The sequence below is a fragment of the Callithrix jacchus genome, chromosome 6, assembly GCF_049354715.1.
Source record: "Callithrix jacchus isolate 240 chromosome 6, calJac240_pri, whole genome shotgun sequence".
NCBI lineage: Eukaryota > Metazoa > Chordata > Mammalia > Primates > Cebidae > Callithrix > Callithrix jacchus.
Genome location: NC_133507.1, coordinates 111,830,794 through 111,945,968, shown reverse-complemented (window position 1 = coordinate 111,945,968; position 115,175 = coordinate 111,830,794). Strand labels below are relative to the sequence as shown.

The 115,175-nt window shown below is 47.2% G+C and overlaps 2 protein-coding genes, 2 long non-coding RNA genes and 3 pseudogenes across 4 annotated transcripts; 3 read left to right on the top strand and 4 right to left on the bottom strand.

Annotated features, from left to right (window-relative positions):
* Positions 1 to 16,435: 16,435 nt before the first annotated feature.
* LOC100402718 (segment polarity protein dishevelled homolog DVL-1 pseudogene) lies at positions 16,436 to 19,128 on the bottom strand (annotated as a pseudogene).
* A 3,066-nt stretch (positions 19,129 to 22,194) lies between these two features.
* On the top strand, positions 22,195 to 53,129 carry LOC100410334 (myc box-dependent-interacting protein 1-like). Its single transcript, XM_078328035.1, has 12 exons — positions 22,195 to 22,769; positions 26,350 to 26,430; positions 31,440 to 31,494; positions 31,951 to 32,046; positions 33,006 to 33,113; positions 37,824 to 37,909; positions 38,088 to 38,163; positions 39,510 to 39,591; positions 42,549 to 42,693; positions 44,051 to 44,179; positions 51,805 to 51,977; positions 52,993 to 53,129. The coding sequence occupies exons 4-9, from the start codon at positions 31,969 to 31,971 to the stop codon at positions 42,659 to 42,661; spliced, it is 543 nt and encodes a 180-aa protein (XP_078184161.1). The 5' UTR covers positions 22,195 to 22,769; positions 26,350 to 26,430; positions 31,440 to 31,494; positions 31,951 to 31,968; the 3' UTR covers positions 42,662 to 42,693; positions 44,051 to 44,179; positions 51,805 to 51,977; positions 52,993 to 53,129.
* On the bottom strand, positions 52,889 to 55,151 carry LOC100408531 (inositol-3-phosphate synthase 1 pseudogene; annotated as a pseudogene).
* A 13,122-nt stretch (positions 55,152 to 68,273) lies between these two features.
* LOC118154797 (uncharacterized) lies at positions 68,274 to 76,450 on the bottom strand. The gene is made up of 3 exons (XR_004745061.3): positions 76,395 to 76,450; positions 70,291 to 70,351; positions 68,274 to 68,363 (listed from the first exon to the last, which is right to left on the bottom strand). It is a non-coding gene; the product is annotated as an uncharacterized LOC118154797 (long non-coding RNA).
* A 30-nt stretch (positions 76,451 to 76,480) lies between these two features.
* Positions 76,481 to 86,715, top strand: LOC100408896 (uncharacterized). Its single transcript, XM_078328033.1, has 5 exons — positions 76,481 to 76,876; positions 78,270 to 78,363; positions 80,829 to 80,941; positions 81,876 to 81,955; positions 83,137 to 86,715. Exons 1-3 carry the CDS (start codon positions 76,496 to 76,498, stop codon positions 80,909 to 80,911), a joined length of 558 nt encoding a protein of 185 aa, XP_078184159.1. The 5' UTR covers positions 76,481 to 76,495; the 3' UTR covers positions 80,912 to 80,941; positions 81,876 to 81,955; positions 83,137 to 86,715.
* Positions 86,716 to 89,128: 2,413 nt separating this feature from the next.
* Positions 89,129 to 89,682, top strand: LOC144576422 (adropin-like; annotated as a pseudogene).
* Positions 89,683 to 99,578: 9,896 nt separating this feature from the next.
* On the bottom strand, positions 99,579 to 104,036 carry LOC144576686 (uncharacterized). The gene is made up of 2 exons (XR_013519011.1): positions 103,428 to 104,036; positions 99,579 to 103,396 (listed from the first exon to the last, which is right to left on the bottom strand). It is a non-coding gene; the product is annotated as an uncharacterized LOC144576686 (long non-coding RNA).
* Positions 104,037 to 115,175: the final 11,139 nt, after the last annotated feature.

Here is a 115,175-nt window from a genome sequence, read left to right as displayed (position 1 = left end):
CACATACAAAGAAATGACAGATTTCACAGTTGGAATGGCAAATTTGCAGCCCTCCTTCCCCTGTTGTAGAGAGAAATTCTCTTCTGTTCTTGGAGAATCACAGTGGATACAGAAAATTAGAACTGTCTGCCCTCACTTGGCAGTATAACTTCATTCACAATAGTGTCAAATGAACCAAAACACATGCTAGGCTCACAACTCAAACAACCATCCTTTAATTTTCTTCTAGTTCCCAGTTTCTGGATGAAGGTGACAACTGAGCCAGACTGTAAGGAATGAGTAGGATTTTGGCTGGTGAAGCAGGAGGAGGACATTGAAGGCAGATGGTGCAGCTTAAACAAAGGCACAAAGTGTGCTGGAATATAAACAGTTGAGGGTGGTTGTGGCAGAGGGTGGAGGAATGGCTACAGATAAAACTGACAATGGGCTGGAAGGCCATCCTCAGAGCCAGTGTCCTTGATTCTACCCCACAGAAAAACTCAAGAAAACTTCTAAGTTTTATAGACCATAAATGTATATATTCCTGATTTTAAAATGGCTTCTCTTTAATATATTACTTTGCATAGCAGTTAAAAACATGGGCATTTTCAGCAGACAGCTCAATTTCATACTAGAGCCCTGCCATTGGTGTGCCCTATTCATCCTGGGTACATTGATTAACCTGCCTGACTGAGACTCTTCCTAATAATGGTGACAATAGTGATCATCATTCTTGTAAACGAGGATCATTGGCTATAAAGATGCACGTAAATTCTTGCCAAAATATTTGAGTCAAAAGTTAAAGGTCCAGAAATGGCACTTTCTGAAACTGTTATCACAATTGTTCAGAAATGAAAGCTTAGTCATATGCCCCCAGAGATTTGACCACCTACACTACACCACTTAGTTGTGCTGACATTCTAAACACAGCTTCTTATGTGTTCTAAAAGATGCTTAAGACAAAATCAGAGAGAGACATGACAATTCAGTGATTGATATGGACTAAATGGAGAGCCACAGTTATGCCTCTCAGTGCCTGTCTCAGCTGAAACAGGGCTAAGCTCACACAGTTCAAAGCCAGCTGAAGGCAGGACTTTCTTTGGTGACGACACCAGCTATAGGCATGGAGCAGGGAACAAAGAGAATGTGCCTGGCGGTTCCTCCTCTGGAAGCTCTCTGGGAATTCAGGACTCTTGGCCACTATTAAGGCTTGGGGGTGGCCGGACATGGTGGCTCACACCTGTACTCCCAGCACTTTGGGAGGCTGAGACAGACCAATCACCTGAGGTCAGGAGTTCAAGACCAATCTGACCAACGTGGAGAAACCCCATCACTACTAAAAATACAAAAATTAGACAGGGGTGGTGGTGCATGCCTGTAATCCCAGCTACCTGGGAGACTGGGGCAGGAGAATCGCTTGAACCTGGGAGACAGAGGTTGTGGTGAGCCAAGATTGTGCCATTGCACTCCAGCCTGGGCAACAGAGCAAAACTCCATCTCAAAAAAAAAAAAAAGGCTCAGAGGACAGCTTAGATTTGAAAACTGTGGTGCCGCGTTCACAGGCAACTTTCCTCCATGAAAATGTTATTTTTGCTTTATTTACTGAATTACTGGTCTCATTATTTTGGGGTATACTTGGGAGAGGAATTTCTGTCTTTCCCATGCTTAGATATGGTTCCTTTGTATATATGCCATTTGGTAGGGTTTCCAAGAAAGGAAGGAACGAAGGGGAAAAAAATGATGAGGATAAAACCACCAGTTGGTTTAGTTCTCCTTAAGTATTTTCTTAATTTCAGGTCAAAGTATTTGATAAATGGGTCTTTAAAACAATATTATTGTGCTGTGAGGACTTTGAGAGAGTGTTGTCACAGTCATCAGGAATGTCACAATCCAGGGTCATTTTTCCCTTTTCCCACTAAACTTAAAACATATGAGCACATGGCTTGAATGGATAGTAAACACTGGCATTTGTTTTGATTATCTCTCCAAAATCTATACAGAAAAGCTATGTCTCTTAACAATCAAATATTAATAAAATATATTTGACTTAGTTTATGATATGGAATATCAATTTGAGTGTCCTAGCTGCTTTTCATTGCTGATGAGTTGAGTGTTCGCCTTAAATAACACATTTCTATTGGGTGATACTAATTATTCTAGATAATGTTTTTTAATTAAAATTATTACAACCATTAGTTCTCTCTCTTCTCCTCCCCACTCACACTGGTCTCCTCCATTTTCCTCTGTCTCTTCTTCCTTTTTCCTTCCATCTTCTTTCCCAAATTCTTGTGCTTATCTACCATTCATTCATTTAATCTACATTTACTAGCACTTAAAGAAGCTTCCATACCTCCACCAAGATGGCGGAATAGGAACTGCTCTATAGCAGAGTTCCTAGTGAGAGCAATGCAGAAGGCAAGTGATCTCAGCATTTCCAACTGTGGTACCAGGTTCACCTCAATGGAACTGCTTGCACAGTAGCCCAAGGAGGGCAAACTGAGGCAGAGTGGGGCACTGTCTCACCTAGGAAGTGCAACTGGCTGGAGGACCCCTCTCCTACCCAACAGAGGCCATTGGGGGACTTATCCAGCCACTCCTGCACTTCAGTTGAGATACTGCACTTCTCCCATGGTCTTTACATCCTGCACCAGGAGATTTTAGCTGGGCCAACAAGTGCTGTGGGTTACCAGCACAAATCTGAGAGGCCATTTCAGCCAGTGCCATGGGTTTTCAGCACAAATCTCAGTGGCTGTTTTGGCTGGCACCTGGAATGCCTGCAAGACAGAGCCTCCTACTCCCCAGAAAAAAAGGGGAGCTGAAGGCAGGTAGCCAAGTGACCTGGCGTGGCAGGTACCCCCACAACAAACACCAGCAAACTGAAGCCCTCTGACATTCGAGTTTTGCAGTCAGCACAGCAGTTTGAGCTCCACCCGGGAGGATGGAGCTTGGTGGGGGGAAGGGCATCCACTGATGCCGAGGCAGTTCTAACCTTACCTGTGTAAACAAAAGCAAAGTTTACACAGCATCTGGACTAAGCCCACAGCAGCTCAGCAGAGTCTCTACAGGCAGAATGTGACTAGACTCCCTCCTTGCTGAGCAGGACGCCTCTGACAAAAAGGCAGCAGCACATCAGGGACTTATAAATAAAACACCACCTTCCTGGGACAGAGCACCTGGGAAAGGGGTGGTTGTGAGTTCTGCTGCAGCAGACTTAAATGTCGCTGCCCAGCAGCTCTAAAGGGAGCAACGAAACTCCCAGCACAACACTTGAGCTCAGATAACGGACAGACTGACTCCTCAAGTGGCTCCCTGACCCCCATATATCCAAAAACATACCTCATAGAGGAGAGCTCTGGCTGATATCTGGTGGGTACTCTTCCAGGATGAAGCTACCAAAGGAAAGAACAGGCATCAATCCTTGCTGTTCTGCAGCCCCCATGGGTGATTCCCAGGCAAACACAGCCTCCGGTGGACCTCCAGCAGTTCTGCAGCAGAGAGGCCTGTTAGAAGGAAAACTAAAAAAAAAAAAAAAAAAAAAAAAGAGAGAGAGAGAGAAAAATAGCTTCAACATCAACAGAATGTCCACTCAGAGATTCCATCCAGAAGTCACCAACTTCAAAGATCAAAGGTAGAAAAATCCAAAAAGATTGGAAGAAACCAGCACAAAAAAGGATGAAATCACCAAAGACCAGAACTCCTCTCCTCCTCCAAGGGATCACAACTCCTCACCAGCAAGGGAACAAGGCTGGATGGAGAATGAATTTGATGAATTGACAGATGCAGGCTTCAGAAGATAGATAATAACAAACTTATCTGAGCTAAAGAAGCATGTTCTAAGCTAATGGAAAGAAACGAAAAACCTTGAAAAAAGGTTAGACGAAATGCTAACTAGAATAACCAGCTTACAGAAGAACATAAATAGCTTGATGGGGCTGAAAAACACAGCACAAGAACATTGGGAGAAATGTCTTACGTAGGTGATGGAGGGATAGAGGCAGCAAGCCACCATGGCATATGTGTACCTATGCAACAATCCTGCAAGATCTGCACATGCACTTCAGAACTTAATTAAAAACAAAAGAAACAAAAAAACCCTCCTGACCGTAAGAAGGGAAATCATAGGAAAAGTGAAGAGAAATAGATCATGAACCCCAAGGATGCAGTTTGAGAATAGATTCTCCCTTACTTTCAGGGGAGTAACAATGTACAGTAATCTAAGTAAGGTTTATTTATCCCAACTAGGAGACTTCCTCTCTGGAAGCCAAATTTCCTGAGAGCCAAATTTCAACATGGGGTACTAATTCCCTGAGTCTAGTCTTATAAAGAAAGTATTTCTAATCCTATGTTGGAAAAACATGGAAGAACAAGAGGCATAATTAATGAAATTTGCACTGGGATTTATTTCCTAATGAAGTATTAAAAACAAACAATTTTGAGGTAACTAAAACTTAGTTTACTGAGCTCTTTTAAGCATTATAATATGTTACAAGATCGTGAGTTGTCAAATTAGAATGAATAATTTATTTCCTCTGACTTAAGTGCTTCCGAAGATAGGAGAATAAATACATTTAATATTTATAGTCTTCACCTCTGAGATATGTGTAATCTTTATAAATATGAGTAACATACATGAAATATTATGTAGAGAAATGTTTAGTACACAATTAAATGCTAAATTAAAAGTGATATAGAAGACAAATACTATGAGTTCTTACCTAAATATATATTTTCTTCAAATTTGAATATTGTTAAAGTGTGTTATATAATCTCCTTTTAAATTGAAACATTTGATGGCAATCTAATTATATGAATATCATCAGTTCATTGTGGGAAAAAAGGAAAAAAGAAAAATGAAAACTGGCAAATGAAAAATCTGACAACTACTGGATCTATTCTGTGTATTTTTATGTGTTGTGTGTGATGTTTATAAATTAAAAAGCTCTCTAATTGGCTTTAAAATAATGAATGCTTAAATCAAGTTAATTTTTTCAGAAAAATAAAAACTGTAATACCTTTTAGTTCACATCACTTTAGTAATATTTGAGAAATAAAGACAGTTTTAAAGTTTATTGGTAAAATAAAGACATTAGGTCTTAATTAGGCAGGTCAGATATTAGGTTTGTAAAATGCTTCAAAGTAATAAACTGCTCCTTTTGACTTTTAAAATTTGTTCAACTTACCTTCTTTGGAGTCATTAGATTCTAGGTCAAGTCTGGGACATGTGGAGTTAGCTGTGCCCCCTGGCTATGCTTGAAAAAGTCAGACTTGCAGTGAGCCGAGATCGCGCCATTGCACTCCAGCCTGGGTAACAAGAGTGAAAGTCCGTCTCAAAAAAAAAAAAAACGAAAAGAATAGAAAAAATCAGACTTTATCTGCACTTCTGTCTGGTGTCCTAGGCTCCATACCTAGTACAAAATTAAAATCACTTGCCTGCCAGGTGTTTCACCAAAAAAAAAAAATTGCCAAGAGTTAACGTTGTAACATGTAATTGAGACTACAGAAAAAAGTTTTACATGGAAGCTTTGTGGAAAAAGTGAAATGTGCTTTCAGTAAAACATTACAAGGCATTAGAATGTAAATTTTTGCTTAGTTCAGAAGGTTAAAAATTGTTTTGACTTAGAATATAGCTAAAGATTTGAGCAAGTTGTGGAAGGTTCGTGAAATAGTCATCTTGTAAAAGAAACACTGTGTGTGAACACGTTAAATTTAAAGAAACATTGGAATAAAAACACAACAGGGTTTTTTTAGAGCACTAATTTTGCTTTAACACAAATTTGTAAAAGGTTATCAAAAGCTTATAAGAATTTCAACTTATAGTCAAACTGAGAAAGACTAGATGAATTCATCTTTTAAGGTTTTATTAAAAATTGGAGTTGACATTAATAGTACACTAATACAAGAGTGAAATTTGGATTTCTTTCTTGAATAAGATTTTAATGTAATATTAAAGAACAATAAAAGATTTCTGTCTCTCCTCAAATAAACTACAGGAAAAAGAAGGGAAAGACACACATTGCTTGAAAAGCTAAGCCTTCTACCAATAAGTAAAGGTTTTTGCCTTAAAACAGTTTTTGAGTTACCATTTTGGCTAAATGAATGACTTACTGTGACCTGGCATTCCATTTTATATCAAGTGTTTTAAGTCTTTAATATATTTATATCAATGTTAATATATTTGATAGGCTTCCCAAAACCCAATTTCATCTTCAAAATTAAGTCTTTTTGACTTCTAAATTTGGGATGCGACAGAGAGCACTGAAGAATCCAAAAGAGAAGTATATGGGATCATTTGACATGTTGTTACATGAGAAGCACTGTCAAAATAAGAAATATTTTACCTTCTTCAGATTATATTATAATAAATGTGAATATATGTTTGAAAATGGAATGAAATTCCTAAAATTCTAATATGTCTAAATATATGCTATCAATTATATTGTTTCTGTGATAAATTGTAGACACAGAAATGAACAAATTTTCTTGTCGGTCATGTAACTATAACTATTTAACATTATTTCCACAGTTAACTGCTTGATACTGATGCAGTTTCTGAAAACTTCACAAGCACAAAATGTCCTAGAATATGGTGTCTTTTAGGAGGTTCCTGAAATAATGCAAAGACCCTGAAAAAGAGCTCTTGAATACAGATTTCTGCAAACTTTAGAATCACATCATTTGTCAAATAATCCCATATACTTTAAGGACTGTGTAAGATTTCCTGGAATTTTAATGAAAAGACTTACTTGTTTTTAAAACTCCTACCCAAGTAGAAGAAAAATTAACTGAATATCAAGAAAACGTTTTGTCAGACTGTCATTCTACATCAGCCAATACTGAAATTGTTTATATATACAATTTGAATGAACTCCATAGTCTAAGTCAAGTTACCTACGACAGCCCATCAGTTACGACTACTGTGAACCTAAATTGGAGAAACAAGTGGTATTTAAGGAGATATAAGTTCAATGTTAAGCATGGACTCATGGAGAACTAAGATAGCTGCCTTGTCCTTCCTTGGTCCATGCTTAAAGTTCTTCTTGAAGGAGAACTACAAACCACTGCTCAAAGAAATAAGAGAGGTCACAAACAAATTTTAAAAATCCATGCTTATGGATAGGGAGAATCAATATTATAAAAATGGCCACATTGTTCAAAGTAATTTATAGATTCAATGCTATCCCCATCTAGCTACCATTGACTTTCTTCATAGAATTGGCAAAAACTACCTTTAATTTAATATGGGATGAAAAAAGAGCCCGCATAGCCAAGCAAAAAGAACAATGCTGGAGACATCACGCTACCTGACTTCAAACTATACTACCAGCCTACAGTAACCAAAACAGCATGGTACTGGAACTAAAACAGGTATATAGACCAATGCAATGAGACAGAGGCCTCAAAAACAATGCCACACATCTACAACCATCTGATCTTTGACAAACCAGACCAAAATAAAAAAAAAAAACCCAATGGGTAATGGATTCCCTATTTAATAAATGGTGTTGGGAAAACTGGCTAGCCATATGCAGAAAACTGAAACTGGACCCCTTACTTACACCTTATATTAAGATTAACACAAGATGGATTAAAGACTAAGACAGAAGACATAAAATTATAAAAACCTAGGCAATACCATTCAGAACATAGGCATGGGCAAAGACTTCACGACTAAAACACCAAAAGCAATGGCAACAAATGTCAAAATTGACAAATGAGATCTAATTAAACTAAAAAGCTTCTGCACAGAAAAAAAAAAATCAAACAAAACAAAACTATCATCAGAGTGAATGGCCAGCCCACAGAATGGGAGAAAATTTTTGTAATCTATCCATCTGACAAAGGGCTAATATGCAGAATCTACAAAGAACTTAAGTTTACAAGAAAAAAACCAACTCCATCAAAAAGTAGGCAAATAATATAAACAGACACTCCTCAAAAGAAGACATTTATGAAACCAGCAAACATTTAATGAAAAGCTCATCATCATTTGTCATTTTAGAAAAACAATCATTAATCAGAAAACAACAGATGCTGGAGAGGATGTAGAGATATAGGAACTCTTTCACACTGTTGGTGGGAGTGTAAATTAGTTCAACCATTGTGGAAGACAGTGTGGTGATTCCTCAAGGATATAGAGATAGAAATGCCATTGGACCCAGAAATCCCAATACTGGGTATATACCCAAAGGATTATAAATCATTCTACCACAAAGACACATGCACACTTATGTTTACTGTGACACTGTTCACAATAGCAAAAACTTGGAACCAACCTAAATGCCCATCAATAATAAACTGGATTAAGAAAATGTGGCACATATACACCATGGAATGTTATACAGCTATGAAAAAGGATGAGTTCATGTCCTTCTCAGGGACATGGATGAAGCTAGAAACCATCATTCACAGCAAACTGACACAGAACAGAAAACCAAACACCACATGTTCTACTCATAAGTGGGAGCTGAACAATGAGGGTACATGGACACAGGGAGGGGAACATCACACACTGGGGCCTGTCGGGGTTGGACCTAGGGGAGGGATAGCATTAGGAGAAATACCTAAGATAGATCATGGGTTGATGGGTGCAACAAGCCCCCATGGTACATGTATACCTGTGTAACAAACATGCACGCTCTGCACATGTACCACAGAATTTAAGGTATAATGATAACAAAAAAAAGAAATCTGCTTTTAATTATAAAGCGCTTAAAGAAAATCCTTTTGAATCTCTTACTACCACATCATAGCTGGGACAAACTGCTGATATTTTAAAAGTAACAAATACCAAACCAGAAAGGACTAGAGTTGGGAACCAAACTCAGGTTGCTGTAGGGAACAGGCAGAATCTTAGGATTGGAAGGCCACCACTGCTCCTTCAGCTTGGCCTTGGCTGGCAAAAGATGGCCTTATATGGACAGAAACTCTTAGATTAAAAAAAAAAAAAAGGAATTTCTGCTAACTAGAAAATACATGCTTGACAGCTACAAGAGTTTTACCCAATTCAGATGACTTGCTTCCCAAAATTTGGAGCAGTCCCTTGGATTTGACCAAGTCAGAAAGATATGGTGATACTTGATGGAAGAAAAGTGAAATAACAACAAAATTCCAAACATAAATAAATAAAAAAGTTAAGCAAAATAAACAAATGCACAATAAATATGACTACTGAGTGTCATAATGGTAAGGAGAAGTTAAAACCAACTGGTTGGTAATCTTTACTTTTAGTCATTAAGGAAAAATTTTAAGAGAAATCTTTAATTTAGCCACTTACCTGGAAATAAGGCTGAGGCTGATGAGTGTTCTCTACCATCTTAGAAGCAGGAAAAAATTCACACTCACCTTTCCTGTCAGAAGCAAGCTGAAACTCAAGAAAGGAAGTGCCTGCTCTCCATCATCATGGAAGCAGGAAAACTTGTCTTCCTTACTGGAAATGAGTAAAACTTCACAAAAGGAGCCGTAAAGCAAAATCAACCTTAGCTCTCAACCAAATTTTGGGAGATCAAGGACTCTCCAGAGGGCAGAAGCTCCCAAACCTCAGCAAATTATCTATCCTATTGGTTTGAACAATAAGGATAGCCCAGGTTGGTATCAAGCAATAATGACATTTATCAAAGGTCAGGTCCACATTTGTAATGTCTTTCTCTCTCTCTCTTTTTTTTTTTTTTGAGACAGAGTCTCGTTCCGTTGCCAGGAGCCAGGCTGGAGTGCAGTGGCTGATCTCAGCTCACTGCAACCTCGGCCTCCTCGGTTCAAGCAATTCTCCTGCCTCAGCCTCCTGGGTAGCTAGGACTACAGGCGGATGTCACCGTGCCCAGCTAATTTGTGTGTGTGTGTGTGTGTCTTTTTAGTAGATACGGGGTTTCACCATGTTGGCCAGGATGGTCTCGATCTCTTGAGACCTCGTGATCCGCCCGCCTCAGCCTCCCAAAGTGCTGGGATTACAGGCTTGAGCCACCTCGCCCGGCCCATGTCCTGCTTTTCTTATCTTTACTGGTATAGTCTGTTTTGTCAGAAACTAGGATTGCAACACCTGCTTTTTTCTGTTTCCCATTTGCTTGAAAGATTTTTCTCCATTCATTTTGAGCTTATGTGCGGGAGCGCATGTGAGATGGGTCTCTTAAAGACAGCATACTCAAATGGGTCTTGGTTCTTTATCCAGCTTGCCCCGCTATGTTTTTCAATTGGAGCATTACCATTTACATTTAAGGTTAGCGATGATATGTATGGATTTGGTCCTGTCATCACGCAGTTAACTGATAATTTTGCAGATTTGTGTATGTGGTTGGTTTTTTAGCATCACTGGTCTGTGTAATTCAGTGCATTTTTGTAGTGGCTGGTGATGATCTTTTCTTTATGCATTAAGTGCTACTTTCAGGAGCTCTTGTAAGGTAGATCTGCCGGTAATGAATTCCCTCAGCATTTGCTTGCCTGAAAATGATCTTATTTCTCCTTCACTTATGACACTCAGTTTTGCTGGACTTGAAATTCTGGGTTGAAATTTTTTTCTTTAAGCATTGAATATTTCTTCTGGCTTGTAGGGTTTCAGCTGAGCGGTCCACTGTTAGTCTGATGGGATTCCCCTTGTAGGCGACCTTGTCTTTCCCCCTAGCTGCCTTTGACAATTTTTCTTTCATTTTGACCTTGGAGAACCTGATAATTATGTGTCTTAGGGATGTTCTTCTCATGGCCTAGCTGAGGTTCTCTGGATTTCCTGAATTTCAATGTTAGTCTGTCTGGCTAAGTTGGGGAAGTTCTCATGAATGATATTCTGAAATATGTTTTCCAAGTTGGTTCCATTTTTGTCATCTCTTTCAGGTACAGTAATAAGGCATACATTTCATCTTTTAACACAATCCTTTATTTCTCAAAGGTTTTGTTCATTCCTTTTCATTCTTTTCCCCATTCTTGCCTCTTTTCTTTCAGAAAGCCAATTTTCAAGCTCTGAGACTCTTTCCTCTGTTCGGTCCTTTCTACTAGGTGGTCTTGCACATGAGATGAAGCTGGTCTGACCTCAGCACTCCTTAGTCTGCTTACCTCTCCCAGGACCCCAGCCTGGCCACACTACACCTGCTTACAGGGCACCCTTGTGTGCCCACACATACTACAAGAATTTTCATAATGCAATCACACACAATTACCATGCGGCTGCATTATGAAATTTTTGTAGTGTGCTTTTCAGCTCTATCACCTCAGTTTGTTCTTTTTTTTTTTTTTTTAATTGTACTTTAGGTTCTAGGGTACATGTGCAGATCATGCAGGATTGTTGCATAGGTACACACATGGCAATGTGGTTTGCTGCCTCCTTCCTGTCACCGACATATGGCATTTCTCCCCATGTTATCCCTCCCTGACCTCCCCACCCCCCTGCTGTCCCTCTCTTGGCCACCCCCAAACAGACCCCAGTGTGTGATGCTCCCCTCCCTGTGTCCATGTGTTCTCATTTTTCAACACCCACCTATGAGTGAGAACATGTGGTGTTTCATTTTCTGTTCTTCTGTCAGTTTGCCAAGAATGATGGTTTCCAGATTTATCCACATCCCTATAAAGGACACAAACTCATCATTTTTTATGACTGCATAGTATTCCATGGTGTTTATGTGCCACATTTTCCTTGTCCAGTCTATCATTGATGGGCATTTGGGTTGGTTACAGGTCTTTGCTATTATAAACAGTGCCACTCTGAACATACGTGTGCATGTGTCTTTATAACAGAATGATTTATAATCCTTTGGATATATACCCAGTGATGGGATTGCTGGGTCAAAAGGAATTTCTATTTCTAGGTCCTTGAGGAAGCGCCACACTGTCTTCCACAATGGTTCAACTAGCTTACACTCCCACCAGCAGTATAAAAGTGTTCCTATTTCTCCACATGCTCTCAGTCATCTGTTGTTTCCAGATGTTTTAATGGTCACCATTCTAACTGGCGTGAGATGGTAGCTCAATGTGGTTTTGATTTGCATTCCTCTAATGACCAGTGATGATGAGTATTTTTTCATATATTTGTTTGCCTTATATATATCTTCTTTTCAAAAGTGTCTGTTCATATCCTTTGCCCACTTTTGGATAGGTTTGTTTTTTTCTTGTAAATCTGTTTCAGTTCTTTGTAAATTCTGGATATTAGACCTTTGTCAGATGGGTAGATTGCAATTTTTCCCCCCATTCTGTTGGTTGCTGGTTCACTCTAATGATTGCTTCTTTTGCTGTCCAGAAGCTCTGGAGATTAGTTAGGTCTCATTTGTCTATTTTGGCTTTTGTTGCAAATGCTTTTGGGGTTTTAGTCATGAAGTCCTTGCCTATGCCTATGTCCTAAATGGTTTTGCCTAGGTTTTCTTCTATATTTTTATGGCATTGTGTCTTACGTTTAGATCTTTAATCTATCTGGAGTTAATTCTAGCGTAAGGTGTTAGGAAGAGGTCCAGTTTCTGCTTTCTGCATATGGCTAGCTAGTTTTCCCAACATTTTCAGTGTCCTCCAAAAATTTCTTTTCCCTTAGCGGGTTCTGCTGTTTTATTGTGTCTAGTTCCGTCTTAGCATGGCAATTTTTTACCACAACATGCTATTTTCATGCAAAAGATCTTTTTCTTTCTTATGGGTAAGAGAACACTAAGTCAACAAAGGAAAATTTTAGTTAGCACACAATAGAATAACATATGATAGATAATTTCTTCTGAAATTTAAGAATAATGTGTATATCTGTAGAAAGAAAGAATTCCCACGGTGAATATTTAACTGAAAAACAGCTGGACAAGACTTCAAACCTAATAGAGTGTAAGTTCCAGAAAGTTTAAATATTGACTTAAACACCATGAAAAATAAATCACTAGAGGATTTTAAAGAATTTCAGAATTGGAACAGCCTTTCTCTGAATTACAAAAAGCCCATAGGCATAAAATATCAGATTAATACATTTGACTACGTTTTTAAAATTGGATTTGCACTCTGCTGTCTATCCTATAAACCACACCATTGTAAGAGCCTTAGCTATGCATGTATTTGGACAGAAGCAATTCCTCAAAGTTTTTAATTTCCTGTTTCTGAAGAATGCTTTATCAATATACAACTTTTATAACACTTTTATAGTCAGTTATAAGAATTACATTTATTCATTACTGTTAAATCTAAGTATTGTATCCTTCTATATGTACACATCTGCATCTAAGCATTGCACTTCTACATAAAACTTTGAACTCATTTAAGACCAGGATTCTTAAAAAGAGAAACAAAAAAATATATGTGGCTGGGCACTGTGGCTCATACCTGTAATCCCAGCACAGTGTAATGTTCAGTGTTGTATGTAGCACTTGTACATGTGGCCGGGTGCAGTGGCTCACACCTATAATCCCAGCTGCTGAGGTGGATGGATCATGAGGTTAGAAGTTCAAGACCAGTGTGGCCAACATAGGGAAACCTCATCTCTACTAAAAATTAAAAAATTAGCCAGGTATAGTGGTGTGCACCTGTAATCCCAGCTACTCAAAAGGTTGAGGTAGGAGAATCATGTGAACCAGGAAGTGGAGGTTGCTGTGAGCTGAGATCATGCCACTGCACTCCAACCTGGGTGACAGACAGTGTGAGACTCTGTTTCAAAATAAACGTGTGTGCACATGTGTGTGTGTATATATATACGTATATAGGTGTATGTGTGTGTGTGTGTACAGTATATTGTGAAGAATTTTCCCTAGGTCATCTGATGCTACTCCTAGTGATCCTCCAGAAAATCACAGTTACTTCTGTGGTGTAAATATATAATACAAAAAAAGCCTTCAATTCAAAATATGAATGATAAATAAGATATGACTTATAGAGTTTTTCTTAGAAATCATGAGATTAGGGAGTGTCCAAGATGGCCGAATAGGAACATCTCCGGAGTGTAGTTCCCAGCGAGAGCAGCACAGAGGGTGAGTGCTTAGTGCATTTCCAAACAAGTTTTCACTGCCCACAGACTAGGAGATTCCTGAGCGGAAAAGCGCCATGAGTTTTCATTTCAGCAGTTGCAGCGAGTGCTGGGTCAGCACAAAGAAACTCACACAAGTTTGGGTGGCCATTTCAACTGGTGCCTGGAATGCCTGGGAGACAGAGCTGCTCATTCAACTGAAACAGAGGGGGCTGAGACAGGGAACCAGGTGATCTGGCTTGATGGGTACCACCCCCACAAGACAAGAAATCTGAAACACTCTGGATTAATAGTTTCAAAACAAGTGCAGCTGGACCTGGGATGGTACGGTTCAGTCAGGGGAAGGGTGTCCCCCACTACCAAGGCAGTCTGCCACTACCGATGCAGACTACTCCGTGCCAGGCAGGGCATTTATGAAAAAAGGCAGCAGCACAACAGAAACTTATAAATAAAGCTGACCTTCCTAGGACAGAGCACCTTGGAAAACAGGCGGTTATGAGTTCACCTGCAACAGACTTAAAGGTACCAGCCCATCAGCTCTGCACAAAACAATAGAACTCCCAGCACAGCACTTGAGCTCTTATAAGGGACAGACTGTCTCCTCAAGCAACTCTCTGAGCCCCATACACCCAAAAAGACACCTCATAAAGGAAAGTTCAGGCCAACATCTGGTGGGTACCCTTCTGGGATGAGGATAGCAGAGGAAGAAACCGGTGGCAACCCTTGCTGTTCTGCAGCCCCTGTGGGTGATCCCCAGGTGAGTGGGATCTGGAGTGGACCTCCAGTGATCCTGCAGCAGAAGGGCCTGACTGTTAGAAGCAGAAAGAAATAGCTTCAACATCAATAAAAAGGATGTCCACTTAGAGACCCCACCTGAAAGTCACCAACTACAAAGACCACAAGTAGATAAAGCCACTAAGATGGGAAGAAACCAGTGAAAAGAGGAAGAAAACACCAAAAACCAGAAGGCCTCTCCTCCTCCAAGGGATCACAACTCCTCACCAGCTAGGGATCAAAGATAGATGGAGAATGAACCTGATGAATTGGCAGAAACAGGCTTCAGTAGGTGGGTAATAACAAACTTCTCAGAGCTAAAAGAACATATGCTAACCCAGTGCAAAAAAACTAAGAACGTAGAAAAAAGGTTATATGAGATGCTGACTAGAATAAACAGCGCAGAGAAGAATAGAAACAACTTGATGGAGCTGAAAAACACAGCAGGACAACTTCACGAAGCATACACAAGTTTCAGTAGCTGAATTGACTAAGTAGAAGAAAGGATATCCAAGATTGGAGATCAACACAATGAAATAAAAGGAGAAGGCAAGAGTAGAGAGAAAAGAGTGAAAAGAAATGAACAAAGCCTCTAAGAAATATGGGATTATGTGAAAAGACCTAATCTAGGTTTGATAGGCATACCTGAATGCGACAGAGAGAATGAATGCAAGCTGGAAAACACTCTTCAGGATATTATCCAGGAGAACTTCCCCAACCTAGCAAGGCAGGCCAACATTCAAGTCCAGGAAGTATGGAGAACACCACAAAGATATACCTCAAGAAGAGCAACCCCAAGGCACATAACCATCAGATTCACCAGGGTTGAAATCAAGGGAAAAATGCTAAGGGCAGCAAGAGAGAAAGGTTGGGTTCCCCACAAAGGGAAGACAACCAGACTCACAGTGGATCTCTCCACACAAACCCTACAAGCCAGAAGAGAGTGGTGGCCAATATTCAACATCCTTAGAAGAAAGAACTTCCAACTTAGAATTTCACATCCAGCCAAACTAAGCTTCACATTCGAAGGAGAAAGAAGATCCTTAATGGACAAGCAATTACTGAGAGATGTTCTCACCACCAGGCCTGCCTTACAAGAGCTCCTGAAAGAAGCACTAATCAAGGAAAGGAACAATCAGTATCAGCCACTCCAAAAATGTACCAAATGGTAAAGACCATCGATACAATGAAGAAAATGTCAACTAAAGGGCAAAACAGCCAGCTAGCATCAAAATGGCAGTATTAAATTCACATATAACAATATTAACTTTAAATGTAAATGAACTAAATGCCCCAATTATAAGACACAGACTGCCAAATTGGATAAAAAGTCAAAACCCATCAGTGTGCTGTATTCAGGAAACCCATTTCATGTGCAAGGACACACATATGCTAAAAATGAATGAAGGGATGGAGAAAGATCTATCAGGCAAATGAAGAGAGAGAGAGAAAAAAAAGCCCAAGTTGCAATCCTAGTCTCTGATAAAATGGACTTTAAACCAACAAAGATCAAAAGAGACAAAGAAGGGGATTACATAAAGGTAAAAGGATCAATGCAACAAGAAGCGCTAACGATCCTAAATATATATGCATGGAATACAGGAGCACCCGGGTAGCACTCAGGTACATAACTCAAGTTCTTTTTTTTTTTTTTTTCTCAGAAGCAGCTCTATGTTAACCATCTAGATGCTGGAACTTTGATACATTATCTACAGCGCAAACGGGGGGGCCAGTGTGTGTGGGCCATGGTGCGTGCTGGCAGTGTGTGTGCGTTCACCAAGGATGGGCCAGCTGACCACTCATCTCCCCAAGACCTCTCTCCCTGCAGCAGCTGTGCACATCAGGGCCCCTTGACCCCGAGAACCACAGACCCTCTCCGCCCTGGCTGGGATGTGGTGGGCAGGACATCCAGCCCTCTCTCGTCTTTCTGTCCCATCCTCTACACATTCAGACTCCACTGGGTGGCTGAAGGAGAGGTGGGAAGGTGCAGGTTGCTCCAAAGAGTGGGGCAGGTAGGACAGCTGGTAGGGCCACCTCCTCCACTGAGGCACTGGCCAGGCAATAAATAAATAAATTAGATCCCTTCCCCAGACAGCAGGAGGGACCTGGGGGCTCTGCTCCACCCACAGGAGGCCCCGTCTGGGTCAGAGGGATGGGCCTGTGCACTGCAGGGGTGCACCTCATGGGTCCCTCAGGGGGCCTTTGCACCACTGTGCAGGAGGTGTGGGGGTCAGCCAGGAGCCCAAGGGGGTCTTCCTCATCCTAGGAGGGGTCACTACCAGACACAAGGGGTTGGGAGGTCCCCGAGGCTCTCACTGAGGAGCAAAGAGGGAGCACCCCAACGTGGCTGCTCAGACACAGCTGCTTCCAGGAGCTGGAGCCGCCGGGCTGCCAGGCAGATGACTGCAATGGTCCAGCCTGCCTCCACTAAGGCTAGCCCTCTGGAGCTCTGCATGCACCAGGACTGCCAGCTCCCTGCCCCAGGCAGGACTGTGGGCACGCACACAGATCACATGATGTCCACGAAGAACTCGCAGGGGTTCCCCATGGCCTTTTGGAAGGACTGGCGGCGTCTGTCAATTCTGGGGGGATGGCGGCTAGCTCCCGGACAGGCGGGCCCCCAGGTAGGCCCCCGACCACCGTATAGGCCTTGGTCGCGGGGTGGGGTGTGGGAAGCCCCGGGGCAGTGGCTGAAGCCTGACTGCGTGGGCTTCTTCCTTGACTGAGCTGGCCATCTGGACACTCCCGCCAGCTGCTGCCCACCCCACTCAGTGCCGTGTGGTCCGATTCGGTGCTGCTGCCCCCGGCTCATGACACCCGACGCTACGCTCCTTCTCATGGCCCAGTGCCCAGCGGCTGCTCTGGGCGGACCCGCTACTCTTGCTCCCTTCACTCTGCTGACTCCCAGTGCTGCAGCTGCCATAGCTAAAGCCCGGGTCCTGGTAGGAAGGTGGGAAGCAGGGCGGGGGTCCCAGGTACTGGTAGCGGTAGCACTGACCCAGGGGCCAGGGGGTGGTCGGGTGGGGCAGCAGGGCCAGCGTGTCCCAATCCGAGGCCCCGCTGGAGCCACTGTTGAGGTTCAGGGCCGTGAGATTGCTACACAGGTCCCCGAAGACACTGCTCGGAGAAGGTGATCTTGTTGACCGTGTGCCTCAGGAAGCCGTGCTTCAGCAAGCTGCTGGCGTACTTCCGGGCCTCCCGACGCTCCTTGAAGCCCTCCACGTGCGTGTACAGCCAGTCCACCACGTGCGCTCCGATGACGGTGTGGCGATGGTGATCTTGAGGCACATGCGGTCACGAATCTCCAGTCCCGAGTTTGGCAGCTGCATGACCCGGACGACAGCGCCCATGTCACTTCACCATCAGCGGCGCTTCCTCCAACTGTGGAGCGCCAGGCACGGAGCTGGTTAGTGAGGAGGAGCTGGTGCGCGTGACGGCGCTGGAGCAGGGGCTCGTACCGTAGCGGGGCAGGGCTGCCGTCAGTGCCGCCGCGTGGGACAGCCAGGCAGCAGGGTCGATGGGCCGCACCGGGTCAGCCCTTGGGACGGTGAAGTAGCTTGAGGGTGTTGGGTCCCAGCACTTGGCCACGGTAAGTAAGGCTGATGGGCCCTGTCTGGGACACGATCTCCCGAAGAACCCGCACAGCGTCTTCGTTGTTCATGTTCTCTAAGTTCACATCGTTCACCTGCAGCAGCATGTCCCCGGGCTCAATTCGGCCATCAGCGGCCACTGCCCCGCCCTTCATTATGGAACCTATGTAAATGCCGCCATCTCCGTGATCTTTGCTCTGCCCCACGATGCTGATGCCAAGGAAATGGTGTCTCTCCATGTTGAGCGTGACGGTGATGATGTTGAGAGACATGGTGGAGTCCGTAATGCTGCTGGAGGAGGAGGCCCGGTCTGTCTGCCGCAGGCGCTGCTTCCTCCACCGGAGCTTGTGCATCCGGATGAGCCTGGATGACGTGCTCTGCTCCGTGGAGCTGCTCAGCCTGCTTGTGCTGCCATCCTCATCTGAGTCCACAAAGCTGCTGGACTCGAGCTCGCTGCTCAGGGCAGTGGACGCGCTGTCTAGGGCAGCCCCACGTCCCGCCGCCGGTCTCCCCTCGGGTACCCATTGGTCCGGGCGGCCTCCTCGCGGTTCCGGCGGCGGGCACGCTCCCCACCCGCCCCCCCCTCCCCGGGTGGCTGACCATGGACTCCGTGCCCGTCTCATTGTCCATCCCGTCACGGCTGCTGGCCACATTCGGGTGGAAGGAGGGGGGCCGGGAGTCCCCAATGCCACCTGTCCGCTCAAGAGGCGGAGGCAGGTCTGTGTGGCTGTCGGTGCCCTGAGAGCTGGCATCTGAGTGAGCGCCCTCAGCCAGGACCAGCCAGGAGACCACGCGGCCGTTGAAGCAGAGCAGCTTGGCGTTGTCGTCCAAGATCTCCTCCTTCACCACCCCGAAGTCCTGGTCCATGGACTTGAAGAAGAATTTTTAGGCGTGCACCGGCCGGTTGCGGAGCACGTTCTTGAAGTCGGCCAGCTTGACGCGCTCGGGGGCCACGGGCAGCTTGACCAGGTATGGCGTCTCCTCCTCGTCCATGTGGTAGATGATCTTGGTCTCCGCCGTGGCGCGGCGGCGGCGCGGAGCCCGAGCGCTCAGGGCCCGGCCCGGGGATCGGAGGCCTGGCGCTCCCCGCCCCCCCCCGCCCTCTCCGGTCCCGGCCCCGCCGCGCCGAGGCCCCCGGGCGCCCTCGCCCGACCGCCCAGGCCTTGGCCGCCGGCCCCGGCTCCGGCGCGCGTCCCGACATTTGCCCCGTGGCATAAGGCCGCCCATCCGCCACTGGCCCGCGATTGGCACGAGGGACGCCGCGCTCCCGCCCGCGCCCCTCCGGCCGCACCGTTAAAGGGACCCCCCACCCCGCCGCCAGAGGCCATGAGGGCACCGCGGGGGGCCTCCCGAGCACGCGGTGGTGACGTCTATAAAGCAAGTTCTTAATGACCTACAAAGAGACTTAGACTCCCACATAATAATAATGGGAGACTTTTTTTTTTTTGAGACAGAGTTTCGCTCTTGTTACCCAGGCTGGAGTGCCATGGCGCGATCTCGGCTCACCGCAACCTCCGCCTCCTGGGTTCAGGCAATTCTCCTGCCTCAGCCTCCTGAGTAGCTGGGATTACAGGCGTGCACCACCATGCCCAGCTAATTTTTTGTATTTTTAGTAGAGACAGGGTTTCACCATGTTGACCAGGATGGTCTCGATCTCTTGACCTCGTGATCCACCCGCCTCGGCCTCCCAAAGTGCTGGGATTACAGGCTTGAACCACCGCGCCTGGCCAAAAGTGTTTTCTTTACCGGTTCGATCTTTGAATCAAAGCAAGATGGAGTGTGAATCTTCTTCAGCAAGCTCCAGACACACCGCCGGCTCCCCACAGTGTCTGTGTGCCCCAGTTTGGGAGTCAAAAGTTGAGTCTGGGCTTTGGAATTGATCAGACATGGTGTCCTGGCTGTGCTGCTCCTTAGCTGAGTGACAGCCCTGACCTCCATTTGTTCATCTATAAAATTGGAGCAACAGTTTCCACCTTGGGGTGGCCTAGGGATATCAGCCCAACCGGGAGGGGATTCAAGGGCGGTGGGCTGCCCAAGGTGAGCCCTTGGAGGAGAGATTCGCTGGTGGTCATACCTTGTGCTGTGAGCTTTGTGGAACTGAGCCTGAGGGGCATGTGTGGGGCCCTCAGCTGGGCTCATAGGGAAGAAATTTGATGGGGAGGGGTCCCCTCTGGAGTGACAGCTGAGCTGGCAGCATCTATCCTGAGGGAGGGCAGGTTGACAGATGCCTGTTCCCAGAGCTAGCCCCTCCTGCCACCACCTCATATCCAGCCCGAGGGACAAGGAGGCCCTAGGTATTGAGGCACAGAGGAGCCAGGGAAGGGGGCTGAGGCCTGGCTCAGGTCCCCCTTTTGGGGCCGCCCTGAGTGTGAGAGCTGAGGGTGTGGGCCCCACTACCCCAGAGTGCTGGGCCCTTCCTGGCGGGGGTTCGTCTTTCTGCCCTGGGCTAGCTCTTGTTTTCCACGTCTCTGGTTTTCTCTCAGGCTCCTTCCTCATTCCGGGCTCTTCCACAGCCTCCCCTGACCTCCCCCTGCCTCTTGCTTGTCTCTGTGGCTTCTTTGTGGTTCCTGCCACCTTCCTAGTATACCCAGGAGTGACTGGAGGGCCATGGACAGGTGGCTGTGCCAGGGAGGGTGTGTGAGCGTGTGTGGGCGTCATCTCATACTGGGGGTGCCTGCTGCAGGTGCATGGCTGAGCTGGTGCTGCTGTGTGGAGCCCTGAAGGCTGGGGAGCATTCTTGCCTCCTGGGATGGAGTTCATTTACCTTTAAAGTCACTGTACCTTTGGCAGGTTGGAAGGCAAAACTGCTAAGGGTGTGCCTAGCTGCTAAGAAGTGTGCTGTGTGTTCTGGGCTTGCTTCCTGGGACTCACTTCCCCAGTGCCCTTGGGCTCCATTCCCCGGCAGGAACCTGGACCACTTCTCTCCTTTGCTGCCACACCCGGGGCTGCTGTAAGGGGCCCAGCTGCCCATAGCTTTCCCAGGGAGGCTGGGATTCGCATTCTAGCCCCTCTGTCCTTGGCTGCAGGCCTGGGTGTCCTCCCCTCCCAACCTGAGAGTGCAGCAGCAGCTCTGTGGGGGAGAATAAGTCCTAATTTATCACCAGAGAATTAGCTTCTGGGTTAATCACTGCTGCTCTGAAGCTGCCGACACCTCTGTACGTGTGACATCACTGGGCTCCGAGGAGGGAGACTGAGTTTCCCAGGGCTGGATGAGACCAGGAAGCTGACCCTTGTGCAGTCACCAGCCTGGTGCCACCAGTCACTGCCCATAGGCAGTGTGGCCTCTGAAGGAACTGTGAGGGACCAGAGGGCAGCTGCTTGGCCATGGGTCTGTCTCCCTTCCTACTTCTCAAAGCAGACAGACCTGCATGATGACGCTTGTTCGCTGCCACCACGAAGCCACAGAATCCGGGCTCTGCTGCTTCTTAGCTGCAGAGCCAAATCCCTTAGTGCCTCAGCCTTCCCTTTCTTATCTCTAAAGTAGGGGTAATAATCTGAGGCTCTGAGAATGGTGTAAAGGTGAAATACCTAAGAGTAGTGAGCACGCCTCTTCACTAAAGGAAATCAGGGTTCCTTGGAGACATGGCAGATTCCAGGGCTGGGGCAGGGACAGTGCAGGCTGAGTCCAGAGCATCTGGTAGTGGCAGAAAGTAAGGATGCGCTCGCAGATGAGTGGGCACGTGTCCGAAATCTCCCACTGGTTGTACTTGGGACGTTTGAGCATCAAAAAGAATAATGAATGCAGAATGAAGCACTCATAATATCCCCACTGCCCTCCTCGCAAAGGGAAGACTAGGGGAAGCTCATCTTTGTGGAATGCCGGGTCACATGGAGGAGACTGGGTGACGGTGGGTTCCAGCCAAGATGTGACTGCAGTGCTTCTGAGGCTTCACTGCGCATACAGTGCACCAGGGGGACCTGTTAAAGGGAACACTCTGGGTCAGCCAGTCTGCAGTGTTTTCTCTCCCCCAGGCTCTCGGAAGACTGGGATGCAGCTGCCTGCAGACCTCACGCTGAACAGCAAAGAATGATGGATGGTGAGGGCATTGTGCGGAAAGTTCAGCAACTTTTTGCCTTGCCACATGACAGTGATTGCCCTGCAGATGACTAAGAGAAAAGTGACCTTTCTTTCCAAGAGATCTGGCAAACGTGACTCAGACCCAGCGGTCAAGCTTACCACAGCTATAATGTGGTCAGAAGGTGCTGGACTCTCACCAGAGCAGCGTTTCACCTGAATGTCATCACAAGGAAACAGATCAATCTGGTGTAGGGGGTGGGGTGGGGAGATTTTCCAAGTGATTGGTTTTCACTCTTAAAAAGATACCAATATCAAGAAAGAAGAAAAAAGGATGACACTGATTAATAGGCAGGTGGGGGACGTTCTGGACTAAAGGAAGAAGAGACCCGACCATCAGAAGCGATATGTGAACTACAGTTGGATCCTAGACTGAAAAGCAGACCGCCCGGATGGAAAGAGCACTGGGAGGATACCCGGGGATATCTGAATGTGGACCATGTGTCAGATGGTATTTAAAATATGTATTAAAGGGATCGGGGTGTTCACAGTATCATGGGGATTTCGGAGCACGTTCTTGTCTTAGGGAATGTGTTGCAGTATTTAGGGGTGAAGCATTCTGGATGAAGGTCATCCCAGTGACCCTCTGCTACTTCCCTTTAGTTGGTTGGGCAAACATTCAAGTGCAGGAACTGTTTGTATAGAAAGAAAAGTGACTGGGCATGGTGGCTCGTACTTGCAATCCCAGCACTTTGGGAGGCTGAGGTGGGAGGATCACTTGAGGGTAGGAGTTCGAGACCAGACTGGGCAACATAGTGAGGCACTGTCTCTACAAAAAATAAAAATATTAGCTAGGCGCAGTGGCCTGTAGTCCCAGCTACGTGGGACGCTGAGGTGGGTGGATCATTTAAGCCCAGGAAGTCTAGGCTGCTGTGAGCCGGGATGGCGTCATGTACTCTAGCTTGGGTGACAGAGCAAAAAAGGAGAAAAGCAAAGAAAGCAAATGAACGTGGCCAAGTGGTAACAGTTGATTGGTGAATCTGGGTGAAGGGTAGATGATAGCCTCTGTAGTATCTTGTCTGCTTTCTTTGAGGTTTATACTTTGAAAATAAGAAGGGTGGAGGGGCACATGAAGTGTGGCGGTGAGTGGTGGGCTTAGAACTTCTTTTCCTCCCTCTGCTGTCTGGTCGGGGCTGCTGTGGCCTCCTGCATGGCACCGGATGGTTGGAGGCCACCCAGACCCGCTGTCTGGAAGTGTGGACCAAGCTTAGGTGACTCCACCTTCGGAGTGGGGATGGGGAGGTGTGAGCAGCAGCCAGGAGAGGGGGTTCTCTCCTTCTGGATGCCTGGGCAGCTCGCATTTGAGAGATGGACTTGGAGAGGGGTTGTGTGCTGGGGGGCTAGGTGACTATGGGGTCTGCAGCACTGTCCTCAGACTGGCTCCCTCTGCCCCTGGGGGTTTACAACTCCCCTTGTATCCCTTCACCACTGCCACCCCAGCCTGATGCATCAGGCAGCAGGCAGAACTCTTGTCCTGCGATGTTCCTGGCACCTCTGCTGAGAGGAAGGGGCAAGTCGGGGCTCACTTCTCAGCCCACCCTTCCTGCACAGGCAGCCAGGTGTGTGGAGGAGATGATGCGGAAGGTGAGGGCCTCATGAATTTTTTGGGGTCTCAGTAGCTGGGTAGTTGGTGCCTAGGTGGGGAGATTTGCAGGATGAGGCCCCCCTTCCATGTGTGGTGGGTGGGGTGTTTGGAACTCTGCAACACCCTGAGATGCCTCCAGCCACAGCGGGGATGAGGGGATGAGGGGATGAGGGGATGAGGGGTGTCGCCAGCTGGTTGAGGAGCCCCCAGCTTTCTCCCAGGTCCTGGCTGGGACCAGAGTGGCTGGGAATGCGGCCCTTACCTCTCCTGCCTCCAGCTTTCCTCCTGGGTCCCTGGGCTGGTCCTTCTCACGGCCCTGGGAAGTGCTTCTCCCTGCCCTGGGCCAGGCCACTTAGACTGTGGGTGTGTGTCCGCCAAGTGCAGGGGACCCGCTATCTCTGGGGCTGAGGGAGGGATCAGAGACCCTAGGAGGGGCTGTTGGGGCACAGCCTTGAGCCCGAAGACCCACCCCCTCCTGACTTGACCACTTCAGGCTGTGTCCTGATTTGTTTGTGCTCACCTGCCATCTGTCACTCAGAGGTGAGGACACTTCCCTTGTGAGGAGTTGGCCCTGGTATCTTGAAGTGCATGCACGGTGGCTGGGTGGGTGCTGTAGGTGGTAAGCTGCTCCTGGCTTAAACAAGATGGGCCTGGGCTCCTTTCCTCTCTCTAGGTTTGGTAGCCGGGCACTGACTGTGCCCCATGACTCACGCTGTGGGTCAAGGCCTTGCCTGCCACGTGGGGGCTGTTGGAGGGTGGCAGGACTCCCTGTACCCACAGGGAGAGGCTGATGCCAGGGCCTTCTGTCCTCTCACTGGGCCGTGACAGAGGCCTTGGTGGAGGGCTGGGAAGGGGCACTCGACCACGGGATGCTCCCACTGAGCCCCTATGGGCCCTGGTGCCAGAGGCACAGTGCCAACTCAGTGAACCTTCCAGCCTTTCTAGGGAGGAGCCTTGGGTGGGTTTCCTTCCACATCGGGGGCTCAGTGAGGCTGAACCTATGGATGTTTGCAGGAGAAGGAGGTTCTGGAGCTGGCCACGGGGCCACTCCTTCGTCTTTCCTGCCACCTGCCCCCATCTCCCTGCCTTGCCCTGGGATGTCCCCTCTGAGGCACTTCAGCTCCACTCACATGCGGACTTGGGCTGAGGACGTGGTGAGAGCCAATCAGGCTCCCGAGACTGTTGGCTCTGTGGCCGCCTCTGCTCCCTGGGCCTCTGTGTGTCTCGTCCTCTGCCAAGTTATCAAAGGCTCCCCTTTGTTTATCACAGAGTGAGCATGCATGGTAAGTGTGTGATGAGTGTGAGTGGAGCTGACTGTCTCAGGCGTCCTCCCCGCGATAACCCTGAACAGAGTGAAAATCCTGGTCTGCGCCGCAAGGCCCTCCTCCTCACCCGACTCCTGTTCATCCATAAAAACCCAGCACAATTGTCCTGCCCAGCTTTCCTGAGTCGCTGCTGGGCCATCCCCTCCTGGACACCTGGAGTCTGCTGTGTCCCTCCGTGGTCTGCCTGTAAGCTCGGCATAGGGGAGGTCCCACTAACCAAGTGTGGAATGGATGGAGTGGGAAACCTGTGTCCCAAGGCTCACGGCCTTGTCCCAGCTCCTGTTCTGGGGCAGGGGGTGCCCAGCTTGTTTTTCCCTGTGGTAGCCACACCAGGAGCTCCTTGAGAATGGGGACCCCAGGCCGCGCCTGCGTTCCCTCATCAATGAAATGAGGGTAGGTGCAGTGAGGATGGCGTGTGGCCAAGGCCTTCCTCACCTATCAGTCAAACCTGGGCCTCCGTCATGCTGTGGTCTTGTCATTCCTCCCATATCCAGGGTGGGGGCACTGGAGAGCTGAGAGCTTCAGCAGCCTGAGGTCCAGCAGAGTGGGGTGGCTGGCTCAGCCTCATGCTTCCATGCTGTCACGCCCTCCACCCCTCAGGGCTGAGGGCTTTGTGTACATTACCCTTCCATTTTGCCTAGGAGGAGCCTGAGACTGAGAGGCAGGTGTTTAGTTTAAGGTCACGTCTCTGCCCCCAAAGCCCACAGTTCAGATGAGTAGCGGCCAGCAAGAATATCTTGCATGTCTGTCCTGTGTTTAGCCCTGTGTGGGTGTTGGGGACACAGATGACTGCGACATTGTCCCCGACCTCAAGCTTTCATTCAGGGTGAGGGTACCAGGCATGCAGGCATGTCACACAGCAGTGAGGAAAGGTCTCAGGCTCTAAGTGGTACAGAGTGTTTGAGGGAAGGAGAGATCAGGGACAGTTCACAGTGATGTCACCTGAGCGAGGTTTTGAAGGATGCATAGGAGTTTGCCATGTGCACATAATGTGTGTGCATCTGTCACTTCCGTCAAGCATCTTGGGATGCCATCAACCTGGATCTGTTGATGTCCAATGTTACCTGGGAAATGTCTCCTTTCCCAGGTAACATTTTCCCCTTCTCTCCTGGCCTCGGCAGGTTCTCCAGAAGCTGGGGAAGGCAGATGTGACCAAGGATGAGCAGTTTGAGCAGTGCGTCCAGAACTTCAACAAGCAGCTGGTGAGTGTGGGTGGCCCCTGGCCTTAGGGAGTTTGTGAAAATTCAGCTGCCAGCTGGAAAATATCATGAACTGAATTTGTGGAATACGAGAGCTTGGAGGATAGAAATCAGTCTGGGCTGACAAGATCATGGAAGACTTCCTGGAGAAGGCCGCACAGGCTATGCCTGCTGGGAAAGAAGAGGGTGGGGGTATGTCTTCTTTAGGTCCTTGGTAAGAGACATAGAAAGGGTAGCTGGGGGAGAGGGAGGGTGGGATAGGAGCAGGCAATAGACTGTGGTCAGACTCGGGGAAACTTTTTGTGTCAGGGGCAAGTCGTAGCTATAGAAGCTTCTTGCCAGGAAAGTGGCAACTGCAGCTGTTAGTGTGGGGGCGGAGCAGGCTGGATTTGATTTAGGCATCTGCTGAGCATGGTGAGTGCCTGGCTCTGTGGCAGACTCAAGGCTGGGCCAATTGGATACTGCCGCGGACACCTCCTAACGGCTCTGTAAGGCGCCCGTACCATCGTTCCCCTTTTGTAGATGAAGCAGCTGAGGTGGAGAAGTTGGATAATTTGCCCAAGGCCATCTAGCTCTGGAAGTGGATTCAGATCCATACTTGCCAACTCCAAAGCCTGGAAGGGACTTCCAGGACATCCTTACCAAGGGCCATTATAGGCCGGGGTCCAGTGACAGAAGGGAGTGGTCACACTGGCACTCTGGGGAAGTGGTTGGATATAGAGAGGGCTTTCCTGCTGAAGAGCTCAGAATACCTGCCCTGGGCTGCCCCTGAAGCTTCCCCTGGAGATCTGCTAAGTCCGTAGCCACTGCTGCAGCTGTGTGAGGATAGGAGATGACAATTCCCCCTCCTTGGGGAGGGCTGAAGTATCTAGGAGGGTGAGCTGCACCACGGCTCTCTGGCTTTTGCAGGCCAGCCCCAGGGAGTGACAGGTGGGGAGGGAGGCCAGAGAAGGAGGCCAAGAGGAATGGGACCAGGCATGGGGTGTGAGGTCAGAGTCTAAGCTCACCTAGGGAGAGGGTGGGGTGAGCCCCTGGGCTCTAGGGAACCAGGCCTCTCTATACTCTTTGTCCATGTCTGAGGCCTTGGAAAGCACTGAAGGCGCCCACCAAAGCCTCTGCAGCTGGCGTGGGACCTGGGGAAGGGGCCTTCTTTGGAGAATCCTGACCGCTCACTGGTCAGGTTCTGAGAGCAGCTGGTGAGGGCCAGGGAGCAGCTGGGAGGGCTGGGGAGCAGCCAGGAGGGCTGGGAGCATTCTGGGAGAGGGCTGGGAGCATTCTGGGAGGGATAGGATGCAGCTGGGAGAGCTGGGAGCATTCCAGGAAGAGACCTAGAGCAGTTGGGAGGGCCAGGAGCATTCCGGGAGAGGACCAGGAGCATGAGGAAGAGGCCCCAGGGTCAAACCAGCCTTGGCTTGCCAGAGGGGTGCACCCTGATGGGCTTCACCGGACAGGGATTGGGGAGCCACTTTGGCTGCTTGTCCTCTAGGCCAGTTATGGGAGGAGTTTCAAGGCCCAGGTAGACGCCATGACAGGGAAGATCTACTGCCTCTGTATATAGGAACTTCCCAGGGCCCCTTGGGCCTCAGTTTCCTCATCTGCAAAATATAGGCTTAAACAAGAAACCTGGTCTTAGGTTCCAATTCTGTCTCTGGGAAGCCCCGGGGCGTGTCCCTTCTCAGCTGGCTTCATCGGGTTATCAGTTGCTCCGAAGGCTCTTTAAGGAGTTGCTGTGGCCATGGGCCAGGAACTGCTGTGTGTTTGACAGACATCTTTGCAATCCTTGAAATGGATGCTGATATTCTCTTCATTTTGCAGATGAGGCACTTGAGGCTCAGAGAGGTTAAGCACATCTTCCAGGGCTACACAGCTGGCGTGGGTGTTGGGGATTGAAATGCAGGCTCTGTGGCCTTTGGCTCACTCTTGAGTTGCCTCTTGGAGCTGATCCCTTGTCCTGAGGGCAGCTGGCTAGGCTGGGGGACAGGTTAGGGGTGGAGGTGGTGGGGGTTCCTTAGAACAGACTGAGCTTTGGCAGAGAGTGAGGGAAGCACAGGTCTGGGAGCTGGCGTTTCTTGTGGCCTGGCCCCAGGGCTGAAACCGCAGTGTTGCTGTGCCCACTGTCCCTCAGAGTCACCCTCTTGGTCCCTACTCTGGGCAAGCAGTCACTCACTGCTCCTTGGACAGAGGGGCTGGGCAGAGAGGCCAGGGCTAAAGATAGCCAGTGCTGAGCGCTGCCAGGTGGCTGCCAGGCTGTTGCTGTGGAGTGGTCCCAAGCTGGGCCTCTGTCTGCTCTCAGGCTCGGGTTTGGTGGGGTGGCTGGCTTTTTAGGGGCCATGGATGGTAGTTGGGGTGTCAGTTTTAAAGTCTTGTTCAAGGCTGGGGCCAAGGCAGCCAGTTCTGGATTTGATTGGTGTGTGGGAGTGGCAGGGTGTGGGGCTGGATGTGGGACTGGGAGGGAATGGGGTGAGGGTCACTTATATCAAGGGAGTGGATTTAGGAGGCTGCAGTGGGCTTGGGGGCCCTGGAGAAGGAGAGAGAGAATGGGGCGTGGGAAGCCTGGAGGCTGAGCTTTTTCCTGCCTCTTTATCTGTGAGCCCCACACCTAGTGGGCTTAGCGCTAGGAGGGATAAGGATGGCAGGTGATTTAGTCTTTGAAGACGCGAACCTCTCACTCTTTATGTGTGTGTGGGGGGGTCCCTAGGAGAGGGTGTAGGTCACTTTGCTATCACTTGCTCTCACAAGGACCCAGGTGCGCAGCCCCTCCTGGGCCCACCTGCTGCTGGTCACAGTGGTGGCCCTGCCTTCTGCCCTTGCTCTACGAGCCCATGAGGGCCCCTTGCCCTTCCCCAGAATACTGCACACCCGGCACAGGCCCTTCTGGAAGCCATCTGGGTCTCTCAGGGAAGCCTGGCTTTTCTTCCTAGGGGCCGCCTGTAGCCCTCCACGCCCCAGGGCTGTCATTGCTATGTGTCTGTCACTGAGTTGGGACAGGTCTGATGCCTTCTTGTCCTCAGGGCCCACCCAAGGTTTTGCTCAAAGTGGGTGTCCCTGGCTATTGAGTGATGGTCACTTCCGGCATTGATGGGCAGGGGGCGAGAGTCAGAGCTGGAGCTAAAGGGTTCCCTGTGGGAGGGGTGTCCCTGCCCCCTACACCCACTGGGAACACGGGGACTTGGGTGCTCAGGACACCTGTGGGGACTGATATCCAGGAGATGCAGCAGGGTGGTAGGGATGCTGGCTGAGCCCAGCCACACTGGAGATGCCCCTGCCCCTTCCTGACTTCCCCAGGTTCTGTATCTGGGACATGGTCTGAGGTGGGCAATGGCTCCTGAATCTTACCTTCCCCCACTGGACTCTGTGAACTCTGGACCTCCAGAGAGTTGTTTCTCAGATCCCTTTTTAGGGGCTGAGGGAGCTCATGGGCTCCCCCCAGCCTCTGTGTGCCGGGGCCGGTTGCTGACCCTCTGTCTGCTTCTGTGCTGTCGGGTGGGGCAGGGGTGTCAAGATGACTGCATGGAAGGTGCTGACCGCCAGGGCACCAGGGCAGGAAGAGCGGCCCCAGCTGCGGACAGGGAGAGGCCTGGAGTGGGGAGACAGAAGTGGGTTTGAGGGTGTTGTGATGGGGGTGAGCCTGTGGAGGTGGCCGGGTCCCTGCTGGCCTTTGCCTGGAGATTGACCTGAATGGATGGGGCCACCTTCCAGCTCTTGTGCAGGCATGAAGCTGGCCAGGCTGGAGCTCTGCAGGTGTGCTGGGTCTCCTAGGACCGGGCCAGCTGTCCCTCCTCCGGGGCAGGAGGCATCCAGAACATGGATGTCTCTGAGGCTTGAGCTGGTGGCAGGCAGGAGAGGCCAGGAGGGTGCCCTTCTCTTTGAAGGTCAGCCTCAGCCACCGCCGCTCTCCCAAGTCCCCTCTCTGCCTTGCATTACTGTCCTTAGCATGAGGCACATCTCCTGAGCCTGCCTTCAAGGTTTCGAGGCCTGGCCCTGCTCACTGGATCTGAGAAGTGCCAGGTAAGGATCATTTACCTTCCGCTGCAAGATGAGGAGACTGAGGTTCAGAGAGGCTCACTAGCTTGTTTAGGGCTGAGTAGCTAGTAGGGGATAGCTGGGTCTGCATGGCCTCAAAGCCTGTGTGTGGTCCACTCTTTACACACGCTTTTGGAAACTTCTGCATCTCACTGAGTGCGGTCTGACCTCAGAGCTGGCCTTGCTTATTGTTCACCCCTCCTGGAACCTGGAGTTCTTCACTCAGCTTTCCTGGCTCTGGTTTTGATGGCCAAGAGGGACCTGAGGCCTGTCCCATGCTTCTAGCCTCTCTGCTGGTCCTGCTGTCCCAGGAGGCCCCTGCAGACCACTCTCCCAGCTCAGGGAGCTTCACCACCCAGCCCGCTGCCCGCTCAGCCTTTTCCCTCTACAACCCGTGTCCCTAGTGTCAGCTGGGCCAGTGTCCTTAGAGTCCTGGCCATGACCCCCGCATTCTGCACCTCTGCTCTCATGCCACCTCTTCTGCAGGTCTTCTGTCCCTGTAAAGGCTCAGACCGGGCCTCCTTTCCCTAGTACGAGGCAGTGGGAGCTCTCTGTCCTTGGGCACCTCCTGAGCTTGTGGCGCAGGGGGCCTGGCAGTCACCACACTTGCCTTGGCCATACTCCTGTGCTCGGTCACTTGTCTGCAGGTGTCTGAGTGCAGGTCTGTGAGTGATGGTCCTGCTGCTCATGGGTGTTGTGTGTCATTCAGCCATACCCACAACCTGTCATCTTGGAGATGGTCCTTGTCTTCCTGCCTTCCTTCCCAGGCTGAGTGGCATCTGGAAGAGGGCAGGTGCCAGCAAACACAGCAAATGTCTCTATGGACTCAGGGTTCCTGAGGCAGGGGTGACGACCGCAGCTGCTGTCCTGTTGGGAAGTCAGGTGATCAGTGGCTGCTGCCAGGAGAGCAGCCTGGTTGGTTCATTCATGTGAGGGTGGCAGGAAGGAGGGGTCAGGGACTGGGTGGGCCACCAGTCTTCTCTTTGCAGACTGAAGGCACCCAGCTGCAGAAGGATCTCCGGACCTACCTGGCCTCCGTCAAAGGTAGGAGGCAGGCAGGGCGCACCCATGGGGAGCTGGTGGGTGCTGAGCTGGGACTGTGGGCAAGGGCTGTCAGTGGGAGGTCTGCACCTTTCCTTCTTGGGACTTCATGTGCTGTGTGCCCTGGGGCAAGGTGCTCTCCCTCTCTGAGGGTTCTTCTCCTGACACGCCCTCACACCAAGGTGGGTCAGATGGTGGGTCGTGGTTGTTCTTATTTGTGTGTTATGGCTGACGACTCACAAAGCCTCCCTGGCTGACCCCAGTCCTCAGCGTATCTGATCCTCACAGTCACCACTAGGGCAGGAAATGTTGCCCCCATCTTACAGATGGGGAAACTGAGGCTCTGAGAAGCCACTAAGCTGTGAAGAGATGGGGCTGGGACTGGTCCCTGGGAGGTGAGCACTGGGGTGAGGGTGGCCCAGCACCCTGGTGGCACTGTCGTGTTCTTGCCCATCTCAGAACAATGATGTGCTGTGGATGGATTACCACCAGAAGCTGGTGGACCAGACGCTGCTGACCATGGACACGTACCTGGGCCAGTTCCTTGACATCAAGGTGAGAGGCCCACTTGCAGATCTGCCCACTTGCAGGTCCCTTGCTTCCTGGAGGGACTTGGAGAGAGGACAGGGCCCAGGGCATGCGGCTCAGGCCAGGAGGAGGCGGCCCTGGAGGCAGGAGGCCCCTGGCCTAGTATTTTATCCTCCAGAGTTGCTTCCTCTATTGCCAGCCCGCCGCCCCCATTCCCCAGACCTGGGTCTTCCTGTCCCTTTGGGTCTCAGGGCTGTGGGAGGAGGTCCTATGGCATGCGTGTGTGTGTGTGTGTGTGTGTGTGTGTGTGTGTTGTGTAGTGGCTGGCTGTGTGATTGTGGAAGGTGTAGAAAGCAGAGCAGGGCCGAGGGATGTGTGTGCCTGCAGGTCCCCTGTGTTTACACCCCGTGTACTTGGAAGGGTATGTGTGCAAGTCACCCGTTGTCTGGGTCTGCATGTGTGGGTGTCTTTGTGTGGTTGTGTGCATTCACAGCCTGCTGTCTCTGCTGGGCCTGGGTGGGTGCTAGGAGCTGGCAGTGTCTCTGGTCTCCACCGAGGTGAGTGATCTCCCAGTGACGTGCACTTGGAGCCGAGGCTGATCAGTGGGTTGACGAGATCCCCTTGGTGGGTGGGATGGCCATGCTGGCCTCAGGGCCCCCAGTGCAGTTGCCTCAAGCTCCCCGAGTCTGATGTTGGTGGCTCTGGAGATAAGAAGCCATGGGTCAGGCTGAGGAAGAGACTTGGCTGACACGTCACCAGCTGGTGGACGCGGACACATGGGCTCATGTGCAAGAAAATGTTTCACACAGTGGGGCTGGACTGCTGGGAGGGGTGGGCTCTCTGCCACCAGAAGGGTTCCAGCAACCAGGGCTCAAGGGCTCCTGTGTAGCCGGGGTCTCCTGCTCGCCCTAAGGGTCCATCCAGGGTCTCTGGAGTCTCAGGAGGGATGCCAGACCCCACTCAGCACCCTCCTCCATCTGCCCCAGGCACGCATCGCCAAGCAGGGGCGCAAGCTGGTGGACTACGACAGTGCCCGGCACCACTACGAGTCTCTGCAAACCGCCAAAAAGAAGGATGAAGCCAAAATTGCCAAGGTAGGGGCTGGAGGCGGTTTGGGGCGGCGTCTGCAGGGGGCTGAGGAAGGCAGGTGTCCAAGATCCAGGGGTGGAGCCTTCCTCCTTCCTGGGCCCAGGTGGCTGAGCTCGGGGGTGGGGACAGTGCTGGGCCCAGGCCGGTGAGTGAGAGGCTTCTGTGGGTGCCTGGGTGGGGCTCACTGTAGGCCCATTCCTGGCCTCACAGCCCCGATTCAGGCCACCCGCCAGCCTGAGAGTGGGCCTCGGGTCTCCCTGGAACGGTGCCGCCCTGCCTGGTGAGCTGGGTGGAATTCTGTCACGAGATCCCAGGTGACTCGTCCCTGGCTGGAGGGAGCTGGGGGATGCAGGGCTGGCCCCACTTATCCTGCGGCGAGGGGCTGGGGCAGCCGCTCCTCCAGGCAGGGCCCTGCTTGCCAGGTCCCCTGTGCTGCTAACCACGCTCACCTTTTGCCTCTGCAGTTGGAGTTCACCCCCTCTCTTGGCCCCCTCGGGCTTCCCCTGATTCTCTGGGCCTCAAAGGCCCATATCTGCTTGGGGCGGCCCCTGCGTGTGGGGCGGCCTCCCTGGTCTCTCCACCCTCCTTTGCCTTGACCTCCCCACCCCAGCCTGTCTCGCTGCTTGAGAAAGCCGCCCCCTAGTGGTGCCAAGGCAAACTGCAGGCTCATCTCGTAGCTCAAACTAACCGGCTCCGAAATCAGGTGAGGCTGGCTTCTAACCTTGCACGTGCTGGTGCCTTCCGGTCTGTGGTCCTGTCCTCTCGCCCTGCGCCACCGGGATGCAGGGCTGGTGTCTGAGCCCGGCAGGCCGGGCAGGGTGTTTTCAAAGGCCTCCGCTCCGCAGGAGCAGGGAGAGCTCCTGCTTCAGAGGAGACTTGAAGTCAAATGGAGGGGTCAGAGAACCGGCTGAGGGGCTCCGTGTGACCTGGGTGGGGGCATAGGTGTGCCCGCTCTGCAGCTGCATCTGTGGTCATTCCTGGAGACTCCTCTGAAATCCTAGGTGCTCCAGGAATGCCTTTGAACCATCTGCCCTCTGTGAGGGAGGCGACATCATCAGGCCACTGTGCTGCCATGCCTGTCTCCTTCAAGCCTCATGACAACTCTGAGATCATCTTGAATTTACGGAGCAGACAAAGCTTCCCAGAGAGGCACATCACAGCCTGGGGCCTGAGCCAGTTAGGGGAAAGTTGGGGCTCTCCTGACTCAAGCCTCTGCATCATTTCCCTGGGACGTGTGGCCCCCATGGTGACTCTGGAGGAGTTACTGGGAGGACCCTTCAGTCTGGCTGGGATGCTGAGACCTGGAGGGGAAGCATGGATGCTGGAGGGTCAGCCTTTGGGGATTCATGGAGGGCAAGTGACCAACACCACAGTGTTCCTGGGGGGCTTCCTGGAGGAGGCTGTTTGTACAAAACTCCTGGGCCGTCTCACCATCTTGGCCATAAATGCTATGGTCTTATCAGCCCCCTGTCCTCCAAATGGGTCATGATGTGGCCAGGGACCGCTGGATGCAGTGCCCTGTGAGAGGAGGGTCACATGGTTTTCTTTCCAGTGAAACCGAGGCACATTTCAGGTCGGCGTAGTCATAGCCTGGATGAGGCCCTCACACGTCTTCATATTCCCAAGGGGCCAGTGATAGGGGGCTCGCCCCAGAAGGTTGGGTTTCTCTCTGGGCAGCTGCCTTATTTTTTCTAAGCTGCCTCTTGATTTTATCATTTTCATTGAGTGCCTGTGATGCGGAGAGCTCTGGGTGGGTTTGGCATGGCTTGCTGTCCAATTTTGTTTTCTATTTTTTTTTTTTTTTTTTTGGAGTCTTGCTCTGTTCCCCAGGCTGGAGTACAGTGGAGCAATCATGACTCACTGCAGCCTCGACCTCCCCAACTCAAGCGATCCTCCTGCCACAGCCTCCCAAATAGTGGGACCACAAGCAGGTATCACCATGCCTGGTTAATCTTTAATATTTTGTAGAGGTTGTGTCTCATTATGTTGCCCAGGCTGGTCTTGAACTCCTGGGCCCAAGTGATCCACCTGCCTCTGCCTCTCAAAATGCTGGGATTACAAGCGTGAGCCACTGCTCCTGGCCTGCCTGTCCAATTTCTCACCTGATGTGCTGCCTGATTTCTTTTAGGCCAAAGCTGACTTTGGAGGCACTGAGTGTTGACAGCCTCATCCTGAGGTCAGGGTGCCCTTGGAGAGCCAGGGGCTGGGGGTGATGCCTAGGGGCCTCTGATAGGCCCGAGACTTCATCTGACTCTGGAGATGGAGGAGGAACCCAGGGCTGGACTTGGCGTGCCCTGCCATTCAGTTCAGCACTTGGGCTGGAGGAGGAAAATGACTATTGACCGAGGGCCGGGGTTTCTGAATCATCTTCCCTGAAGCAGGTGAAACATTTTCTTTGGTTGGGAGAACCCTTTAGGAGGCTATGGGGCCTGCCCTCTGCTTTTGGACTCCTGGGACGAGTGTGGCTGGGATTCCCTGCCCCACCCCCACCCTGGGTAAGGCATCTTTGGGTGCTGAGCTGTAGATGTTTCCCATTTTGGCCAAACTGGCTGTCCCATTTGGGTGCCACCTTTATTCAAGCACATCCTCCTTGTCCCCACCCCACCATACCTGGCTGGAGGCTGGAGAGCCTTTGGAGAGAACGGTTGGCAGCTGGCTGGCAGTGAGATGGGACAGCTGGGACCCCGGGGGTGCCCTGCTTGGGGACTTGACTTTGAGGAGACAGTGCATCCTCTCCAGGCTGCGCCTGGTGGGCTGGCCAGCTCCATGCAGCCCCTGGGCTATTTCTCACCTGCTCTCCACACCTGCCCTGGCCTCCTGAACGCTGTCCTCAGGACCCCAGGCTCATGTGACTCTGCCCTCCCCCACTGTTAGCTTCAGTGGATCCATGGGGGTGGCATGCCCTCCTCATGGCAGACAGCCCTCACCTCACTCCCTGCCCCTTCCACATGCTTCCGAAGGAGCCAGAACATGAGGAATGTCACCCAAAGGGAATACAAGACACGGGTCCTGACTTCAGGAGCTCTCACATGGAACTGTCCCCACTCTTGGTCTCTGCAGTGTCGGGCTGCATGAGCACGGCTGGGTGCAGAGGTGTCCCCTAGACAAGCTGTGGTGCTGTCTTCACTGCTGTCCCCACCATTGCCATCTGGGGGGTTGGGGTGGTGGCCGTGTCTTCATGGAGAGCAGGTCCTAGTGGGTACGGTGGGAGGTTGTCCAGGCAGGTTCTTGTGGAATGTGGGACTTTAGGCCCACTCCTGGCAGCGGGGGCAGGGACATGAGTGATGGTGCTCAGCTCACAACAGGACCCCTAGGAGTCACTCATTTACGGTCTCTATGGAACCATGGTTGGCAGCCCCCCTGCCAGGTACTGGGATGCCCAGAGGAGTAGGGCAGGGATGGCCCAACCACAGCCTGGAGAGGGAGGAGGGGCAGTATTCTCCACTGGCCCTGGTGTGGGGTGCCCAGGGCCCCAGATCTGATCCATTCTAAGAGAGGCATGCCCCTTTACTCTGCCTTTAAATTTTTATTAGACTCTAAAAAACCAGGCAAGGAGCCCACGCCCACTCTAGCGAGTAGCTGGATATAGCTGTTGACAGAAGCCGTTGTGGCCCCTCCTCCAGTCCCACCCCAAGTCACTGGGGACAGGGGCTGACCTGGGCTAGTCCTGGTGCCTGAGGCTGGATGGGACAGCTGGATGGGCTTGGGGCAGTTGTGTGCTTTGTGGATAAGTGGCCTTCTGGCCATCTGGCCGCCTTTGCCAGAAGGCGGCCCATCCTGAGCCCCAGCCCTGGCCTGAGAACGTGAGGCTGCCAGTGGGAAGTTTCCCTAGGTGGGGCCCGACACGTTCCTAGGCTATGACTCAGACCCTGAATCCGAGTACCCCTGAGCCATTCTCCCTGGCAGCGCCCTCCCAGAGTGAGCCAGCAGAGCCCCTTCCACCAGGCGGGGTCTGTGACTCACCGGCCCTCTGCAGGTTTTTCCCCAGCACTCCGTGGCCCTGCGATGGGGTCTGAGCGCCACCGCCTGGTGGATGTGAGCAGCCTGGAGGGCTCAGGGCCTGCCCTGGGGACAGTGTGGGCCAGGAGTGGGACCAGGCACCGTCCAGCCCCCCGACCTCCTCCTCCTCCTCGCTGGCCTGCACCCTCCTCTAGGGTCCTCCTGCCATTCCTAGAGGTGCCAGAGGAGCTGCCTCTGGTCTCCCTCTGGTGAGGACAGGTCACAGGAGAGAGGGCTTTGTGGAAGAGCGGTCCCTGTGAGGTAAAGTGAAGGCTGGTGGCTGAGGCTGCCAGGAGCTGGCCCTCAGAAACAGGGGGAGAGCCCTCGGGGTCAGGGGTGGGGCGGAGGGAAGGCAGCGACAGATGCTGCCCTGAGAACCAGAAGTCAGCAGCAGGGCTGGCACCCAGCCTGAGGGGTTCATGTGGAAGTGGCGGGGTCCCCACTTGGCTGGGTCTGGGGTCTCTCTGCGCATGCCCTGTGTCCAGCTTGCCAACCCCCCATCTTGTCCGTTTTGTTGAGCCCTACTCACCACTCACTGCCCTCTGGGTCGCCTGGGCCTTTCTTTGGCAAAGGCTGCTCGGTCCTCTCTTTCCTTGATTGTCCTGAGGGTCCTGGTTGGCCAGGAGGGGTGGGCAGGAGGTGGGTGGACTGGCCATGGGGCTGGGCTGGCTGGGAAGGATGCCCAGCAGAGGGGAATGACACGTGCTCCCCCCCAGGCTGAGGAGGAGCTCATCAAAGCCCAGAAGGTGTTTGAGGAGATGAATGTGGATCTGCAGGAGGAGCTGCCGTCCCTGTGGAACAGGTGAGGCCCGGTGCGGTGTCCACTCCACATGCTGCGGTGCCCACGTGCTGCAGTGCCCATGCCCTCTCGGGTTTGTGTCTCTGATGAGCATGTGTAGTCACTCATGGGTGGGCGCGTTTCTGAGTTGCTGCCCTCACCTGCCTGTTCACCCGGCCCCCATCCTTCCGCCCTCCTGTAGCCGTGCAGGTTTCTATGTCAACACGTTCCAAAGCATCGTGGGCCTGGAGGAGAACTTCCACAAGGAGATGAGCAAGGTAGGCCCTTGGGACCCCTCTGAGGTGCCGCACTCCGCCCTGGCCAAGGGTTGAGTCAGCGGCGTGGGAGGGGCAGCCTGAGCTCCCCCTTCCCCACCAGCTTCAGCACACACCCGAGGCCACAGCGCTTCCTCCAGGCCCTGTGGAATAGCACCTTTCAGGAGTGCCCAGACCCAGGAGGGCAGGAGGGCAGGAGGGCGTGCGGGGAAGGCTGTGAGCAGGTCTGGGTCCCTGCCTGGGCAGGACCGCCTGAGGATGTAGACCAGGCCCTTTCAAACCGTGAAGGTGTTCTCTAGCAACCTTGGCCAGAGGAGTGCCGTGTTAAGCAACGGTGGCGGTTTCCCAGCTTGTAGGAACAAATAAGTTACTACCATTTGCTCAGTTCTAATTTTTTGCCCGTGTTTCTGACACATTTAAATAGGCCTGTTTCATCTGCCTGAATCTGCTGTGCGACCGGGTCTGGTGTGACTAGCGGACCTCTGTTGCGTTATTTTCATTTTAACCTATCTGGCAGCTAAAACGCAAAGCTGTTGAACTTTGAAGTTTTGGCACTGCTCCCCCCTCATCCCCCAGTGGTGGGTCTTACGATGATGGTGGATTCCAGGCCCAGGGTCGGAGGAGGAAAAGCAGCTCAGGGCCTCTCCTGACTCACCCCCAAGTGTGGTTTCTTGCCTTTTAGGCTTTCTCTTCCTCTTCTTACCTTTTCCCCTTTCCCTTAGAAGATTTGAGACAACTTAATGAAAAGTTTAAAAAATAGAGAGAGAGGTATTTTAGAGAAGGAACATTTATATAAAATTAGTCTGCAAAAATATATGCCACAGGGCATAGTTGTTTATAAATTAGGATGAAAATTCACCTCTGAGCTACCTAGTGGCCAAATCAAAGAGAGGAATATTCTCAGTAATGAGCACATGTGCCAGGAATGAACCTCCTCTCACACCTATGCTCTCAGTGAAATATCTGGCAGATGTCGTGTGGTCTGAAAGCATCTTGGCAAAATGACCTTAACAATTAAGATCAACAGTCTGCCAAAACAATTTTTAAGAGAAAAATGTTAAAGCAGTGTAAGCCATATGGGCATTTTGGGATATTCCTCTAAATAGAAGGAGGGGAAAAGATGGCTTCCAGGAGCAGCAGGCATTAGTGATGTCGCCCCCTCTCCCCATTTCGTTGCCCCTGTGGTTTTTCTGGGTTTGGTGTGCTGGTTCCTTGCTCTCACAGATGGGGAAAGAGGAGCTTGTTCCTGGCAGGGGGTGGGGACAGTGGGGAGAAGAAGAGGTGTTTGGGGAAGGTGGGCTGTTTGGTGGCCCCGGAGGCCCCCCTCCTCCTCACTGTCTCTCCCTCAGCTCAACCATAACTCAACGACGTGCTGGTCAGCCTGGAGAAACAGCACGGGAGCAATACCTTCACGGTCAAGGCCCAGCCCAGGTGCGTGTGGGGAGGGCCCTGGCCCCCTTGACTCTGAGCACGGCAGGAGCACGGATCCTTCCTGTGACCCTGTTGGTGCCCTCCCTGGTCTCCTGTGGGTTTGGCCTTGGGAGTCTAGGGACGTCCATGTCTTGGCCTCTCTGTGCTACCAGAAGCAGGTGAGGGCAGGTCTCTGTCTTGATTGTCCCTGCCGCTCTGGCTCTGTTCGTCAAGGAAGGAGCACTCTGCAGAGCCCACGGGTCCCGGAGCCGGCTGACCCCATCACTGTGAAGCAGGAGCAGCCAAGGTTGGGGTGGGCAGCCTGCTCAGCTTTGGGGGCTGGGAGTATGAACAGGACTGACTCTGGGGTGTGCAATCCTCTCAGAGCAGGGAGGTAGTGTCCCCTTCCGTCTCCCACTCCTGGAAGAGCTCTTGTCCCTGGATGGTATCATTATGCTCACCCAAACGGGGTCCTCTTCCCGTGCTCAGCCCCAGTCCCTCTGGGAAGCCCGGCTTCGAGGGGGTCTCTGCTTCCTGAGGGGACAGCTTGAGGGAGGAGGGAAACACCTCACTCCCTGGCTGTGGATCAGAAGACACAGCAAGCCTGGGAGGCCTCCTTTCTGGCCATGTGTGCATGTGTGCGTGTGATGGGGGCTGTGTGTGATAGGTGTGAGTGCATACACACATGAATGTCTCAGCAGAGGGCGGAGAGCACTGATGAACCCTGTAAAACCTGGCAACTGTCTGCTTCCTGGGCTACCAGGAGTATTGCCTGGGATGATGAGGGTATCGGGTGGTGGTGATTAACCCCTACTTCCCTGAACATAAAATAGGTGTGGCTGACAGAGGGGGCGTGGTGCCCCCGTGGGGGAGTGGGGAGGTTAGAAGGGTGACATGGTGGAGGGCGGGGAGGGGGAGTGTTGTGGAATAAAGGCCAAAAGGTGAATCCAAGGTCAGGCAGGGAGGGACAGCTGGGAACACCAGGATGGGTAAGCAGGGGGACATATGTAGGCACAGGTGGGAACACTAGGATGGGTAAACAAGGGGTAGGGGTGGCCGTCCTGGCCAGAACCTTGGCTTCCTTTGGGAAGGGGGTGGAGGGAAGAGAGAGGGCAGTGGAGGCCCAGCAGCGTCCCTTCCTGCAGAGTGGCCCCTTGTGTTAGGCTGGGGGACTTTCTTGGCATTCTGGGTGCACCTGGAGCCCCTGGGGACTGGGACCACAGGCAAGGCGAATCTCCCTTGCCCCAAGCCTCCTGCCCCTCACCAGGCCCTGTTAGCTTCACCCCGGGCACCTGGCCACAGCGGAGACCAGCCAGGTCATGGGGGATAGTAGGTACAGAACCTCTGCAAGGCCCTGGTACTTAGGAGAGGCTTTTGCCCCTTAGTCCTCTGAGCAGAGAGGTTGACAAAGAGGGAAGGGGACAGGCCAGTTCTGCACCTGGCCTTTCCCCAGAATGAAGGCCTCCATGTCCGGTCCGTCCCCACAGAAAGAAAAGTAAACTGTTTTCCTGGCTGTGCAGAAAGAAGAACAGGTACCGGCAGTGAGTGCTGTGGAGGGGCGCCAGCGCCCACGGCCTGGCCGGCCCTGTGCATGCACCTTGCGCTGGCTCCCAGCCACCACTAACCCATAACCTGGCTCCGTGTGCCGTGCTGTCCGGCAGAGCTGTCCTGTGTGTGTCGGGTGGGAAGGCAGAGGCGGTGCCAGGCCTCTGAGCAGCTGGCTGGATTTAGCACGTTCCTCTGGGCGCCCCTCACTTGTCCAGCCCTGGGAGGGGCCCAGGCCACCAGTGCACTTACCAGTGGAGAACGCAGCTGGGAAGGAGGCCTGGGGAGAGCCAGGGAGGAGACACTGCAGCAAGGTGGGGGATTTTTGTTTTTCAATTCTATGTGCATACTATGTGTATATACTGACATATATTTTTTAAGGAGGATACATTCCCATAAAACACAAATTCCAAAAGGGAAGATGGGGTCAGTGACATCGCCTATGCTGTTCCATTGTTTGTCCCCAGGTGACTTGGTCACTGGTTGCCGTTGGATGCTTCTAGACCTGCAGTGCCCAGCACAGAAGCCAGTTGTCCCATGGAGCTATTGAGCACTTGAAACTGGCCAGTGTGACTGGGCAGCTGAACTTTTCATTTAAATTACATGTAAATTTCATTGATTTGAGTTTGCATTGCCACCTGTGGCTAGTGGCAACTGTATTGGGCAGCACTGTTCTAGGCCTCTCTATGCAGATTCTGGTAGGGAATTTTCTCCCTGCACCCTCGCCCCGTGCCTGGGTGCACAGCATCACACCACGTCCCCCTTGGGTTTCGACACTGAATGCCATGGCTTGGGACCTACCCCCTCGATCCCCAGCTGCCCGCTGCTCTGTGATGAGGGTGCCTGTCTGTCTGTCCAGGCCCTGCTCATGGCCTTCAGTGGCCGAGAGGAAAGGCGAGCCAAGGTCTGGAGACATGTGCTAGGGTGCTGTGATGGACAGGCAGGGAGGGCAGTGAGGAGGCCTGAGGGCAGCAGGCTGGGGAGCAGTCCCCAGAGCAGAGGGGCTGCTGTGTGTGGCATGGGAGACTCACTGTGCCTCTAGGATGTCTGGCTTCTTCCTGCTGTGGATCTTGGGCTGTCAGCATGGGCCCTGGTGGACCTCATGGAGCCTGTGGGGTGGTTGGCCTCTGCAGCAGGTGATTCCGAGGGACCTGCCTGCATTCCTGGGAACCATTGACCTCCAGCCTGGAGTCCCACCTTGTGCTGTTCCTGTCTCTGAGGCAGGCTGCCCACTTCCAGCCCTGCAAGCCTAGGTCCCTTGGCTACCCCCACCCCCCCTGCGTGCGCGCGCGCGCACACACACACACACACACACACACACACACACACACACAGTTCCACTTACCCTTCACACACATGTCAGCACATTTGCCCACTCCATCTCCTGTGCCTTGGCCACCAACACTGGACTCCGTTTCTTGTTCTCCCCACAGTGACAACCCGCCTGCAAAAGGGAACAAGAGCCCTTCGCCTCCAGATGGCTCCCCTGCCGCCACCCCTGAAATCAGAGTTAACCAGGAACCAGAACCAGCCGGCGGGCCCATGACTGGGGCAGCCCTCCCCAAGTCCCCGTCTCAGGTAGGAGTGATAGCTCAAGTGGCAGGTCCCCTGCCCTCCCTCTTTCTCCTCTGGCTTTGCTCTTTCTGGCCTGGGCAGCTGTGGACCTGAGCTTCACCCAGTGGGGGGTGGGCCCAGACCTCGGTCTCCTTCCACCCCATCCAGCTTTTCGTGCTTCTGGGAGGCATCTATGACTGCCACCTCTCCCCAGCTCCCGCCCCCACTGTAGCACCCTCCCCTTCCTTCTCCCTGGCCTTTTGGCTGCTTGACTCTGTCTGCATCTTCCTTTCCTCCCTAGCAGAGGCTCTGGGCCCTCAGCCCACAGAGCATCTGGATCTCCGGAGTGGGCAGCCTGCCCCTCTTCCTGGCCTGTCTTTCTTAAAGGGGCCTGAGGGAGGAGCCCAGCCAGGTGGCCATGCGGGACCTTTAAAGGGACAGAGAGAAGAAGCTCAGGGGAGAGTGTGGGGTGCCTAAGGGGGCAGGTCTTTGGCTCTAGACTGTCCCTGTCTCCACCCCTCTTGCCCCCAGTGGGCCCTCCAGGTGTTTGCAGAGGCTCCAGGCGCTGGCTGGCCAGGTGGGGTATTCTCACAGCCAGGTGTCCCACAGCTCCCCCTTCTCTGCTGCTGCCCTGCTCCACTGCTGACTAGGATGCAGGCCGAGGACATGGTGGGAGCCTGGACAGAACAGTGCTTCCCCTGGCCTGGACATGGTGCCAGCGCCTTCTGTGTTTTCATTCACTGAGTCCCCATAATCCCCCTATGAAGCAGAAGCTGTCATCACCTGATTGGAGGAAGCTTAGCCTCATGGGGGCATGACCTGCCTGAGATCCCCCACCTGGTAGGCAGGGATGTGGCCTCTGCTCCGTTCTGGCCCCACACTGGTGTTGCAGGGACAGACTAGTCTGAGCTGGGCTCCCCATGGGCAGCACTGTGCCTGGGAATGGAGAGGGGCCTGGGAAAAGGGCAGAGGTGGGCAGGAGAAGGCTAGGGCTCAACTGCATCTCAGCGACTGTTTCCTTTCCCAGTCTTCTCACCAGGGAGCCAGACCCTCCCACAGTGGGCCAGCGGGCAGCCTGGGGCCTCTCTCTTCTCTCTCCCTCCTTTCTCTCCCCTTACCTCTCTATCTTTTCTCTCTCCACACAGCGTTTCTGGATCTCCTGCCTCAGTGTCCTTCTCGGGGGTGGCCTGCGGTCTTGGTGTCTATGTCGGGGAACTGGGGGGGTGCAGTGGCTCTTCATTTGCTGTGTCCTGCCCAGTAGCCTGGGTGGGGCTGTGGCCTGGGGTGTGACTAACCGTGTCTTTGTCTCTGTCTGTCTCCCCCAAACCCCTTGCTCTGCTGTGCCTTTCCTTGCGGCCCCTCACCCGCCGCCGACCCACAGCTCTGGAAGGGCCCACCAGTCCCTCCGCCTCCCAAACACACCCCATTCAAGGAAGTCAAGCAGGAGCAGATCCTCAGCCTGTTTGAGGACACGACTGTCCCTGAGATCAGCGTGACCACCCCCTCCCAGGTCAGCCATGGCCACCGCGGCCCAGCCCTCCTCTTCTCTTCCTGCCCTCTCAGGTGTGCATGGCCTTCATCCTTTATGCTTCTGTCTCAGGAGCCAGGAATCTAGCCAGAGAGTGTCAGTCTCCCTCTCTCACCCCTCCTTCCTTCCACCCATCATCTTCCGTCATCTTCCATCACCCATGTCCCAGCATGTACTAAGGCCAGATGCAGGGCCACAGAGGGGAGAGGTGCCCCTCTCCTAGCAGCAGCAGTCATGCCAGCAGTGCCCTCGAGGTGCAGTGGGTGCTATGGCAGAGGGGATGGGGTAGGGTGAAGGACCCGTGGCTGTCAGGGAAGGCTTCCAGGAACAGGGAGTGTTGGAACACCCTGCAATGGCTGAAGCACCAGGACTTCAGCTCCCACAGCTGCTGTCAGCCACTTGAGGGCAGGGGCAGGGGCCAGGCTGCAGAGCAGAGCTGCTGTGTGCACACTCCCTAAGAGGCATGGAAGGCCCAGGTGCAGCAGCGAGCCCCCAGGGTGGCTTGGCTCTCTCCCCACGGGCCCTTGGCTCAACAGGGAGTCCCCTAGAGGGTTATGGGTCTCTTCTGATGGGTTCTTGGCTCAGCTGGGGAGCTGCCTCTGGGGAGCCTGGCCCACAGCCCCAGGTCTCACGTCCTTCATGGTGGAGCCCTGGTGGGAGTGCCTGTGCTGGAGGCGCATCGCACCAGTGCTGCAGTGGGCTGACGTGTTGTCAGATTTGCCCAGGGGTGGCGGGGCTTCCCCGAACTCCCCCAGAGCTGACTGCCTCCTCAAGGACAGCCCTCTAGGCCTCAGCACGGGTGTGGCCCCAGGGATCCCTGGAGTCATTGTCCCCACCCGTGCCAGGGGCTCTAAGGAAGCCCCCTCCTCCCATGGTAGTCTGGCCCAGCTTACAGGGAGGCTTGTCACAGTGTGGCCAGGGCCACCATGTCCCATCGCTGGGATAGTGCCTGCCACATGCTTATTCCTGGGCTCACTGGAAGGGGATCTGGTGTGTGGGAGGGCTGCTGGGGAGGGGTCAAGGGCCTACAGTTTTAACCCATATTCCCCAGGTGGTTCTGAAGCCCCCGAATGTTGAGGACCCCCACTTTGACTCTCTCCTGTGGGTGAGCCAGGGCCCTTCCCACATGGAGCTTTGCCTGTAGGGGAGGCTGTGTAATCAGGCTACAGTGGCCTCCAGCAAACCCCTTTGTGCAGCTGCGATGCCTGGGGGACAGGTTGGAGGGGGTGAGTGTGGGGAGTGGCTGTTGGGAACTGAGAACAGTGTCGCCTCTAGGAAGGGTTGGGGATGGCGGGGCTCAAGCTTCTAGCAAGGACTAGGGCTAGAACTAAGGAACTTTAAATACGAGGTTGCAGGTGGCTGGGTGGGTGACCTCTGAGTTCAGGGGCCTGGCAGGTGCGTGAGCCCCTCTGTGGGATAGAGGGCACTGTAGGGAGAGCAGTGTGGGGCCAGGGCTGAGGACCTCTGGGGCTGCTTCCGGCTGGCCTCCCTGGCTTGAGTGTGCCTCTGCCCTGGGGTGCCCAGTGTGTGTGCAGGTGAGGGAGATGGGATGGCATGGGCACTTGCAGATACTGGATGGAGAATCGTGTCAGCCACTTCCTGTATCCCCTTGTTTGATTTTCAACAACCCTCTGGGAGGGCATCTGCCCCCATTTAACAGGTGAGGAAGGAACCTATGGCCTGTGCAGCAGGCCCATTCCAGAATAAGGTGTGACAAGCCAGGAGGTGGCCCAGAGACCACCCACACCCAGTCTCTGAGTTCGCCTGTCCCTCCCTGCCATGCCTGCCTCCCTGGCCACCGTGTGTGCCACCTCCAGGCAACTGGTCTTCCCGGTCAGGCCTGGGGTGGGAGAGCCATGCCTTTTGGGTGGTGCATGGTGCAGGGCTGGGCTTGCTCTTGTCCATGACGCTGGTGCCCACAGGCTTCCTGGCCGTGGGGTGGTAAGTAGCCTGTGTCCCAGCACGGAGGGGCACTCTCGGGCCTACATGGTGAGGTGCCACCTGCCGGGGCAGGACAGCGAAGGGATAGTTGCTCTCTGGCGGATGACCCTCCCCTCGGCGCATGGTGGGTATTGCTGCCTGGGCTTTGCTGACTTATCTGAGATGGGAGGGGGTGTTGCTGGGGCAGTGTGGGGGCCACTGGGGAGGGATGCTGGCTGCCCACTGGTGGGAGGCACCTAGAGGCTGTGCACAGTGTCCTGAAGGTGCTTTCTTCAGAGACGGCGGTTAAGGGCAGAGCAGTGACCTCCCTGCCCTGGGTTCCCCAGACAGGGCTGGACCTAAAGGAAAGTTGGCTGCTGGGATGGGCCCGGGGCAGGTCTTGGGGCCTTGGCCCTCTGGCTCCAGGAAGTGAGTCCATTTGGCTGGGCCTCTCTGATGCTTCGCCTTGGCCATGTGGACTGCTCCACGCCTTGTCCCTATGGGACAACTGGATGTTCTCAGGACTGAGGGTCTTGGGTATCTCCTGATGGGACTCAGCTCAGCTATGGAGGTGCCTCTGGGGAGCCTTGAGTGGGGAGTGTGTGTGTGTGGATGTGTGCCTGCTCTGTGCATGTGTGTCATGTTTGTGTGCCGTGTATGTGCCGTGTGTGTGTGTACACGTGTGTGCCTGCACCTGCAGCATCTGCCTGGGGTGAGGGCTCCCAGCCTAACACTAACTGCTTCCTCCTCTGCTGCTGCTGCCACGTTTGAGGCCCTGGGGCCTTTCTCGGAGCAGGCCAGTCTGCTGGACCTGGACTTTGACCCCCTCCCGCCCGTGACGAGCCCTGTGAAGGTGCCCACACCCTCTGGTCAGGTTGCTTGTGCCCACCACTGCCCATGGGCCCACCAGCCTCCAGGTGCCTGACCCTGGACTCCTGTTGCCCACTGGCCACATGACCCCATCTAGGCCTGGGTCACTGCCCCTCCTCTGCCATCTCAGCCCTTGCCCCTCATCATATCCTGGTTGTAGGGCAGGGAGCAGCCCTGGTCAGCTGGGAGAACTCTCAAGAGACGGTCCCTGACCACTTCCTGGCAGCTTTATGCTCATTTCACATCCTGGCCTAGGGTCTTGAAGCCCCCTAGAGGTCTCTGGGGCTCAGCCACCTGCACACCTTGGAGTCCAGCTGGTTCTGAGCCACCCCTGGGACCAGCGGGGGTTGGGTCCCTGGGGACTGCTTGCCGCCCTGTCTCTAACCTCTGTGCTAACTGTCCTTCTTGCCCTCATTGCTGTGCTCAGTCAATTCCATGGGACCTCTGGGAGGTAAGCTGCATGTATGCTCTGTGTCCAGCCCCTGGGAGAGCCACTCTTCCGCGTGTGCCCAGGCCCAAATGCCTTGGCCTCCTCCTAGCCCGTTCGCAGGTGCAGGCACCCCACAAACACCCCACATGTAGCACACACAGGCACGAGCTCATGCACAGGGAGCTGGCGAGGCCGCCCGTCTCCAGCCATTCTGTTGCTTCTCCCTCTGGCAGGCCCTCGGAAAAGGGGCTCCTTGGTTTAGCTAGAGACAAGGGTCCCCTGAGAGCTGGTCCTGTTTTCAGAGCCTGTGAATGTTTGCCCCCAGGCAGAAGCCGGCCAGTGATCCAGGATGGATGAGTGTCCTCAAGGTGTGTGGCAGGAGGGTGGAAGGTTCTTGGCCTCTATGAGCATTTTGACAGTGGGGAGCTGTTTGGGAGGAAGGGGAGAAGGGGAGGAATGGGTGCTTTGAGAGAGTCAGGGAAGGCAGGGTGGCTGGGTGCCTTCTGAGAGCAGGGCCTGAAGGCAGGTGCAAGGCCAGGTCACACAGGACCTGTGTCACTGTCACCTGAAAGCTCAGGACACAGAGGCTCAGGGAGGGCTCGGTACTTGCTCAGAAACTTGTGGTAGAACCAGAATTCCAACAGGGTCTCCTGGGCTCGGTCCCTGAGACCCCCTGACACGGGCAGAGGTGCTGGGAAGGGCAGGTGGGTGTGCGGGTGCCCTCGGGGCATGCACTGGCAGCCTAGGCACCTGGAAGCTCCAGAGGCTCCACAGCAGGATTTTCCTCCGGAGGAGACCAGAAAAAGCCAGTCTGATGTGAGCTGGCAGGGCCATTTTGACAAGTGGATTTCAAAGGTGCTGAGCCTGGGCAGCACAGTCACACCTGCCTGTCCTGTTGGCAGTGGTAGGAGTGAGGATGTGGGAGGTGGGTGGCCGGCTTGGCTCCACTGGTTCCCACCCTGCCCCCACCAACCCCAGCTGCTGGTGACATCTTCTCTTGTCTTGTGATCCTGCCCCTTGCTTTTCCGCCCCGGACTCCCCGCCCCCTCCCTGTTCTCCTGGTGGCTTGTCACCAGCCCACAGAGAGTCCAACTGGCAGCCTGCCTTCCGGGGAGCCCAGCGCTGCCAAGGGCACCTTTGCTGTAACCTGGCCCAGCCAGACTGCCGAGCTGGGGCCCGCCCAAGTAAGTGCCCACCTCCAGCCCCTGTCTGGCTTGTCCCCAGTCTCTGAGGGTGCAGCATGGAAGGAGAGCCCAGAGGAGGGGGTGCAGGAGGGACCAGGCCTCCATGTGTGAGGGTGAGGACAAGGTTCTGAGCAAGGCTGCCCCAGCACCGGCTTGTCACCAAGGCTGTCAGGAATGAGGGTGGCTGGGCACATCAGCCCATCCTGGTCACCCACTTCAGCTCAGCCTCCCAACCCGGCCTCCCAGAGTAGGAGGAGCAACATTTAGAGCACCTACTGGTTTATGCCAGGCAGTTTCCAGAATTTTCTTTTAATCTTCACCGTCACCTTGTGCCCACCCTGTGTTGTGCTTAGGCTGGGACAGGTGTGTGCTGCTGTCCCCTGGCACGGACCGTCTATAGGTTCATCAAGCTCCTGCCATGTGCCGGGCCAAGTGGGGTGGGCAGGTGGAGGCTGTGGCTGGGGGGGTCTTGGTGCAGAGAGGGCAGGACCTATGAGGGAGGGTTAAGGGTGGCACTCCAGGGCCTGCACTGGGCTTCTCCACAGCATGTCACTCACATCCCGGGGCCTGCCAGCCTGCCAGCACCTACTCTTCAGCTGCTTCCCGGGCCCAGGGCCCAGCCTGTCCAGCAGGGGTAGCTACTTGGATTCTTTGAGGCACTGGCCGGCTCTCACCTTGCTGCCAGCCCGGTGATGCCTGTGGCCCTCCCTGTCCCCTGCCCCCTTATTCCTGTAGCCTCTGCTTTCTTCCCTCCACGTCTCCCTTTGCTCAGGTGCTCTCAGTTCTGCCTCTGAGTCTCTCCCCGTCTCTCCTGGTGGTTCCCAAGGCCTGCTTTCTTCCCAGGACAGGATGTTTGACTCCTCCTGCCCCTCCCACAAGGTGCCCACCCTGCAGCTGGATGGCACAAGGAGCACTGGCTGGGCTCATGATGCCCTGTGTGCCGTCCCTCAAGGCAGTGCCTGCCCCCTCCACATGGGACCATGGGCTTCCCAGCTGTGTCCCCAGCTGAGGCCCACCCAAGAGGCCTTCCAGACCCTTCTCCTTCTGCTGTGGCCTCTCCATGTTAATCTCCTGGAAATAAAGGCTCCTGGTGAGCCTGGGTGGGTGCCAAATGTGTCCCTCCTGGGCCTGGGACGCTCCTGCATCTGGGTCAGTTGCCCAGCCCAGGGGGCCATGGACCCTCAGCAGGAGGCTTCCTGCTGTGTAGAGCGAAGAGCCAGTCTTTGCTTGTAGGGGGTCATTGGTGCTATGTGGGCATCCAGCTGTCTCCACTGCTCAGCCCCTGAGTGCCTCGGGCTGTGCACAAAGGGAGGGCCTGGCTGGCCTCTTCCGGCTTCCAGAGAACACATTTAGTCATCAGCACATCCGTATGAATGGATTATCAGGGCGGCTGAGGGTGACAGTGGGTCTGGCTGGGTCTGGCATGAGGCCGACATGGCTGGGGGTCCTGGGCTGGGATGCAGGGGTACCAGGCACTTACTTACTGAGGCCCTGGGGTGGGAGGCCTGAGTGATGAGGGCCTCCTGGGCCCAGCACTGATTTGGCCCTGTCTCCTAAGGCCCCAGATCTTCGCTGACCTCCCAATGGGGCAGCCCTATCTGGGTAGGATTTCAAGCAGACTCCTAACCCCCAGCCCACAGTGGGAATTGCTCTGGGGTGGCCTGAGGGGGCTCAGATAGGGCATGAGAAGGGTCTGTTATAAGTCTGGAAATGACACAGCAGGAAATAACAGAGCCCCGGGTAGGCCCCAGGCACAGTCCAGCTGCAGGGGCAGCCTTGGCCTAGCCACCATTCTGTGAAAGAATGGTGAATGTGAACGTGAGTGAATGTGTGAGTGTATGAGTGTAAATGTGTGAATATATGTGTGTAAATTTGTGAGTGTGAATGGGCAGTATGAATGTGTGAATGTGTGAGTGTAAATGAATGGTGAATGTGAATGTGTGAATGTGTGAGTGTAAATGTGTGAATGGTGAATGTGTGTGAATGTGTATGTATGACTGTAAATGCATGAATATATGTGTGTAAATGTGTGAGTGTGAATGTGTGAATGGGCAAATGTGAATGTGTGAGTGTAAATGTGTGAATGAATGGTGAATGTGAATGTGTGAATGTGAGTGTGTGAATGGTGAATGTGCGTGAATGTGTATGTATGATTGTAAATGCATGAATGTATGAGTGTAAATTTGTGTGTGAATGTGAGTAAATGTGTGAATGAATGGTGAATGTGAATGTGTGATGTGTGTGTAAATGTGTGAATGGTGAATGTGTGTGAATGTGTATGTATGATTGTAAATGCATGAATGTATGTGTGTAAATGTGTGTGTGAATGTGTGTGATGTGTGTGTAAATGTGTGAATGGTGAATGTGCGTGAATGTGTGTATAATTGTAAATGCATGAATGTATGTGTATAAATGTGAGTGTGAATGTGTGAATGGGCAAATGTGAATGTGTGTGAATGTGAGTGTAAATGTGTGAATGAATGTGAATGTGTGTGAATGTGTATGCATGATTGTAAATGCAGGAATATATGTGTGGAAATGTGAGTGTGAATGTGGTGAATGGGCAAATGTGAATGTGTGTGAATGTGGGAGTGTGAGGAAATGTGTGAATGTGTGTGAATGGGTCAGTGAATGTATGATGTGTGTGTGAATGGTGTGAACGTGTGTGCAATTGTGTATGAATAGGTGTGAATGTGCATGTGAATGGTGAGTGTGAATGTGTGTGTGACTGTGTGTGCATGTGAGCAGGTGTGAATGTGAGTGTGAATGTGTGTAAAAGGGCTAGTGTGTGAATGGGTCAGTGAGTGCAAGTGTACATCTGTGTGTAAATGTATGTGAATGGATATGTGAGTGTGGACGTGTGTACATGTGGATGGCTGAGTGAATGGCGAGTGTGCATGGGGATGGGTGAGTGTGAATGGTGAGTACCCATGTGATGTTTGTGGGATGCTTGCTCGGTTCACTTTATCCCTGCTGTGGCTGGCTTAGGGCAGTGTGAGGCTGAATGCAGCGTGCAGGGGGATACTCACCCGTCGGCCCCAGGCTCCTGGTCTCAGCAGCTCTCCCACTGGAGACTGTGTAGACGGCTGAGCCCCTCCTTGGCTGGGCTGTTTGGAGACTTGTGCGCTGGGGACGTGCTGCATCTGTAGTGTCCTGAATGGTCAGTCACTCTTGCATCCATTCATTCAGTGGCCGTTTCCCAGGCAGGCACTGAGTTACTAAGAAGATCAAAATGCCCCCCTCAGTGGACTCGGACTACTAGAAGAGAGAGGATGGAGGGGGCAGGGCTGAGAAACTCCCTATTGGGTTCTATGCGTACCACCTGGGTGATGGGATCAACCATACTCTAAACCTCAGCATCACGTAATACACACAGGTAACAAACCTGCATGCTTCCTCCTGATTTTAAAATAAAAGCTGAAAAAGAGAAAATAAAATAATAAAATGTGGTTCCTACCGCTGACGCTCGCACAGTCTAGGGGAGGCAGAGCAGCTGCGGCCACAGCGGTGCATCTGGGCGGTGCCTCCGAGGTTCTGGGGACAGAAGTGGAGCTGCCACCTGGCTTGGTATAGGGCAGGTGCCTCAGCTCAGGGAGGCTGCCTCCGGCCGGGGCACCCAGTGGAACAGGCAAGCGGACACCAGGTTGCTTGAGCTGAGTAGGACTGGAGCTCAGGAGAGTCTGGGGCTGGGAAGAGGTGAAGGTGCTGGGAGAGCTCATGGAGGAGGCAGAAGGAGGGCTGGGGCAGCTCATGGCCACCACTGTTAATAGGAGGGAAGCTGGCCGGGTGCTGTGCCTCACACCTGTAATCCCAGGACTTTCAGAGGCCGAAGCAGATCACCTGAGGTCAGGAGTTTGAGACCAGCCTGGCCAATATGGTGAAACCCCATCTCTACTAAAGAAAACAAAAACCAAAAAAAAGAAAACCCCAAAATTAGCCCGGCATGGTGGTGCATGCTGTTCCAGCTACTCAGGAGGCTGAAGCAGGAGAATTGCTTGAACTGGGAAGGCAGAGGTTGCAGTGAGCGGAGATTGCACCACTGCACTCTAGCCTGGGTGACAGAGTGAGACTCCATCTCAAAAAAAAAAAAAAAAAAAGGAGGGAAGCCTCCCTTTGGGAGGCTGAGGTGGGTGGATCACCTAAGTAAGGTCAGGTGCTCGAGACCAGCCTGACCAACATGCTAAAACCCTGTCTCTACTAAAAGTACAAAAATTATCTGGGCGTGGTGGTGAGCGCCTGTAATTCCAGCTGTTCAGGAGCCAGCTGGGAAGCTGTGTGACAGGGGCCTCAGGTGGTGGGCATCTAGGGTTCCTCCACTTGTGGGTGCCCATTGGCATCAGCGGTGCAGCCGTTGGTGGAAGCGGGTTTTGGTCCTTTCTTGTTTGACACAGGGCCGGCGGCAGCCACGGGTCCGACTTGCTTGAGGCCGGGCCCTGGGCGCTCCATCTTGTGCTCCAGGAGGATGTGATTCTGTGGCGGCAGCCCCACGCAGGCCCTGAGGATGTTCTCGATGCAGCTGCGCTGGCGGAAAAGCGCATTGATCACCCAGCTGCCCGGCGGCACCAGCGGCGCCTTGAATAGGAAGCTGAGCAGGGACAGCACCGGGTGGATGGTCTGCGGCTCGGGGTCAGCATCCGTGCAGAAGCTCATGCGCTGGGACAGCTCGGTCAGCAGCGCCAGGTCTAGCGTGATGGGTGTGGCCAGCAGCGAGTCCTCGCACGTGTCCTGCAGCACCACTGTGTTGGTCCTGCCCAGCATTAGCTCCGAGGTATACTCATCCAGCGCGCGCTTGCTGTCGCCCACTTAAGGCATGTACTTGATGACCACGCAGGGGTCGGGCTCGTCGCCGGGCGTATAGAGCAGTGGGTTGCTCTGCACCATGTCGTCCACCACGTTGCTCCTGGACACCTCCTTAGAGCGGAACTGCAACGGCGCCGACAGGTTCTGCCCATCCTTGTTGCCCAGGTGGTTGTAATTCACGGTGGACATGGTCTTGAGGCCAGAGCTGATGAGGAAGTCCACGAGCACGGACTTGACTTTGGTCTGGCCAGACTTGAAGTCATCTCCGCCCACGAAAACCCGGCACTGACACGCAAGCTCCAGAGCTCCGGGCAGCAGGGTGTTCTGCGGGGACCCACTGAGGAAGGCACAGCCCTCCAGGATGCTGGCGACGGCGAAGAGCGTGGAGGGAGACACCTGCAGGCCAAGCTCAGTGGTGCGCAGCAGGTTCTCGGCCGTGTAGTTGAGGCCTGGAACCACCTCACAGAAGCGCTGTGTTGGCCGTCCACAGCACGATGACTCTGTCCAGCCCCGCGCTAGACCGGAAGTCTGGGATGTCCTTGCGGATCTGCTCCAGGTGCTGCGCGCGAGCCCAGGATGAGGTTGTCCGCGATGAACTCGGGATGTAGACTGAAGGCCGAGGCCGCAGGGCTTCCATGTGCGGCCACAGTTGCTCCTGCAGCTCCCAATCCAGCACCTTCGCGCGCCGCATCGCCTGGGTGAGGTGCAGCGACGAGATGTCCCAGCCATCAAACACGAGGTCGTGGGGCGCCACCATGGGCAGCAGCGCACTGAAGGGCACAAACGCCTCCTGGCCCTCGGCGTCCAAGTCCAGGCTCACGGTGCCCGCCTGAGTCAGCGAGCCGTAGTAGTTGGCCTCCTTGCGGACAGACAAGTGGGCCAGGACAGACGCAGTGGGTTGGCCGGCACCGCGGCGGTGAGTTGGAGCCGTTGTTCCCGCCCCAGCCGACAAGCATGACCCCGAGCCGGGGCACCTGACGGGCGGTCCGGAAGGTGAAGCGCGTGGTCGTGGGTGCACCTTGAGGACGCCGCCCTCGCGGCTGACGCGCGTCGTCTGGTACTCGTATTGTGCCTCGATAGCCTCGGGGCCGTAGAACACGTCTGGGCTCTGGACGAAGACCTGGGCGGCGGCCTCCATCTCAGCGGGAGGCGCGGAGTCGGCTCAGACAAAGGCAGCTGACAGCGCGGCTGTAATATTTTTATACTTAAGCCAAACGTTTGACGTCTAAACCTTAAAGACAAAGGGGAAAAAACCCACACGGATTTGTTGCCCTGGAGGGCGCTGTATTCCAGTGCTTCCTGAGAAAGAAGTCCTTTGGCCCCAAGTTTGCATTGCCATTGAGCAGATGTGAGAATATTGAGGGGAAGGCAGCGTTCCTGCTCTACTTTGAGACTTTCTCCATTCCAGGTCATAAGTGTAGTTTTTAAAGCAATATCTGTATCCACCTGTGTTTTTCCTCCTAATAATTAGAAGGATGATTATCTGGAAAACTAAGCATATATTTTATTGTGCAAATATTTTAGAGCTTCTTTTAAAATTGCCTTGAAGAGCTGATGTGCTATTTCCTTTTTGGGTGTCCTCAATGGAGTACAGCATTTATTTTTTGCAAGCAAATTTCCGGAAACAACCTAAAGTCACTTGGTACCAAGGAGGTGCCTATTCAAATCAGACGGTGCTAGATATACTTTGCCACTGAAAGTAACGGCAAAAACCGCGATTACTTTTGCACCAACCTAATAGATATACAAAGGTGCGGATTGTGTGACATAGATTCTCAACTCTCTGAGAGTCATCATTAACTCTCTTCCTGGTCACCCACATGCAAGTCCTGTTGCTTCTGTGATATGTTATTAATAATAATAAATACCCATGCAATACTTCCCAACTGCAAAACTACAGCATTGAAAGTAACTTAAATCTTTCTATGTGGCCCTCCCTAGCTAGTCATGCGTTAACTCGGGTTCATTATTTTCTTGCTTCCCTTTTTATATAATTTTATTGTATAAAATTTATATATTATATAAAAATTTTATATAATTGTATTATGTAAAAAGGTAAAGGTATTGGGTACAAATATATGAGTCATATCTATTAATGTGAATGGGCTAGTCTACTAAAAAATGTCCTATTGCATTGAAATGCAAACCCCAATTTTATGCTGTATGATAAAACACAGAGATTGAAAAGGCTGAAAGTATTGTGTTGTATTTTAATTTTAATTGTTTTAACGTTATAAAAAGAATATCACGTGTTAAGTGATCTTTTGCACTTTTTAAACTTAAAATTATATTGCTATGATTCATTCAGGTTGTTAGGTTTACCTGGACTGGAGTTCGTTTATCATGACTGCTGTTGACTATTACATTCTATAACTTTGACATTATTTATTGATTTCACTATTGGTGGGCTTTTAGGTCATTAATGGTTTTGCTCTGAAAAATAGTGATATCATGAACATTCTTATACATATGTCCTGATGCACAAATGCAACCATTTCTCTAATAATACACTTTGGTTAATTGTGTTTAACAATCTACAGGTAAGAATGTAGTCATTCTGCTGTCATTTTCTGCATTCCAAACAAAGTTAGGCAGAAAGTCATGAAGAAAGTTTCCGGAAGGATTAGTTCAACTTATTTCTTACTGACTGGCTCAACTCGAAGGAGCCAGAATTATTTCTGGTCCCTTGGACATTTGTATGGTCTTGTTTCCTCTTAGTACCTGTTGTCAATATAACTGAGACAGAATAGCATAGATATAATACAAAATGTATAGAAATAAGCAGCTGTAATATGCATATGGCTAGATGAAGTTGGCAGGCCCGGTTCCATGAGACACTTCAGATGAAGGTAGGCCTCGTTCTCATTCTAGTCCTTCTTGTAGTGCAGCCTCGTTGAAATCTGGAATGTTTTCTTGGACTGCCATTTTTCATAACCATGTAGGCGAGTGTGGCTGGAAATAGCAGGAAATCCTGTATCATCCATGAAAGCAGCTCTCCCTCCAGCCAATATGATAAACAAAAGGATATTTCTGAGAGTCCACTACCTACACTCAACTTATTCATTGAATATGTATTCAGTGTATGCTAAATCTAGCATTGTAAACCACTTGCTGTTCTTGTACCATAGGCTTTTTATTTTGAAGCAGAAAGATTGCTAGTTTTAAAGGTGTCAAAAATGTAGCCTGGCCCAGCTTAAGTGTCCTTGTTTATTTATCTTAGATCTTTGGGACTTAGAAATCTAAAAAACAAAACCACCCATATTCCATAGGTGACAGAAAGATCAAAGAGCTTGAAGGAAGCAGTTCACTTGAACATCAGAGTGATGATGAGTTAAAATATTTTCTTTCTTGCATTTATCATGTTTCTATTTAAACTCAAATTCTTTTTTTAATTAAAAAATTGTGTGGGTGCATACATACATATACTTATGAGGTACATGAGATGTTTTGATACAGGCATGCAAAGTACAGTAATCGCGTCATGGAAAATGGAGGATCCATCTCTTCAAGCTTCAATCCTTTGTGAACACCAATTTCTTGAAGAGCAGGATATGCATCCAGGTTTTTAAGAAGATGATTTTTTTATTCTGAAGATCTGACCGTTTGCCTTCCATTTACAGGTATGCAGTAGGATCACTCAAGTCACAGTTTTGAATGTGCACATGCGATTGTATGCCAGGTGAAACTTTCTGCAACCACAATAGAGTTCCAAGTCTCTCTCCCCTCTTAATAGGACCTTTATACTTAATTGGCTTAATGTAGAACATTTTGACACAAAAACCCAAAAGAAGAAAACTATAATTATTTATCTGGGCTTCAGTAACTTTGGCTTTGAAATTCAAAAATAGCAAATGTACAAAAACAAAAAGAAGAAATAAAGTTGAATGAACTCAGGAGAGGAATAGATGAAAATGACAGAATGATATTACAAAGGAAGACTAAATTACAGGATACCAAAGGAAGAATAGATTCAAAGGAAACATTAATAAAGACATTGAAGAATAACAGTGGGAAAATACTAGCTAGTTAGAAAGGGTGAATGATTCCTTAAGGCCGGGCACGGTAGCCCATGCCCACAATCCCAGCACTGTTGGAAGTCAAGGAGGGTGGATCATATGAGGTTAGGAGTTAAGAGACCAGCCGGTCCGACATGGCGAAACGCTGTCTCTACTAAAAGTACAAAAAATTTAGCTGGGCATGGTGGCAGGCACTTGTAATCCCAGCTGCTCAGGAGGCTGAGGCAGGAGAATCGCTTGAACCTGGGAGGCGGAGGTTGCAGTGAGCCAAGATCACACTATGGCACTCCAGCCTGGGTGACAGACTGAGACTCTGTCTCAAAAAAAAAAAGTGAACCCTGAACAATGTTAACTCCAAGACATATTCTAATAAGTGACTAGACTTTAACAATAAAGAGAATGGAAATAACTGGAACAAAAATGCAAACCTTGCTAAATATCAAAAGAACTAAAAAGGCAAAGACCCAAGTAGAGAAACAGAGTATAATACAATAATTATAAAATAAAATGATGGTGTTGGGTACAAATATATGAGTCATGTGAATGGGCTTATCTCATCTATTAAAAAATGTCCTGTTGGGTTAAAAAGCAAACCCTAGTTTGATGTCGTATGGAATAAAACACAGCGATTGAAAAAGATGAAAGTGAAGAGCTGGATAAAGATGTGCCAAGCAGTAAGAAAGCTAGGGCTGTCGTCCTGTTACCAGAGACTGGAATTCAGGCCAAAAGACACTGAAACAAGACAAAGGAAGATAATGTCAGAGGGTAAGTGCCACAAGTCACAATGAAGATATAGCAGTTACAACTATCCATGCACTAAATAACAAACACAAGTCATCTATATAAAGCGGAGATCACAAGATGCCAGGAGACACAGATAGAAACTCACAGATAATAGGAGACTTTAATACACTACTGGCACTGCGCACCTGTCAAGTTGGCATAAAAATAAGACTGTAGAATTATGCTGTCCAATATGGTGCCACTAGCCATATTGAATATGTGGTTATTCAGCACGTGAAAGGTAGTTAGTTTGAACTGAGATGTGCTTTAATGGTAAAGTATACAATAGATTTTGAAGACTTAGTATTTAAAAATGTAAAAGATCTCAATAATTACATATTGATATAATATTTTGAAAACCTGAGTTAAATAAAATATTAAAATGCCATGTTTCTTTTTACTTCTTTATTATGGCCACTAGAAAATTTAAAATTATCTGTATGACTTGTATTATATTTCTATTGTATAGCTCCACTGTAGAAGGGCTAAAACTCCATCAGGTGGGTTTTATGAATATATATTAATCAAAAGATGTGCAAGACTTGTACACGGACAACTACAACAACTGTTAATATAACAGTGAAGGAAGACCTAAGTAAATGGAGGATATGATATGTTCATTGATTAGAGGACTCACCACTTTAAAAACATCAGTTATCAATTTGATCTGTATATTTACTGCAGATTCAGTCAAAGCCCTGTCAGGATTTTTGGTGAAAATTAGCAAACAGATTCTGTATTTATTTGGAAACATCAATGACCAAGAATTGCCAAGGCAACGTGAAAGAAGAAGAAAGTCTATTCCAATTTTGCATTCTGGAACTGGGGAAATAACCTCTTGGTAGATTTGAGGATGCACTGGGCTTAGTATAAGCTGGACCCTGCTGAAAAGCTACTTCGACCACCTGACTATAAGCCCCTAGTCTGGTCAACCACAGTGGCCTTTTAGATCTCCAGGTTTAGTGTCAGTTTTGAGCAAGTGTCCAATAATCTCTGAAGAGCCTAATAATTTCTTCCCCAATGTGCTGTCATCCTGCTAAACCATTACAGGTCCCTTTGGGGATGGCTAGAAGTAAGGTTTACATTATAAATCGTTGGGGGCATGGCAGGACCCTTACTCAAAAGGACTGAGCCTCCCTTTCATTCAAGAGGCTCTGGGACTGTGAACTGACTCAAGCCTGGCAATTTATTGGGAATTGCAACCCCTTATTGTGATGACTGAAGTCCGCATTTTGTTCAACAGACCTAGAGCATTTCCATTCATACAAGTCCAATGAGGCTTTAGTTGGCTGCTCATCTATTCAGTTCTAGGGTCGCAGTGATTACTAGCCAATGTCACAAATCTCAGACATTTAGATGAATCTGATTACTTTCTGCTCTTGATGACCTTGGCATTAAGTGCCACTTCAGAGGACCCAGTTCCATGGCAGAAGTTTCTCTTGTGACATTGGGCCCACAGAGGACAACCACTGTATAGCCCCTCAAGGATGCGGGTTCCCTCACGAGATACCTCCCACAGCCTTGGTGAGGAGGGGCTCCTCTGGACTCACTCCCAATAGGAGTGCATATATATGTTTATTAAAAGGTATAAGAAGCTTCATAGCAGCAATTTTATAATCACCTAAAACTGGAAACTACCCAAAGGAAGAATGCAGACATAGATGAAAATAAATGCGTATAATGGAATATCATATATCCCAAAGAATGTCAATATAAAAACATAAATTACACAATCGTGATGTGGAATGTAAGAAGCCACACAAAGGCTGGGCGCGGTGGCTCAAGCCTGTAATCCCAGCACTTTGGGAGGCCGAGGCGGGTGGATCATAAGGTCAAGAGATCGAGACCATCCTGGTCAACATGGTGAAACCCCATCTCTACTAAAGACACAAAAAATTAGCTGGGCATGGTGGCGCGTGCCTGTAATCCCAGCTACTCAGGAGGCTGAGGCAGGAGAATTGCCTGAACCCAGGAGGCGGAGGTTGCGGTGAGCCGAGATCGCGCCATTGCACTCCAGCCTGGGTAACAAGAGCGAAACTAAGCCTCAAAAAAAAAAAAAGAAGCCACACAAAAAGAAGGCCTGCTGTTCAATTCTATTTATATCATTTTTAGAAACAGGAGGAACTAACACGTGGTGTTAGAACTTGGGATAGTGATTGCCTTGCTGGGAATAATGTCTAAACTGTAGCACAAGGGATCTCCGGGATGCTGGTGATGTTCTTTTTCTGGATCTGGGTGCTGGTTACACAGATGTATTCACTTGATGGAGTTCATGGAGTTGTACATGGATGTGTTGTGCACTTTTATGTGTATATTTTATACCTGGATGCAATTAAAACAAGAAACAAAGCCAATACCTGGAGTACCAGGAGACCTAGCTTCACCTGGAACTTAGAAGCATTCAAATATTTCACATTCGACTCTTGCACAAGTACCAGCATTTATGATGTGTGGGATTTGAGTAAATAGAAGTGTCTATCCATTATGGTTAGCATTGCTGAAAGTGGCTTTGTTCATAGATCGTGAAGCAAAACCACAAGGGCCACAGGAAGGAATGACTCCAATCAGTTGCAGGGTTTCATGAAGTGTGTGCATGAAGCAGAAGTTTTCAGGGAAAGGGGTGAAAAGTCCTTGAAAGTGCATCATCAGGAAAGGATCATAAAAAAATATCTATGTGCTACTAGGCTTATTACCTGGATGGCAAAATAATCTGTACACCAAACCCCTGTGACATGCAGTTTACAGTATAACAAATGGGCACATGTAGCCCTGAACCTAAAAAGTTTTTTAAAAAATGCATCAGCTTGTTTGGTATACTCTATGTCCTTTCTGTTCTAGGTTTTATCATTTTGAAAGAAGAACAAAAGCTCTATGTATGGGACCTGCATTAAACAAATAAGCATCACCATCTCCAGTAGGCACCCTAGGTGTAGACTCCACCTCTCTTCCCTCTTCCAGATATTCAAACAGCATTATTGATAGCAGTTTTGCTTTGATAAGGTTTCTCCTGGCCCATAATCATTCCAGTGAATGGTGTAAACACAGTAGATCCAGCAGGGCACAAGACGTCCACACCCTGGTGAGGCCTCTGACTTCTAGGATGTAAATAAGAATGAGCAGACCGAGGAGCTGCCCTGGGGAGCTTTATGACCCAGGAACATGGTGTTAGCCCGCTGATTCCAGACCAGGTACCAAAGCTTGAAGCTGCCAGAACTTGTTGGGATGTCCCAGTGTTTCTCACTCTGTCTAGCCCAATTTTAACCTCCCTCTCTGCAGGTGCTAATAACCATGTTGTAAAGATGAAAGCATTTAAAATGGTACTTGGTACATAGTAAGCCTTAAACAAATACATTACCTACTATTCCTGTCTGGCATTTGGGGGAATGAGGCAGTTCATGTAAGTGCATTTTCTAGGTACCTGGATCTTGACTTCTTCAAGCCCACTTTGAAAACAGCTGTCTTTTTATGGGAACCTATTATAAAAGTATCACACGTTGCCCTAGTCTCATTGTTCTCTCAGTGATCTAGAAAAGTGATTGTAAACAGCACCTACTACATATGGTATTTTAATACAACGAGTGATGCCTCCTGGGTTTATTAAAGTGCATGGAGCCCAACCAAACAATTCCAGATTGTGATGTGTCTTGAGTTTGTCTTAACAACCCCTCAGCTCTTGCGTTGCGCTGCTGTCACTATGCCTGCTCTCACCAGCCTCTCCTCCCTTCTAATAGGCTGCCACCTGAACAACCAGCTTCACCAGGAGTGCTACAATTATGTACAAAGCAACACTGAGCAGGCTCAAGACAAGAGCCAAGAAGTTACTGTATCAGTTAAGTGCGCACACTTTACAGTATGAGCTGAGTCTAAATTTTGGCAATTAATGTTTTCCTTCTCTTAGTCCTGTTTCAGTATTTGAGGTTGCTTTGTAAGTAGTATATGTATATGTAAGAGTTCCCCTCTAGTTAGTATGGAGATCGTTGAAATGAATGGACACATGGCTATTTCATCACACTGGCACCCCAAGGTGATGCTGAGTATAACTGAAAATTCACAAGTGTGGCCCTCATTGTCTGGACGAGATAGAAGTATTCTTTCGCCCGCTTAGGGTCAGCCTCTAATATTCAACCTCCAGAGTCTTGGCCAGTAACACCGTGGTTTCGTGGGAAGAGGAAACAAAAACCTGAGTTCAGGTCCAGACCTCACCATCTCCAACTGTGCTTGGCAGGTCCCTTAACTTTTGGCACCTCAGTTCAAGTTCCTCATCTCTAAAATGGCATAGTCGTGTTTCATTCCCCTTTGGAAAAGGCAGGTGAGATAAGTCAATACGTGAAGGCATTCAGATGGAAAACATTGTGTTTGTTCCCTGCTCTTTTTCTTCTTCCAAGTTTGGATCCCAATTCACAGCCCATACTTGAAGCCGAGTTCTTGGAAGCTGCTCCAAAGACAGTGGTGTAACTGGTTACATCTCTGGTTTTTCATACTGTCAGAATTGTGAGCCCTTGAGGCAGCCAACACTGGGCAAGGACATTAAGAAAAGAGATTGGGGCCAGGTGCAGTAGTTCATGCCTGTAATCCCAGCACTCTGGGAGGCTGAGGCTGGCAGATCACGGGGTCAGGAGTTTGAGACCGGCCTGACCAATGTGGTGAAACTCTCATCTATACTTAAAATACAAAAATTAGCCATGCCTGGTGGTGAGCACCTGTAATCCCAGCTACTCAGGAGGCTGAAGCAGGAGAATCACTTGAATTCAGGAGGTGGAGGTTGCAGTGAGCTCAGATGGTGCCATTGTATTCCAACCTGGGTGACTGACTGGGTAACAGAGTGAGACTCTGTCTTAAAAAAAAAAAAAGAGGTTAGGGACCAAAGAGATGGATGGTTGTTTGTGCAACCCCATACCTTTGAGCAGAGTACCATCCAGAGCCATGGTGATCACACGTCTGGATCTCGTTGGAAGACTTGCCAACATATATTAGCCCATGGCCCGGCTAGTGCCAAAAAGGAGAAATGTGAGAGCAGAGCTCGTGGCCTCAGACATTTCCAATCTCCATTTGCTTTATTAGTCATGCAGTGGATCCTGACAATTCTGTTTTCACTGTACCTTTCCCTGAACTTTCTGTAGTTTATGGGAAGGTTGTCCTTCCAGAATTTTAATATCCTAATTCCGATGTAAACTTGGTTATTCCCTGGCAACAGAATTCTGCTTCACGACGTTAGCATATCAGTAAATGTATTTATTTATTGGCATTAGCCTCCGTCAATCTACTTTGCTTCAGGTCCAGTAGTAAATGGGATAAGTTGTGCTTTTCTATTTTTCTTTGCTCATTACTGGCATGGGGATCACTATGGTTAGATTAAGCAAAAATAAGAAAATGGCATGGCTCAGAAAATAATCTTAGAAGTTCTAAAGCAATGTTGAAATGGTTAGTTCTACTAATCGAATCCTACCAAATGTTGGAATTAAAGGAGAAATAAACTCTGAACTAGACAAGTTTGTTTAACACTAGATAAATCTCTTTCATGGTTGCAAACATAGAAGAGGGAGATTCTTAGAAAAATAATCTGAAATGTCAAACCAATTTAGCCTCAACTGAGATGAGGAGAGAAGGTGGGAAAGGAGTAGAACCAGTTATCTGAAAAATTATGAAACATGGAGGAGAGGCTGCTTTCTCAGTGGACTTGGTGCAAACTTTGTTTTAGGCACAATATGTCTCTTTAGTATAGCAAGCACTCGATAAATGTTCAATTGAGTTAAACGTCCTGGATTTCCGGTGTTAACATTCACAGAGAAATACAGTGAGGACGGTCAACCTTGCATTTTGAAACAAACAAGCAAAAGCAAGAGCCTGGTTATTTGACTACTGATTTTATTTAAAGACATTTTATTCTTTGTTGATACATATGCTGTGAAGAGAAACTACAGAACGTGGCCATTAAGCCTATTCTTTAAAATAGTTTTACAAGATGGGTTTCAAAAGTTTTATGCCTTGTAGCCAAGCTCCAAGTCAACACCTTGATCAGGATATAATCCCATCACTTTGGAAACTAAAATTTATCCTTGGGAATTGAGGCAAATATCAGACAGTGTAGTAATTGATTCACTTTGTCCTCCTTGTGTGAGTATTAAGGGAGCATTCGCTTTGTCCTAATCCACACTAGTCTCTGTATTAGATATCTGTATTGGAATTTGATTTTGATCAAAACCAGAATCAAATTCTTATGTCAACTTTTTATTATCTAGTTTCGTTCCAGATAAGTCCCAGACCAAGACTGAAAGGCTTTGCAATGTCTTCTCAACCCGCTATTATGCTTCCCTCATTAAAGAAGCGGAACATTTCACTGTAAATTATTTAGAACATCTCCAGTACTCTGAATCATTTCAATCTCATTTTTATTAGCCAAATACATGTATTTGTCGTGATTGTGCTATTAATGACTTTGTAATCTTTTTAATCTTTCCTGAAATCAATTTTTAAAAGTTAACCAACATTCTAAAATTGCACTTTCGCCTTACCAGTGGAAATCAGACCAGCCAAAAGGAGGGCCCGGGTGGAAAACATCTGGGTTGACTTCCTTTATGTTTCTTCCTCTGATTAGAATTGCCACACACTCTCTTTGAAGAATATTCAAGTTTGAATGAGTACTTCCTAGCTAATCAGCCTTAGAATTCTGCATCTCTCATTTCTTTAGCGTGAGACACAAAAAGTATAAGAGAATGGAGAAAGTCAAGTTCTGATATTCCATGGATAGTTGTTTGATTTGCATGTAGGACCTATGTAAAAGCCTTTGATCTGAAGAAGCGGCCAATTATATTGGAAACACTGACTAAATATTAATGGAAAATGATAAGGCTGGGTGCATATTGACAGACTTCTGGGCTGTGGCTTGTAGGAGAATGTTCGTGTGAATGATGGAATGTTTAGTACTGTCTGCTGGTAGATGTATCTTTTATTTCCTTGATAGGACATATTTTGGAAAAAAATTGATTATTAATAATATGTGGCCCCTCATAACATATTCCCTAATATATGCCTTAGGGGTTTTTGAATTATTATTTTAGTTATATTTCATCTGTGTAATATTTGCAAATAACTTTAACATTTTGGTAAAATTGCATGTATTTACCTTAAATATGTGATTTGTAAATGTTTTCTTGTTAATGATAATGGTAAGTTAACACCATTCAAAGCATCCATCGGTAAAGGAAAGAAGATGAATTATGATACAGTCATTGATATGGTTTGGATCTGTGTCCCCACCCAAATCTCACATTCAGTTGTAATCCCCATTGTTGGAGGTGGGGCCTGGTGAGAGGTGATTAGATTACGGGGCCAGCGTTCTCATGAATGGGTTAGCATCAGCCCCTTAGTGCTGTTGTTGTTATAGTGAGTGAGTGAGTTGTGGTGAGATCTGGTTGTTTAAAAGTGTGTAGCATCTCCCCTGTTCTCACTTCCTCCTGCTTCAGCCATGCAAGACCTGCCTGCTTCCCCTTCACCTTCTGCCATGATTGTCAGTTTCCTGAGACCTCCCAAGAAGCCGCCATGATTTCCGTACAGCCTCCAGACCCGTGAGCAAGGTAAATGCCTTTTCTACATACATTACCCAATCTCAGGTATTTCCTTTTTCTTTCTTTCTTTCTTTCTTTTTTTTTTTTTTGGATGAAGTCTTGCTCTGTAACCCAGGCTGGATTCCAGCAGTGTGATCTTGGCTCACTGCAACCTCTGCCTCCTGGTTCAAGCAATTCTCCTGCCTCAGCCTCCCAAGTAGCTGGGACTACAGGTGCCTGCCAGCATGCCCTGCTAATTTTTGTACTTTTTGTTTTTCAGTACAGACAGGGTTTCACCATATTTGTCAGGCTGTTCTTGAACTCCTGAATTTGTGATCCACCTGACTCAGCCTCCCAAAGTTCTGGGATTACAGGCATGAGCCACCGCACCTGGCCAGGTATTTATCTATAGCAATGCGAGAACAGAGTAATACAATCATACAATAGAGTAAAATATAACAACGTAAAAGCAGACCATCTATATGTATAAACAGCTAGATCTTCAAATATACTGTTGAATTAAAAAGCTACTTTTAGAATTATATATAGAGTATCATACCATTTATAATATTTAAAATATGAAAACAAAGAAGTGTATTAATCTTCATAAATGCTGCACATATAATAAAAATGTGCACAGACTGCCTTTAAAATAGTAATTACTTCTGGATAGTGAGAGAAAACCATGGAAGGGTACACAGAGTACATAAACTGTAAAACATTTTATTTCTTAAGAAAAAAGATCAGAAGCAAATAAGCAAAAATATTAATTTGTTAATTATTAGAGATAGACACATGGATGTTATGTTACCCTGTACTTTTCCGGGTACTTCAATTTTCAGTGTATTTCAAATATATGTTAGTAGCTCCTTTTCAGCTTAATATTAGACAAGGATCTGGAATTTTCTATGGAAGCTTCCCCATTTAAATTATGTGTCAGTAGCTGTGGGAGATTGGGATTGTGGTCCCGGTTCTTCACCTTCTCTGTGTCCACACCTTTTCCATGTCTCATGGGGCAAAGGGAACTTTCCTCACCCTTGATTTTGGGTTAAGCTGTGTGGCTTTGACCACTACGATGAGGAAGAAATGGCAGTGGGTGGGGAAAGCCTGGGTCCTCTGGGACCTTAGTCTTTGCGCACTCCTTCCTGTGTTCTGCATCTGAGGCAGATGATCCTGCTGCCCTAGAAAGGCGATGGACGCCATGCAGAGCACGATCGCCCTCGCAGAACAAAGCCTAGCACACCCTATGAATGTGCGGGAGTCACTGGCTGTCATTGGAAGCCACTGAGTTTTTGGATGTATGTTACATAACAATAACTAAAGGATGCCAGTGAGATTATGGACCCAATTGTTTTTGCTTCACATGCAGCCTTTCAAGGATGCATCTAATGTGTACAATGCAGAATGCCAGCATTGAATACACCATGGATCTGAGTCAGTGCACTAAAAGAATAGATAAGTGGAACGAAACAGTTGATTCAGAAATAGACACACATATATTCAGCATGTAGTACACAATAGAAGTACTACTTTAAATGATTAGAGAAAATATACATCGTTGTATTAACAGTATTGAGACAACATCTGGCAAGAAATAAAAGTTCAATCTAGGCCTGGTGGCTCATGCCTGTAATTCTAGTGCTTTGTGAGGCCAGTGCAGGGGGATTGCTTGAGGCCAGGAGTTCAAGGCAAGCCTGGACAACATAGCAAAATCCCATCTCTACGAAAAAATTTTAAAAATTAGCCAGGCATGGTGCACGTGTCATCCCAGCTACTTGGGAGGCTGCAGCAGAAGGAATATTTGAACCCAAGAGTCTGAAGTTACAGTGAGCTATGATCATGCCACTGCACTCCACCCTGAATGAGAGAGTGAGACCCTGTTTCAAGATAAATAAATAAAAGTTCAATCCATATCAAAGTGAACCAAACATTTGTATGCAAAAGGGAAGAAGGAGGAAGAAAAGAAGAAGGAAAAGAGCTGAAACCATAGAAATACTAGGAGAAATTGTGAATGATTCTTAATGGTCATAGGTTAGACTTCTCAAAGAATGTTAAAAAAACCCAGAAGCTATGAAGGAAATATTTGATAAATGCATTGTAACAATAAAAACCTCCTATAAAGCAAACAGTTTCCTGATCAGAGTCAAAAGACAATAATCTGGGAAAAATATCCATAACACATATGATATGACAGATAAGGAACTCATCGCTCTAATTCTTTAAAAAAATAAAAGGTGTAAACAAATTGATAGAAAACATGGGCAAAAGATAGCAACATACTTTCACAAAAGAAAAATACAGATTACCAATATATATTTGCAGATACAGTCCACTTCACTTGAAATTAACAATTGTAAACCAGAATGAGGTGCAGTTTTTCACCTATCAAATTGGCAAAGGGTATGTAGAAACAGACATTTACTGAAAAGTGTTAAGTTGGTTTAACCTCTTTAGAGCACAATTTTGCAATACCCCTCAAATTTTTGAACGCACAAAACCTTTGTTCCAGCAATATCATTGCTTTCCTACCTGTGGCCTGCTTTCCTCCTGTTTTCCCTGTCTTCTGTATTAGCTGTTTCCAATGCACCTTCCTCTGCGAAGCCAGTGCCATTCTCTAAACTGCAGAAAAGATGGCAGGAGACTGTTTTGAAACCCATAAGGGGCTAGGATCTGAGCAAGAGTCATCAATGCTGAAAAACTAATGAGAAACTTTGTGATGGATGGATGGGGCTGATGATACCTAATCAATCTTAATATTATGAAGAGAGAGAAGGAGAGAGTATATCAGACATCTTACACCTCCTGTGGGAAATGGACAACGTAACCTATAAAGTATTCTTGTCAAAACATCAGGCTCAGGTCTTAGAAGGCCGTTAGCTCTAACTATCAGTTTACAGGAATGGTACAGCATGGGGACTCATGTCAAATGTACCACAGGAATGCACTCAGCCAAATGCAGGCTGTAGGAAGTTCTACTGGATAAAGAACCTGGTTTCTTCAACAAATAAATTCTGAGGAAAGGGAAAAAGAGAGAGGGGCAATCTGTGGATTAAAGGAGATTTACAAGATTTATCAACACGTATGGACTTTACTTGGAGTCTGAATCAAATGACGAAATCACAGACAGAGAGAAACAGAGAATAGGGGCATTTTTAACATTAGCATTCATATTAGAAATTATTCTGTGTAATTTTAAGCATGATACATTAGGTTTTTGTAAAAAGTTCCTATCTTTTAAAAATGCATACTGAAACGTTTGTGGATATGAAATCATAGGATGTTTCAGATTTACTTCAGAAATATTTAGAGTTTGGAGAGTAAGTAGCAGATAGATTAAACACAATTGGCTATTAACTGCTAATTACTGAAGCTGGGTAATGAGTTCACAGAAGTTTACTATACTATCCCCTCTAGTTTGTTTATATTTGAAAATTTTCCCATAGTAACAAGTTAGACAAAGACATTTGTTGGCAATATCTTTTGAACATAAAAAGTTCCCACACTGCAAGGAAAAACTGATTTTTCTGTAACTTTGGTAATATTTAGCCACCTATATTTTAAACCATTCAATCAAAAAATTGATCGATTAATTTCCTATTCAATATTCTTTTTAAAAAATAGACCATAATCCCAGCACTTTGGGAGGCCAAGGTGGGAAGATCACCTGAGGTTGGCAGTTTGAGACCAGCCTAACCAACATGGAGAAACCCCATCTCTACTAAAATACAAAATTAGCCTGGTGTGGTGGTGTACGCCTGTAATCCCAGCTATTCGGGAGGCTGAGACAAAAGAATCGCTTGAACCCGAAAGGCTGAGATTTCAGTGAGCCAAGATCATGCTATTGCACTCTAGCCTGGGCAATAAGGGTGAAACTCCATCTCAGAAAAAAGAAAAATTGACCTATGAGGCTGGGTGCGATGGCTCATGCCTATAATCCCAGCACTTTGTGAGTCCAAGGCAGGCAGATCACCTGAGGTCAGCAGTTTGAGACCAGCCTGACCAACAGAGAGAAACCCTGTCTCTGCTAAATATACAAAATTAGCTGGAGGTGGTGGCGAATTCCTTTAATCCCAGGTACTTGGGAGGCTGAGGCAGGAGAATTGCTTGAACCCAGGATGTGGAGGTTGCAGTGAGCCAAGATCATGCCATTGCACTCTAGCCTGGGCAACAAGAGCAAACTCCATCTCAAAAAAAAAAAAAAAAAAAAATTAGCCAGGCATGGTGGTGCACACCTGTAATCCCAGCTACTCAGGAGGCTGAGGCAGGAGAATCCTTGTATCTGGGAGGCAGAGGTTGCAGTAAGCTGAGATCGTGCCACTGCACTCCAGCCTGGGCAACAGAGCAAGAATCCGTCTAAAAGAAAAAAAAAATAGACCAATGAGTGGATAAACAAACTGTGATATAGACATACAATGAAATACTATTCAGCCTGAAAAAGCAAGGAGATTCTGACACCTGCTACTACATGGATCAATGTTGTTATGAACATTGTGATAAGTGAGATAAGCCAGACACAAAAGGACACATCCTGTATGGTTCCACTTACATGAGGTCCCCAGAGTAGTCAAACTTGTAGCGACAGAAAGTAAAATGGTGGTTTCCAGGGCCTGAGGGGAGAGGAACCGGAAGTGAGTGTTCAATGGGTGCGGAGTTTCAGTTGGAGAATGTGAAAAAGTTCTGTGGATGGGTAGTGGTGACGGTTGCACAACAAAGCAAATGTACTTAATGCCACTGAACTGCACATTTCAACACGGTTAAGATGCTACGTTTCAGGCGGGTGTGGTGGCTCACGCCTCTAATCCCTGCACTTAGGAAGGCTGACGTGGGAGGATAGCTTCAGTTTAGGAGTTCATACAAACCACAGTGTTTCCATTATTCATGTTAAAAAGAAAATTAAAAAAATAGGAGTTTAAAACCATCCTGGGGCCAGTCACAGTAGCTCATGCCTGTAATTCCAGCACTTTGGGAGGCCAAGGCAGGTGGATCACCTGAGGTCAGGAGTTCGAGACCACCCTGGTCAACATGGTGAAACCCTGTCCCTGCTAAAAATACAAAAATTAGCCTGGTGTGGTGGTGGGTGCCTATAATTCCAGCTACCCAGGAGGCTGAGGCAGGAGAATTGCTTGAACCCAGGAGGCAGAGGTTGCAGTGAGTGAAGATCGCACTATTTCACTCTAGCCTGGGCAAAAGAGCAAAATTCTGTCTTAGAAAAAAACCCAAAAAATGAAACAGCCTGGGTAACACAATGAAACCTTGACTCTACAAGAAAATACAAAATGTAAAATTAGCTGGGCATGTTGGCATGCACCTGTAGTCCCAGCTACTTCAGAAGCTGAGGTGGGAGGATGATTTGAGTCCAGGTGGTGCAGGCTACAGTAAGCCGAGGTGGTTCCACTGTACTCCAGCCTTGGCGACACAGTGAGACCCTATCTCAAAAAAAATGATATAACACGTTTTAGGTACATATAACACACACACAGACCACACACACACACACACACACACACACACACACACACACACACAGCCCAGTGCAGGATGAACCAGAAGAGAGCTGCTTTGTTCCATATGAATGACTAAGAGTGATGATGCTGTCCTCCGAGACAGGAAGCAGACCAGGTGAGCTGGTTTGTAACTTGAAAAATATTTCCAAAACGTTGAGGTTTACTAGCTGAGGTAGAAAAATTCTCCAAATTCTAGGTCCAGTGTTTACTTCGTGTTTATAATTCAGGCCTCATGAATATGAAATAAAACCAAAATGGCCCAGTGCCTGGAAAACAGGTAATCCTCTGAACACCGTGGGCTACAGATGGTGTTTACAGTGACTGTGGTACTAAAGCAGAGTTCTCTTGTGTGAAATTTTCTTTTTAAAACAGAGCCATCATTTTAATATGCACCTAAGAACATTTATATACATTGTATAATTATATACAATTATTTGCTGTCCAGGGGCAGTGGTAACCCTAGAAGTTTGGGACACTGAGGGAGGAGGATCACCTGAGGCCAGGAATTCCCAAATAGCCTGGACGACAAACTGAGGACCCATTTCTATTAAAAAAAAAAAAAGAAAGAAAGAAAGAAAGAAAAAAGGTTGGGCACCATGGCTCGTGCCTGTAATCCCAGTACATTAGGAGGCTGAGGTGGGCAGATCACCTGAGGTCAGGAGTTGGAGACCAGCCTGGCCAACATGATGAAACTCCATCTCTACTATAAATACAAAAAATCAGCCAGGTGTGGCGGCACATACCTGTAATTCCACCTCTGTGGGAGGCTGAGGCAGGAGAATCCCTTGAACCTCGGAGGTGGAGGTTCCAGTGAGCCAGGACCATGCCATTGCACTCTATCCTGGGGGACAAGAGCAAAACTCCATCTCAAGACAAAAAAATTTTTAGCCGGGCCTCCTGCAAGTTCCCGTAGTTTTAGCTACTCAGGAGGGCCAGGGGGGAGGATCACCTCAGGCCAGGAGTTTAACTCTACAGTGAGCTATGATCCTGCTACTGTGCTCTAGCCTGGGTGACACAGTGAGATCCTGTCTCTAAAAACCAATATAAATCAAACCAAAACGTTTTGAGAGGTCAAGGCAGGAGGTCTGCTTGAGGCCAGGAATTGGAGACCAGCCTGGGCAATATAGTGAGTCTTCATCTCTCTAACTAAAAAATAAAAACAAAACCTGTAGATATTTTATAATCAATCAAAGTTCTATTTCTTCATCTTTATACACAAATTCATAAGGTAAACATTTTCATGATTCGCGGGTCATCGGAATGTTGTATTGCTGGTGATGCAAACCCATAAGGCAAATATATTTTCAGCAATGGCTAATTATTGGAAAGATGTTTCCTAAGCACCAAGCTGCTTAAGAGGCATTTGATAGTGGTAGTTTCTGTCCTGTAGTAGTGTAGAAATTGGTGTGCTGTATATATGTGTGTTCATGTGTCTATAAAATTATGTTTCTAAGGGAGGTATTTTTGAAAAGATATGTTGGCTGGGCATAGTGGTTTACGCCTTGTAATCCCAGGACTTTGGGAGGCCAAGATGGGGGCGTGGGGTGGATCACCTGAGGTCAGGAGTTCAAGACCAGCCTGGCCAACATGGTGAGGTATCTACTAAAAATACAGCAATTAGCCAGGCATCGTGGCATCGTGGCCGGTGCCTGTAACCCCAGCTATTCAGGAGACTGAGGTAAGAGAATCGTTTGAACCTAGGAGGCAGGAGCTGCAGGAAGCTGAGATCATGCCATTGCACTCCAGCCCGGACAACAGAGTGAGAGTTCATCTTTAAAAAAAGATTTAACACTAGGGTATAAATCCCTTTAATAATTTTGTGTTTTTGCCAGTCTCTTTAAGTGCAATGAGTTAACCATAGATTTTTTCTGCCTGCCTCAGCCTCTTCAGAAGTTGGGACTTCAGGCTCATGCCACAGTGCCAGGCTGACTGTAAATTTCAACTGCCTGAGATCTACTGCCACCTAGTGTTATTTTGCTCTCAGCTATTTCAAGGCTGACCATTTAAGACCATTTAATTCCTTAATCCTAAATATGGAATTTCCAAAAGATCACAATCCCTAAAGTCCAAATCCTTAAAGTCTAAAATCCCTCACACCTAAAAATCCTGAAAATCACAATAACAGGATGGTTGCATCATATTAGGCTGAACTATTACCTTCTTAGTGTCTCTATTTGGAAATTTAGTGTGGTTTAAAGAGAAGCAATTGGTGAAAATTTCAGATGAGTGGATTGGCCATGCAATATGACAATGGTGAAAACTTCACTTTAAAAAGGCATCGGTTGCCTACATTGGCATTCCTTCCAACTGATTACATTTCAGGAGCTTTTAAGGAATTAAAGCCACATTTGCCTGAAGAAGCCAGTGAAGTTACTGCCTGGCTAGAAATCATTATGTACATGGTAGGATGAGGAGACATGCAACAATTCTACACCAGTGTTGTTTCTGATAATGGACTTCTATGCACCCAAAACAACATGGAAGCATGGCGACCAAGATGGGAAAACTTAATAGGGAAGGCTTATGTTGTTTATACGGAATCATAAAAGAAATTTTAAAAGAGCAGTGCCACATGGAAAATGAAGGTGAACATATTCTCTGAGGAAAGCCATGTCCTAAAAGAAAAAAAGCAGTTATTCATTGAAATACAAGATTTCAAAATATAGTAAATGCCGATGAAAATCAGTCATTTCTTATGGATTACGTTTGCGCAATACCTACAATCTATTTCTGTAATATACTTTTTCCTATGTCAAACTTTCTTTTCAGTTTTTTTTCAAGTTTTCTTTCATTATTTAAAATTTTCAGCATTATTTGTTTGCAATTCACTATGCTATCTATTTCATCTTTGCATCATTTGCAATACTGGAGGTATAAGTTGTGTAGAGATTTTCAGAAAGTTCTAATTCATTGCATAGATTTTTGCAAATTTGACTTCACAAAAGTATATTATCACAACAATGACTTTGTGTGTAAACACTGTGCCTGTTTAAAAGAGCAGTGCCATATAGAAAAATGTTGAAACATCTTCCGTAAATGGAGAGATGTTCCTTTTGCACATCTGCATTTGTGAAATATAAAATGTCTCAAGATCTCAGGCCTTTGAATATCTATACATTATGATGGTGACTCATTGTGGTTTTTGACGGATCCCATCAAAAAGACTTGGGTTGTGCAGCACAGTATTTCAGATAACTGCAATTTTAAATCTGGGTGCACACAATTTCCAACAATAGCGCTATGCAATTATATATTTCCCTTTTAACCTATTTCTTAATGAATATGATTTATTTACTCATCGCTGTTATAATCATATGACTGTTGTTAGAATACCCAAGTGCTTATGTTTGCAAAAATATGTATTTTTGCCTATTTTATTGGGTAAAGTAGCCTATAGTGTTCTGTCACGGTTTTATGCGTCTCAAGTAAATCCCCTTTTGAAAATGTAAATGCACAGCTTTAATATTTATTAAAATGTTTTTTCCCAGAATTACAGTTTCGGGATTTTGATCTTTTGGGATTTCAGCATTCAAAATTATGGCATTTGGGGCTGTATCTTGGGGGTTATAATTGGCTTCCATAAAAAATGAACTAAAGTTTACATTGAATTTCATTTTAGAGTAGATGAGAAAGCAGGAGGTGAACCTTACTAAGTGTTTAATTTTTATTTATTTCCTTATTTTCAATTAATTAATATTATTATTTAAGACAGAGTCTCGCTTTGTCACCAGGCTGGAGTGTGGGTGGGATCTCAGCTCATTGCAACCTCCGCTGCCCAGGTTTAAGCGATTCTCCTGCCTCAGCCTCCGGAGTAGCTGGGACTGACCACATGCCCTCACCGCCATGCCCAACTAATTGTTGTATTTTTAGTAGAGACGGGGTTTCACCATGTTGGCTAGGATGGTCTCGGTCTCTTGACCTCCTGATTCACCAGTCTTGTTCTCCTAAAGTGCTGGGATTCACCTGTCTAGGTCTCCTAAAGTGGTGTGAGCCACTGCGCTTGGCCTTAGTGTTTCATATGTCCTTGGCCTCATTTAATTATTTTAGAAATACTACTTCATTTAATTCTCATGAGAATCCTATGAAGGTTGATATCATCTTATTTTAGAAGAGAATAAAATGAAGCTGATATATTGATTGTGGAGCTTCAAATTCTGAAATATGAGAGCCGCTGTGTATGAATGAATCATTCACTGTAACAAAATATATAAGAATATGAATTTTAGAGTCCAGTAGATTTGAGTTTGGACCTTGGCTTTGGCACATCCAGCCGTGGGACACTGAGCATGTCACTTTCGTTCACTGAGCCTCAAGCTTCCTCAGCTTTATTGCTTAGTTTTTTGCCAGTATTAAATTATAGAGGAATGCACTTGTTATGTTACACGCTGTACCGTAAGCTTGCTTCCATTCACTTAAGCAACAAATGATTCAACAATTTTTATTGCATCATATTTTTTATTAATGAAGAAATGATTTGCATATGTTAAGCTAGCCTTGTTGGTCTTACCGTTTTCTTCATGGCCATGAAATTCTTCTCATATAATGAGAATTAAATATGATCCTTCATGTAAAGAGTTTAGAATAACGTCGGGCACAAACCACGCAATAAATTATCATTTAGTTAATAAGAATCATTCCAATTGCATGGATTCGAATGATTCTGATCAACTAAATGATAAGATCACACACACACACACACACACACACACAGAGTATGTGTATGGAATCACTGTTCAAGAACACACACACAGTATTTTTGTATGGAACTCTTCGAGAACAAGGAGGAAACCGTTATAATGCATGGAAGGGGAATTAGGGTAAGATGTGAGCGGAAAGAGAAACATCCCATCACACACGCTTGAAAAATCCGTTGAATTTAAAAATAGGTAATACAACCATACAGAGAAGACATTAGAATAAAAGATTTACACAGAAAATTTTCTTTCCCAATCCATTCCCTACTCGAGTCCTATATATGCTACTTTTATTTTCCTTTGTTTGGAAATATAAATGCACTGTCCCCCTATTTTCTCGCGAAGACTGCAATCTCTCTGCATTCTTCTGCACTTGTTTTTTTGTGCATATGCTTTCGTTGTGAAATATTTTCCCCCATCTGCTGTTGTATATGAAATAAATAAATACATACAAGCTGAACAGCTCCGCTTGGTCGCACCACCTCCAAGCCCGTACCCGCCCTCCCTCAGGCTCACGTGCTCCGAGGGCCCCCTTAGCAAGTTGTTTCTGGCGATGCCTGTCCTAAGGCTGAAGCCCCGCCCACTCTCCCCCTCTTCTGCCCTCTGGACTCCTGCCTTCATTCCGAAGGCGGCGGGCGGCGTTTCAGGCAGTGAGGCGGGCAGCGTTTTAGGCAGTGCGGCGGGCAGCCAGTCCTCCGGCGCGCCGCGGGCCTCGGAGGACCCCAGCGACGGCCGTGGCGTAAGACCGGGGGTACGCGGCGACAACGGCGGCTGCCGAGGGTGTTGCGATCGATTTCGCTGGTTGTTTCCGGAGTCCAGTTCCTTGGCCGCCCTTGCCACACTGGCTGATTGTTGTGCAGCTAGCGCCATGTCTGTGAGCGAGATCTTCGTGGAGCTGCAGGGCTTTTTGGCTCAAGAGCAGGACATCCAAGAGGCGAGCCTCCTCCCTTCTCCATTCCGTTTCTCTCTCCATGCCTAGCTGGGCCACATCGCCCGGTCCTCCTTCGTCACTGAGTCTGGGGCGGTGAGGACGCCTCCGAGGGTGGGTTGCTTCCCCTCTAGCTTTAGGTTAGGGCACTCCCCGCTCCAAATTCTACCGCTCTGTCCTGATTCTCCGTGTTCAGGTCTCAGCTTCTCAGCATCACCTACCTCGTTTGTGTCAGTTTGCCTTCTTTTCGGCACTTGCTTATATCGAAGGCTCGAATTGCGCCTGAATTCAGCGAATACGCGTTTGGTGTATTTGTTGTTGGTGTCTTAAAAGCACCTGTAATCTCCTATTTAAAACTCTCCTGTGGTTTCCTATCCCACATAGGATAAAAAGTCAGACTCTACTGTGGCCCACATGGCCTCTCTTCAATCTCATTTTACGCCTTCTCTCTTTATGTATGATGTTCACTTTAGTTCTTTACTTCTAGTGCCCCAGTTAGCTTCCTGCCTGTCTTTAATGGAATTTGCGTCTTTCCCCTTCTTTTCCTGGTTATCTCATATTTATCCCCTTGACCTCACAACCTAAACGGTCTATTTCCTGTTATGTTTTCTAGTAGCACATTAATTTTTTTAAAGAAATGTGTGTAATGTTGATTATTTAAAAAATATCTTCTCCCCCATTATATGGCAAACCACCAGAGGGAAGGGATTGTATGCTTGGTTCCCCAGGTATTTACACAGTGCCTGGCACATAAGTGTGCTAAGTGAATATTTTAAAAGTGAAGTAAAGGCAGGGTGCGGTGCCTCATGCCTGTCATTGCAGCACTTTGGGAGGCCGAGGCGGACAGATCACCTGAGGTCAGGAGTTCGAGACCAGCCTGGGCAAGATGGTGAAACCCTGTCTCTACTAAAAGTACAAGAGAGAATTAACTGGGTGTGGTGGCACACACCTGCCATCCCAGGTACTGCGGAAGCTGAGGCAGGAGAATCACTTGAACCCAGTAGGTGGAGGTTGCGGTGATCTTAGATCGTGCCACTGCACTCCAGCTTGGGCAACAGAGCAAGACCCCGCCCCCCCCCCAAAAAAAGAAAACAAAATTAGAAATACCCAACTCTTGTATTGCATTTAACTCTTCATTTTACAAATTATATTCACACGCATCATCCATTCGATAATGTCCCAATTGGATACTTGGGTGAATGGGTGGCTGTTATCCTTAAAAGCTACCTGAGGAATCTAAGGCTTTTTAGTGACTTTTTGAAGTCTTACAGAGGAAATAAGTGGAAAAGTCAGGACTCCACCTTGGTTATGATAGATCACATATACTATCTAATGTGTTTGATGTCAGTGTATGACAATAATTGTGTTGCATATCTGATTTTTATTTTTACTTCTCTAGGAAATTCGAAAAGCTGTACAGAGTTTAGAACAAGCAGCTCCAGAGATTTTAACTCTACTGCAAGGGATCCATCAGGGTGCTGGGTTTCAGGACAGTAAGTTCTTGGTTTTGTATCCAAGTATCTCTTATTTCGAGAGTTAGTTTCTATCTAGAAGACTTTTTTTTTTAAGACGGAGTTTCACTGTTGTTTCCCAGACTGGAGTGCAATGGCATGATCTCGGCTCACCGCAACCTCTGCCTCCTGGGTTCAAGCAATTCTCCTGCCTCAGCCTCCCGAGTAGCTGGTAGCTGGGACTACAGGCGCGCGCCACCATGCCCAGCTAATTTTCGTATTTTTAGTAGAGACGGGGTTTCACCTTGTTGACCAGGATGGTCTCGATCTCTTGACCTTGTGATCCACCTGCCTCAGCCTCCCAATGTGCTCGGATTATAGGCGTGAGCCGCTGTGCCCGGCTAGAAGACATTATATAATGAAAAATGTCCATCACGCTTTATGGTGAATACAAACTGAAGAAGTAGGTGATTTGGTAATTTTGATTTTTCCACTTCCACATAGTATGGTTTAAATAGAGATGTTTTTTTCTGTTGTCATAGCATTCTACTGATGATACTTAGAATCGCTTAACCCATTTCCTGTTTAGAAAAAAAAGTGTAGCTCTCTGCCAGCACAGTCTTCTCAGGGTAAGCAGGAAAAGGGTTTATAACGCCTTTGTGTTATCTAGTGATTTTTATTTGGCTCTTTTGTGTGTGTGTGTGTGTGTGTGTGTGTGTGTGTATCCAGCCTTTCACTGATTGAATACCTTTTTTTCCCAACTTCCTGTTGATTTGCATTAAATACCTTTTAATATGAGATTAACAATATAAAGTGTTCTCAAATCAATGCGCTTACAGTCAGCCTTGTGAATGAAAGTCAAATATGTCAAGTTTAGACATGGAACCTTCATTGTAAGGCATAGCCAGCACAGCTAAAAGAGCTGAAGTATATTTTCAGTTACAAGAATGATATAATAATGCATTGACATATGCCAGAGGCACGTCATTTTTCTTAATGATATAGAGTTGTGTCATCTTGGTTGTGAATAATTGGTAAAGGCTTTTTTCTGCCACATACGGGAAGAAGGAGCAATCCGATGTTAAGCATTCTCTCAGGAGTGAACAGGAATAGCGGCTGGTGTGCAGCCCCTGAAGGATGATGTTGTTTATGACAAGCCTATTACCAATGTGTCTCCTAATATATTCCCTTTTAGCAAGTTGTTTATTTTTCAGTATAGCTTATTAGTACAGAAACCAGGGATGATATTTTGAGAGCCAGGTTGAGAAGCAGAGATGTGTACATTAGTTGTGAGGTTAAAAAAAAAGTTGATTCATTTCCAGATAGATTACTTAGATTATTAAGCTAGAACTGTATTTGAAATTTGATACGTTTTTCATTATTACATTTGATTGTCTTTTGTGATTAGTTTCAAAGAGGTGTTTGAAAGCTCGAGAACATTTTGGTATAGTAAAAACACATCTAATGTCTTTGAAGACCAAGTCTCCTGCTGAACCGTATTATAGGTTTGTAAGAAAAATAGCATTTTATAATGATAAGTAAGAAAAGGAGAAAAATTATACGTACCAAATGATTGCTTACAACTAGGTAAGCATCCTGATGTGTAGGAGTAACAGAAAGAGAAGAACCAAACTAATGATGGTCATGGCAAACATTCGTGATTTTTTTTCTTTTTACTTTCTAAATCTTCTTAAGGAACATGTATTACTTTTGCAGTGAAAAAGCAATGAAAAAGAAAATGTGGTATGAAGGTCAGAAGAATATCTTTTTGCTGTATTTTGGTTTCTTGTGAAATTGGATGAACTATTGTTATTGAGGTAATGAGATTAGGTGGCGGTATATATCAATACCGTCGAGTTTTCATTTGAAGCTTGAATTTCACTGCCAAGTGACATATATAGTTAATATTTTATGCCACATCTTGTTGAATCTACAACACTGTTAATTTTAAGATACACCATTATTTTATGCAGGGAAGGAAAATTTTGCCAGTCATAATCATGAAACATGAGCTAACTAATAAGGTGTGATCTCGGGTCACTGCAACCTCCACCTCCCAGGTTCAAGCGATTCCCCCACCTCAGCCTCCTGAGTAGCTGGGACTATGGGTGGGTGCCACTACACCCGGCTAATTTTTGTATTTTTTGTAGAGATGGGGTTTTGCCATGTTGGCCAGGCTGGTCTTGAACTCCACACCTCAGGTGATCCACCTGCCTCAGCCTCCCAAAGTGCTGGGATTATAGGCGTGAGCCACCGCGCCTGGTGTAAATTTTCATATTCATCAAAATTAGACCGTATTGCTCACTGAATAAACTTAAATAATTGTTATAAATTTGGACTTGTAAAATGTATAGTAAGTGTCATATTGCTCTTTATATATTGGGGCTTTGCATAAGATTTTATTTGAAAAATGATCTTATTTCTGCACTGTTTGAACATGACTGTATTAAGCGCGTCTCTCTGAAGGTCTACAGCCTTGGAGGTTAAGTGTGCTTATTTTCCTGCAGATTTCATGAGCACTGGAGGTTTGTATTGCAGCGCTTGGTCTTCTTGGCAGCATTTGTTGTGTATTTGGAAACAGAAACACTAGTGACTCGAGAAGTTACAGAAATTCTTGGCAGTAAGTGTCTTCATTAGTGGGATCTGCAGAATCAGGCATGGTTGCTTAGATTTTGGTGGAAAGGGTGGTTGTACTTTGTTTATTAAAACAAATAAGAACTAACTAAAAACCATGTATAGTCGTAGCTTGTTATCTGAGGATGACTGGATCCAGAACTCTCCCAATACCAAAATCTGAGGATGTTCAAATCCCTTATATAAAATGGTGCAGTATTTGTAACCTGTACACATCCTCCCACATACTTTAAATCATCTCTAATTACTTAAAATGTCTAATACAGTATGAGTTCTGTATAAATAGTTGTTACACTATATTAAAAAATTTATATTTTGAATTGTATTGTCATTTTTATTTATTTTTCCCAAGTATTTTCAGTCTGCAGTTGGTCAGCACAGAGGGCCAACTGTACTTGGAAACACAAAAGCTAAAAACAATAGTGGCTAACTCATTTGCACTTGCTTCTTTCAGTTTTTAAAATTGGATTTTTTAAAATGTCAAGCCTACAGGAAAATGGAAAGAATAGTATGATGAATACCTGTTTACAGGACACTTAGATTTGCCACTTGTTAACATTTTACTACATTTGCTTAATCTTCTCATTTTGTGTCTTTGTCAGCCATTTGGAAGGTAGTTGCAAATATCATAACTCCTTTTTTAAATGCTTTATCATGCACTTTGTAACAAGTGTATTCTCTGACCCAACTAGACACCATTTTGATAATACTACTTTTTAAGGAAGACTGAATTGAATTTTGCTTAAGAGCTCAAAAAATCCACAGTGCAGTCTAGTTGCCAAGGGTGTGAATATATTACAAAAACAGATTTTAAAAGATTCATCCTTTTCACTTAATTTGGGAGAAATTGTGTGTGTATTTTTATACTCTGAGGCTTAAATGGCATTCACAGCATGCCTCTATTTTCATGTGTTTTTTAGTTGAGCCAGATCGGGAGAAAGGATTTCATCTGGATGTAGAAGATTATCTCTCGGGAGTTCTAATTCTTGCCAGTGAACTGGTAAGCTCAGTAATTTGCTGGTTGCTTTTTTGATCTTTCTGCTTCACTGTCACTTTTTAAAATGGGTACCAAAATTCAAGAAGTCTGAAATCTTTTCTAAGCCGTCTCTCAGTCACCAGTTAGTCATTGACTGGCACTGTATGTGTTACAGTTTACTAGGCATCAGAGCAAAGCCAGATCAAATAAGGAGTGCATACTTACTGAGTTATGAATTGTTTTTTATTTTTTGAGGCAGAGCTTTGCTCTTGTCGCCCAGGCTGGAGTGCAATGGTGCGATCTCAGCTTACCACAACCTCTGCCGCCCAGGTTCAAGCGATTCTCCTGCCTCAGCCTCCTGAGTGGCTGGTATTACAGGCATGTGCCATCAAGCTTGGCTAACTTTTTATTATTAGAGATGGGGTTTCTGCAGGTTGGTCAGGCTGGTCTGGAACTCCCAACCTTAGGTGATCCACCCGTCTTGACCTCCCAAAGTGCTGGGATTACAGGCATGAGCCACTGCGCCTGGCCTGAGTCATGAATTTTTTGTGTGTGTTTTTAGTAGAGCCAGGGTTTCACTGTGTTGGCCAGTCTGGTCTCTACTTCTTAACATTGGGTAATCCACCCACCTCAGCCTCCCAAAGTGCTGGGATTACAGGCTTGAGCCACTGTGCCTGGCCATTGAATTTTTAAAAGATGATAAGACCTTTTCTTTTTAGGGTAGTGACAAAACGTCTGTTCTTGATAACTGTGTTAATTCATGTAATTGTTTTGAAGACTTATTTATCTATATAACTATATAAGTTATTCTTATCCTTTATTCCGTTAATCACTATCTAGGGAAATTGCCCTGTAAAAGTCTGAAGAGGAAAAAAGCTCTCAGTAAAAATTGAGTAGTTGTGATAGAGACTGTATCAGTCTGCAGAGGTGAAAATATTTACGATCAGGCTGTTAAGAAAAAATTTGCTTGTCCTTGCTTCACAGGAAAGCAGTCCAGGGCTGGTCTGATGATTCCTTGATCTTTGGCCTGAGGTTCTTCCAGCCTCAGCTTCTTTCTTATGTTCCAGAACTGTTGCTTTGTTCACGTCTTCACTGTAGCCAGCAATAGGAGGAAATGGGGAAAGGGTATGCCCTCCTACTTTGAGGAAATTTCTTTGAGGCTGTACAAACAAGTTCTATTTAATATTCTGGTGCCTTGCCTGCAGGGTAGGCAGAAATGAAGTCATTGGAGTGGGTATGTGTGCATTGAAAACCTGAGGAAGATGGGAAGAATGGATAATGGGGTTCACTTGCCGGCTGTACCACTTGTCTGACTTGCTGGAGACACCTGACCAGTAAACTTCAAGCACCTTGTCGGTATTAGTTGTTAAGTGTGAGGTGTCTTTAGGACCATACATGTTGGGGCTAGTTACAGTGGCTTACACCTGTAATCCTGGCAATTTGGGAGGCAAAGGTGGGAGGATCACTTGAGGCCAAGAGTCCTATTCCAGTCTGAGCAACAAAGCAAGTCTCCTTTCTATTTATATTAAAAAACAAAACAAAAAAACCTGTGTGTGTTGAGAATGCACTAAAGAGGTGGTGTAGGTAAGCCTGGATAAGTGGAGAGGATTTTACAGAAAGGGGAATCTTTTTTTGTTATTTTATTAAGCCAGTCAAAGGTATCAGTGGGTTGGGGGGGTTCACTTGAACTCCGTAGGTGGAGGTTGCAGTGAGCTGAGATTGTGCCACTGCACTCCAGCCTGGTGGCAGAGTGAGACTCTGTCTCAAAAAAAAAACAAAACAAAAACAAAAACAACAAGAAAAAATGATAAGAACTCTGCAATGCAGTCTGTCAAATGGAGAAAATAGGTAAATCATGTCTGCTCTTTACATGAATATAGAATCTCATTAGAAAAATAAAAGTACACAGAGAAAGTGATGTGTTCAATGTATAAGACATCACACATGATAGGGCAGATAAGTGTCAGAAGGGAGGATCACTGCAGTTATGTGAATTCTTCCTGAACTACCCTTTCCATCTCTTAATTTCCCATCCTACAAAATTGTTAATCATTCCTCTCTGAATTTCACTTCTTCCCTCCAGACACTTCTCCTTTTTACACATATGAGGCTATATTACGTTTGCTTAATACATTTAATATATTATTAATAATAACATAGGCATACTTTTTTTTTTTTTTGAGATGGAGTTTCACTCTTGTTACCCAGGCTGGAGTGCAATGGTGTGATCTTGGCTCACCGCAACCTCCGCCTCCTGGATTCAGGCAATTCTCCTGCCTCAGCCTCCTGAGTAGCTGGGATTACAGGCACATGCCACCATGCCCTGCTCATTTTTTGTATTTTTAGTAGAGATGGGGTTTCACCATGTTTACCAGGATGGTCTCGATCTCTTGACCTCGTGATCCACCCGCCTCAGCCTCCCAAAGTGCTGGGATTACAGGCTTGAGTCACTGTGCCCGGCTAGACATACATTTTATATGTATATTGCCTGTATAGGCTATGTTATTACTTGTATAATATATTAGCTTATATTTAAAGTGTGCCTCACCAATTAAAAGACTAATTGTATACTTGTTTAAGGCTGTATTATTGTTTGTTTAATATATTAGTTTGTATTGAAAGTGTTTTGTTTATTAGAATAGTATGAATCCCTTAAAATGGAAATCAGTGTTTTAAATCTTACATCTTTTGCACACTGAACATCATGTATTAAAAAGTATAATATGAATTAAATAGGGGGTCTTGAGGAGCCGGTAAACTTAGGCAATCAGGGAGAGAGGTCATTTCAGGAATGAGGTAATGGATTGACTAATGTATAAAAGTGGGAGGGAGTGTGGGAACTAAGACATCTTCTACAGATGTGTGTGTTAAATAGCATCTGGATAAGTTGAACAGAATCAACTTAAGGGGAGTCTCCTAAATGATAGCAAAGTAAAATTTATCAAATGCAGTTCTTTCAGTTAATCACAGTAGGATGAAGGGATTGAGATATCGCTTTTCCTCCCTTTTATTTATTTCACTAAATCTAAGGCACCGTATGGCAAGGATGTGACTTTTTGTTTGTCTGGTATGTGTCAAACCAAAAGGGAAAACAATGTATTTAGATTTAAATTCTAACTGTACCATCAAACCACGCTGGACTTTCTTACAGTCATTTCTATCAACTGCCCATTCCCTCAATCTACAGTGGAGGACAAAGAAGTCTCCAGTAGAGCAGTATCTCAATTATTTGTTAACATTTGATCCATGAGACTGGATAGTCTCTTAGTCAGTTCAGGCTGCCATAACGAGTTACCGTAGACTGGGTGGCTTAAACGACAGAAACGTATTTGTCACAGTTCTAGATGTTGGAAGTCCAAGATTTGGTTGCCAACAAGGCCAGGTCCCCAGTGAGGGCGCCCTTCCTGGTTTGCAGATGGCTGTGTCCTTGCTGCGTACTGACATGGCAGAGAGCACAGAGAGAGAAGCAACCTCTTGTTTCTTTGCTTATAAGGCTCTAATTCAATCATAAACGCTCTACCCTCATGATTTAATTATGTCCCAAAGGTCTGATTTTTGAATTGCATCATGTTGGTAATTATAGTTTCAACATAAATTTGATGCTGGGGTTGGGGAGGATGGCGGTGCAAACATTCAGTCAATAGTAAGTGTCTTTCCCAGAAATTAGACAGTCAGACAAGTTACTCTGCCTGATGATGGGAATTGTAACATATAAGTTCAAGAATTATTACAGGGCCAGGTACAGTGGCTCATACCTGTAATCCCAGCAGCCAAGGTGGGCAGATCATTTCAGGTCAAGAGTTTGAGACTAGCCTGGCCAACAGGGGGAACCCAGCCTCCACTAAAAATGCAAAAATTAGCCAAGCATGGTAGTACACACCTGTAGTCCCAGCTACTCGGGAGGCTTGGTTATAAGAATTACTTGAACCCAGGACCCAGAGGTTACAGTGAGCTGAGATCGCACCACTGCACTGTAGCCTGGGCAACTGAGCAAGACTCCATCTCAAAAAAAAAAGGAAAGGAAAGAAAAGAAAAAAAAAAAGAATTACGGAATCATTATAGGTCAAGCTCTACCTCAAAAACCAATGAATCACAGGAAAACAGAAGGAGACAAGAGAAGAATGAAGCAGATTTGAGGAATAAAGCAAAGAGGAGTCAATTCAAAGAAAATTGCCTGGTACCTAGTTTTTGCTTCAAGTTCATTCCTGATGCTAGGCTATATCCCTTCCTATGGCTCTCCGAGATGATTCTGATTCTGTATCCCATTGTAAGTTCTCTCTTCTTCTCTCTGTTTTTCTTTGCTAGCTCAGGTTGAATTGCACTATTGTAACTAAACGGTCATGCACAAATTATACAGACTATGTAGTGTGGTTTTCAGTTCAAACACACAAATATCAAGAAATATGAGACCTAAGGTTTTTATACACGTAATTTTGATCAAATAGTATATACAGTAACCCATTAGGCTGGGAAATGAGATATGCTATGTCACGGTATGTCATTACGCAAGATTAAGTTGCGGGGTGAATACAGCATCATTTTTACATTTGCTTATTTGTTGTGTAATAATTTACAATAGAATATGGACTATTAATATTATGTGACTTGTTTTCCTCCAGATTTGCCTTGTTTTCTTAAAATTGGTAGTACTATGTAAGTACTTTGAGTTAATAACATGCCCATGGACAATAGCTAGTGTTAGCTGAGTAAAGATTGATTATAAAAACAGAAACTCACACTGTAACAAATTTAAAGAAAAAGTACAAATAATGTCAGAAACTAAACCTGACCATTTTTGTGTTTGTTTGTGTGTGTGTGCGCACGTGTGTGTGTGTGTGTGAGAGAGTGAGTTAGGTATGGTATATGATATTTAATTATAGTGATTTCAGAATTTGCTGATAGATTGTGTGGGGGTCCCTATTAGGCACATAAGTTGATATGTTGAGCAGTTTTTGAGAATTAGGTGGGGGAATTCAAGCTAGAGATGTTAAAATTAACAAAATACAGGCTATATTTATGTCCCTGAGACTGGAGGAGATCTTCCAAAGATGTGAAGACAGTAACAGAGTTTACATGCTAAGGCTTGTGAAAATTTCAAATTTTAGAGATTGAGAACATAGTAAGTAAAACTTAAATTCTCATAAAACACAATGAAAATTGTGATTAAGAGCTCATGAGCAAGTTTTACCTTCTTGTCAAAGTCTCACTGTGTGACAGTGATATTTCCTTTTTGAACTGCCAGCAGCCATGGCTTTGTTGAAATTTTGATGTAGAAAGAGGATGACACTAGGATTTGCCTGGTTGACCTAGTCAATGACTGGATTGCCCTAAACATTATGTGAATGTTATCTAAGATGTGCAATAGTCTCCTAATGTTCTCTCTCTTTGTTGACTTTAATTTCCACACGGCTACCAGAATAACTTTTCTAAAATAAAACTATTTGTGTGTTTAAAATACTTCAGTGGTCCCCTCTTGACTTCAGGAGAAGGTCAAATTCCTCATCATAGTACACAAGGCTCTCCATCCCCTTCCTTTCACCCACCTCCCCCAGCAGTGTCTCTCGCCACTTCCCTCCTGGTACTCTGAGTTACTTGATATTTCCCCTCATGTTTCATTATCACTTATCAGCAGGCTTTCATACATGATGTGTCCCAACCTGGAAAACTATTTTCCAACCATATGCGTTGACATTTCTGACATCTTTTAGGGAGCCCTCTCTGAACTCTCAATTCTTGGTTACTTTTTCAATATCCTTCCTGACATCTTTTTCTACTGTAAAATTAAGTAATTCAAACTTGAAACTGTTGGAACTTTAAGGTATTTTGAGCCCAGAAAGGCTGTGTGGCCTGAGTCACATAGTGTGCAACTGGAACTTCTGCTTTTTCCTGTAAATTATTAGGAAAGGGCTTGTGGCAACAGAGTGAGACTTCCCTCAGATCATCACTGCTCATGGAATGTTAAGGCAATGCTCCTTTTATTGTGCCCATCTGTAACCTATCAAATTGCTATAACCTCTGCACTGACCTTGTATGGAAAATGTTGTAACTCCCTATATAAATTAAACCCTAACTTACCCACTTACGAATGATGACCCATTGTTTTAGAGTGTGTGTTTTCTGGATAGTCATCCTGAAGCTTTGCACTCAGATAAACACTATACGTGACATGGTTTTTGAATCTCATTATGTTTGACACTACTCTGCATTGCAATTACCAATGTAGTGAGATACAGAATATATCTAGAAAAGTGGTTCTCAACTATTTGTCTGCCAGGGCACATTTGGCAATGTCTATGGACATTTTTGGTTGTCACAGTTGGGGAGATGCTACTGGCATCTAACTAGTAGAAGCCAAGGATACTGGTAAGCATCCTACAATGCACAAAATTGACCCTACAACAATTATTCAGCTCAAACTGGCAATCATGCCAAGATTGAGAAATCCTGCACTGGAATGAAGAGAGAATCACTTGAGCCTTGTTGAGGCTGAGGGTGTGGAGGGGCAGCCCACAGCAGGGAGTAGCTCAGAATGTGAGGGCGGGGAGAGTTAGGATAAGGAAGGAGGAGAAGTGTGAATAAGAAGCCTGGATGGGTGAGGATATAGAGAGAGTTTATCAGCTACATATGGGAAGGGAAATGGTGTTTAAAGAAGATGTTTAGAGATGTGTTCCAGGTGAGCCACTGTGGGAAGCCCTCTCCCATCTACGCTGGTCTGCTACTTATTGGAACATACCCTCTCCAGGGCTTGTTATACCCTCACCATCCCACAAGCTTGCCCAACTCACCGTATTTTGTTGTTGTTTTCTTTTAAGCTTTTGGCAGTCTGAAGCCATGGTTCTTGGTTTCTGTCTCTAGTGAGAACCAGAAAAGAAATGAGGAAGGGGTTTTACTGGCCCAACCACAAACAGAACTAAGAAGCCATGGCCGTATTCTCTCCCTTGGACATCCCTGAAAAAGAAATGGTTATAAATGCTTTAGATCTGTTCAATCATTCTAATCTTAGTGGCATGATACATTTCTTCTATAAAATTCAAAATTTTATTTTGGAAGTAGGACCTTTGGAGATTTCAGTGCCTGAAAACAAGTGAACAAATCACCACTGTTGAAATACCAGTGGCCTCCCGCCTCTCGCCGCCCCCCGCCCGCAGGCTCCTGAGCCTTAGTCGGCGCTGAGCATCCCGCTGCCCCGAGCATCCCGCTGCCCCGGACCCTCCTGCGGGCGCGCACCAGGCTCAACTCAGGCTCAGGACAGCAGGTAGACATCTCCACTGCCCAGGAACCACGCAGACAGCACAGCCTCCTCGGAAGGCCAGCCATACCAGAGTCCTGCCTCGGCATGGGCCTCGCCATCCAGGCAGCTCCACTGTCTGTGCTAGTCTGAGGGTGCCCGTCATGGGGGCAGCCATCTCCCAGGGGGCCCTCATCACCATTGTCTGCAACGGGCTTGTAGGCCTCTTGCTGCTGCTGCTCTGGGTTATCCTCTGCTCGGCCTGCCATTCTCGCTCTGCCGATGTTGACACTCTCTGAATCCAGTCCCAACTCCAGCCCTGGCCCCTGTCCTGAGAAGGCACCACCACCCCAGAAGCCCAGCCATGAAGGCAGCTACCTGCTGCAGCGCTGAAGGCCCCTGGTCTAACCTGGAGCCCCGGACCTAAGTCCACCTCACCCAGAGTCTGGAATTAGGATCCCAGAGTTCAGCCGGCTGGGGGTCCACAACTCAAGAGTCTGCCTGCTTGGAGCTGGACCCAGCAGTCTAGAGTCTAGCCAGCCTGGCCCCAAGAGGAGCTCGGTGGACTTAAGGAGATGGGCCTGGGGTGGGGGCTTATGAGTTGGTGCTAGGGCCTGCATTTTATTGTTGTTGTTTTGTTTTGAGCTTTTGGGAGCCTGAAGCCATGGTTCTTGGTTTCTGTCTCTAGTGAGAAGCAGAAAAGAAATGAGGAAGGGGTTTTACTGGCCCAACCACAAACAGAACTAGACTGACATTTCAGTATATTTGGCTAACTCTCATCAATGGATATCATGCACAATTACAGGCCATGGCAGCCTGTGTCCTAATGTGTTCCATGCCTGTCATCCAGACTGAGTCTAGGTGATGGACAGATGGAGGGACAGGCGAACCCACCATGTAACCTCTAGTAGCCTACTTACAAAACACAAACCCAGCTTCTCTGTAACTTTTTGTTTTTTGGTGGGGGGAGGGAGTCTCATTCTCTCACCCAGGCTGGAGTGCAGTGGCACAATCAGGCTCCCTGCAACCTCTGCCTCACTGGTTGAAGTGATTCTCCTGCCTCAGCCTCCTGAGTAGCTGAGATTGCAGGCATGTGCCACCATGCCTGGCTAATTTTTGTATTTTTAGTAGAGACAGGGTTTCATCATGTTGGCCAGGCTGGTCTCAGACTCCTGACCTCAAGTAATCTGCCCACCTTGGCCTGCCAACGTGCTAGGATTATAGGCATGAGCCACTGCACCTGACCCAGCTTCCCCATCTCTAAGTGAGGAGTTTGGATGACAGGATGCACTGTAATAAAATCATTAAACTCCCCTGCAGAGCCCCAGGGCACACACCACCATAGACTCTTGCCTTTCACTGTCTTAGTGCCCCAGAGCACACACCACCATAGACTCTTGCCTTTCACTGTCTTAGTGCCCCAGGGCACACACCACTATAGACTCTTGCCTTTCACAACTCTTTCAGAATGTTGATTTTTCCGATTTTTATCCCCCCCTTTTTTTTTAAATTTCATATAGGGTCTTGCTCTGTCGCTTAGGCTGGAGTGCCTTGGTGCGATCATAGCTCACTGCAGCCTCGACCTCCAGGGCTCATGCGATCCTCCCTCCTCAGCCTCCCGAGTAGCTGGGACTACAGCTGCACACCACCACACCCAGCTAATCTAATGTCTTCTTGATGTCCTGCAATCTATTCATCTTCCTTTGTTTTGTTCGCAAGAACTTTATGAGAGACCATGAAGTCCCACAGAAGGGATCTCACATTTTAAGACGTGTTTTCATAATTATTTGAGACAACAGAAAGCATTCACACAAATGCACAAGTATCTTTAGAGGTGGTGTGTGTGTGTCCTTATTCTAACAAAGGCTGTGGCCATTCAGCAAATTCTAGAATTTCCTTACTGGGAGACATCTTCAGGATAGCGACAGTGTTGTTTGGATACCCCCCATGCTAATGAGCTGTGATCTTCTGAAGGGGAATTTGATGTTTGTGTAATAAGAAGAACATTTCTGTTTGAAAAGTTGCCTACAGGTTGAGGTTGGAATGGATTAGAGTAGAAAGAAGCAAAACATTCCTCTGATGGAGTCACAAGGTCATTTGTTGGAAAAAAAATGACCTCACCGAGCATGATTGGTGTTCTTAAAGCTAATCCACCCTCCCCATGGGCTGGGTAGGAGAAACAAAAGAGGTGACTTATTCTGTCTAAAAGGGAATGACAATTTTGCCCTGCCTCTGGGAGACAGACCAGGGAGGTGGGTAGAGGACCCCCAGAAAGGGGTGGGGTGGGGTGGGGTGTGGAGAGCATGAGGTGGAGAGTGTGGAGGGAGAGAGGGGCCTGAGGAGATGGTCGTTTGCCAAGCCTGAAGATGGACCAAGCCACGAGAAAACTCCTGGGCAGCAAACTTGGGCTGGAGTGCAATGGCGCAATCTCGGCTCACTGCAGCTTCCGCCTCTGAGGTTCAAGCGATTCTCCTGCCTTAGTCACCTGGGTAGCTGGGATTACAGGCATGTGCCACTATGCCTAGCCAATTTTTGTAGTTTTACTAGAGATGGGGTATTTCCATGTTGGCCAGGCTGGTCTCGAACTCTTGGCTTTGAGTGATTGGCTCGTCTCGGCCTCCCAAAGTGTTGGGATTATAGGCATGAGCCACTGCATCCAGCCCATGGCTTTCAAATCTAGAGTGCTGTGCAGCATTGAGCCACTGCCGTGGCCCTGGAATTAGCATCTATCTGTCTGCATAGAAAATCTTAGGGGGGATTTGTAAAAGCCTCTTTTATCTGCTAGGAAACCGAGTTCAAGGAACCATTGTTACCAGATCTCACCTATGTGCCCGTAAATTTGGATGTTCTCTTCTCAAAGTTCCCTACAATGGTTGATGCTCCTGGCCTGCAGGAAGCCACCTTCCCTGCCACCTGTTGAGGAAGGAGATCCTTAATCACCCTTAAGCATCTAAGACCACCTCCCGCTTGACTTCCACTTTGCATTTCAATAGGGGAAGTAAAGGTTGGCAGACAGGCCACCTTTCATCACCCTCCTATAGACTGCAGGCATGGTATAGACGAATCTTTCAAGAAGGCATTGTTTTTACTTAAACATAATCAAACCCCCACCTAAGTCACTGTATCCCACCCTACTCCATGGCCCAAGACTCTTTCACAGGTAAATTCTAGAGTTGTAAGCTTTTAAAAGGGTGGGGACTTTCTTTGTGAGCTGAGCTTGGCTATTAAGCAATTTTGCTGCCCTGCTCCTGGCTGAATAAATCACCCCTTTCTTTCCAGGTCGGTGTTCCAGAGGTTTGTTTTGTGGCCTTTCCTGCTTCACTGTGAGGCTGGGACTCAAGAGCCCAGCATGCTCTCCTGAAATAGCTTTGTGGCATCAATTCTGCATATAAAGTGTCTTATCCCCCCTGATTAAATGAGAATCGCTTCCAAGTATGACAACCCCAAAATAATCCTTATTGCACAATGCTATTTCATGCCAGCAAAAAGAAAAAAAAATTCTTCATTGAATTTATGAAAATAACTATATTTCCATGAAAAGTTAAGAAGACTAAATCATTTTCTGAATTCTAGAGTGTTTGTGAAAATCAGAAACTATGTAAAACATGTTTCTTTTCAACTGACAAAAGCAAAGTCTATTACATTGTAGGTTAAGAAGGAAGAGAAGGACTTCCTCATAGATCTATAAATGAAAACAGGAAAACATCAGCAATATTCAAAAAAATAACCGCAACAAAATTGCCTCATTCAATCCTATGTAATAATTCCTGTTTTTTTTTGGATCCCAGCCAAGAGAGAACTTTCAGGAAGCCTCTGCTCTGAGATTAGTGGCCTAGAAGTCATGACTCCATCTGATGGATAATCTGAAGGTGGCCTGAGTGAGGTGCATTCAGGGGCCTGTACCCACGAGGCGATTCACTGTAGCTCAGCAGCTTGGAGAGCCTTCATGTCCTTGTGAGCCTCCCAGGCTGCCCCTCGTGGAAGGCAGCCCTCTCTGTGGCTTACAGCAGAGTCTCAGGTGCACAGCAGAGTAAATACGAAACTACTGGTAGATGACTCATGGTTAATTTATTACAGCAACCAATAAAACAAAGCTTCAGAAAAGTAAGATTCTCCATTGGGAAATAACTATTTTGTAAGTGTTTTGATCCACGTCTCACTAAAGGTAAAGCATACCACGGACGGTGATGAGGGCACTGGCAAACCTTCAGGGCCTTGCTACAAAGTGTGCAGTGTCTGAAATATTTGTACTAATGACAGTTTGCTGATACAAACTTAACCCAGGGAATGCTGAGCATCTCTTCAGATGCTGATATAAGAATAACAAACGTAGTTACTTCTATCATCTCTTGCTCTTGCTTCATAAGGTGAAAGTACAAATTTTTGTGAATTTCCAGGGGCCCTCTGGGAAGTTTCAAAGCATGTTTTAGTTCAAGATGAAAAGTTTTCTTTTACTGTTTCTACATTTAGGATCTGATCTCTGGGAGGAAAAATCAAAAGAGTTGTCGGAAAAGATTTAGGCACTTGACTCAGAGCGTGTCACGGGTGCTCAATAAATAATTCTTGCTTACGCTTTTAGTAATGCAAACAAATTTAAAAGTAAACAGAAGGTGACATGAGTTTAAAGAATCATCTCTTTCACGAGTGAGTTTTTGTATTTGTTTTATTTTTAAATACTCAAGGACTTAATAAAGTCAGCATGAAGCACAGAAATTTTTCTGGCAAGACGTAAGCTACTGCTGTCAGACAGACCACAGGATAAAAGAACAGCCCTCATGCTGCAGGTCAGCCGTCCCCAGCCTTTTTGCACCAGGAGCTGGTTTCATGGAAGATAATTTTTCCATGGGCCAGGGTGGGGGGATGGTTTCAGGATGATTCAAGTGCATTACATTTATTGTGCACTTTATTTCTATTATTATTGCGTTGTAATATATAGTGAAATAATTATACAATTCACCATGATGTAGAATCAGTGGAGGTCTGAGCTTGTATTTATGCAACTAGATGGTCCCATCCAGGGTTGGTGAGTGATGGGAGACAGGGACAGATCATCAGGCATTAGATTCTCATAAGGAGCCTGCAACCCAGATCCCTTGTATGCACAGTTTACAATACGTTTCACACTCCTGTGAGGGTCTCATGCCACCAGTGTGACAGGAGGCGGAGCTCAGGAGTACTGGGAGTGCTGGGGAGCAGTTGTAGCCACTGCTTACCTCCTGCTATGTGATCTGGTTCCCAACAGGCCATGGACTGGTACTGGACCATGGCCCGGAGGTTGAGGATCTCTGCTATAGGTGAAGGCAGTGACCAGTAAGCCAGGTGGCAAGCCCATCCAAAGTGAGGAAACTTTGCTAAGATCTAAGACATTTCATTTTCTTTTCAGACTCGGGTATTATAAACCAAGGCAAATAAAATTCACTTCTTTAGACCTTCACTGGTCATTCATATTTTGGAATGAAACTACTTTTTATTGTGGCACCAAACAAAAGCATGCACACAGAGTTTTATTTCTTTGTCACTGTTGCTTTGCGGATCAACCAAAGGTAATTTCCATTCAAAGTAACCAACTTCTCACAGAAAAAGCTGAGGAGGTGGCAGAAAATTGAGAACTGCTCTACGTGAGCCTTTCTGTAGGTGAGCAGAGCGCCTGAGTACGCATCCACAGGTTTCCACATCCGCACACACCTCTCACTCCTTCAAGTGGCAGACGTGAATATGTCCATTAACACAACTCAAAGATATGACCAAGGCCGGGTGCAGTGGCTCACGCCTGTAATCCTAGCACTTTGGGAGGCCAAGGTGGGTGGATCACATGAGGTCAGAAGTTCAAGACCAGCCTGGACATCATGGAGAAACCCCATCTTTAAAAGAAAAACCAAAAAACAAAAACACATTAGAATAGAATAGAACAGAACAGAATAGAATAAAATAGAATTGAACGAATGAATGAATGAGTGATTATTCGGGAACAAAGGGAAAAAAAGGTGGTGACACCAACCTATGCTTCTCACCTTTCGAGGCAGCAATGATGCTACAAATTACGTGTAATTTCTTGGCCAGGCGCGGTGGCTCACGCCTATAATCCCAGCACTTTGGAAGGCCAAGGCGGGTGGATCACGAGGTCAAGAGATTGAGACCATTCTGGTCAACAAGGTGAAACCCTGTCTCTACTAAAAATACAAAAATTAGCTGGGAATGATGGTGTGCATCTGTAGTCCCAGCTACTCAGGAGGCTGAGGCAGGAGAATTGCTTGAACCCAGGAGGCGGAGGTTGCGGTGAGCCAAGATCATGCCATTGCACTCCAGTCTGGGTAACAACAGTGAAACTCCGTCTCCAAAAAAAAAAGATACAACCTTTCTGTAGAATATAAAAATAAGAAGCAAAAGTGGATAAGCCTAAAAGTATGCTTAGCAATCCATGTTTTAGTGATTTATCTTAGTTTATCTAGGTATCTGATGATTATCTGTTCATTAACTCCATTCAGTGTCAGGTTCTGAGTTATCTACAGATTCCAGGTCCTTAGTTATAGACAGGTCTTGGAAATTTATTGAATTGGATATATCCTACTACAGAACATAGGCTTATGGGACAGGTGTGTCTAAATAGTGATTCACTTTAGAGTAATACTAATATTCAGTTTTCATAATGGTGACATAGTAGTAGACTAATGCTATCTTTTTGATAAACTATTTAAGAAGACCAGATTGTTCTCTTCATGAAAGAGTCAACCAAATACGCAACTGAATTATCATTAACTCTGTAAATCAAAGAAAAGACCTACCTGTTTTTTAAAAAAAAACCAAAAAACCAAATTATTAAGCTAGTGTGACTTGCCACAGATTTATCTTAGTTACCGGAAGTTGGATTTACAAAATATATTTAAGGTAGCAGTTTCTGTATGAAGGATATTTTTAAAAGCCTAACATTGAAAACACTAGAAGCTAGAAATGTGAGATATATAAGATATATAAGTGCTTTTTTTCCTATAATCTAATAAGAACAGAGCTCTTTTGATTTAAGAGACGTAACATATTAATCTATTTCACACTCACATATTGAAGGATCAAGGCTTTTCTTGGTTATAAACTCACAGACACATGAATCACAGATCACAGACGCATGGAGAGATTTTGGCTTTGGCCCTGCAACTTCAACCACAGGCCAGAAGTAAGCAACACACCCTCTTACCAATTCCAAGTCTCAAAGAGTATGCTCTGCAGTGGGCACTAGTGTTCTAACTGACTGGAGCTCAAAACTAACAAACAAGAAAGGACCAGAAAACTGGATTTTCTGTTGTCCGTCACTCAGAATGAACCAGATCTATGTCATCTGTCTACAGAGATGACTAAATGGTCAGACCACACACCAAACTCTCAATCACTGTTGTCGAGAATAGGGAATAACTTATAGTCAGGAATAAACCAGAAATAAAACCACAAACACAAATCCAGTAAAGATTAGACAATAAAACTAGAGAAACAGAGAGTGAGTAAAATTACAGTTCTGTGGCTGCTTGGAAGTCAGCCTGGGAGATGAGGGCGGACAGAGCTGACGGCATCAGAAGTGCCCTGTGCAGCTCATCCGGCTCTGGCTGGTCAATCCACTGTGTATCTCATGGGACCTCTCAAACTGCTGGAGGGTCATTTCCAAAAAGGTAGAATCGTGACCCCCCTATAAATATAGAATGGATGCATGTCAAAGACTTTATTTAACTAGTAGTTAACAAGAGAGCCTGTTCAAATATTTATCTTTTCCGTTGGATAAAACTCATCTGAGTTGTTGTGAACACCTTTTGCGTTACCATCGACAGAAAATTCCTGCATCACCTTCAGCCCTCCACAAGTTAGCTTCTGTCCCTACAGCGCTGCCAAATGGCCCAACTAAACAGAGTTGCTCACTCCCATAGAATCAGACAATTCCTGGAAGGTCCACTAGATAACAGCCGAAATGCCATGGAGAGGATCTCTGCCATCTTTTTTTCTCCATTACAAAGTCTTTTTCCCAAGACAAGGATGTTAGAAGCGCATTGGTCACCAAGCAGAGGCCAGTGACTAGGGTGGCAGCTGCTTAGCTATTTTTTTTCAGACAGGCAGGTGCTGTCTCTCTGGGGTGTTGTCCAGAGTGGGTTGAATCCCTGGCTCCTCTGAGTTGACCTCTTTCTTTCTGGGGAAAGAGAATAAAAGTGTTGGTGAGAGTGGGGTCAGAGAGGGACATCACCTGAGGGCACAGGCTTGCAGTGTCCTGCAGGAACGTACACTTGGTTTTTCTATTTCCCTAGTTTTTTTAAGTTGCCTTGAATGTGTTGGGGGAGTTGGCACAGAATTGAATACTATAATAATTTTAAAAAACGAATATGCTTTTTTTCTTATTGTAGAAGTGATTTTAAAAGTTCTCAACAAACAAAACTGCACAGGCAGTGACAATCAAGCTCTAGCACTGACCAATAAAAATTGATGTGAATTGTGAGGACGTTTGCTCAAGTCGGCTAGTCTGTTTCCTTTGTGTGAATTTCAGCTTGCTGCTTCCAGGAAAACCAGAAAATGCGCCAAGTGAAGACAGCCTCAGTTAATACCTCCTATATGTTCTTTGAAGTCTATTGACTATATTTTGCTATATATTTTAAAATATGGATTAACATTTACCCGCTGTTTTGCAATTAAAATTAAGTGTGGTGTATCAGTCACGTGCATTCCTGAAACCACTCTCTTCAGGCTGATCGCCTTCTATGTGCCCTGTGGATCTCTCTTCTCTCGTTGTCCACTCTTCTGCTGTTTCCAGTTTTAACTATTACAAACATCTCATCTGTAACTTATTCTCTGTTTACGTCTTTTTTATTTCTCAGAATAAATTTTCCAAAATGGAATAGCTGGAACAAGGGCATACATTTAAAAAACATAACCATTTTATTTTAGAACACTTTTAGATCTGTGGGAAAATTAAGAAGATGGTATGGGAGCAGTCCCATATAACCTGCAGCCAGTTTCTTCTAGTATTTACATCTTACATCAGTAGGATTCATTTGTTGCAATTAATGAGCCTACACCGATAGTTATTTGTGTATTTATTTGATACCAGGTCTCATAATGTTGCCCAGGCTGGAGGGCAGTGGTGTGATCTCTGCTCACTGCAATCTCTGCCTCCTTGGCTCAAGTATTCTCCCACCTCAGCCTCCTGAGTAGTTGGGATTACAGGCCTGTGTCACCCTGCCTGGCTAATTTGTCTATATTTATAGACATGGGGGTTTATCATATTGCCCAGGCTGGTCTCGAACTCCTGGGCTCAAGCAATCCACCTGCCTTGGCTTCCCAAAGTGCTGGGGTTATAGGAGAGAGCCACTGTGCTGGGCCCTGATACATTATCATTAACCGGAATCCACACTTTATTCAGATTTTTTTAGTTTTTCCCTAATGCCCTTTTCTGTCCCAGGACCCCATCCAGGATCCCACACTACGCTGAGTCATCACGTCTCCTTAGGCTTTTTTTCTGGGCTGTGATAGTTTCTCAGACTTTCCTGGCTTTTGATGACCTTGAGAGTGTTGAAGGGTCAGGTAATTTTATAGAATGTTCCTTAAATGGGATTTTTTTGGTGTTTTTTCTCACAGTTAGATTGGGTTTTTGTGTTTTGGGATTGAAGATCACAGAGGCAAAGTGACTTTCTCATCCCTCCTATCAAGGGTGCAGTGTCTACGTGGCTTTTTACTGTTGCTCTTGACCTTGGTCACCGGGTTGAGGTAGTATTTAGTTTTTCCCTCTCTACCCCTTTCACACGTTGCTCCCTGGAAGGAAGTCACTACGCATGCCTACACTTATGGGGTGGGAACTTACGTTCCATCTTCTTGAGGGAGAGGTATTATACGAACTTTTTGGAATGTGTCTGCTTGATGTTTCTCTGTTATCACTCATTTATTTATGTATTCAACTCTTCATTTATATCAGAATGAACCCAGGGTTATTGATCTTATACTCTGGGTTATAATTCAATGCTCTTCCCTTGCTTAAATTGTTCTGGCTTTCACCACGGGAGCTCTTTTCAATAGACTCTTTTGTCCCTTACCTGGCCCCCATCATATCACATATTACATGGGGGGTGTATGTGTGTGTGTGTAAATATATATATATATATATATATATATATATATATATATATATATATGTACTCTCTTTCTGGCACTATAAGATGCTCCAGGAAACGTTTTTCTTGCTGCAGTTCTAGATACAGTCATTTCTCCAAGGAGCCCAGAGTACGTCTTTTTAAAGGTTTTTGAGACGCATTGCCAAATTATCCACCAGAATGCTTACAGAAAGTGAGCAAGCCAGCCAGCAATGTGTGACTGCTTATTTCTCATTACACTGCAATGATCTAAAAATAATATTTTGTCACTCCTTTAATTTGATTCCTTTAATAATTAGTGACTCTCTTTAATTTTTGAAGGTTTATTAGTGATTTGTAATTTGGTAAATTATCTTTTCAGGTTCTTAACACGTCTTTCTCTTACAGTGTTCACTTGTATCTTAACATTTTTATAAGAACTCCATATCTAGAATGTATATTAACTGCTGATTATCACATAAATTACAAATATTTATCATAGTTTATTTGCCTTTTGAAATTATAGATTTTCATTCTATAAAGACACATGCACACATATGTTTATTGCAACACTATTTAAATAGCAAAGACTTGGAACCAACCCAAATGCCCATTAATGATAGACTGGATAAAGAAAACGCGGCACATATACACCATGGCATACTAGGCAGCCATAAAAAGGACGAGTTTATGTCCTTTGCTGGGACATGGATAAAGCTGGAAACCATCATTCTCAGCAACTAACACAGGAATAGAAAATCAAACACTGCATGATCTCACCCATAAGTGGGAGTTGAACAATGAGAACACAAGGACACAGGTAGGGGAACCTCATACACTGGGGCCTATGGGAGGTTGGGGGCAAGGGGAGGGAGAACATTAGGACAAATATCTAATGCATGCAGGCTTAAAACCTCGATAATCGGCTGATAGTTGCAGCAAACCACCATGGCACATGTATACCTATGTAACAAACCTGAACGTTAGGCACAAGAACTTAAAATAAAAAAAAGAAATTATAGATTTTTGAAATGTAAAAACAATTAAATACTTTAATATGGGACATTTAAAACATACACAAAAGAGGATAACAAAATGAAGAACCTCATGTATATATTCACCAATTTCAATAATTATCAAAAGTTTGTCATCTTTACTTGAGGTACCCCTTCTTTTACATTATTTTCTTTAAAAACTAGAGTATTTTCAAGTAAATCCAAGACAGTATGCCATTTTGCTTGTAAATACCACAGTATGCATCTCTAACTAGAGCATTTTAAAAACACGACCAACCGTCTTATCACACCTATCAAAATTAAGTTACAATTTCTTAATATCATCTAGTACAAAATTAAGGCTCAAATTCTCAGAAAGGTCTTTCAGAGTTGATGTGTCTCACTCAAGATTCAAACAAGACCCATACATTGTTTGGGTATATCTTAAAATCCTTTGTTCTTTTTATTTATTATTTGTAAATGCCACTGGTTCACTGAACAAACTGGCTTACCAGATCTGTAGAATGGCCCATATCCTGGATTTTGCTAATGGCAGCATAGAGGGCTTTTAATACTGATTCTGCTGTCTTCCATATTTCCTATAAATTGGTGATTAGATCCAGAGGCTTGATTAGATTCAAGTTCACTTTTTGAGGCAAGAACACTTGATAAGTGGCTCTGTGACTTTCTGATGGGTCCCGTCAGTGAGGCTCATCATATTTGTTCTACTTTTAGTGATGATAAATTGATCAGGAAGTTCAAGTGGGGGTTCACCTGTCCCTGCTCCATTGCAAACTTCTTCATCAAACTTACCTAATTGCTGGATGTGGTGGTGGGTGCCTGTAGTCCTAGCTACTTGGGAGGTTGAGGCAGATCCTTTGAGCCCAGGAGTCCTGAGCCAGCCTGGGCAACATAATGGGACCCTGCCTCTTAAAAAAAATTTACCATAGTAATTTTCAAATATAATTTGGAAGAGGATGACGGAATGAACGCTTGATTTTTGTCCTTTTATCAATTTTTAGAGTAATGTGTTAATGTCCTAACCAATTCCAGCGATGACCAGAGTTTTAGAAATGTTATTATAACTCGCAGAGTTTTCTGTATTCATTATGCTTTATTCCATTTCAGTCACTTGACTTTTTGGTGCTCAAATGATCCCATCTTAGGGCAGTGGGAGCCCTTTCAAATTGACTCGTGTGTGTGTGTGTGTGTGTGTGTGTGTTTGTGGTGTGTGTGTATATATATATATAGAGAGAGAGAGCAAGAGAGTGAGTGAGAGATTATAGCATTTTATGGAGACACATTCAAAAGACTAAATAAATGCAGAGATAAACCACGTTTATGAATTGGAAGACTCAGTAGTGTTAACATGACACTTTTCTCAAACACATTTATAGAGTTAATGCAATTTCATTAAAATTTCAACAGTCTACTTGATAAAAGAATTCAGAATGTATATGGAAATGCAAAGGGCCGTACCAAACCACATTTTAAAAGAGTAAGGTGGGAGAATGGAATCACCACACATCATGACCTATTTTAAAGCTACGGTAATTAAGTAGCATGCTTTGGAGCATAGGCATATAGACGATTGACTCAAAATATCAACTTTTGATACAGACCCATACATTAATAGACCTTTGGTTTGTGAGTGTGTAAATTACAAGCTTCTCAATAAATTGACAGAAACCCATGAGAAAAAAAACTGGAATCTCAACTCATGTCATACTCGATCTATTCTGGAAGTGTTAAAGACCTTAATATGAAAGGTAAAGCTAAAGGTTTCAGAGAAATAAACAGAATATCTTCAAGACCTTCTGATAGTGAAATATTTCTTAAACAAGAAAGAAAAAAAGTGTTATTAACCCTAGAGGGGGAAAATAAAATAAACTACTTTTAGTATCAAGAGACCTGAGATCAGTGCCATCTGCACACTGTTTTCAGTTTGTGACTGGGCAAGTAACCACATTGAAAAATCAGGTTTTAGAAACTTTCATGTCAATTTGACAGTGTATTTGCCTGCCTGCCTCAATGTATTTTATGCCTGCTTAATCTAAAAAAAAAAAATCAAAAAATTAGGGCTTAGGCTGGGGACAGTGGCTCATGCCTGTAATCCAGCACTTTGAGAAATCTAGGCAGACTTGAGGTCAAGAGTTCGAGACCAGCCTGGCCAATAAGGTGAAATCCTTTTTCTACTAAAACTACAAAAATTAGCTGGGCATGGTGGTGCTGCACCTGTAGTCTCAGCTACTTAGGAGGCTGAGTCAGGAGAGAATCACTTGAACCCAGGAGGTGGAAGTTACAGTGAGCTGAGATTATGCCACTGCTCCCCAGCCTGGGTGATAGAGTGACTTTGCCTTAAAAAAATAGGGGTGGGGGGTAGAAGGTTGTCTTAAATTGTGAATGTCATTAAAATTTTTCAACAATTTAATGTTTGAACATTTCCGTGTGCCACTGATTGAAATAAAACAGACAAACCAAAATTGGTCCACCTTCACAGATAATTTAAGACATACTGAAATAGGCAACACAAAATTCAAGAAATCAAGGAATTCATCAATGGTACTAATGATAAAACAACATAGATATGAAAATTGCAACTCACATTAATTTTCAAGAGAGTAGAAGAATCAGTTAAAATAAATCAAGAAAATGGACAAAACAGTGAACAGTTACTTTGCATAAGGATTTCCAATACCCTGTTAGTGCTATCTTCAGGAAAATGAGCATAAAGCCAAAGGAAGCCGATCAGCAAGGGTTAAAGACGTCTAGCAATCCTAAAATGAGCAAGAACGCTGACCACCCGCTCTCCAGAACGCGCTGATTGGAGAGTGAGCCACTCAAGATCTCTAAAACCCACTCGAGCTCCGGGCAGCATCCACCCACGCTAAACCTTCGCGCGCCCCCAGCAGCAATGCACGCCTAGTCTTGAGCACCAACAAGGATGCGCACGCAGGATCCGAGTGGTGAGGCGGGGACGTTCGTAGAGGCTCCACTAGCGGTGGCTGCCCAGTAAGAACAGGCGAACGCCCCCCACCGGCAGGGTGGACGGAAAATGGAGTGCGTAGGAGTCTAGGAGGAGTCACTGCGGTGAAGATGGCTCTCACACCGCTTCGGGCACCCGCGGCCGCAGCTCGCCGGTGGGGCGCACCTGGGCCCCCTCCGGCTTCCGTGGGGCGCACCTGGGTCCCCTCCGGCTTCCGCGGGACATCTGCAGGGCGACTTCCTCTAGATTCAGTGAAAGTCCTGCTGGGGGAGCCCTTCCCAAGCAAAAGGCCAGACCCTGCGTGCCTCCCAGATGTCGTGGAGTAGAGGCAGGGTCCCCGAAAGGGTCTTGGGGTGGAGGAGCCCTGGGGGTCGAGGCCCTGGGGCAGCTGGGGAGCCCTGCTGGCCGCCCTGTGCGGGAACTCTCTCCCTATGCAGGTCTGGTCGGAATTGGAAGCGTGGGTTCTGTTGCTGGGAAGATTCCCTTCTGATTGGAGAGGGGCTGCACAACCCTGGACCCTGCGGAAGTACAGGACCTGCAAAGGCAGCGACTTGGACCATGTTCCAAGGGCATCCCGGGGGCCGGGCTGCTGGCTTGGCTGCCCTGGTCATCGCTGTGGTTACTGCCGTTGCTACTGCAGAGCAAGCGGCCCCGGTTCTTGAACCACACCTGCTCTTAATGCTCCTGCAAGTTGAGTCTGAAATGGGCCCGGCTCCTCGGGGGCTGTTACCTGCTCTTCTCAAAGCCTGTCTCCAGCTCCCACTGCTGTCCCTTGCTGTAGACTGCGCTCCTGCCGCCGCCTCCTGGTAGAGCGTGGGATGGTGGGGATAACTAGGTTCTGTCATCCTCATGTCCGCGCACAGGAGGCACTGCCTACAAACATTGGGATTTAAATCCCACCCTCCATGCTGTGCCCATCCAGGCCCACCCTGCGGTTCCCACTCCTCCTCCCCAGGAGTCTTGGAATCATTGATTAATCCCTTCATTGTTGACCAGCTGCTGCAGGCAAGCCCCGTGCCGTCCTGTATCGCTTTAACGGCACGTCATCCATCTTTGATTTCTTCCTCACTTTCTGGTACAATAAGTGACTTGTATCCAGTCTCATGTTGTAAATTTTTTTTTGCCGTAGACTTAGAATCAGCCAAATTCATTGGTAAATGTTATCTAGAGAGTTCAGCTATGGAAGTGTGCTCATTGTTACTGGATTTTCATTGCTTCTGGTTTTTTTTCAGTGAACAGAACTAGAAAATACGTATTTTTTAAAGAGTAAAACACAGTGTGAGTTCATAGTGCAATTTCCAATTCAGTTTTAAGATTACAGGATTTTTACTTAAACTTCCTTGATTTTTTTTTTTTTTTTTTTTTTTTTTTTGAGACGGAGTTTCGCTCTTGTTACCCAGGCTGGAGTGCAATGGCGCAATCTCGGCTCACCGCAACCTCCGCCCCCTGGGTTCAGGCAATTCTCCTGCCTCAGCCTCCTGAGTAGCTGGGATTACAGGCACGTGCCACCGTGCCCAGCTAATTTTTTGTAATTTTTAGTAGAGACGGGGTTTCACCATGTTGACCAGGATGGTCTTGGATCTGTTGACCTCGTGATCCACCCGCCTCGGCCTCCCAAAGTGCTGGGATTACAGGCTTGAGCCACCGCGCCCTACAGGCTTGAGCCACCGCGCCCGGCCTACTTCCTTGATTTTATGCTGTCATTTTTATGCTGAAAATTATGGTTTCTAATGATGGAAACATAGTAAATTAATAAAAGTGTCAATACTAACATATGACTACTGAATGCAGTTTATGATTTCTTTCCTTTTTTTATTGTCCATGGCAGATCTCTCACTTGGGATGTATAGTCAAAATGCTGTGTTTTAAAGCCACTTTACGTAATTGCTTTCTTTATGTGGTTACGCCACACACTTGATATGCAGGAAGGCTCATTCATTTCAGTTTACTTTCAAATTTTAAGGGAGCATTTGTTTTTCTTTGGTGACTTAATTTTTAAAAATCACATAAAACATTTATAATCCCCCCAAACTCTCTATTTATCCAGTTTTAGCCACAGAAATCCTGCTTCTATAACTTCTTGTTCACCCTGTTTATTTTTCCTTCCAATAGATAACCATTAAAGCAGTTTGATTTTGGGTTTATCTGTCAGTTTCTTTTGATACTAGCAATTAATATCTATCTATTCACTGTGAACTGAATTGTGTTTCCCCAAAATTCATATGTTGAAGTGCTAAGCCCCAGTGTGATGGTATTAGGACGTGGGGCCTTAGGGAGGTGATTGGGGTTAGATGAGGTCATGAGGGTGGGACCCTCATGCTGGGATTAGTGTCCTTCTAAGAAGAGATACAAGAAAGCCTGCTTGCTCTCCCTCTTCAACATGTGAGGGCGCAGTGAGAAGGCTGCTGTCTGCAAGCCAGGGAGAGAGCCCTCATCTGGGAACAGAATCCACTGGCAGCTTTATCTTGGACTTTAGCTTCTGAACTATGAGAAATAAATTCCTGTTGTTTAAGCCACCCCGTGCATGGTGTTTTGTTGCAGTAGCCCCAGCTGACTAATGCTCTACCATCTAACTACCTATCTGTCATCTGTTTCCCCATCTCTTACCTAAAATGTACCATATTATAAATATTACTCTGCTTGTTTCCTTTGCTTATTTATTTTTCCCCATATCAGTACATAGAGACACTTTTCATTCCTAATTACAGCTGCTCCACATTCCGATGTGTGGCATAGTTTATTTAATCAGTTGGTCCTGTGTACTGTTTTAAAACTTTAAGACTTTTCTTAACATTTGAGTCATCTAAATAATTTTTTTTAATAAAAAAAAATCCTTCCACAGTTTATTTTTAAAAATGTAACTTTTGTTTATCAGAAGTCCTTAAATGAGGCATTTAAAAAAATTCCGAGGCCCACAGTCATGATGAGCGTGCATGAGGCAACTGCAGTGGCCATCAGATGAGAATGCTCCCTGCTGGCTCTTCACATATGACCCCAGGCCCCCTCAAGCCCCTCACTGCTGTGGGGATTGTTTCCTGGGCATCAGCTCTCTGTCCAGCCTTGCGCCAATCATCTCACATGGTGCAAGTTTACTGCCGAGCCAAATATGGGTCCTGTAGAAGGTGCAAAGTTTTCTGAAGCAGTTAACTGTGACTTTGGTGAAATCCTCTGTGCAATAGGCACATTATAATGGAACAATTTGGGCTGGGTGCTGTGGTTCATGCCTGTAATCTCAGCAGTTTGGGAAGCTGGGGTGGGAGGAACACTTGACATCAGGAGTTTGAGACCAGCCTGGCCAACATGAAATACAAAAATTAGCCCGGTATGGTGGTGTGACAAGCAATTCTCCTGCCTCAGCCCCTGAGTGGCTTGAACCTGGGATGAGGAGGTTGCAGTGAGCTGAGATCATGCCAGTGTACTCCACCCTAGGCAACAGAGTGAGACTCTGTCCCGACCCGCGGGACAAGCAACGGAGACCCTAGGGAGGGAGTGGGGATTAAAAGAGAGAGACAGGAGACGCAGAGAATGGAGACAGGTCAAGGATATGATCAAGTCGTTTATTAGCTACAAGGCAGTTGCTTATAAACAAGTAAGGGCGGGAAGTTCTGAGGGCTGAGGTCAGAGAGTAACCATGGAGACGAGGCTGCAGGCTAGCCTCTTAACTAGGAGGAATGTGAAACTTAAACAATAAGGGAAGCCCACAAGATGGAGGTTTAGGTAAGAGGAACAAAAGCTTAAGCAACATAGTTACAAGATGGCTACTGCTCCCCACAAGACTCCATCTTAAAAAAAAAGGAACAATTTGCATATCAAATCCATGAGGCCAGGGATAGAGTATGATTGTATCAGACAAATTGCACATGAAGCCAGGAACACGTGGTCACACTCAATACTGTCTGCACATACTCTTTCCCTGCTCATTCTAAGAGTTAAATTTTATCAACTCATGAGCTCTAACTTGGAGTTCAAAGGAAATACAGAGAGTAGAGAAACAAATTAAATGGCAGTGTGAAGAAAGAATCAGACAAGTCCAGAAGGTTTGGGTCATTCTACATAAAAACTAGCCTGATGTCTTCACCAGGTCAATATTGTAGAAGGTAGTTAGGGCCGGGAGAATGTTCCAGATCAGCACTGTCCAGCAGAATTTTCTGTGGTGACAGAAATACTCTATCAAAAGTGCTACCAGTAAGCCCTGGAAGTGTGGCTACGAGTCTGAGAAGCTGCATTTTAAATGCTATTTATTTATTATTTGTTGATTATCAATGACTTTAGACAGTGGCATGTGGAAAGCGTCTACCATGTCAGAAAGTGGATTATCTACATTAAAAAGGCCTAGGCCGGGCATGGTGACTCATGCCTGTAATCCCAGCACTTTGGGAGGCCGAGGGGGTCGGATCACCTGAGGTCACGAGTTCAAGACCAGCCTGGCCAACATGGTGAAACTCCATCTCTACTAATTAGCCATGCGTGGTGGTGGGGGCCTTTAATCCCAGCTACTCAGGAAACTGGGGCTGGAGAATCGCTTGAACCTGGGAGGTGGAGGTTACAGTGAGCTGAGATCACACCACGGCACTCCAGCCTGGACAACAAGAGCGAGACTCCTTCTAAAAAAAAAAAAAAAGGCCTAGAAGTCATAGCAACTCCATGCAACAAGTGGTTCTTGATTGGATCTATGTTTGAACAAACCAACTGTGTGGTTCTGTAGACTAGCTGGAGGAAATTTAAATGTGATTTGGGTATTAGATGATATTAGGGAAATTTTTTGCTCATTCTCTTACGTGTGATAATGGCACTGCATTTACGTAGGTAAATGTCATTTTTTTGTAACAATTCACATTGAAAAGTCACAATACCTGTAATTTACCTTAAAATACTTTAGTCAAAAAAAGCAAATGGAGAAAAATGTTAGCAACTATGAAATCTAGGTTCATTCTCTTTTCTGTTCTGCTTGAAGATTTTTATAATAAAAAGGAAAAACTCCAAACAGAAGTTAATGATCATTGTAATTACAAACTGGGTTTTACTGAACAAAAGATGAAATGTTTTCATAATTTTTTATTTTTCAAAATAAAGTCTAAATATAAGCTTTTCTCCCCACAGTTGCGTATGGATTACAGTTCCTGCTTTAAGCAGATTTACCTTTAGTGGACTACCTTTTTGGTGCCAGTATCTTTGGATAACACGGAGCCTGTATTCCTGGGTAAAGTGCTTACAAACTTTACAACAAAGAATTCTAAGAGATTCCTTTTTAAATGAGAGTAAAAACATTCCTTTCGAAAGCAGAGCCAAGGCCGAAGATCTAAATTTGGGCATTTCTTATTTCCCTGCAGATTGGCAGTGCTGGCCCATTTCCCTGGTGACTCACTCTTGCCATCTCCCATCACAGATGCTGAGTTCTACTGTGTCACTGAGCAGGGCTCCTGGACTTCCTGTCTCCCAGAGGGGATAATATAACCCTGGTCTCACAGGAGGTAGTGAGGATTAAGTGAGCTGGTGTTGTCAGCCCCACAGCAGCCTCAGGCTGGGTCCTGAGTAGCCGTTGATGGAGGTGTCTCCATTGCAGAGATGCTGGGTGTGCCACGCCTCCAGAGCTTCCATTGGCTCTCCGGTTCACTGTGCAGGCCCTTTGAAAACAAAAGCCACTGGAGAAATTTCCAAGAGGAGATTAAGTAGGGGTTGAGGGGTCTGGACAGCCGGGGTGGTGGGGGAGGTAGAGGGCAGTACAGCTGTGAGAAGCCAATTGGTCTGAGCATAGAGAAGAGAATGGAGTACTGGAAGATATTGTTTTGTTGCATAAATCCTTTAACTTCTAAGCAATATTGCAATTCCCTGGAGGTGTATTTTGTGCAAAGAAATGAGCGCGGCTTTATCCTTCTCAGTGCTCTCAACCGCTGCTGAAGGCCATAGCCTGCACCTAGAATGAACCTGCACCTAGAAGCTGTTTTAAAATGCAGTGACCATGTTTATGCAGATGACTCCCCGTTTCTCTTCCTCTCCAGCCCAGCTCCTCCTCTGTGCATTAAATCTCAGTATGCCGCTGCTTACAAAGTGACTAACATGGATTTTGCAAAGGCCACCTCCAATCTGGCCCACCATCCAAGATGCAAAGCTTGAGATGCCCGCCACACTTGCCCCTCCTTAAATGAAAGGCATCATTTTCCAGGCAGAAGCCCACGGCATTGTGATCCCCTTCCTCCTTCTCTTCCCTCCCAGAGCCAATTCTGGCTACATCTGGTCAGTTTCTCCTCTACTGCCAGACTGCACCCATTCTCATTTCATTCCCCCCCCACCCCCCACTCCGCTATCTTTTAAATACTTGGCTCTTCATCTATCATCCCTCTACTTAACATTTCTCCAACAGCTGTTTGCTGTTGGGCTCCTTCACAGGGTGAAAACCTTACCTGATCTGATCCTTGCCCATTTCTCCTGCCTTATCTTGTCTCTTTCTCTGCTCTGACTCTAGTTCAACCGTGAAAAATGGGCTTGGCCAGAAAGGGGATTATCTAGCCACCAGTCTGAAGAGAAAGTTTGTCCTGGTTTCTCATCACAGATCTACCACCTGAAAAGCAGAGGGACACCATTAATGGGATCATTGGGTTTTGACAACCTGAGCCGGCTCCTTTAGCTGCCAGTCAGCTCGCTTTTCTGGTTTGTGAAACTCCTGCCTGTGTGTGTGGTTGGTGGATTAGGGTGGATATGTGGGTTGTCCCGGGTGAGAGTGTGAAATCTTTGAAGCCTGCTGGCTTTCTGTTGTTGCTTGAACCTGGATAGCAGTTGCATGGCATGGTGGATCAATCTTGAAATCCTTGCTCCTCCATCTAGTAGTTCTACAAACTTGGGCGGGTTTGGAACTTTCCTTTCAGTTTCTTCATCTATAAAATAGACACAATCTTACCTGCTCTGCCTTCTCCCAAGGGATTGGGGTTCAGATAACTCATTCAGCTATCACATATGGTGACCGCTCAGGTTACTGTCCAAACTGGGCCAGTTTTGAGAGGGTCAGGGTATGCTCTTCATAATCACACCAAAAGTCACCCTCCGTAGGGAGGACCGTCCCCACACCTTGGACTACTTTGCTTGCAGGTCATCACCTGGGTGGAAGTGAGCAGGGTTGCCATTTATCCTGAGGGCGATGTCAAGTGTGTTGTAAGGGAATAGTACTTTTGGTCCTCATGGAGATTATTTCAGCTCCTCAGATAATCCAAGATAAACAGTGGATTGGTTTCTAGAAGCTACTAAATTACACACTTTAGTCCTGCTGAGATGGAACAACCCCCTCTTCCTTTCAAGGGCCTGCAAACCCACAAGCATGGAAATAAGGAAAATCTCAAAATCCCTGTAAGAGAAATTACAGGCATCTAGATAGCCCCAGAGGTAATTAAGTAACTTGTTAAACAAGAATAGTAGCTTAAGAATAATAACCAAGGGAGTTAAAGCTCCAGAGATGTTTGTTTTCCCTAAAGAAACTAAAGATAATGTCTTAACATATGTCCCCGAATTGCCTTTCAGAGGCTTGGACCCCCCTGAGGATCCCCAGTGAATGGACCAGCTGGCATAGAGACCCCAGATGAGGGAGAAAAACTAAAGTTCATCTATTGTCTTTTGTTCTAAGTTTCTTCCTGAAGGGCTTCCAGAAAGTCATGTTCCCTAGCAAGTTAAGATTTTTCTATTCACCCCTAATTAAAAAAAAAATTTATTTTAAGTTCTGGGATACATGAGCAGAACGTGCAGGTTCCTTACACAGGTATACACGTGCCATGGTGGTTTGCTGCACCTGTCAACTGGTCATCTAAGTTTTAAGCCCCGCATGCATTAGGTATTTGTCCTAATGCTCTCCCTCCCCTTACTGCCCACCTCCTGACAGGCCCTGGTGTGTGATGCTCCCCTCCCCATGTCCATGTGTTCTCATCGTTGAACTCCCACTTATGAGTGAGAACACGCAGTGTTTGGTTTTCTGTTTCTGTGTTCGTTTGCTGAGAATGTTGGTTTCCAGCTTCATCCATGTCCCTGCAAAGGACATGAACTCATTCTTTTTTATGGTTGCATAGTATTCCATGGTGTATATGTGCCACATTTTCTTTATCCAGTCTATCATTGTTGGGCATTTGGGTTGGTTCCAAGTCTTTGCTATTGTAAATAGTGCTGCAATAGACATACATGTGAATGTGCCTTTATAGTAGAATGATTTATAATCCTTTGGGTATATACCCAGTAATGAGATTGCTACTGACCCCCTAATTTTTAAAGAAAGCTTCTCTCTTCCTTAACCAATTGCAAATCAGATCTTTGAATCTACCCATGATCTGTGAGCCCCCATTCAAGATGTCCTGTCCTTTTAAGTTACATCAGTGTATAACCTCTGTGTATTGATTTAGGATTTTGCCTGTAGCTTCTGTTTTCCTGAAAATTACCCTTCCTTTAAAAGCCTGACCTGTGAGCCATCCAGGGTCCACATCTTGAGCCATTAGCTGCTTGGGCCTTCTCGCTTAGTGCTCTGCAGTCACCCTCTTTCTACCACGGCAGAAAGCTTGGCATGAGTATCTGGTTTCCTGTGCAGGAAGAGTGACCCCCAGTTTGGTTCTATAACCTTGCCACTGTCTGGCAGATTAGAAATATTCATTCTTTGAAGGAAAACCTTTAAAGCAGGGACAAAGGCTGCATCAGCGATGGAAGACACTGCATAAACTCCCAGTCACCAGCTTGGACCCTGGTCCATTCTGTTCTCTTTAATCTTTTCTGAGGGGGGTGGGATGGGGTGGGGTAAGAAGTTTCCAGTAAAAACCAGAAAACCTGATAGACGAATTCTAAAAGAGTTCTTTGTCTTTTCCACTTCTTTCTGTCTTTGACCCTCAGTTTTCCTTGGTCTCTTTTTCTTTGTCTCTGTCCCTGGTCTCATCTTCTCTCCCAAGGCCATCTTAAAACCTCAGGTGCGGGTCCCTTTGTCATGCGTGTTGCAGTGGGACAGGAGGAAACGGCTTGGAAAGGCTTGGTGGGATCCACCCTCCATCTGAGGGTGAACCCTCCACTACTGTGGGTCTGGGACCAGGCAGGATAGAGTGAGGTGAGTGAAGCACTCTCCTGGGGGCAAAAATTTTAAAGGCACCAAAAATACTCAGTCGTCAATATTTTAATGCAGTATTAAAAAAGCAGTTAATGTGAAATTTCCACGGTGAGCAAAACATCAAAAATCTAAATAAGAACAGGATCAGTGCCAGTGATATTGCAACCTGAGGGAAAAGGAAAAATTTGTAATATCACTTCTGTCTTTACTTAGGATTTGGATATTTTGTTTATCATGGGTTTTTGGGGGGATTAAATCTGCCTCAAGGAAGCTGTAGAGCTGAGTCACCCTGGGAACTGCCATCCCGCAGGGGTCGGATGTGCTTCCACAAAAGGGCTGGGCGCGAGAAAGACTCATCCATTGCAAGCTACAAGGTGCAGGGGCAGAGGCGGCCCAGATGGAATTCCCACAGCGCTGCGGAGGGGAGAAGGCTGACCCTGAGCTCAGATGAGGGCGACTGAGGAGGATGGGTGCGGGCCCTCTTCTGGGCAGGGAGCCCTGCTGGATGCCCGCATGGGGGCCCCCGAGACTCGCTCGGGGCCGCGTTGGAGAAGAGGCTGCAGCCCACGCGTGAAGAAACCGGGGCGTCGCTTTGTGCAGGTGGACCGTGGCAGTCTCCAGGCCCTCTGGCTGTGGCCCCTTCAGAAGTACCTGCCAAGCCCCCTGCAGCTCGGGGCATCCTGAGAGCCACGGCCCAGAAGGATCCTCTGCAGGGGAGGCTGGGCCTGGGAACACGCCGGTAGCGCCCTCTGGGGGTGGAGAGCAGAGCTGTCTTCTCGTACCTGCAGCTGCACCCGCACTCGCACCTGCACGCTCTCCCTCCACAACGAAACCCCGCGCGGGCACGTCCGCAGGGCTGAGGCTGGCAGCGAATTCCCTCCCTCTCTAGGGTCTCTCCTCCCGGGCCTATCCCTCTGGAGCCCTCCTAGATAGGGGGGTCAGAGGTCCCAGGACCAAGCAGCTGCTGTGGTTGCCCCTGGGGCCTGCTCTCCTTGTACCCCTCCCTCTGTCTCCCACCTTCGGTCTGTTCCTTAAGGCTGCTAGCGCGGGACCCTCTTGTCCAGTCCCACCTCTGTGCCGAAGGAGGTTCACGCAGCCCCTGTCATGTTTGTGACTCAGTCCAACACTCTGCCCTGGAGGGTCTGCAGAACCCCTTTGTTGGCACAGAGGCGCCCACACTCACCTCCCCTCACCCAGGATCCCCTTGTTCTGGGAGGGCCACCCCACAGACCACTCATTCTTATCCCTCCCTTTAGACCCCCACACATGGAGGCACATGACAATCCCACACCAGCCCGGCCCTGCTGTGCCCACTTGGGTGCAAGGATTTTATTTGGGAGGTGACCCAAAAGGAAGCAGGAGACAGGGAATGGGGCAGAGGGTGACAGGAAAGGAAGCAACACCAATATAAGGTAGGACTTTGAGGTCACCATTGTGGGCAATGGGACCACGTCCAGGGATTGTTCGCCGAAAGGGCAGGCACTTTCCACCAGGTCCTGTCCATCACTGGTTGAGGGCTGGACGCAGGCGGGATCAAGGACTTGGGGAAGGCACAGAGACACACAGCAACTCCTGCTCATTCCTTAGGTCTCAGAGCCTCCTCTGCCTGGCTGAGACCCTGGGTGCCCGTCCTGCACTTGGAGCTTCTGGATTGTTTCCACACCTGAGCACCTGTGGACAGGATCCACCATAGTTCATGGTCTGGCACACAGATTGGCCTGCACCAGGCCCGCAGCAACTGAGTTTCAGATAAAAGCGTGACTCACAGAGGACAAACGCTTTTGTTCTCTTATGCCAACTCTTACTGGTCAGTAGTGTCTACACTGAAGAATGTGTTAGGTGAGATTCTGAGGCTGGATTTAGACACGGCAGAGAAAAGTGCCTCTCATGGAGGGCCATGGTGGTGGCAGCACTCATGTCGCCGCTGACATTTCTCAGTTAGACTTCCTATAAAGGGAGGCAGTTTTGTAGATACTAGAATATCTTAGGACTTGTCTAAGGAATCGGTGCAGTCTAGTGAATATGCTTGGGATTGTGACGAAGGGAAGAAACCCCTTATAATGGTGATTGCTTATTAGATTCTAGAAACTGTGCTACTTATTTGATATGTTTTCTCATTGAATCTCCATAGCATCCCCAGAAGTTCATGTTATTTCTATTTTTCTTGATGACTAAGTTGAGACTCAGATGTTGAGTAAGATGTTACCCAAGACACAGAGTTATGAAGCCTGTGTTCTCATCACTTCACTGTTCCTCACAGGCAAATCTCTGTAAGTGTAAGCAGGAGACTAGTCCGCAGTCTGGGCATACGTGGAGGGTTTATTCTGTCGCACCTAATGACATAAACGTGGGCGGAGAGACCCAAACACTGCAAGTGCTGAGAGAAAAGAGAATTCAGACTGAGCTGGTAATCAGAGAAAGCTTCCTGGAGGAAGCAGGGCATGAGGAGAGCCTAGAAAGGAGAAAACTGGTTGGCATTTGGGTAGCAAGAATGTAGGGGATGGACATATTGGGAGGGGCACAGCCCTGGTCAGGGGAAGAGAGCACTGGGAATCGGATGGGCATGTTGGTGACCAGTGTGGATGGCCTGAAGGTTGGTGGAGGAGCTGAGACTAAAAGCACAGATGGTTGGGGACCTGCAGAACCGGAGTTGGTAGTGAGGCAGAGCTGGAGCAGGCACAGAGGCAGCGTGGCGGCTGCAGAATTTAGAGGCACTCATCAGGGAGCACCACCTGCAGATATGACATGAAAGGACAGGAGCCTTGGCAAGGGCTCTTGTGAAGGGTGTGGTGGACTGGGATGTGTTTTCATCCTCACATACATGCCTGCCTCCCTGAGCCCTCCTACGTAAGGGAGCTGTGATGTTGCACGGGCTGGGTGAAC

Bases quoted from the DNA above. Each gene is read 5' to 3' on its own strand.
- LOC100410334 (XM_078328035.1), top strand. From the start codon at position 31,969: ATGGATTACCACCAGAAGCTGGTGGACCAGACGCTGCTGACCATGGAC. The intron at 33,114-37,823 runs GTAGGGGCTGGA...GCTCCCCCCCAG, and splicing joins ATGAAGCCAAAATTGCCAAG to GCTGAGGAGGAGCTCATCAA. The intron at 37,910-38,087 runs GTGAGGCCCGGT...GCCCTCCTGTAG, and splicing joins CTGCCGTCCCTGTGGAACAG to CCGTGCAGGTTTCTATGTCA.
- LOC100408896 (XM_078328033.1), top strand. From the start codon at position 76,496: ATGCCTGTCCTAAGGCTGAAGCCCCGCCCACTCTCCCCCTCTTCTGCC. The intron at 76,877-78,269 runs GCGAGCCTCCTC...TTACTTCTCTAG, and splicing joins AAGAGCAGGACATCCAAGAG to GAAATTCGAAAAGCTGTACA. The intron at 78,364-80,828 runs GTAAGTTCTTGG...ATTTTCCTGCAG, and splicing joins GGGTGCTGGGTTTCAGGACA to ATTTCATGAGCACTGGAGGT.